The sequence below is a fragment of the Gallinula chloropus genome (genome assembly GCF_964237585.1).
Source record: "Gallinula chloropus genome assembly, chromosome: 1".
NCBI lineage: Eukaryota > Metazoa > Chordata > Aves > Gruiformes > Rallidae > Gallinula > Gallinula chloropus.
Window position 1 is genome coordinate 73,206,545 of NC_140085.1, and position 137,189 is coordinate 73,343,733.

The window sequence follows — 137,189 nt, forward strand, 5'->3', positions numbered from 1 at the left end:
CAAACTGACAAGGAATAGTCCATGTCCAGACTGTTAAATGCTTCTCACCCTTTGAAACAGGATGGCTGCACACAAACTGCTTATTGGGAATGGTTCCTGACCAAGCTAACTCCCAAAATGTGCCCAAGAAGCTGCTTGACCCAAGGTCAGGTCAAAACCCAATCAGAGATTATTCTAACAATTTAAGTGTATGGAGGATGAAGACACAGTGCCCGGAAATGGTACTCAGCACCTGCTTCATTTGCTTTTAAGAAGTTGGGATGGTCTACTCAGATCTACTTAATTTGTTTGATAACATGAAGATAAGATTGCTTAAGTTGTGAGAGATGTGTTGTTTTCCTTTTCTTTTCTTTCCTTTTTTTTTTTTTTTTAATATTTTTTTTCCTCCTTTCATTGTCTGTTTGGATGCCTACCTGTGGGGTATGTCCTAAGGAGCCTGCTTTGGCAGGGGGGTTGGACCTGCTGATCTCTTGAGGTCCCTTCCAACCCCTACAATTCTGTGATTCTGTCTCTAGTAGTCCAAAGCACTGAGCTAGGTAATGAAAACTTGAAGCATTTGAAGTGCAGTGATTTTGTTTGTTTACTCATTTTGGATGTTTGTGTTGATTTGGAGGGGGTGGGGTAGGGAGAAGGGTTTTCTTAGTTGTGTAAAATGCTGCATTTTTGCTAGAGGATTAGTAAGTCTTCCTCTTGTCCTTCTGTTTTTCCTTTGGCTATGCAACATCTGCTTGATTTTTACTTTCATCTCCCTTTAGAGAGAATTGACTGAGCCTCCTTATATGGCTTTTGTAATTTGTAGAGCATGCTGGGTTTTCAGAAGGCTGCAGAACTCACAGAATTCTCTGTGCTAACACTTGCTTTCTACACATGGTAATTGAGTGGCAGGAGCAAAGTGGAATAGATTGACGCGTATCAGAGAGAGGAGGAAATACATTATACTCTGACCGCCACTCAGTTTGGGGAGAAACCAAAATTCTTAAGTTGAATTATATTTGCAATAGAGGAAACGTGGCCTTTTAAAATAGTTCCTCTGAAGTATCTGATTGGATTAACTACCTAAATGCAGAGATTGGCAATGGGCAACACACACTTCAATATGAATTAAGGTGAAGCCATTTATTGAGCAAAATCACACAGATTATCTACATTTGTTACTGCAAACATGGCAAGCTAAAAAACTCTGCTAATGGGTTACACACACTGTTCACACCAAACTGATTGGTTAGTAATTAGAACAAGTTCTGATAAGCATATCTTATAGCTAAACAATGTTAGTTTACCTTTGATATCTAAAAGTATCTGCACGCCTGCTGTGTTGATCATTTATTATGGATGGTTCTTGACATGTTCACTTACCCCCAAATACCTTCCCAAAACTCATTCTTGGTTTAGGGAAGTCTGTACCCCTGTCTTCAAGGCTGTCGTGTTTTGAGAATGTGGTTACCAAAAACCTCTCAGCGTAACTTTCCTGTCTCATGGGAACACGAGGATATTGTCAGGGCCTGTGTCTTCTGTGAGGGGAGTCAGGCTGCTGGCAGGCCTGCTGCCTTCCCAGACACCTAAATGTCAATAAAATCATAGAGTTATAGAATCATAGGGATTGGAAGGGACCTCAAGAGATCATTGGGTCCAAGCCCCCTGCCAAAGCAGCTCCCTAGCTCATATTGCACAGATAGGTGTCCAGATGGGTCTTGAATATCTCCAGAGATGGAGACTCCACCACCTCCCTGGGCAGCCTGTCCCAGGGCTCTGTCACCCTCACTGGGTAAAAGTTCTTCCACATGTTGCTGTGGAACTTCCTGTGCTCCAACTTGCAGCCATTGCCCCTTGTCCTGTCCCCACAGACCACTGAAAAGGGGCTGGCCATTTCCCCCTGCATCCCATACTTAAGATATTTATAAACATTAATAAGGTCCCCCCTTAGTCTTCTTTTTCCTCGGCTGAACAGTCCCAGCTCACTCAGCCTTTCCTCGCAGGGGAGATGCTCCAGGCCCTTAATAGAATTACCCTGTGATCCAGACTGCCAATATTTGAAAGTATTTGTGCAACTAATGGCGACTGCACCATCACCTGAATCGCCCTGTTGTATTACCACTCAAAACGTTCTGCATGGCAAAGACAAATGCCTCATCATACCGCAATAAGCCCCAGAGTGCTATCTCCCGAGGCTTTGAGCAGTAGGCTCTCAGCATTCCTACTGGGAGCTCACATAATGCGTTGTGTTTGCGATGGCAGGCGCTGCTCAGGCTGCGTGGTTGCGCAGAGCAGATGCAGACCGTTTAACATCGCCGAGCGGGTCACCGGCGAGCCACGCGTAACGCAACTGTTGCATATGCCGTGCAATCCTATCTCCGTCTGATTGTTGTTTTCCCAGTTAGCTCCGCTGTTTATACTTACAGTGTAGTTTGCCTCAGATTTCCTGGTGCGGAAAATTAATAATAGCTCTTCATAAGACAGAGTAATTAGTGTAATGAGCTGGTGTCTGGTACATGCATTTTTCTCCTGCAAAAGCCTAAAAGTCTAAATAAACATCTAAGCAACTGCACTGCTTAATAAAATAGCAGGATTTCTTAACTAAGAGGTTGTGTTTTTAAAGATTTTTAGAGTATTTTAATGAGCATAGCCTTCAAGATAATGACCAAAAACATTTCCAGAGATAATTTTGTGTTATTTAGTAAAGGAGTCAGTCTACTACTCTAGTCTCCTGCTCTGAACTGCATATCTGAAAATGTGAGTCGTTACTAACATTATCCTCATCCTAAAGCCAAAATACAGCACTATACCAGCTACTAGAAAGAAAAATTAACTCCATTCCAGCTGAAACCAGGACAGTATCTACCCCTTATTCTGTACCATCTATGTCATGACCAGGCCCTATACTTCCCAATACATTCCAATTAATCACTATAATTTTTTCCTGTCTTTAGAATGTACTCACAGACATCGCTCCCTTAGTCTATGGACCATCCCTTTAAAATGTTCACTGAGTTCCTTTAGTCCATGACTTTGGGCTCCATCTGTCATAACAGTCTCTCAGGGCAGGGGGAATGTGATGTTGGACTGTTGAATGCTGTACCCAGAGTTCACAGCTGATGGATCTGGCATAGCCAATGCCACTATCTGCATGTTGAATATGTCAATCTTGAGGATCAAATCCCCTTGAGGTACACATTGAACTGTCCCATCTTTCTGCATACCTGCCAAGTACACTCAAGTTCTTGTGCAAGAGCAATCCCTCAGCTGGTTTTGCTTTTGCCTGAGGCAGAAATATCCCAAACTTTCTTCCCTAACATATTCATGTGCATTATGGGGACTTTATCCCCTTCTACCATATGTAAAAGGTTTGAATGGGCCAGCTGGATTGGTAGACCCCCTAGTGTTAACTAACCAGATGGCCTTTGCTAAATGTATATTCCAGTGTTTGGAGGTCCCACCACCCATTGCTGTCAGTGTAGTCTTTAAGCAGCCCATTGTATCAGTTGATTTTTCCAGAGGCTGGTGTATGACATGGGATGCAATATACCCACTCAATGCCCAGGTGGTTCTTTAGCCTGGGTGTCTATAAGGTTGTCTTAGAAATGAGTCCTATTGGCTGAATCAATTCTTTCTGAGGTGCCAGAAAGGCAGGACTTGCATTTCAAGGCCCAGGGTGGTGTTCTGGGTGGCGGTATGGGGCATGGGATATGTCTCCAGACACCCAGTCGACGGTTGCTTCCCCATTGTAAGCACATTGCACTTGCCTTGGTGCGTTGTGGGAACGTGACCTAATCAATCGGCCAGGCCTCCCCATAGTTATATTTCAGCCACCACCCTCCATACCAGAAGGGCTTTACTCGCTTGGCTTGCTTCATCACAGCTCATGTTTCACATTCATGGATGACCTTTGCAATAGCATCCATGGTTAATTACACCCCTAAAGACCATCTATATGTGGCATCTCTTCCTTGATGGCCTGAGGTGTCATGGGCCCATCTAGCTATAAATAATTCACCCTTATCTTGCCAGTCTAGATCGACCTGAGCCACTTCAATCTGAGCAGTCCTATCCACCTGCTCATTGTTCATGTTCCTCAGTGGCCCAGTTCTTGGGTATGTGTGCATCTACATGACATACTTTTACAACCAGCTTCTCCAGCTGGGCAGCAATATCTTGCCATAATTCAGCACCCCAGATGGTCTTACCTCCACGCTGCCAGTTGCTCTGGTCAGATCTGTCATTATCTCACCCCTTTGTGTCTTACATTAGGGGCAAAAAAGGACTGTTGTGGTTTAATCTCAGGTGGTAACTAAACACCATGCAGCATCTCACTCACCCTTTTGCCCCCATCCAAGGGGATGGGGAGGTGGATGGGAAAAACCTTGTGAGTTGAGATAAAGACAGTGTAATAGGATAATAAAGGAAGATAACAAAAATAATAAGTGATGCACAAATGCAATTGCTCACTGCATGCAGAAGGAAGCACCCCCTACCCTCTGTGATGCCCAGTGTGCTTCCAAGCAGCAGTCCTGGCTCACTTCCATAGTTGTACCTGGAGCATGATGCTCTGTGGTCAGGAACATCCCCTTGGCCAGCCTGGGTCAGTGTCGTGGTTCAGCGCCAGGCAGCAGCTGAGCACCCCACACTGCTCACTCACTCCTTCCCCAGAGGAGAGACAGACAGAGCCCGCGGGTTGGGTAAGGACAGTTACAGACACACTGACACAGTGCCACTAGAGGGGAACAACAACTGAGCCTGTGTCAGAATTCACATGAAGACATGATGATAACACTGAGCACTTTACCAACGCAACAAGGCGGTAACACAGAGCGGATGACCGACATGATGATTCACCCAAGGCTCAACCACACTGACTGTCCCAGAGCCATGCGGTCCTACCCCTGCCCAACCAGCCCTTTTAGCAGGGGTGTGATGTCATGTGGTGTGGAAAACAGCCCCGGCCAACTCAGCTCACCTGTCCTGGCTGCTTGGGGAAGTTTACTCCATCCTGGCCAGAACCAGGATAGTGAGCTGTCCTGGCTGTGCTCTCCCAGCTTCCTGTGCACCTGGTAGGGTGTGGGAAGCTGAAAAGACCTTGACAGCCATTGGGGTGTTATCAACATCATTCTCATATTAAATCAAAACACAGCACTACACCAGCTGCTAGAAAGAGAACTAACTCTATCTCAGACGAAACCAGGACACCAGGACGAACACAGAAATTGTGAACTCCTCTCATTTGGTCACTACTAATCAGAACGAACTTTCTCAGTCTATATTTCTATCAGAAAATTAGATATCATGTCAACAAATCAGTTTTTGTCTCTCATGTTGCTGTTGCTGGCCACACCGCTTCTTTTTGTGTTCTATATTCTGGTGTTTTCTCATCTGGTATTTTAAACCCAGAGGAGACCATGGCCAGAGTGACAATTGTGGAAGACCCCAGTACTTTGTACATCTCCTCTCAAGGCATCACATTCACCCCAGGACCTCATTCTGCACAAAACAGAGCATCATCATGTAGCAGCAGGTGACATTCAATTAGATCAGCTGAGTGTTCACTCTTGGGACTTTAAATCAAACCCTTTCTATTGCTCGGAGGACAAATGCTGTGTAACTTGCTGGTGGCATCACCCTCTCAGTCCTTCCTGTCCTATTGCTTGCTTGGGGTTCAGTGGTGCCTTTCAATGTAGCAAGTGGCTGAGGAGCCTGTGTGCTATGAAGGGTTTGGGGCACATTTTTCTCACTCCTGTGAGGAAAGTCATCTTTCACAGATACGTCGTGTTTGCTGGATCCTGTGGACATGAACAAAATCAATCTAGTGCCACTGAAGGACAGAGGGTGGAAGAGGGAGCTATAGCCCTTCTCACCTAACTCTTAATCCTCCTGCTCGTGTGTGAGGAAACAGGGTCTTTGTTTTCTTCCCTTCTCTGAAGTCCATTGGAACTTGAGAGCGATGCCTTCTTCAGACCACTGTCTTGCTTCTGTTCTGAAGTCACAACAAGATCACTGTTCCTAATTATAACGCATTACTAGATTTGATATACATCTTATCCTTTGGGAACTCATTTGAAATGACTGTACACTTACCACAGAAAGCTCATTTTCTGGAGCAGTAAGATTTATAGTTTGTTCCAATCAAGTATGAATTCGCTGTTAATCCCCGTGTGGACATTCCTCTTGCAAGTAATTTTTAATTATTACCATGCGTGGCTTCCTCCAGCATGGTTTATGTCACTTTTCCTCCTCTCCTTGCCGTGTAGTTTTAGATTTAGGATGGGATTTGTTGTCAGAGTAGGCTGTGACAGCTCTATTGATTTCACCGAAGCTGCATCCAGCTGTGAATTTGAATGCTATCTTTTGTGGGAATGGCTTGAAGTTGCAATGAAATGTGCAAGGCGTCCATGATTGTGTACTCTCTTTGTAAGGAAGGGATGAGCGTTAAGAAATTTTGGCTCTCACAGAACTGCAGCAAAGCTATAAAATAGCAAAAAGCTGTATTTTGCCATCAGGCTTTTTGTAACGAAGCTTCTTTTTGAAAGCGGTCATGTTTTGTTTAAGAGCAGATCCTAGATTAAAGTTTGGAGAAAACATAAATGCCTGTGAACTAGCCCTGGTGTTCCAGGTTCGTGTACAAAGCCTCCTTTGATTCAAATGGCAGGTAATTAAATGCTCGTAGCTGGGGCTGAATTTGGCTCATTATAAATCCGAAAGAAACATCAGGCCAAATCTTTTTGGTCCTTGTTTAGTTCTTATTCAGGTCTAACAAGAGCCAGAGGTGTCTTAAGTAATATAAGGCATCCCTGTATGCTGTACTGCACTGTCAGTACTGCCACTCTCTGTTGCTGGATGTGTTTTTAATGGGAAAGGGACTGGCATGTGCTAAAATACTTTGCAGCCACAGATTCCATACACAGGCAATGAATGTTGGTCCCAGTAGTACATGACATCTCTACCCAAAGCTCAGTAACTGCATGAAGTCTCTAAATTTTGAGGGGCAAAGAGATTCTCTCTGTAGTTTGAAGTGGGAAGGCTGCTGTCATGGAACACATCTGTGCTCTGTAGCTTTGTTTAGTGTTTTTTAACTTTTAAAACTTCAGTGTAAATTCCAACTTCCTGTTTTGGCTGTAGTAGCAGAGAGATAAACTCTGGACTCTTTCATTTAAATACTTAAAATTGTGTTTGGCTGTTTATTGCTTTCAAAGCAGTGGACAAAGAATATCCGATTTGCTTATATATTTCTGGAAATTAACTGTTTTGTATTGAATTCCCAGAAAAGTATATGACATTGCCAGGCTAAGTATCTGATGACTCCCTTATATATCTTACAGTGACTCCTGAGAGCTCTGTCCCAGATCCTACGTTATTCTTCTGGGATGTTGGGAAGATCTTACTTCTAAAGACAGCTGAAAGAAGATGAACTGAAAAAAGCATTTCAGATGCTTGATGTTGGTCAGACCCTGACAGACACAAAGGGTGAATTCAGGAGAGTGAAACCTTTCTCTTCCATCTAACAGAAGCTGAATTTGATGCTTTTCTGGCAGAGGTATGCTATGCCATTGGTGTTTATAATCATTTAGAGGCTGGTCCTATTTATGTCAAGAGCAAGATTTCAGTGGGAGTAGGTTCCGGACCAATATTATCAAAAAGATGCCAGATATGGTGTGGTGGTTTGACCCTGACTGGAGGCCAAATGCCCACCAAAGCCGCTCGCTCACTCCTGGAGGAGAAAGAGATGGAGCCTCTGTGGGGTGGGATGAGTACAGGTTACTGACAAAATCACCCTGAATGTAGAACAGTCACAGCCAATTATACTTACACCCCAGTGATAACACAGAGTACCTTACTGACCCAATGATCAGAGTGCTGCCCAATGCAAGGACAGACTGACTGACTGACTGACTGACTGACTGACTAGACACCCCAGCTGCACTCAAACTGTCCTGGAGGCACCATGCCTATACCCCTCCCCAACCAGCCCCTTTTACTGGGACATGATGTCAGGTGGGATGGAAACAGCCCAGGCTGATTCAGCTCACCTGTGCTGGCTGCTTGGGGAGGTTGACCCTGGCCTGGACAGAACCAGGACATTAGGTCAAAACCTTCCTTGAGTAGTTCAAGTGAAAGTCATAGAAAACTTGACAAAGTAATGTGAGCTAAATTTGACAATTGGTATGTTTATATAAGGACTTTGTCTCCATGGCATGTTGTGCTATTTGAGAGATTATGCGGGGTTTTTAATTTATTTTTTTTTAAAAAAGGAGCTCACAGCTTAAATTCATATACATGTGGTGTTATGAATATGGATAGCTTAGGTTGTGAACTCTGAGTCAGAGACCAGCTGCTTTTTGTCTGGATGGAAAGTTTCTCAGCTCACTTTTGGTGTTTGCTGCTTTATAACCATCATCAGATTGGACCTGAAGGAACACTGGATGGCTAAATGGCATTGTGACTGATGCTTATGAAAAATCAGGGAGAATTCTGATGCACAATCTGCACCAGCATTATCGTACACTTGCACTTCTGTCCTAAAAGTGTAGGTGGCTAAGGTTTATCTATTTTTTCCTAATGTACTTTTGTTTGTTTGTTTAATTTGGGTGAACTGACGTATTGCATTTGCATTTTAAACTAATCAGTCTGTAATTGATTAAGCCCGTTACAGCTAGGATTGGTGTTAAATCATTTGCTAATACTAAGTTGTCATTAGGGGGACACATATACACATGAAACACGTTAAATACTCTTTTGGAACTAGAGAAGGATGCATCAGTGAGGCTGATGAGAGTGAATATACTTTCATGCATACATGTGAATGAAACATCATAGGGCTAGAGAGTTGAGAAACCTTTACCTTACACAATAGAAAGATTTGGAGGTTGCAATTCTATTTTTGTTGGGGGATTTACCAGATATCAAATGAATGCTCTGCTTAATTCTAGACGAGCTGCTGCAAAGTGGTAATGCATAATGCACAAAACAAATGCAAGATAAATTCATTTTTGCCATTTAAGAAAATAATGAGCAATGCAAAGAAATAATTTTGAAGTGCCTGATATGACTATGGGACTTATTTGGGTACTTCTCCATGTGTATCGACACACAGATCCCCAACGTTGGCAAAGTTACCGTGCCATACTGTGACTTCCTCTCCAAGTTCACTGAAACCACCAGAAGTACCGGTGTGCTCAAAAGGTAAGTGTTCCATATGATGCAGTCACCTTGCTCCTAAACTGTAGTCACGAATCACTTGTGAGTTGTCTAGCTCTCACGGCGGAATCTAGCTGCTAATGTGAGCTTCTAGTGAGATAGACACATGACATCTTTTATTTTTTCCCCTAAAAACTGCTTTTTCTGTATGTGCAATGGGAGTAGTTGCTATAGGAATGATGCTTGATTGCCACAGGGAAGGGAATAGTCTGCTGAGCCACTGGTCTGCTACTGAAAAATATGAACCCTTAAGGCTACTCGGTCTGTTCAATAAATTAACAATGGAAGTTGCTGTGTATGAAAGAAATCATAGCTGATTCAGTTAATAGGGATTTGAAAACGTGCCTCTCGGCTTGACACATCTTTAGGTGAAACATAGAAGCTAAACCAAGGGACCCAGTACCAGGAAAGTTTTAATGTTTCAGGATTCAATTTTTTAGGAGTAAATAACTCGCCACCTTCAGTTCTGGTGCAAATGATTTCTCAGTAATAAAGCTGAGTTCACTCCAGGTATGTGTGAACTGGGATTAAGTTAGGATCTTACCTTCAATGAAGTAAAATGGAAAGTAAACCCATGTTCTACTTCAAAATAAAAATTAAAAAACTCCCAAACCTGTGCTCTCACAGTAGCTTTCTTAGTGGAGAGCTAAATATTTTGCAGCACACCTCCCTCCCGCCCCCACCTCCCCCCCTCTCCCCTCTCAGGAAATATAAAGGCTGAAATACTGCAGGGGGATCTGCAGGGAAAATCCTTTTCCCTTCAGTTTGTCCTGTGGGTTTGTATGATCTGGCCTTTAATAAAGGCTTGCCTCAAAAATATTCTGTAAATTCCAGTCCAACTTTGTTCCCAGCAATTGCAAAGCTAAGGAAACTCTCATACAAAGAGAGAGTGAAGGAGTGTAATACCAAGGATACAAAAATGGGATTAGGACTTTGAAAGGAGGCAGGAGGAAGAAGAGGAGCAGCAAAAGAAAAGGAGAAAAAGGGAGGGACCTAAGCCACTTTCTCCCAGAGAGACAGGGGAGCTTAAAAAATTCTAATTAATTAGTGAAAACTAATTAAATAACAAATGAGGGATATCTCCTGGAATAAAAGGTTAATCTTTTCTTTATTACATGCAATATAATAAAACGGGAAAGCTTTTTGTACACTTGGGATCGGATTTTCTTCCAGCATTCAAGGAGAAGTTATACATATATATATGGATATATATATATAAAAGATGTTGCCCGTGCTTTCCTTTCGAACTCACTAAACTGTGGAAAGCAAGGCTCAGGCTTAGGCGGTCCTGTCTTTCGGCTAGCTCGTTAAGAGAGCTTCTCCGAGGCTGCCCGCGACGTACCGAGGCACATCTCCCGGTGTTTGCGGGAGGCACCGGGCACGGCTCCAGGTAGCATCGCCGCTGGAGGGCAGCGCGGGTGCTCTTTTCCAGGAATTCTGCTGGAAGTCCTTTAGATCTATATTTATAGATATAAAGCGCCTGTCACCGTACTGATAAACATTCTTTGGACCTACCCCCTTAAAAACTCAGCCCACCCCCCCTGAATTTGGAGGCTGGAATGAGGGCAGAGCTTGGCTTCTAGGGCTTTGTCCCCCAAATACGGATATGAATAGAGCTGTGCAAGGCTCTGCAGAAGCTGAATCCAGAGAAGGATGTGCAGAGAGTGGAGTTTGGCATCTGCAGAGCCCACCGGTGAAAGTAAACTTGGCTGGTCGTTGACTCTCAAAATGGGTGCTTGGTGCAACAGGATGAGGAGGCAAAAGCAAAAGCAAGGCCATGTAATTTTAAAAGATTTTTTAAAAGTTACTGGTGACAAACGGATCTCAGGGGGAAAAGGGAGGAGGAGGAGGAGGACACAAGCTTCTGCTCTCTGAAGAACACTTGATGGGAGCAGAGGAGAAGGGAGAAGTGGCATTGTAACTTTCAGACCTTGGGACTCCCAGATGCTCTGTCATCCTAAGGGCCAGACCAAGCCGCTGATATCCCTTTGTGTCCCTTGTGGCAGCCAAAAAAAAAAAAAAAAAATCCTCCAAGAAAAAGTGTTTCACACTATCAATCATCACGCTTGTGATAGAGGAGCAGCTGTCACATCTCTGTTCTGCGCCGGGATCCAGATTTGTGGTGATTTTCTCCAAGAGCAGTGCAGAGCTGTGAAGAACAGCCGCAACAAAGGCAGGATCGAGCAGTTGTAGTTGTTCACATGCTAAGACAAAACTCTCCCGTTGATGCCCCTGCAACTGTCTTCAGTGGTACCGTGATGCACTCATGGTTTATGTTCACCTTTTCTATATATTTATTTTCAGGCTGCACAGCCACAGTCGTCAAATGATGACATTAAGTCAGCTGGAAATCCTGCTCAAGGAGAAAGTATGTTGATCAGGGTAATGGAAGTATGCTGACCAGAAACTGCATGCTGAGGTAGTAATTAATTCCAGATAAGGAGATGTTGCTTTTGATGTACTGGTATCAATTCAGTAGCATGTTTAAAAGGATGTTGCCCTGTTGTTGTATCCTGAAGATCTGGTCATGTTTGTATGCTTGGGGGTTTTGTTGTTGGTTTTGAATTTTTTTTTTCCTATGCTAAAGTACTAAGTAGCATTTTAAAAGCCTCTCCCACACTGTGAAACTCCCTTTAGCACCAAAAACCTAACCACTTTTCTCTTTCAAGCAGTTTTGCAACAAATCTCTAGTGTAGGACTGGCACAGTCCCACAGTGATTTTATGTCTTAGTTACTAGATGCTTGTGGCTTGAGTAACAATGCTTGAATTATTTAAGAAACGGGTTCCTCCATTGCAGTACAATTTCTGTAATTGCTTAGCCCTTTGCAAGACTGGTGTAAAACATTCTGTCACATCAGAAGAATGACATCTTAGGCATTTTGTATTCTTCTTACTCAGAAGTATCCAGCCACCTGAGAGCTCAGTCTACTTAAACCTGAACACAAATTTGAACAGCACAAAACTATTTTCTTTTTTTTAAATTTATTTTTAAATGGAGGAGGTGTTGGTGTGACTACAGGAAAGCTAGATTTTTGTTACTTCATTTTCACACAAACTGAACCATGAAAATCTGTTTATCAACATCATGATATTTTATTATACTTGGGCATTTGTGAGTTAACCTAATGTCACATAGCACGTGCAATAATACTTATTATTTACAAAGACACAAAAGAGTATTCCATGCCTTCTAGAGCACCGTGTGACAGTCTGTTGGCTCTACCCTAAGACTGTTCATAGAAGAAGAAATACATTAAACATAACCTGATGTAAATTCCAAGGAAAATCCAACCTCCTGCTGTGCTTGGCATGGGCTTGGCCTGTAATTTGGGAAGGGGAAATAAACTCTTTCTGATTTCACAGCTGTTATTGCACCTCAGGGCTGCAGTAGTATTAGCAACCCATTTGCTTCTCTTCCACTGAGTAGGACATCTGAATATATCCTCACTCTAGTCTGAATAAAATATTAACATATCGCAAGGCTGTTAGGACAGATTGTATCCAAGACAATCTTTTCTCGCTGTAGAAAAGCCTATCAATCATAACTTGGTACAGTTGTTATTAATGTCATAGCTTTTATTCATTTGGCTATATGCAGCTAACTGAAGAGTAACGTTTACGGTTTTGTGTTAAGCATTTCCTATCACAAAAGGAACTGCTGAAATATCTTCTTATTATAGAATTTATGAATTGAAAATAGCTTCCAAAGTCCTAATTAGAGGTCTGGTATATTGAATTTACAAGGCTCCATGTTATTTTTTTAAGAGCATTGTGAAATGGAGCCGCTATGTATATTTTAGTACATTAACAGAAAACATCACTAACTTAAGGCAAGGTTACTGGTAGATATATATATATCCCAGGAACAATTATGTTACATAAGTACTGCAAGATATATAAATACATGCTGTACACAGATAACTATTCAGATACAATTTAAGAGTTCATATATTCTTTTAAATATTTATCTGTAATCTATCACAGTGGTTATTCCCAAGCCAAACTTTATTCTGCTTCTGTTTGGATGCACATCATCACTCAAGGATACACTTATATTGGTAACTCTGATTGGGTTTTGAATTTGTATGTGCATGTTAAAAAACCAAAACCAAACCAATAAACAAAAGCACAAAAGGAAAAGTTCCTAATGTCTTCAGTAATAGTAGTTTTCTCCTTGCATAGGCAGAAAGACACATTTGGATCACCTATCACATGTACCTCTATTTAGACATCATAATAGCCAAGATCAAAAAAAGCAGAGGGTGGTTCAGAGAACCTTCTAGTCAGTGAAAAAACATAGGGTAACCAAAACCTGACATGAAGCCTTGGATTTCTCATCACTGTCCTGCGCTAAAAAACTCTAGGCATGCTGACATTCACTTAATGAAATGATCCAGGGCTCATTTCATTCTTAGATAATCCATGGCTCATTTCTTTCTTAGATAAGCTAGCAGAGTAGTTTATCTAAGCTCAAGATTTTGAGTGTTTCAAATGCCAAGGCAAAACTTTAAGTTTATTTTTTACTATAGGTGTCCTTCCGTCATTTCTAGTCAAATTTAATAACATGTTACTTCTGGAGGTCGAAGTCTTGAGAAAAGCAAGTTTAAAGAAAAAGGCAAAAAAACCCAAACTGATCAAGAAAGTAAAGTTACAACAAACTGTATGAAAGTGGCCACAATGTGTAGGATCCCTAGTGCTGCCTCCTAAGTGAAGAACTTGGTCCAGGAAGGAGGGCCAAGCGCTGAACAGATGTGTGTCTGGTGCATGAAAGAGCTTCTTTGCTCTCCTCTACTGACTCAGTGAGTGTTCAAGAAAGTAAGGCACCAATGTAGTTTGGACAGTTACACACTTCTTTCTGTGCCACATGTGAAAGAACCAAACTTTCCTACTGCACCAGAAGTCCAGACCTTTCTTTTCCATGCTCCTGGCTGGTTGATTCCCTGGCTGCATACTGGTCTCCTGGCACAGTAAAGACGTTCAATAAAGGGCAGCTTGTCTTCTAAGCACCCAAATCTGCCTTCTTTTTTCTTTATGGAGTGCAATTTCGCTGACTTGACTGCTTAGAGTCCAAAAATAGGGGCAGGATTTGTTCCCCAGTAATACCTGCAAAAGGAAATGGCACTGTAGCAAGGAGCCTCAGTGACACTGTGTTCCTGGATGTTAAAGAATAAAACTTAGTTTGAGAAGAGCTTGCAACCTGAAACGTTTTTTTTTAATGACAGCAAAAGAGGTCCCCTGAAGTGAGTCAGCTTTAAGAAAGGAATCCAGCAATTATGAAAAAGGAAGAACTAAATCTCAATTTGTCAGAGTGCAAAGAAGGCCCCGTAGCGCACGTGCACATCCATTTCATGAGGAGGCCTTTCACTCATAGTTGGCTGATGGGAGTGGGAATATTGTATTAGCTAAGTTCAGACCCCAACTGCTTCTCTTTAAAGATTACTGAAATACTGGGATTGATTCACATTTACAATAAGGCTCTTCATGTAAAGAGGACTGAAAATTGATTTATTTTGTGTAGTTATTGCACAAGTTTCAAGGCCTCTAAAAATTGCTAATAGGTTGTAAAGGGCTATCAATATGAACAAGCATCAGGCCCATATATTTTCCTCCTCACTCTCTCCCTCCCCCTTATCTCCCCTCCCCCATTAATTTTTGATTTTATGTTTATGAGGATCTGAAAATAGTCTAATTCTTTTCTATCTGGTTTGGGCCTATCTTTACCAGCTGGTAAATAGGAAATGTTCACTGTAGGAAGCCAATACTCTGCAGAGTGTAAACAGATGGAATCAATATAAAGTGACAAGTTAGACTATGCTACTGAGAATACAGAGCCAAAACTAAGAGCATAACAGTCACGATACTTATTTTGTTCCAATTCATTTGGTACTGAATAGCACTTCATATATGCACAGCTGTGTCCTTCCGTTTTTTACTTTCTTTCTTCTGGTTTGATGATGACAATTTCAAAGAAAAACTTTAATTAAAGATTTTACACAAAATGGCCCAAAGTAGAATATAGGGAAAATGAGCACTGATGTGTTTATAGCAAGAGAAGAATATTTTTCAGGCATTTATTTTCTTTCTTTATTTTTTAACAAAACAAACAAAATCTGATGTGTGTATGTCTCTGCGTGTAATATTCTAGATTGATAGATCTTTGCAGATTGAAATCTTCCATTTGGTGATAAGGTATAGAACTGTAACTAAAAGCTGCCCCATTATCCCCTTCCTTCCCTTCAGTGTCTGTTAAAACGGGGTTCCGTGGAGGGCAGCAAATGTAAGGGTGCATCTGTGCGTGGGTGTACTGGATGAAGGGAAGGGGACAGTCAAACAAGGAGACAGCTACAAACTGCTGTCAGACTGTCCTGAGGCAGACTGGAAGCACATCTATTAAGGGTCTTCCTTTTCCTGCCTTGGCCATCAGCTTGCCTCATGTGCACCTCCTTCACTCTCTAGAAGCATGTTTTGGAGACTATGGATCTGATGCACGGTCCCTTCAGGGGCAGTTAGCGAAGTGGTAAGCTTCCAAGCTGTCCTGTGTTGCAGGGTTTGCCTTGAAAGCACATCTGAGCTCTAGTCCTTTTGCCAGAGAGAGTGCCAGGTGTTGCAGTATGGGTTTTTCTTTATTAATTTATGCGTTTTTGACACATTTTCACAAAAATGGAAGAAGGCGGCATGTTTTACCACTCTGTCCCCAACTTATTCCTTACAGCATATTTCTTAATGCTGCCATTAAAATTTTGCTATTTTTGCATTCTTGGCAAATAATTACCCCAGATTTCCCATATGTTGTTTATTAGGGTGACTGTGCAGCTCTAATGAGGGGCAGCAACCACAAGTTTGAACACAGATTTTGCTTCTGATCCTCATGTCAAGGCCGAGCAGCTTTTGTTTCCTGCAGAAGAAACACTGGGTCTGTCCAAGTCCCCTCCATGCATGTTACCCTGGATAGACACGCCATCATAGCGCATCTGTGCAGAACTTCTCTGCTTCCCCATCCAGCCTGCTGCCTTCTCTGCAGAGCACAATCCCTCTCCTAGCTAGAATGCTAGGGGGCCATATGTCCCAGGGATTTCCTAAAACCTCTCTCACCCAACACCAGAAAGATGGTGTACATTATTGTGAGCAGAATTTAGGAGTTTGGGATAATGGGAATGAATGAATGAATGAAAGCCCCTTCACAGATCTCCTTCCCACCCTTGCCAAATAACTCTGAGCCACCAAGCAAGTTCCATAAATGCTGGGAGAGGGAAGCAATGTATGATGCAGGTGGCAACTTAGATCCATGGGAGAGACAGTTGCTGAGGAAAATACTTTGATATACAGTGATTGGCAATACTTGTGTAGGTAGCTAAATGAGTTTCAGTGATTTGTGGCAGGAAATTTTCTCACAGTGAGCTGCACCCTGCATAAGGCAGTGCCTGGAAGTTCTTCCTGTTGCAATGTCTGTGGTGGATGTGTTTTCAGTGGATATCCTTTGTGCTTCTGAAGTATAAGAAAATATTTAAAATATTCATTGTCCTACTTCTTCCCAAGGGATCCCCAAGTGCTTCACATGCATAAATGCTGCCGAAACGCAGTCGCTGCTGGGGCGGGGAGAAGCAGCCAGCTGGCATGTGTCAGTGACAACAGAGCGCCTCATGCCAAAGACACTATGGCAAGGCCTTGCGCTTGCTAGAAGTGCTGTGATATCACCAATACTCCGGAGAACAAACAGGAACGTTGCTTCCAGTGCCTCTGCTGAATGGTTCTGATAGCATAAACTGGTTGGTTTGTAGCTTATCTAGCCTATAAGGACAAATGGTCGTATCAAACTGGCGGAAAAATGTATCACCGGTGCCAGGCACTGTGATATCCAAACCTTCACCTCTCTCACTAAATAACGCTTTTCAGTTAAGTCTGATTACAGGGAGATAGGAACAAAGATTGCTGCATTTCTTTCTCCATGGCAAGCTTGGAGTTTGGTGGAAATATTTTGATGGCTGTGTCAAGAAAGAGAAATCATAGCCTATGCTGCTGAAGTCCAATCCTTTCTTTGAATTTTATTTTCCATTGTTGTTTATATATAACTCTATAGGAAAGGACTTCTTTAGTGAATAAGCCTCTTTATGTCTTTAGCTAGATAAAAAGCCTCCACCTTTTTTTGTCATGCAGAGTTGCCAAAGAGTAATGAAATGTGCCTGATTCGTAGCTACTTTCTTATGGCAACCTGTGCTTACATCAATGGATGGTTATAGTCACCAATAGGCCTATTTGCTCTGCATAGTTCTCTGTAGTGAGAGCGTGGGGCTTGGAGTCTTGACTCTTTTAGTTAAATCGAACACAATATGAAATCTTGGCTGCATTGGAGAACCAGCTTTACCGTGATCAGGATTTTCTCCAAGGACTTTCCTTCTTCTTACTCCTGGTAGCAGTGCAGAGCATGTGCAACTGAGCTGAATTTAGATCTGTCTCAAGCAGACGCATTCGAATCCGTGAGTAAGGAGCAGTGACAGAATCTTTATTATTGCTGCTATTATGTGAGCCAGAAAGAACACAGCCTGACTCTCAATTCCCTGGTTGCATTTGCAGACACAGCAGTTAAGAAGAGTGATATTTTAAAACAAGGTTTTATACTTGTAAGCTGAGCAAATTCAACACAGAACAGAGTCACCATAGAAGCCTTCTGTGCTACTTTTATTGTTAGTTTTCTGTTTGTAAGCTTACTTCAAGGTCCAGGTTACTGAGATTTTTAACAGACTTGGAGAAGAGAATTGCAATTGCTTAAATGCTAATATGGAAACATAGAATTATAGAATGGGTTCGGTTGGAAAAGACCTTAAAGATTATATTCATCAGTTTGTTCCATATATCCATGTATATATGTATACCTTTTCTTTCAACCTCTAAATCTTACTGATTTTAGTAATTTTTGAAGTTAAATGGAAAAAAAAAAAAAGAATGCTCTGGTATATGTAGAACAAATAATTAACCAGTATTCTGAAGTTCACAGATACTTATGAAATGTATACCTACCCTGATCTTTGATATTTGGTTTCCAGCAAATCTTTAGGTTTCAGTCATTGAAGGAAGTTAATCTTCTGCCTACTGTTTAAAATACATGAATTGTATCTGAAATATGTTGTTTTGCCTAAAAGAGCTTTGAAGTTTACTGGTGCTATTTGAAGAAGAAATTGTCTTGCACATATAGTAAATGCAAAATATTTATTTCTCAGGGAGCATTATTGTAACATTTCCTACTGTGCCAAAGGAAGGTTGTCCTGTATTATCAAAATAGGTATAAAATGGCATTTTGTATTATATGTTAGCAAAGTTTTTCAGTTCTTGCATTTGTGTCAGTTGTGTCAGCATTGGTTTCTTGTTCATTGACATCACCTGCAATTTCTAGGTTGCAAAGAACGTGAAAAACATTATCAGGTGCTGCAGATTTTTTGACTACAGCCATGCAGGATGGGTAGAGATGCATGCAGTGCGGCAAATTCTTGAGATGACTTGTTTTAGGATGAAGGACTCAGAGTTTGAAAAGTAAGTAAAGAAGCAGCCATGCTTTTTCTGTGAGAATAATAACAACAACAAGTGATGGGGCCTTTGTGATCTTCTGAATGACAGTGGCTGGGGGCTGCTCACAGCAAGCTAATTTGCCAGTTTATCTTCTGTGTGCAAGTTGCAGCCTTCAGCCTTTCCCTGACTAAATGGATGCAGTAGTATGCAAGTATAAATATGTTGGTAATTCATTCCACAGGGATGAATCATGCATCAGGATTAATCACAGTCAGCTTGATTTTCAGGATGAGGTTAAGATACTAGAGGGACAATGTGGGATGTCCACTGCCTGCTGTCTTAGAGAGTGACATTGGGGGTGGATGTTCTTGACTTCAGCTCCAGGACAGGGTTGAGGAGTCTGCATCAAGATGCTGGTGCCTACTCCACTCTGAAAGCTGAACAGAAGAGATAGTGAGAACCCCAGAGGCTCTTCCAGAGGAAGAAGTAGTGAAGAAAGGAAAGGAATTCCTTACTCTGCTTGTAAGAGATGTTAGGGACAGTCTGTTTCTTGAGCCATCCAGTTTCTTTGGCTGACACAGGATATATGTAAGATCCTTTTGAAATATTCAGCAGAATGAATGTATCAAAGAGGGCAAAGGGTGTGTAGGCCATACCTACAGGAGCCAGGACCCCTCATTTTCACAGCTGATTTGAAATTGTTTGCTTCTGAATGAAAAAAAGTGTTCCCACTCCTGCTGAGATCAGTGAATGGAGAAAGCCAAGACCCATTGTCTCTCACTGGAGAAAAGATCCTGATAACCAGGTGACTAGTGAAATCTGGCCTTTGAAAAGGCAACATCTCTGATTGGCTGTTTTGTGCTTTTACTGAATTCCTGCATGTAGTTTGAATATGGCTGGGGTGAAGAACACTGTTATTTGAAATTAAATGGTACCGCAGCACATTTTCACGTCCTGTGCAACTTGAGGCACGTGGAACTTGACCGTGGAAGTGTTGAGTCACGGGTACTATGATCTGCTTACTCTTCGCTTAGCGTGGTTTTCATGTTGAAGTGATACAGTGAAATGGAAACTCAGAGACTGCTTCCAAGTAGGGTGAAGCCAGAAAGCAAGGAGAGGCCTGATTCAGTGACCCAGTCATCTAGGTCTGGCAGTTGGTTCACAAGAGCCTCAGAAGAAACACACTTCTAGGGTTCTAGTCTGCACAGCTTCATAAGGGATTAATACTTGTTTACCTCAGAGGTATGATGTAAACCTCGAGTAATGTTTCTATAGCATTTGGAAACTAGATTCCTCTGCTCCTCAATGGCAGAACAATGGGTAAGTATTAATATTGGGAGCCCATATAGAATCGTAGAATTTTTTAGGTTGGAAAAGACCTTTAAGATCATCAAGTCCAAGCATTAACCTAGCACTAAGTCCACCACTAAACCATGTCTCTAAGCATCAAATCATAGAATAGTCTGGGTTGGAAGGGACTCCAAGGATCATAGAGCCACCAACTTCCAGGCATGATCTAGACAATGTTGCCCAGGGCCCCATCCAACCTTGCCTTGAACCCCTCCAGGAATGGGGCATCCACCACCTCTCTAGGCAGCCCATTCCAGGACCTTACCACTCTCTCTGTAAAGAACTTTCCCCTAATATCTAACCTAAACCCATCAACCCCTCAGGGATGATGATTCAACCACTTCCCTGGGCAGCCTATTCCAATGATTGACAACCCTTTTGGTGAAGAAATTTTTCATAATATCCAATCTAAGCCTCCACTGGTGCAGCTTGAGGCCATTTCCTCTTGTCCTATCACTTTTTTCTTGGGAGAAGAGACCATCACCTACCTGGCTACAACCTCATTTCAAGTAGTTGTAGAGAGTGGTAAGGTCTCCCCTCAGTCTCCTCCAGGCTAAACAGCCTCAGTTCCCTCAGCCGCTCTTCATAAGACTTGTGCTCTAGACCCTTCACCAGCTTCATTGATCTTCTTTGGACACATTTCAGCACCTCAATGTTTTTCTTGCAGTGAGAGGCCCAAAACTGAACACAGAATTTAAGGTGCAGCCTCACCAGTGCTGAGTACAGGGGGATGATCACTTCCCTAGTCGTGCTGGCCACACCGTTTCTTATACAGCTCAGGATGCTGTTGGCCTTCTTGGCCACCTGGGCACACTGCTGGGTCATATTCAGCTGGCTGTAGACCAACATCCCCAGATCCTTTTCCACCCAGCACCTTTCCAGACACTCCTCCCCCAGCCTGTAGCACTGCTTGGGGTTGTTGTGACTCAAGTGCAGGACCCAGAACTGAGCCTTGTTGAACCTCATACAATTGGCCTCAGCCCATTGACCTAGCCTGTCCAGATTCCTCAGCAGAGCCTTCCAACTCTCCAGCAGATCAACACTCCCCTCTGACTTGGTGTCATCTGTAAACTGATTGAGGTTGCACTGAATCTCCTCATCCAGTTTTTTGCTAAGGATATTAAGGAGAAATAGCCTCAGTACTGAGTATCACTTGTGACCAGCCACGGACGTCATGTACCTCCATTCATCACAACTCTTTGGGCCCAAAATCCAGCCAGGTTTTTACCCAGTGAAGCATACACCCACTCAAGCCATGAGCAGCCAGTTTCTCCAGAAGAATGCTGTTAGAAATTGTGTCAAAGGCTTTACTACAGTCCAGGTAGACATCCGCAGCCTTTCTGTCATCCACTAAGTGAGTCACCTTGTCATAGAAGGAGATTAGGTCAGTCAAACAGGACCTGCCTTTCATAAACCTATTCTGACTGGACATGATCACCTGGTTGTCTTGTACGTGCCATGTGATGGCAGTCAAGATGATCTGCCTCATAACCTTACCTGGCACCAAGGTCAGACTGACAGGCCTGTAGTTTCCCAGATCCTTGTTTCAGCCCTTCTCGTAGATGTGTGTCACATTTGCTAGCTTCCAATCGACTGGCACCTCCCTGGAAAGCCAGGACAGGGAATGGAAAGTGTCTTGGTGATCACCTCTGCCAGCTCCCTCTGTACCTTGGGGTGGATCCCAGCCCATTCCATGGACTTGTGTGTGTCTAAGTGGTGTAGCAGGTTGCTGACCATTTCCTCTTGGATTATAGAGGCTTTTTCTTTTCTTCGTCCCTGTCTTCCAGCTCAAAGGTTTGGGTACCTGGAGAACAACTGGTCTAACTGTTAAAGACTGAGACAAAGGAGGTATTACCTCAGCTGTTTCCTCATCCTTTGTCACTGTTTCAGCACGCATCAAATAAAAGATGGAGACTCTCCTCAGCCCTCCATTTGTTGCTAATGTATTTATGGAAACATTTTTAATTGTCTTTTGTGGCAGTAGCCAGGTTTAGTTCTAGTTTGGCTTTGGCTCTTCAAATTTTCTCCCTTCATGACATCAAAACATCCCTGTAGTCCTCCTGAGCTCTCTGCCCCTTCTTCCAAAGACCATAAACTCTCCTTTATCCTGAGTTCCAGCCAAAATTGTTTGTTCAGCCATGTTGATCTTCTTCCCTGCCAGTCTGTCTTTCAGCACATGGGGACAGCCTGCTTCTGTGCCTTTATGATTTCCTTCTTACAGAAAATTCAGCTTTCCTGGATATGATGGATCCAGTGCCCCTACTAGTTTCTACTGAAAAAAGTTATAGTAGGTGTGTGGGGATGGGAGGTAGCTGGAGTTTTGACTGCAGTAGGGGTTGGAGGAAGAGGGATGGCCCAAGCGTGATGGGATGGGAGAGTAGTATCCGAAGACCATGTGGAATATTTCCTTAGTATCTTTGCTGATGGGTTCCTGTGAAATTGTGCTTATAAACACTATGATGGAAATGTTGAAAGAGATCAAGTGATGAAAATGAGTGTGAATTGATGCCAATGACATGCAGGGAGATCAGCTACAAACTGCCTTAAATCAGCATGAATCTCACGTTACATACTCTGTTTCCAAAGAATATTTAGTGTCTTATGATTTTGAATGACTTTCTGTGGATTTTGGAGTCTATGAAATCCATCAGGAAGTATGGCTGGACATACTATGGGCTGGATAGGGACCTAAAAGAAAATGAGGCAAATTAGGATGGTACTTTTTGCTTTAGGATTTTTGTTGTGGGGTTTGGGTTTTTTTATTTGGTTAATTTTTTTTCATTTTGAGCAACTTCCAAAATAATTCTTGTCGGTTCATATTGCCTGGCTACACCATTTCACTTTGTGCATTTTTTCTGGTCGGGATACTTTCCAGAATTAGATATCAACAAAACCAATTATATAATTTGGTACAGACAGTTATAGAACAGAAGCAATACTCTTCTAAAGCAGGCAATAAAAAAACCAAAATGATGCTTTATTTGACAATAAACCTTGTGTTTGGCATTGTAATCTGAAAGGTAATAAATCTATAAAAATGTTACTGCATCTCATAAGTACTAAATAATAAAAAAGAACACAAATTTTTATTTTGGGCCATTAAAGCTCTAAAACAATGAAGTTTTACCAGGAAAAACTCCTGAAGCTTAGCAAATAAAACTAATGGTAGCTAGTCACCTCTGTGTGAAAGAATATCAGAAATAATACATATATAAAACATAACATTTATTTTCTTTGCTCACTGATGGAATATCACACAAACAGCTGAGAGATTCTTTTGAAGAAGCCAAGTAAAATTGAGAATGTTTAAATATACCCAAACTATATCTGAATTTCTTATTATGGATGAACCTTAAAGCAACTGAAAGTGTATTCACCTCTCAAAGTACATGTGCAAGACAATGTTCACAGTACATTTAAGTAAGGCTATTAATTTCTTAGTCAAAGGAATAAAATGCTTTTCTCTTGAAAGTGTGGTTAAAATCATGGGTCAAATTCACTGGTAGTTTTGCACTGATCCTGTTAAACTTGCAGGGTAATGTAAAACAAGTGAGTTTCCTCTGCTCCTCTGTCTCCACATTTATTGATGTGCAAAAACTTTACCTCCTGAGATCGTCATGCCCTAAAAGGAAGTTGTCTAAGTGAGCAACCTAGGTCATATCGACTGGGTTTATTTTTTCTGTATCATAGTTGGTTTGGGCAACATGGGCAACCCAAGAAATTTGTATCTAAATGTCCTTCACTATTTTTCAAGTATATCCATGTCTCCCTCTGAATTCTTCATAAACTGGGAAAGCACAAGACTTTCTTTTTTTGCATATTGGAGGCCTTATTGATTCACTTGAGCACTCCAAAATTCTGCATCATTGACTGTAGTGGCAATGCCTGAGAAACAGGAAAAATGCAAAGCTAACAGAAAAAAATCTAAACATAACATGGAAAATTTCTGGGCCTCGCATGGAATATTCAGAATCTCAAAATCGCCATCCAAGAAATTCCTTGACAAAAATCTCAGTCTAACACTGAGTCTAATGCACAGGCTAAAAAAGATCGTTGGACTTTGTAGGTTTTTTTTAACACATTGGAGGCAGATAAGCAGGCAGGAGATGTAAACACTAACCGTTTTTTTAGACAGTTTAGGCCAGGGTAGATGGGGTTTTGAGCAACCTGGTCTAGTGAAGGGTCTCCCTGCCCATGGAAGAGGGCTTGGAACTAGATGATCTTTAAGGTCCCTTCCAACCCAAACATCTGTGATTCTATGAATTATACCTCTTTCTTCCCACCCAGCTCGCCTCCTCAGGCAAAAGCTTGTAGTGTTATATTCCAAACCCAGGAACCTAAAAAGTCATGTTCATCAGAAAGTAATTTTCTTCTATTTTTGAGGTTCCTGGTGAGGCCATGCAAAACTATGACATATCTAAAGACCCACTGCTTCAAGCCAGGGCTCCAGGGATATTCTAGGGTATTAGATGATCAACTAGCTGCTATGCCATGCTTCTTTCATATATTTGTCTACCACATTTCTCTGGACAATACAGCTTTCATAGCATGGACTCATGGCTATGGCTTGTAGAGAAAATGTGCCTCGTCATAGGGCCTGAGCCCCTGGTATACTTTAGGTTTGTGGTTTTGAATTACAGTATAATATAGTCCACTTAAAATGGTTCTTTGTACATTGATCCTGTGGAAAAAAAATAAAGCATTGCTCTTTGGACAAAGTTCTGCCACCACTTTTCTTCCTGCTGTCCCTTCACAGTATGGTCTCCTGAATTGATTTCTGCTTTTGGACTCTGCAGCTGTTTCTGATTCAAGCCAAAGCCTGCTAAATATTTGCCTTGGATTGATTAACAAATATTTTATCCCATAATCCTGTTATGCTTGTTCTGGGACACAATGTCGAGTCTCTCAATTAACTGTAATGGACCTTGGACCAGTCCCGTAATTATTAGGAGGGCTTTTCCTGTTAAGATCCTGACATAAGGCACTGCTCATACATATCTTTTGGGCTGGGGACACTTTCTCTATAGTCAGGGGACAATATTAATTTTCAGAGATGTGTTTTGGATCCACAAACTCTGCTGGAGAGCCCTGTGTGCACTCATAGCGTTTCTTTCAGCTAGGCCAGCCCAACTCCAAAGAGACAGAGCAATTGCATTACCTCACCAAAAGGATATTAAACATTTTCTGAAAAAAATGCCAGTAGCCTAACAGTTCTGCAACCCAGTCACTGCTAGGATGAAGTAAACCCTTTTTTGGATGGACCTGCCTAAATCTAAAGATTTACTTGATCATGTGAAAAATATAACTCTCCATAAGACCAGATCCCAGATCTTCAACTTCTAGTCTTGATTGTTTAGTCCTAATGGTCAGGAAAGTTACTCAAGTTTCATACCAGGTCTGCATTCTCCAGTTTTATGGGGAAACACACCCATGAAATATGTATATATATACATATACATACCTATTTCCTTAATATCCCAATGATGTCCAGAATTCATTGCAGCCAGGCAATACAAACCTTCATCGTTAGGTAAATGATTGAAAACATAGCAACAAAAACCTTCTGACTTCTTCCTATATGCGATAAGTGGGTTTAATTTAAAAAATCAGAGAAAGAAAAGGGATATGGCAGCAATTTTTAAATATTGAACTTAAAAGCTTTTTCTTAAAAGTCACATGCTCAAGATGGAGCTGTCCCTAGGCACCTTTAATGTACTCATGTGGCAGTTATGCCGCAAATAACTCAAGGTTATTTTCTTTGGCAGCAATTTCAGAGCAAATCCTTGTGTAAAGAATGATTTCTTTTCCTTGAACAATGGGCTGGATTCATAAAAAGTATAATGGGTACATTTGTTTGTTTTTCAGTTCTAACAATTAGGAGGTATTTGTATGTCTATAAAAAGAGAAAGTAGGGAAATAATGAATAGTTGTACTTATAATTAGCATATTTTGATGCTTAGGAAACCAGAAGCCATCTCTACATTTATTAAATGTGCATTGTCAGCTTTAATTTTTTTGCAAATTACTAACTAAAAAATAATTTCAGAAGAAGTGTTGCTTAAGGAATATATACTGAAATTAAAAGCAGACCCAGACTTCAGAATGCATAGTACAATTCTTAGCTTTCTTGTGCTTATTTGCGTAATAGACATCAGCCCTGAAATACGTGCTAATCTTCTAGCTTTTAGTAAAACTTGTGTAAAGACCTCCCATTGTGGATCTAGGTAGTCCAGCTGTATTCATGGCACTGATTCAAGAATATTATGGCTACACAGGACTGGATGCTTCAGCCTATCAGAGCCAAAATTAGCAGTAAAATTAATGTAGTTGGGAGTTATGTGCTCTGAAAGTCCGTGTGTTTGCAGTAACAGGGCTTCAGAGAGCATCTGATCCAGTTCCCCTTGAATGTAATGAATATATTTTCATTGTTTTTAACCTCTTCCAACCTGATTCTTCCATCTCTTCCATGTTTAGAGGAAATAGTGATCAAATTTAAGCAGGCATTGAACATAAGAAGGTACTGGAATATTTTTTCAGATTATGATCTATGAATTGGTTTAGGCTATATAAATAGGGAGATAAATGGGGAAGTCATGGAAATAAATAAGGAATTCATTTAATGACAGGAAGGGCAAGGCAATGCAAAGCTAACTTAAAATACCCAAGGTTTGTTGCCCTTTCTAGTGGCATATCCAGAGACCAAGCAGATGAAGACCCTAATTTAGGATTTCTGAATCACCCAGTCATTGTGCTGGTTTTCCTCCTTCCCTCTGTAGAGAAGGATGGAAGAGACCTGCTGTCAGTGTTTAGAGCTAGTCTTTGGGAATAGATTCCTTGGTCAATAAATTTATGAAAGCAAACTAATCACTGTGATGATTAGGACTGATAATTTGTTTTTTAAGGCATATTAATATAGATCAATCAAGAATGATGCTACATAATTTGTGTTCTCTTCATATGCCCAGATGAGGGCAATAGCAAGTCTCCTATTGATTTTTATGATGAAAACAGTGGGCAAAAGTGTAATTTTGAAACAGTAGTCAGATCTGTATTTCTATTTGTTTATTAAATGGGATTGACTTTCCAGCCTTGATATATGCAGATCCATAATAAGCCATTTTGTTAAAAACAGACAAAATTGCCTGAGAGTAATAGCAGAAAGTTCCTAGGGGAAGGAATGCAACTGTTTTCATGTGCCAGAAAACAGAGTACCCCATGGGTTGCTGAAAACTGTCACTAATGTAGGATAATGACTGAAGAGTGTTCCTGTTCTGTAGTAAGGCCATGGTAATTTGTGTGTGTATTTTTTTTCTTATTGTTGTAGGTTGGGGTTTTCTGGTAGATAAAAACCTGACCTGTAAACAAGGGAGGATTTCAGACACTCCTACAAATGTATAAAAGTATCGTTCCTGACTCTGAGATTTCCTAGTAACTTAATCTTTCTCTTGGCACGTTCATAAAATAGAACCATCAATCTTCGAATAATCCAATCACAAAGATGTTTTTGAAGTATTCCTTTTATTCTGAATGTATGCATGGAAAGTTTGTTCAAAGTAGAACTGAATCTATCCATTTTATTATGTTTCTATCGCACTTCACACATGTCAGAGTACTGTCTGTATATTCATTCACTATTTCCATATGTACAACTCACAGCTACAATAATCTTAATCCCTTTAAACTTTCCTTGAAAATAAATTCACAGATAATCCTCACCCTCTAGTAAGACACAAAGAGAAGGCTCAAGGGGAAATAAGATGTTGGGAAATTGCTGGGGGAAAAAAGTCCTCCATGAATTATGCATATGCCCATGGTTTACATGCATCAACAACAGGTGTGTAGTTTATTGTGATAACCAGAACAGCCTCACAGGTCAGGCAGGATTATAATTCAAATTTTACAAATAAGGAAACTGAGGCAAGAGACAAGTCAATGACTTGCCAAGTTCATGAAGTAAAGTTAACATTGTGATCGGGAACTCCTGTCTCTCAGTACCCGGCAAAAGTGATGGGATTATGATGATCCTAGCAGCTAATCCTTCCTTCACACTTTGTCACACAGCCCGAAGAATAGAGAGGAAAATAGGGTATGTCCCAAGTGGAATTAGCCAGTTGGTTAACTAGGTTCTTTTTATAACCTAAATGGTTCCTTAAATTGCAAATGGAATTGACCCCACCTCACTCCTCACGTTGATATAAGTAGTGGCATTTGTCTTTCTTTTCATAAGATCTTACCTTCTACTAGGAGGCTCCATGAAAGGGTTAATGACCCAAAGATGTCTGGAAAAAGTACTGAGCAGAAAAAGTAGTTTTCATATTTTGTCAAAGTGAAAACCAGAAACAGCTTCACATCAAGTGCTCTCACTCCCAGGACACTGGAAAACTGCCCCCCCCCCCCCCCCCAAAAAAAAAAAGTAGAAGGAAAAAAAAGCACCACAATCTAGATTCAAGGGATGGTGTGGATGCTTTAGAGCTTAATGTTAGCAGACAATCTGTTTAGCCTTTGAAATAAGACATGACTATATCAAATGGTGTACTATATTCACTAGATACTAAATGAAAAAAATAAGCCAATCAATTTTTCTGTTATTAGTGCTTGGAATATGTTAATCAGGACTAACTTGATGTGTTTTTGTCAGATATGCTTTAGTCAAATATAAGTTTCATTGTATCTAGATGCTAATTATGGGTAGAAACACAAAGGAAGTTGAGAGAAACTTAGTTCCTTGTGATGCACAAGATGTTCTAGTGGTAAAATTTTGCTTTAGACTTTATGGATTCTCTTTATCCAACAGAATTTTAGTTTTTATTTCAAAAGCTACGTCTTTCTAGATTTCATGATTAGGAAGACAAAATATAAGCACGAGTCACAGCAGCAATTTCTGAAGGGGAACAGAAATAAATCCTACAGTAACTTGTGGTAAACTGGTCCTGGTTTCTCTAAACAAACTGATGCTCTGAAAGGTCAAAACTGATCATTTTTTCCAAGCACTTAGGTATGATCTAAGGATAGCAAGTCTAAACAGTTTTAACAACTTCACTGCCAATCAGGGGAAATATCTAGAAAATAACTGATTACAATCAAAGATTAATTTCCAAATCATGGCTATTAGTATCATGTGGAAATGAGTACTGATTCCAAAGTGTGGTTCCCATTTAATCCAAATGAAGCTGCTGCATATTTTCCAGCCTGCTATGATATTCGAACAACTTGCTACAGAGTTTAGGTATGATTTATCATAAGTTATGCTGGAATTTGTTTAAGAATATCATAATATTCTTACATTATTAGAAGAGGAATGTCCTTGTGCAGTTATATTAAAATTCATGTCCAACCAAATGGCGCTTATGTAGGATTTGAATGATATTATGCAGACTCGCATACTATAGACAATATTGGGCAGAGGAAAGAGACCAGATAAAAACATAGTGGGAAGGTAGAAAAAAAAATTAACATCTTATTTGTTTTTCACATACTCTGTTTCTAAACATTTAATAAATTTATTATTTCTTCAGTTCACTACAAGTATGATCTCTAGAATAGTTGTGTTCTCTTTTTTCTCTAGGCTGTGGAACTGTTACTGTGTTAAACACTCTACTGTGACTGATTATAAAGAATTTCTGAAGAATTTTGTCATGAGCACAGACACAGTTAAAGAAAAAATAACAGAAAATGAGGTTCCATGTATGTGGAAACTTGGGAGCTTTTCTTTTTTCCAATTATATCAATAGATGTTAATATTTTGGCCTTGATGGATCTGGATTGCAACCTGGTTTGTAGGACATTGATAGACTCTGATTCTCAGCAGATACAAGTAGGGCAGGGAGGGAAAGAAAAGAAAGCAAATTATTACTTGTTATTTTGGCCTGGGAAATTTTACCACCTGAGTGTGAAAACTGCATTTTAAATCAAAAGGTGACATGTTACATGGGCCAAAACCAAAATGACCATTACATGTTCACAAACCCCAGACAAAGAATTTGATACTGCAACTTGGAATCCTGTAGCACCCAAGTACCTCAGTTTTCACGCAGTATTCAATCCTACCAAACTTCTCAGGTAATCTCTGTAACAAAGGATTTACATTCTAAGACAGTGACTAGGTGGTGAACTTGGAAAGGGTGGCGAAAGTCAAGATGAGAGTAAGATCTTTTTGTTACTGTGATGGGTAGTTTTAAGCACAGCAGAAACCTGATTTACGTGAGTACTAGGAATGTCTTTGTAGTCATCAACTCAAAGAAGGATGGTTTGGAAGTATTGATGGTCAGCGGTTAAGTCAGTTTGTAAATGCGTATGGGCAGGTCCTCTCAAATATAAGGGTCAGCATAAGGGTAGATACAAAATGTGTTTGGAATTGCAAGAGCCAGCTGGTCCAAGGTGGCACCAGGAGTCATTCCTCAGTGAAAGATGATTGGCATGGAGGACATAGGTTGTGAAGAGCCTTAAAATGAAGGTATTCTCTTGTGATTCTTTTCTAAGGAAGGAAGAATCATTGATAAGAGCAGGATACGGTTGTTTTACTCAAAACCTGAAAAAGTGTGTTTCAGTAATTCAATTGTTGCATGAATGGAGGCAGTGAAGAGATTTAGCCTTGTATGTGGATGAAAAAGGTTGTATTTGAGAGATTATACAGTAAAAGTCTGACAGATTTACCCATAATGTTAATGAGAGGATCTATGGAGATGAGCTCATGAAGGTGCTCAATTTAAGATAGTGAGAAAGGCTCTTACAATAAATTTAAAAATCATGTAAATCTGTGTGAATATCTTGAAATTTTATTTAATATACTTAACAAAGTATTTTCTCCGTCTAGAAAATGCATTTTTTCAGTAGAATTTTTTCATTATTATGAGGCTAACTATAATTTTTTGTTTTCATTTATTTTGCTTAAAAAGAAGAATTTAAACTTATCTTTGCTGAAGAAAACCAGGAAAGACTTACCTGTACTATTCAGGCTAAAGAGCATTAGTTTCAAACACTCTTCATTTCTACTACTCGTTTAGCACTTCACAAAGAAAATTATAGGATAATAATTCAAAAAAAAATCCATCCTTGTCTAGAAAAGAGAAGCCAGTGGTCCAGAATGTCTGAATGATTATCCTCATCCTGAGAAAAGTCTCCCTTTGGGTGGTAGGAATTATTTCTGAACCAATTTTGAATAGATGGTTCAAAATGTTCAAAGGCACAGTAAGCTCACAAGAAGCCAGACTCTTTTTGAAATCATGGTCAGAATTACTAGTATTTCAATAATGTCTTTTCTTCTCACCATTTTACTTGACCATGGTGTGACTATTTAGAGGTTTGTAAATTGTGTAATACTATCAAGGATTGTTTTGAAACCATTGGTAAAAGTAAATATAACTGCAAAAAGAGAAGGGTGTTTTTCCCAGTGCAGTACTGAAATTGTGGAATTATGGCTCCTCCGCCTTCCTAGTACACCCTGTACCTAGCATTGTGCATGATTAACCCTTGTAATTAACCCATCTAGTTAATGGGCCTGGGATTCCTCCTCCCCACTCATTCCCCATAGGACAACTCAGACATTCAGAGACCTTGCTTGTGGGGTGTTCCTGCTGTAATGTACAGTGTCTTGAATTCAGCTCTTCCAGGTTCAGCTTTCCAACACATACTTTGAGAACCAAACCCTTGTCCATGTGAAGCAGTTATAAAAAAATTGCTGGTCAACATTGGTCTAAAAAGCTATAGAATTTTAAATCATCCAGATAAATTAGTAGTAACCTCTCTGGTGTATTTTTGAGGTGCAATCCTGAGTGGTATTTGTTTAATTAATATTAGTATCCTGCCAAAGCTAAATTTAAATAGGGCAGTTCTAAATGTCATTGAGCATGCACACTAATAATTTTCAAGTTTACGTGATAATAAGTATAGCTTTATTTAAACAGGAAGGCAAATCTGTGTTCAGCAGGACACTAAGCAGGCAGAGAGAACAGTTGAGAGCATGCCCTAAGCAGAGAGTAGTCACACTTCGGTATACTTTTCTATACAGAATTTGTTTCCTACGTAGCCCCACTGGAATGACATTTGAAAGCTTGGATGTGTGTTGTCTGTCACCGTGGTTGCTACTATGCTCTGAGTATAATACAACATCTTTAGAAGAATCGTATCCCAACGAGTGTGCATGCTAACAGCTCATTGAGTGCAGCAGTATACAACAGTCAGCCCAGCTGACATACATAATCCACAAAATTGGTTTGGTTCTGGTAGTTTTTTTGATGGGGAATCATTGAAGAGGAGTGTCTGACTTTTAGAGTAACTGGAAGCTCTCCCACGGACTGTGGCAGCTGACATGGGACAGTGAGATGGGAGTATGTGAGGGAAATTGAGAAGAAAAGAGCCTTTTCAGGGTCAGCAGACATGTTTATTATCAAGGGCCTATAAGGACACTGTCTTCCATTTCCTGAAAAGATTTTGTTGATTTTTTGGTATTGAATCATTCTGGAAACATATTGACAAAAAGAGGAAGCTATTTTTGAGTTAGTAACTTTTGACATTAAATGTAATGAAGTTACCTGTTAAGGTTGTAAGTTGTGTGAATTACATTTTAATAGAAATATAAATTAAAAACTACAACAAATGCACAGGTTAGCAGAATTCAAAACTACTGATCGAGTTTGAAATGCAAGAAAATACAAAAAAAGTTGTATTTCAGGTTTGGTTCTGTCTTTGTACCTAAAGATTTATCTAAACAGCCTTTAAGAATTTTAGATGGCTTTATTTCTTTGGAGCTGACAAAGCTGCTGTCTTTGCTAAATCAGTTTTCTTAACAGCACTAATCTGCCAGAAAATAAAAGAGAAGGAACAGAAGCCGGAAAAACATTTTCTACAATCTTCACCAGCAAAACTTTTCCTACAGCCTCTGACAGCTGAGCACGCTGTGAGAGAATGCAGCCTGGGTACCACCGAGAGGGCATTTACAGAAAAGGTAAGGGAGGGACATTAATACTTCAGAATACTTTGACAGGTGGAGGAGCAGAGCCAGGCGTCACATGAAAAGAAAATTCCCAAGCTTTGAGGCCCGTTAATTACACCAACTTCTTTTATTAACAAATTCCATGCACTGGGTTTCTTATTTGCTTTTAAAGCCAGATAGCAGAAGCAGCAGTTCTGTTTTATTTTGTGTGTCTCCGTCTTGCTTATTAGACTCACAGCATTAAAACCCCTATGTATTAGAACTACAAATTCCTTGGGCTGAAACAACATGAGAGTGCATCAAAGCTTGATGGCGAAGGTGTTTCCTGATGTGCGTTGCCAGATCGCTCTGTCTGATCAAAGTAAGTAATGGCTTACACAGAGTAATGACTGGTTATCATTGTCTGACAATTATTTTCCGACTTGCATGAAATAAATTGTTAGTGGATGGGTGCTACTGCGGAAAAGCTTCTTTTTAATACGTGGTGGCAAGCTCAGAATAGAGTGTGAGGCTGGAACTGACACAGCAAATGGCCTCTCCTCGTGCCCTTCGATGTGATCTTAACTGAAGAGGGTTGGGGAGTGTTCCACCTACTGTATGGGAAGGTGAAAAGGAACAGGATTTACCAAAACTGACTCCTGTGCCCTCATGTCATGAAAATCCTGACTCTAAGGAAAGAGACGCTGAAACTGTGCATCAAGACTGCATATTCTACCACAAACTCAATTACACAGACCTGCAACTGCACTTCCTCAGCCTTGGAAAGACAGGGAAGGAGGGACAAACAAGGCTACAGGGACATTCAACATCCTGACCTTTTTCATCTTGTGTATCTTTGATATGGAGGTCAAGACCTGGATTGGAAGCACAGTGTATCTCACCTTACGAGCCTTCCCAGCCCCTCGTGTTTATTTTGGGCTTTCTAAAGTCTCTTTATACATTATCTTTACACTGCAATTTCGGCAGTTTTGAATGAACAATAATCAGCTTAGAAGCAGATGGGGCACTTGTCAAAAAATGGCGGGGGGAGAAAAGCCTCAGGGATGCTCACAGTATTCAACAACCCAGTGTGAGCTAACATTTCAGAAACACAAACCAGTCTTCCTATTGTTTCACGAACCTTATCAAAATCTGCAGTAAGTCAACTTTCAGGCATTTTACAAGTCCCATAAGCAAAAACATCCACATAGCTCCTTTGCAACAGCCCATGAATTAAAAAAAAACCCCAAAAACAAAGAAATGTGTGATGTGTTTATACAACAGCTACGTTAACTATTCCATGTCTTCTAACATTTTCCAGTATCTAATATGCTAACGACCCATTTTAATACAGGGAACCTGGATGCTAGGTTATGCAATGGGTGGTTTTAAAGGCACGTTAAGGCAGGTGTTATCAAGCCAGCAGATCCACTGTGTATTTTTAGCTCTGAATTTTGAGGCAGAGTTATTATTTGAGAAACTTGGCTGACTTCTCATTTGAGAGTGTGTGATTGGGAATACTGTTTTGTAGTGAGCTTATTAATTAAACATCTGACGGTCAGAGCATGCCAGGGTAACCTATTTGATCAGTTCACAGAGAGGAACATTTGAAAAGGTCTTGTAAAATATGCATTATTGTTTTAAAAGCTTCATGAACTTGATTTTTCTGAACAAAACACTATAAATTGTATTCATTACAGCTGTGTTCAGCCTATCAGGACATTGAAAAAGCCTTCAGAGCAATTGATGTCAGTCGGAGTGGATTTGTGTCTTTGGATTACTTGAAGTCAGTCATAAATGGGTTTATATTTCCTTTGCCAAATGAAACTTTTCAAGAGCTAATGAATAGGTAAGAATCATACTATTTTCTTAGGGGACATTCCTTAGCGCTGCTGCCTTATAACTTTATTATTGCTTTTTGTGACTACCATCATTAATTCATCTTACTTGTGCCTGTGTTGCAGTATGTATGGCACAGTAGCTGGGTATAAAACCAAGGTTTTTGCAGCAAGGTACATAAGTTTAATGGAGTAGAAGTTTTAAGTTACTGCTTTCTTACTTCTGTTTGCTCACAAATTTGTATTTAATTTCCTAAAGGGAGCACTCCTGTCTTGCATTCATATGACTAGTGATGTGGGATGATGTGAATTTGCTGGAAGAGCAGGTTCCCGACTGTTAGCACCATATTCGCGTGGTGATAGTGTGACTGTACAAGCGTCTCCTCTTTAAATGCGCTGGTGTGGCAAGGAAAACAAAGGAAGAAGAAAAACTAAAGTCAGGGAATGAACTAATGCTGAAAGCTTTCACTCCATGCTGCTCGTTGTCAGCTGCTGCAGAAGAGAACTGAAGGGACACTTCTCTGCTGCATAGTAAAGCAATTTCATACCTGGAAATTTGAATTTAAACTAAAACAAGGCAAACATATTTTGAACCTAGGTATACTGTGAATATTTTTATGAAAACTGCTGTGAAGGTTGAGAAATCATGCCAACTACTGGATTCAAGTCAATGCACTATGTAGCCAGGCATCCCTGTAGTATTACGACCAAAACTCAAGTCATCTTGTGGGCAGTACAGTGCAGAGAAGATAAATGGATAGAAAATATTTTCCAGCCCAGCTTCAATGATCTCAGCAGAGTTTAAGCCACAGGACATTTTCCAAAATAAGATTTCCTGGACATGATCACGTCAACTTGTGCTAACTACCTTCCTAAACTCATATTTCCTTTTTAAAGCCAAAATATCATAGGAGTGGATGTTTCTGTGGCTTTTGGTTAAATCTAGACCAGAATAACTCCCGATTAATCTTTTGTACTCAGAAACCAAAAACTGTGAGAAGAAAACTGCCAGAATATACTTTATACTTGTTGGCAGCAGTGCCAAGGGCATATGGCCAGTCAAAGAGAAAGGAAGAACAACTTAACTCTTACACAGCATCCTTACTCCAAAATATTACTTGAGCTTACAACAGGACAAGGCACCCAAATCATACCATGTGAGGAGGCTGGTAACCAGATCACGCATTACTGCTTAATGATTCCACAATTTATAGGTTATCTGTTTAAATTGATGGAAGAATAGAATCATCTATGTAAATAATCAGTTGAGCTATTTTTTTCTTTACATGCACTAGTTAGCTGTAAAGAGCTCAGTGCAGATATACATTTTACAGCAGCAGGTGCTGTATGAGAGTGTCATCTGCAGTAACCATATTGCTTTGTGCATTCAGCAGATAAATCTGATTTGCTTCTAGTCATGCACAGTGTGATATAACAATGAACGACCATTACTTTGTCAAAAATTTGCTATTATATTTTTTTTCAATTCGTGTCACTCCCTAGTTTAAATCTTAAAGTAAATCTTACTCTTAGGAACAGTTGCATAATAGAAAGATTTCTACATGTATTCTTCCGCTGGAGCTTTCCCTAGCATTTGAAAAATATAGTGGCATTTTAATGATGCTGTAAACAGGAATGTTCAGGCCTATATGTGCCGTATCTCTTAGGTTATATTTCTCAGACAATGTAATTCAAAAGATCCACCAGGTGAATGGAACAGCAAAAGTTCCTCATAATCATCTAAAACTAATAATGAAGTTACTGCAACAAGATCAAATACATCAGAGGCAGAGCCTTGAGGTGTACCTCATTCAAAGGATGTCATTCATCTGACTCCCAAACTCCCTCAATTCCATCATTTCTACTCTTGAAAATCCTTTTGCTCAGAAGTAAAACTTTGTGAACCTGAGATTATATTAAGAGTTGGATAAACTGAAGGAATCAATTTCACAATGTTTCAGCATTCGTACCTGAGAAATATTTTGATTGTGGTGTGGAGTTGTGCTGTGGAATGTGTCCCTCCACAGGTAGAGCCATGTGAGTGAAGGGTATTCTTCCTGATAGCTGGGAGCAAATCATACATGACAAGTATGAAGGCTTTGCCAGTGGAGGGCCTGACTTCTAAGACTCTTTTCTAGTGGTGACTGCTGAGATTTCTAATTGATGACTTTTATTTGTGGTATGGGGTAAACCATTGTTCTCAGTTGGTCAGGACTTTGTTGAACCTAGTATCAGGTAAAAACACAAGGACAGTTTTCAGAAGCAGAAGTAGTTTTCAGCTTTTTGTGTTGTGCTCATGCTTCACTTCTTTATGGTTTGTATAAAAGTATCATATGCAAAGACCCTGATGGTTAAAAATGTCTCAGTTTTATAAAGGATCACTACAGGATGTTGCATCACATGGTTTAGCTGGGTATCCATGTTGTTAAAGCTCTAATTGGTCAATTCTTTTGGAAGTACACTCTTTTGCACTTCGATATAATCATAAGCATATGTCCAAAAAGCCATGCAGGATTTATTTTCATTACTTTAATAAGTTAGTTGGCCTACCATAGTAGATAAAGTGTTGGATTACCACTCACAAAATGTATGCATTTTTTCTGGCCCTTACAGTGGAAGATTTCTTCCTATGTCTCAGTGATTCCACCTGTGGCATTTAAACATTGTACAGCTTGAAATCTGAAGGCCAGCATTACAACCATAAAGAGGGACTGCTTTAAAATAAAATTAAAAGAAAAAAAAAAGCCAAAATGCTTCTTCAGTTTTTATTCCCACTGACTTAGCTTTGTCTAAATAGGGTTTTCTTCAATTTGATGCATGAAACTTAAGGCTGGTGTTTTCCCCTGCCATGCCTCCTCCCCCCCCACTCACTGCAAGGGCCTGATTCACCCTTTTCCATGATAAAAGCTGCAAGAGGAAAGTGCTGTGCTGGCCAGCCACGGACAGAACTGGAAGAACTCCACAATCCATTACCCTTCTGCAGAACAGGGGAAAACCGCTACACCTTGTGGACTGCTCAGTGGCACCACAAATCATAGCTAGCAATGCCAGACCATCACACATCCACATTAGTATTTCTTCCTATGTTCCCTTCAGCTCCCAGGATTTTGGCAATTGTCACTGCCAAAGTCTGAGAGGCGACTGCAGGGCTTCTGAGCGAGGAGGTGGAAGTGGAGAGGTCTGTTGCGCTGATTGACGCAGCTTTGGCTGGTTGCTCATATTCAGTGCAGAATTGCTCTCTACAGTGTGATTTCAGTGATTTAGTAGACCATAGACATTTGAGTGTGAAGGGATCTCAGTTGGGGGCTCAAAATAACAGTTGTTACCTCGGCCTTAATTTTAAAGATCATCTGTTATTTCATACTGTTTGTTTCAGATTCATTTATCTAAGACAATAATCAGATATGAAATATCTCTCCTTCCCACAGTGGTTTTTTTTTAATAACCTACCCCTCAATGGTATTGTTGGTGAAGCCCCTCCTGCAGGGAACGAAATGTCTCCCCTAGGGAAGCCCGAATGCCAACTCTGCCTCTCTCTTCACTCGCTGTGAGTCCTGGGCCCTTCCCAGCCCCTTCCCAGGGCTCTGGTGCAAATTGTGCTGCTTGTGCCATGGGAGATGCTCAGCCTGTGAGCCTCTGAGCCATGGTGTGTGCATGCTACTTGCCCACAGGACCACTGTACAAAGTCAGGTTCCCTTCCCCTATATAGCCCATGCTGTCAGGTTGCACTCACCAAAAGCCTGAATGCTGTGATTCTTGTAGCTTTGGGTTTTAGCACCGTTGGCTGAGCTCAAGAAACTGCTGGGTAGTCCAAAAACTGGAGCTTTTTTGTAAAAGATCCAGGAAGTCTTGCATACCTCTGACTGCATTTGGAAATTTTTTAGCTTTGTCCTATGCATCCTGGATTAGAAAATGCTCTAAACACCATCTGCCACCATTTTAAGGAGCATTAGGAGTTTTAAAAGCTTTTCTGAGATGACTGAAGTAGCGAGTCAGCACGTTTCTGCTAATATGTGAGGGGTGTAATTGCCTACAAAGCACCATCTGAAGCAGGACTGCATTTAGCCATGCTTGTTGGAGCTTTCTGCAGTAGCATTGAAACTAAGAGGTGCACCAGTGGTTTGGGCAGGTCATAGGAACAGGCCTTTCTTGATTTTAAAGTCATTATTCATGGAATATGATACTAGTTAACTTCCCTGGGTTTTTAACAGGTTTTAACTCTTCTAGTACTGTTGAGGTTTTCAAATTTGGAAAAAGTGAACACCATAACAGTGAAAGAAACCCCAACATGCTATTCCCCTTAGTTCCTGTACTGTTATGTGTAAATAATGAGAAGGGACGCATTAAATACTACCTCATTCTAGACATCTGTAATGTGAATGTCTACGCCTGAACTGCTCCTCCTAGACTCCATTTTATAGTCACTGGAGAGAAACAACGGGCTGGATTCATCTAACCAGTTTTAGATGTCTACTTTAGGCTGAGATGAATCCTGTCCTGAAAGTGCCTGTTTCTCGCCAATGACTATAAAGGGAACGTAGAGTGACTCGCTCAGGTGCAGGCGTGTGCATTCGGTTAGATGAATCCTCGCTCGGGGTCTAGTTCTTCCACAGCTAGACATTTGGATCTGAGAAAATAAGTTGGCTCAGTTTACATATTTAGTAACAAAGAAAAGCTATGCAAGCTTACTCTAATTATGAATGTTTCACACATTGATATTACAACGATGATGCGATGTTCTAATTAAAAATTCTTCTTGGAATGTAGAGTGTTTTTATAAGAAAATCTCCTAAAACTGTTTTCTGCTTTAAAAATCAGATTTGGACTGAAAACCACAGGTAAAATTGCTTGGAAACAATTTTTAGGAAAATTCCAGGATCCAGGGAGCACCTTTGAAAGCAGGCAGAAAATTCCTATGAGAAAATATATTAAGTAAGTAGGAAGTTCCTCTCTTTATGTGAGTAACCTCTAGTATACACATTTATTGAAAATAAGACGTGTATCCACTCGATGGTCATCCTTGATTAAATTCAGTTTAAAAAATCTTTTGACATTGCTTTCTCTATGAGCATTGTTATTTTGAATTCTGTCAAACTCTGAGTCTCAATTAGGTGATTTATTTTTCCTGCTCGGAGAAGAGCATAATGAGCAAAAGAGAGGGAGACATGAAAGCATTGCAAAGACTGTCTTTTTTCCCCTTGCAGAGTAAATCCAGCTCGAGGAGACGAAGCTTTCTCCAATGACACTGTTCTTCAGAAGCTGCGCAGATATATCCAAGATGTTTATCCATCTCTAAAGGAGACATTCCTTACACTTGATGAACTAAGAGCAATTATCTTTAGGTGTTGCTTCAGTTAACTACTCTTACAGCTAAATATTTGTGTCTCATATCTGCTTCAAAGTCATCTCATACTCGCCAGTCTTTGTTTTCCATTACTGCAGCATGCAGAGACTGCTTTTCAAGTTTCTTTAACATAGATATGTGCAACTGGGGACTAAATAATCTGTAACAACCTCTCTGATAAAAAAAATTATTGACCTCCTACAATTTCACTGGAAGACATGTTGGCCAGTTCTTTAATCATCCCTGTGGCTGCCTTTGAACCCCTGCTAGTCTTTCTGTGTATTTCATGAAATGTTATGACAGAAATGAGAATTGGTGCTCTCACAGAAGTTGCACTGGTACCAGAAAAATAAATAATATAACTTCTTGGATAGTGTTAAGTGTTCCCCTGTTTCTACATCCAAGGATTGCCTGTGTCCCTCTTGCCTAAACATCATACAGGCAATTTATTTAAACTTTGATTATATAGTATGGCCTGCAAATCTTTAAGATTAACTGTTCCTTATAATTAAGATGACTCTTCTATTCTGACATATTTTCTCCATTTCTCATTGTAGGACTTTATTAGAAAGCTTATCCTTTGCTTGTGCTTATTCTCAGTTATGCTGTATCAGTGATAAAATATCTAAAATATCTTGATCATTTTGTCATTCTATTATTCTTTCAGTCATCTGATGTTTTAATGTTTTTGGGGGCTTTTTTCAGGTTATTTGCACCTGCATGTATGTATATCTGTATATAAATATATCTACAAAGAGAGCTCTGTCTACTCTCTTTATACACACTCACACACAAAGACACATGTGTGTACATAAAAAGGATGTGTAGCACAGGGCTACTAACAGACTTAGTTGAGAATGAGTTATAATCTAGAATTTCTTTTGTAGATTCCCGTTATCTATCACACCTTTTTTGGTATCTGCCGTTTGCATCCTGTGGTGGTTTGACCCTGGCTGGAGGCCAGACACCCACCAAATCTGCTCTATCACTCCCTTTTTCAGCTGGACAGGGGAGAAAATATACATTGAGAGCCTCAGGAGTCGAGATAAAGACAGGGAAAAGTTTCTGGCTGCTTCTTGCAGAAGCCACCTCTACAACCCCCCTTCTCTACCAGAACATTGCCACATAAAACCACAAGACATCCATAGTGCTTCATTTCTTAGTCAGAATGGTGTGCAACTGGGCCTAAGTAAGGTATACCATCGCCTTGGGCAGCAAACTGCCCTAGGACTGCAGCACAGGCTGCCTGTTTTGCTTCTGTCAGAGCCCTGGACAGCCCTATCAGCAGCTACTTCCAAAAGAGGGATACAGATGTGTTAATTTCCAGCTGCTGACATCCCTGTGTTGACTGCTGCCATGCTTATATTATTGTTGGGCATTATATCTTGATTGTGCAGGGTTCATCTCTGGCTCCACGTTCCTTCTCCCCACTCTTTCTCACATCCCCTCATTGCCTACCGCAGTCTATCGTCAAGTGTGGTAGCTCTTGGTAAAGCTCATTTCCTTACTGGTAAAATGAAATGCAAGATCTATTGGCTTTGACACTTAATGAAGGAGGAATGGTATGAAAATTGTTCAGTCTCATGTGATCAACACAATAAAAGTCTTCTGGGATGTCATTATTCCTTTTCTCACTATGACCTGCATAGTAACATTCAGCAAATACTATTCTCCAACTCAGCTGCTGTATGCAATAGCTCAACAGAGCACTGATCTCATCAGTGAACTCATTATTAATGTCTAAACATGTGTGAATTTGTACCATTCCTAAATATTTATGTAACTGTGTGAGTGGGTTTTCAGCTGTTATGAAAAACCCACAGAAACTAAGTACAGGCATTTCCTCATGTTAATAAAAGTGAGTTTCTTGCTCTTCTTTTTTTTTAAGGAGATAGAAATAGTTTGGAACTTCAATATCTTCTGTTACAGGACTTAAATACCTTAATGTTCTTATCTAAAAGTTTTTATTAGGTTTATGCATCAGACTTCTGATTTTTCATCACATCACCGCTGAGCACACAAGCAACTGCTTGGTCCTTTTTTCTTCCAATTGATTATTTTCTGAATTGTTCTCAGTGGGTTGGAGTCTAAAATGCTACTGGACCCTTCCTGTTAATTCATATTCTGAAAACAAAAGCTTAAACTAGTAGCAGTGCTTTCTAATGTGCAAGCTAGAAATAGAATGTTCCCTGTAACTGTACAACAAATTTGACTTTAACGGGTTGAATCAGATTGATGTTTTATAAAAGGATGAGTGAAACACCCTTTGTTGTTCTTTTGTGACCCTTGCAGTATTTTGTGATTTACTTTAAAACTCAGATCCTAGGAAAAATAGTTATACAAGTGTTTCAACAGCAACGAATTAATAATAAAACAATTTCTCTAGTCTTCTAGAATGTCTTCAGCAAGTTCCTCCATATATTCTGAAACACAGAAACAAAAAGGCATTAAAAATATTTTGAGAGGGCAATTTTCAGTATAAATTAGTCGAGCATTTGTGGTATTTAAATTCAATTTCTATTATTACTATATATTCTTATTTGTATACATTTCACCATGTGGAATGCGTTGCTTGATAGTTCTTGTTCTTGATTACATGTGGTGTCCCAGTCACTTGAAGCACTGCCAGTTGTGTCATTTGAAGATGTGACATCATAGTTTATTCAAAGTCATATTGTATCTCCTGCAAATTTAGAAATGTAGAATTTCAGTATCAAGTCATAATTTTCCCCCTGCATTATTAAATTGTTTTTATTCCAGTCTATTTTTTAAAAAAGGATTGTTCATCTCATGGCAAAGGAGTAGTGTTGGAAAGCCTCCTAACTTAAATTCTTATTTAAATGCATCAGATTCATAAGAGAAACCAAAATGTTTTCTGTCCTGTGCTGAAACTTGGCATTGGGTACATTTCAAGAGTGTTCCCAGCACTGTACAAGGTTTAAAGGAACACAGTTAATGCAGTTAATGGTTTTAATATTATATCTTAATACTACAGAACATTAATGCCTATTTATCATGATACGCTGAAGGAGCCCAATTGGTTGGGATTGACATTTCAATTAGAGATAAGTATTGAAATGTGCAGGATAAGGCTGCACCTTAATCTGAGATGCAGCATCTTGGAAAAGAAGGGAGATGTTTTGTCTACGTCCAAATATACTGGGTAGCCATGAATATACATCCCCACGGTCTCGGTGCACACAGGAGAAATTACAGACAAGGCAGATCTCTTTTGATGAAGGGATAAAACACATAAGATAGGTTAGGTTAATGAGAATCAGAACCATGCAGTACTTATTATAAGATCACATTATATAATATAAACAGGGAATGCTATCGTGTAATGGCAAAAAGGCTTGTGTTTGCAGTTTGTCATTTGATGGATGGATTGTAACTTAGGCGTGACACAGACAATGTTGAGCCTACTGTTGCGCAGCTCTCTCCAGTGCCAAAAGTAACTTTGTCTGACTTCTCCTAGACTTCAGTCCTTAGTTCTGGAATATGAGCCTTGGACAAAGAACTGTGTCTAACCTCACCACCAGCTCTGCAGCCCTCACAATGTACAGAACTCTGCTGAAATGCTTTTCTGTCAGTTTTGATGGAATGTCATGATATGTATGTCCCGTGCACCAGATTGCATGATCAACCCTTTAGTGGGCAAGCTGGATTTTTTTATTGCTTTGATTTGCTACATATTGCACTTCTTAAATTGTAGACTGTATTTCTGAATTGGATGAGCAAATAATGGACTGAAAAAATTAAAGCTCTCAGTCTGGTTGACACAACCAAAAGGAGCACTGGGCATATCTTCAGAAGTAGTATTGGCATTTTTTATTAGATGGTTTTATATAGATGATATATCACAATTTCTTTCTAATATAATTACATAAAAACTGTTCTTTTTAGCTCTGCAGTATTTCATCTATATACATATATAGATGACCACAAAAAAAAAGAAGGAATTCACCCAGCAATTTATAGGAAAAAAAATCAGTTTCAGACGTTGCATCGTTGTAGATAATAATAACGCCTACAGCATTCAGGCCATGATTCAGTAAGGCACTTTACTACATGATTTTGATTCATTTACTGAACTGGAGCATTACTGAATGAAATTGTTAACAAAGGCAGAGGTATTTGAGATGGTAGAAAGACAGGCTGAAGAAAGAACTATTTAATCCCCAGCATCTAGAGGCTCCCACAGTGAAAGAAATACATGCAAGAATGGTTTATATTTATACATAACATTATGGGGTTTTGTTAGAATAGACCAGTACATCCCCAGTTGCATCACTGATGCTGGACTGACTTAGATAATGATCTAGGCAATAAAATTAAATCCTTGGGAATAAATAAAATTAAACTTGCAAGGTGGCCAAATAAGCAATTTTAATCTGCGTAATAAATCCTGATGCAGTATATCTTAACTTTCCCATATTATCTAAGGTTTGAACAAAATACAATTTAGTTTTATCATAGCAGATATTTCATCTTCATGGGTAAGACCTAGTCATTCTGCACAATTGTTTCTTGTGAAGTACCAGCTATCTTTGTGGCTTCAGTACCAGATTCCCTAACTTATTTACTGAGGGAGGTAGGTATATTATCAGGTTTTGCTTCCATATGATTTAATGCAGTGACAACAGTCTCTAAAGAAAATTCAAATACAGGATAGTAGTTTCACAAGACCATTATCTTTTGATTGCAAAACTTTAAAGTATTTCCCAGACCAACTGATGAAGTAAATAATTGCTCATCCTCTATATTATTACTGCCACCCTGGATCTCTGTGGGGGACTAAAGGGAAACAGAATTTTCTTAGGGTGAATTTTATGAACAGAAAGATATTTGTCTAGTGCTTAGCCAGGAAAACTGAATCACTGAAGGAACTATTTACTCCTAATTTTTTCTGTTATTGTTCCAAAGCCTCTATTCCACTCTTTCTTCTTTCCCCCCATTATCTCTCCTCAGGTTTCTTTAGAGAAAATAAAGAAACAATTAAAAAAAAAGTAAAACTTCAGGAACAAATTTAAAATTATAAAATGCAATAGACAAACGTGGAAAAGAGTGGTATAAACCCATATTTAAAATTCTTCTACATGAATTATGAATATTACTTTCTATGGGAACTGAGAGAAAAACTATGCCTTCAGTGTAACAAAATAAAAATACCCAGCTTCTGTTGCATTAACACATCCATCTCCTGTTACCTTACACTCTAAATGAGTACCCACTGGCACGACAATCTGGCAGGACATCAGACCCTGGATAAAGATTCTTCTTGAGAGCTGATTTGCCCACATTGGCCAAGTCAAGAATGCCAACAGACCCAGCCTAGCAGCATAGCCAATTTAAAGGATGCATACTAAGATGTGTGGGAAGAATGAGAAAAGAAAGTCTAAAATGTCTTGGAGTGTCTAAAATGTCTGAAATGTCTTGTCTCAAATGCTTTGGATTAACACACCACTGTGAAAAGTCAGAATTTCTCAAATCTTACCATGTACTTATAATTGCATCTTTAACTGAAATCTCTGATTCAAGTATGAGCACAGCATTTAGTCTGGCTTTACAAACTGTGATGGCCATGGATCACATCTGAAAACTGCAGCCCCAGGAAAAGCTGTGCTCAGACATAAAATGTTTATTCGAGGTTTTGCTTATTGTTCTCAAGCTAATCATGAAGAAAATCCTGGCACAGATGAGTGAGCACTGATAAATGTAGGCTCATGTGCTATCTATGAATATGCTAAGAGCTATCTTAGGATCTAATTCACAGATGTCACTTGATGGACTTTGGCACAGACTTAAGGCAATGGTTGGGATACGTGATAACGGCAACTTAAAATCAATCACAGAATCATAGAATATCCTGAGTTGGAAGGGACCTATAAGGATCCTCAAGTCCAACTCCAACTTAGTCCAACTTAGACTTGACTCAATTGAGTCATGTCCACTCAGAATAGCAGCTCTTCAGTCAGACACAGTTTTGTGTGAACATTGATTCCAAACCAGGTACGGAACAAAATGCAGGTGATAAACTGACCTCAATGTGAGCTGGTCTGAGCAACACAAGGTTACGTATCCATTCACTTGTGGCACAGTTTGCCATGAAGCTAAACCATCCATCCCAAGGTGATGGAAGGGTTATTGTGGTTCTGTTCCCATAGTTTTAGTCTTCCACCCAGGAAATGTTGCAGTTGTATGTTCATTGGGAAATGGAGTTCAAGTACTGGATTCAGTACACGCAGACTATTGTAACAGCAACAGTGAGCTTAGCTATTATGGGTCAAGATGATCTTAGCAGTGTAGAATGCATGTTAGAATCAGCGTTGCTTTAGCAATCGTTTGCTCTTTGCTATGCATGCTTTCTTTTCCTTATCTTAGAAACGAGATGGAAAGATCACAAGAAATGACCTCCATCATCTTTTACGCAACTTGGTGTTTCAAATGACAGATAAAGACTTCCAGGAGTTAATTGAGAAAATTGATCCAGAACAGACTGGCTACCTTGACTATCATGAATTTTTAGACTTGTTTGAAGAAAAAGAATCAGTAGTAAGTGTTTACTTATAATTCTCTAATAATCTCTTTTATAATGGCTGTAGCAAAATGCTGGGTTCTATTTTGGTAAAATATTATGCTCTGCATACAGTTTTTAATCTAAGTTATTAAGTTCACATTGTTTCCAGCAATAGAATAATCAGAATCAGCACTTTTAGACTCTTCTTTCTAAAGCATCAATTGGAAAGCAATCTCACGGTTACTAGAGGTTTTTGAAAACTCCAGCAGAATCTCTAGCTCATGCACGTGTGTACTGCAGAGGAGGAAGAGCAGTAGCACTTCTTAGCTTTCGGTTGTCACACCTGTTTGGCTGATATTTTGCTGTTTCTTGGTTTATCTGTTATTCTTTATAATATACATTGTTTCATAATGTATGCTATATACTGCACAGATGTTGCATGTTTTCCTGAGTACAGCTTTGACATCATTTGAATTTGTAGTAGTTTTATAGTGTTTTCCTTCAGAACCATTCACTAAAGGTGCAGAGAGGTTATATCCCGCAAACCATAGTCAATATTTCTGTTCAGTATGTCTGTTTCCTTTGACAGGAATAAGTCAATACTTTTCTGCTTGCCAAATTATTCACAGAAATAACCTAAGCTGCAGCTTGCAAATCTACTTCCTAATATTAAGCAGCTGTTCATAATTTTTCATAATTGTCAATATCAAACTTCTTTTAGGTTTGCGTTAGTATGTCAATTGACTAACTTCATATTTATCTTAGTCTCAGGTAGTCTGGGTGGTGTTTCTGAGATATATCAAAGGAAGCCGTGGTGTCAAGAGATACTCTAGACTCACAGAAAGCAGGTCCCATTGAACAGCCCTGAATGGTGTGCATTTCTTTGAAACACTTTGATGTTAGGAGCTGAAACAGGCTGCTTTCCACTCTGATGGCTCCAACAATAGCAACATTTGATGCAGCAGCTCAAGTCCCTTCCAGCTGGTTTTGAGTGGAATAATGGTCCGGGTGAAATTCTGGGGCAAACTTTAGTAGTTGTAAAATTAACATGCAGGGCAAAATGCAAATGCTGGCAGCGATTGTGCACACTGGAATTTATAGTTTAAGATGGTTAGGCTCATATTCAAGATGTACTCAGATCACTACCCATTTTTATCATTTGAAGTAAGATTCTCAAATGAAGTAAAGGCTAGTAGGAGAGAAGGCAGGTATAGAAAATGTTAAACATCACATACTATTGTCACCCTGGGATGAAACACCACCAACGAGGACACAGAAGCCACACATGACCCCGGTGGCTGTGGTTTATTACTTTGAGAATGATTGTACCCTGAGGAGTAGGTCTGTTCTGGACTCTGTGGTTGGGTTTGTACCCAGCTCTTGATGAAAAGCGGCTGCAGTGAAGCCTGAGTATCTGGGAATCTTTTTGGTTTGTGTCCTGGCTGGTGATGCCAGCTCCATCAATGTGGCTCATCCTGTAAAAAAGGCAGATTACAGGTTGTACAAAAGAAAGAGGACAACTTTTTTCAAGAATTCTCTTCATTTTTATAATTTCTCAGGAATGATTTGGTCAGAGGAATCTGAAAAGCAGCACTGGTCAGGATATGGAACTAATCTAGGCTCCCAGACAGCTAGGACAAAACAAGGGGCATCTCCACCTCCTTCCTCTCACCTGAAATTTTGCACATTACAGGGCTTGGTCAAATCTGCAGTTCTGCTGAGGGGTTTTTTGGTCAAAATGTGATGCTGTATTTGTTACTTATCAGAACCTTCTGGTTTTAATGCACTCAGTTTACAAATGAAAAATACTTCTAGCTGACAATGCTGCATACAGATCCTAAAACAAGTTCACTAAACCAGATTTTGTCATTATTTTCCCCTCTGCAACCCATTGTCTTCAAATTATGCCCTGAGTAAGCTGAGTGCCACTTGCAATTCATTCAGTCCTAGTGGATTTTGTTTTACGGGACTGAGGGGAGAAACAACAGTAAAGGCTCAGTGTAGTTATCGGGCAGTAGACATGCCTCCTCAGTCTCATAAAGCAGCAGATCCATGAAGTGAGGTATACCCTCTCTTCCCGTCAGTTTTCAAAACAAACATTTTCAAGGGTGAATTTTGGGCCTGATGTTGCATCGTGTTTTGAAATTATTGCACTAAAAATTGTTTTAGTTGACCTTAACTTTGTTTTAAAACAGATGGCTCACAAAGAGCTTAATGGAACAAAACAAATAAAGAACCATGCACTTGTTGTTCTAGCTTGTGTGTCTGTCTAAGTGATAATTAATGTTCAGTAAGTGTTGGTCTTCCAACTTTAGATTTGTCATTTCAGTACATTTTTTCATGTGATAAGGCTATCACAGTTTAACCTCGGGGATGCTTTTTTTTTTGCCTTCCCTGCATGACTAATTCATTCGACTGTTAGGTGGAGGAGATTCTTTCACATAAAATTACAGAAAATTGGGAAGATTTTCATAAGGCTTTGCTGTCCTATGATCCTAAGTGTACTGGCACTGTTAACAGAAGTCATCTAAAGAAAGTCCTACAGATGTGTTGTCCCTCTTTGTCCGATGAGCAATTTATGAAATAAGTTGATGATTGTAACAGATTTAATGTAATTTCTTTTCTTACCGTATCTTTCTTCCTATCTTTTAATATGACAGCTATACCAGGAGGCATTAAGTATTTTGGTTTGCCTTAAGCGTATAGAAAAGAAAAGGTCAGTGGAAGAGATGCCCTATTCCTCATGTGATCAGCTTGTAAATCTCTTATTTATTTTCATAGCAATTTGATGTTGGAAACTCTTGTGAATTTGACATTATTTCAGCATTTCAAAGGTGAGACAATCCTTTTCTACAAAGAAACAATGATGTGTTGGAGATCCAAGACGTTACCTAACATTATTTAGTATTTCCAGCACAATGTAATACAAAATTAATTGTTATGTCTTTCTTCAGTAGAAACTGTAAATGTTGTAAGTAAGAAGGAATTGAAATCTAATGTTGTCAACATGAAATCTCATTTTCAATGCGAGCAGGCAGCCCAAAGTGGGGAGTCAAAAGAGCTACAAGCATGGGGAGCATGGGGTCAAATCATCTATGTCCAAAGAAGAAGGAATTGTATTAGGTATTTTATTGCTATAACATTTCAGTCAGGTTATAATCGGGTCTAATCTACTCTCTCAGGAGCTCTAGTTTTCTCTGCTTACAGCCACTGACTTTCAGAAAGATGTGGAATTCTTTCCTACCTTTGAAAACATAATAGGAAAATCAAAGAAATCAGTTCCAGTCTGACCCTTACAACCCAGTGTCCTGCTGATCATTGTGTGTGAAGAGCAAACACAACAGCATCAATAGGAAATGGCTTTTGGAAAATAATCTTTGATACTGAAATATGAATGAGCATGAGCGTGATCAGTAAAACCAATTCTACTGTATGCATTTTCCTTTCTATAAATGTCTTAGAGAAAACTTTGGATGCTATGCATTGGGTTCATAAAAGTCATGTTCCCAGCACAGTGTGTTATAACTATGTGCTTTCATCATCTGTCAGTTTTATAGCCCTGTGTTTTGTAGTATATAATCAGTGGTCATTGATCATGAACAAGTAATTATCCTTTGAATTACCTGGGACTCAGCAGTTATACAATTTTCTAAATAATGTTTCTACCATTATTTGTGTCAATGAGAGATCTGTGCCATAAGAAAAGTCAGGAATTGCAGCCACTTTGAATTGGAAAGTGGTCTTTACTTGAAATTCTAAACATTCCCTATAAGATAATAATGCAGAGTAAAGCACTGAGAGACAAGTTGTTAAGGCTGAATTAATTCTTCATTGTGGTCAATGGCTGTTCTGTTTTTGTTTTAAAAGGAGGCAAGGTAAGCTGTATGAGATCAGTCTAGCAAAGTGCTGAACACTGAGGCTGTGATCTAGGAAAGCCCAGGAAGAACTGAGTGTAATACTTGTAGGATTTCTGCTACGGTGAACGCTGAGCACATTTGAGCATTTGCATTATTGAAATGTGGCACTGCTGAGAAGTGTGGGTATCTGTGCTCAGCAAAGCGAGACGTGCAACGCTATAGATGGGATGAGTTTGCAGTCTCCTGATAGGAATAGCATCTAAAATACACATCTAAAAGATAAGGTTTGAATGCCATTGTCAAAGACATTCAGAGACATACTGTTTTGCATTTGGCACGTTCAGTCCATGAAGACAGGGTCTCGTTCACACCATGTTATTAATTCTTCTGTAGTAAACAGAAGGCACCTGTTCTTAGCAGTATCATCCATCAGGGTCATGTTCCAGAGAGGTGGTGACCACACTGAAGAAGAAACGTAATTCTTGTAAGATGGAGAAAGAATTTATACTCAGATGCAATAGGTGGCCTACTCAATTGGAGAAGAGTTTGGTTTTAGGATAAATTAATAACAATATACCTAATGAAGTTAGAATGGCTCATATATTTTGAAAAATGCCCTTTGTCGTGATCTACTTTTAGAGTTCTCATTCTATGATTTAGCCTGATTCCTTACCTGTTTTCACTCACTATTTTTCACTAAATCTCTCTTTCTTTGTTTCAAATGTGCAATAATTTTAATGTTAATCTTATTTAAGACTATCCTAGGAAAATGTTGTGGATTATGCAGAGAAACAGTGGATGGCACTGTTCATTCGCTGCTCTGAAGTGGTAAGAAATGCCAGGTTTAAAAAGGCTGTATTTTAAAATAATAAGCAAAAAAAAAAAAAAAAAAGTAATTGACTCCTCTAAATGCATACACACTGGGCTTAAGACTATCACATCTGTGCTGGGAATGTCATAACCAGATTGGGGATTTAGCACGGGTGCTTTAAGGGATGCAGGGTTTTTGAGTAAAAGGTGATGAAGTGACTGAATTACATTCTGAATTCCAGTGGTTCGGCTACATCAGTCTTATTTATTTGAAATGATACTTCTGCTTTGGGGGGCTTCTACTATAATTGGACTTTTGCATTGATGTGACTCATCCTGAGGCACTTGAGGACAATACTGCTATCGCTGCAGCAGAATAGCTGGCATGCTTGTCCCAGATGGCTTCCTGTGAGATGACATTCAGACTGGGGAAAAGAGGGAACAATTTTTAAGGGCATTTGGAAGCCTTTTATGGATTACACTCACAAAGCAGATGTTGCTCTGCAATGTTCACAGCCATTTTCTGTGGAAGGCTACAGTTGTGTTAGCTGAGCAGGGCTTCACAAATACTAGAAAATGGAGACTCTTTCCCCTCCCTCTCACCCCTCTGACGCTTTCTTCCCTGCAATGTATATGACATGGATTATTATTCTAAAAAGAAATAAAAACTTTGATTTTTTAAAATTTTTCTTTCCAGAAGGGAGTCGAGGCACTTGACATATTATTTACCACAGGTGGTTTTTTTTTTTTACTGTCATTCTAAATAGAATGGGCACTTGGGATAAGCAGAGTGCAGAGGATGCCATGCATCCCCAGCATGAGGGCAGGGTCTTCTGCTTTCACCCAAGAATGCCCCAAAGCTTTACAGACATGAATGAAACCCTGGAAGGCTGAACAGCTCAGCGAAGCAGCAACACAGTGATGACAAGGGCTCTGATTCATGAGCTCTGCTAATTTATACAGCAGTGATTTAAGAGGGCAATTTAACAAGCCCAGGGAACTACTAACGTGACCTCTTCACTGGAAGTTACCCCCAGAATAACAGAAGGTGCTGAGCAAACAGTGTGTCTGCTCCTGGGCTGCTAAGGTTCACGTCCAGGATTATTAATTTAGACTGCCAGAGTTTTAATTTTATTCATATGCCAGGCAGCAAGTTAAGGTAAACAAGGGTTTTCATTCATGATTTCTGACAGATTTAGTTGTGCAATGGCTGTGATCTTAGCTCCTTCTTCCACCAGTGCAGCTGAATTTGACAGGTTGGTGTTGGGTGAGCCAAGTTTCTTCCAAGTTTCTTCTGTGTAATTCAAGTGTTAGTCACTCAGGGTATTCACAATGGATAACCATAGGTAGGGGATGCTTGTGTCCTTAGGCTCCTTCTAAAGAGTCAATGGAAGTCTTCCAGGTAATGATGCAGTGTTTAAGTTAGGTCCCTGCTTTCTCTGTAGGCTACAGAAGGAGCCAGGAAAGGCTCCTTTCCAGTGCCTAAGGATAGCCTTCTGAAGAATGCCCTTAACTGTATATGGAAAGGAAATGTCTTACTTTGATCATCTTTGCCTTAAGACATTCATATTGTGAGTTGTTCTTAACCTCACAAATTACTTTAAATTCTTATTTTATCCAGGTTATGCTATAAATACAGGGACAACTCTTCTGATGGAATCTTTTACAAGATGCTTTTGGATAACTTAAAAGTTGCTATTCTTTCTGGTGACTTAAATGGTATCGGCTCGAATATATCAAAGGAAAAACAACAAAGAAAAGAAAAAAGGCAAACAGAGCTTTCAGAAAGGTACTGTTATTACAGACAATTTTGTATTTAATGTAAAGAAACAATATGTATAGAAAGGAGACTTTCAAATAGACTGAGGATACACGCTGTTTTTCTAATGGTAAGTACTGTCCTGGGCTGATCTCTCCTTTCTCAGAGATATATTCAAAATTGTACAACACTCAAAGCTTTGCATCAGGAGAGAAATCACATGTGGACCATTCATCAAAGACTCTAGGATTCAGGTAAAAATGTTTGAGCTCACTTTACAGGGTCCACAAGGATTATATCTCACTGCATTATTGAAAAATTGGGGTTTTGCCCTCTAGATAATGTCTCAAGAGTACGCTTGTGATCCTCTGTAGAATCAGTCCAGCTCATTATTCAGGAACTGGATTTGAACATTGTCAGAGGATCAGAAACTCTGGTACATCTGATGACTGTGACTACTGCAGGCCATAGCCACAGCCTCCAATTGAACCAGCATCATTGATATTGGCATCCAGGTTCCAAAGATGTATGACCTATTGATCCTCCTCACTTTACTTCTGTATATGTAAATGCCTGCCTAATTGAGGGGGGTGGAGTGTTGGGGAACAGCCAGCTTTCACTTGTAATAGGATGAGCTTCTCTTCAAAATATGTATTACACATGTATTTCCTTTCACTGGAACCCAGATAATGCTTTACTCTGATATATCCATGGAGGCATGCTCATTGCTTATCTTCCCTCATTTTTAGGCTGCTATTCCATAAAACAGAATGCTCTATGCAAAGCTCATATTTCTGTCAATGGTTCTCAGGACAGGAGTACACCCCTTGTGTTGCATCAGATTCTCCGCAGACTTCTTTGTTTCCTCTTCAATGATCTGACCTTTTTGTGTTCCTTAAGTCCCCATCTGAGTTCCCTTCAGAGCAGCACTGTTGCCTTGCCTGTGCATTCGCATGTCAGAAGCAACAGCTTATTCCTATGGCTCAAAAAGCCCATTTCTGTTGTCTCTGTTCCATTGTCTCAGAGCCTTACCACAGGATCTTCACTCGCTTTTCAAGAGAGGCCAAATGTTGCAGGGACACCAAACACAGATATAAACAACAGCCTCTGAGTTCTGACCCTGAATACCAATTCCAGTGCCACTCTTAATGCAACCTGCAGCAAAGCTCTTGCAAAACAGTCTGTAAGCCCACCAGGTCCTTCATGTTTCTGCCATGAACATAGAGAAACTGGTGGCGGGTATTTGACATTTGAACAGGCAACATAAGGATTCAAATGGGATAGCTCGCACTCAGTAGAATTCACTCTTTGCAAAGCTATGCAAAGGCGAAGCAGAGGAGGAACACACTATCCATCATCTGAAGGCTTCTCAGAGATCTCCTTCTGTCTCTCCTAGGAAGGTCTTGGGATGCTACAAACCTTAAGGGATATTTTTAAAAAGATCGAATCTCCTTTGCCTCCTTTCCAAGGTGACTGTTGGCTACGAGCCCTTAAAACTGCTTTATACAGTGCAGTCAGTCACTAGCTGTTGGAAGGATGTCAACTATTTTGAAGTGTTACCTGTCTACCTGCCAGCAGTTCATGTGAGACAAGTTCTCAGGCACATAGCTTGAATCATTTGACTGCCAGGCCTGCACGGGAGTGAGTGAATCCCTTGTGCAGAAAGCTGGGACTCTGCTGCAAACATACCAAGTCTGACCTTTTATTTATGATGTTAACAAGAACTGCTGGTTTAGGTATTCTGACAAACTTAAAGCAGGACCTTTGGATGTTTGGTTCCTGAACTGGTCAGTGTCTTGGAGCTATGAGTGGCAGATGAGCCACTCCTTCAGCAAGTATAAGCAGTGGCTTACCACTTCCCTTCAGTTCCTCTTGTGCCAGTGATGTTCTGTGGTGGCCAAGTCAGTTCTGGTGCCAACACGTTATAAACCTTTTAGTCTGGAGCTGAAGGCTTCTTTCCTTCCTCCTGAAACTGCTAAAATAAAATCTCAGTATCCTTATGAATCTTAATGTTACCTCTTTCCTTATTATAGAATGGGTGCTGTGTGACTCTCACTGGCCAAATTATGTCTGCGTCTTTCTTCAGTGAGAATTGATGATCAGTAATGGAAAAGAAATATTACATGAAGTCTCTAGGAAGGCCAGCATGGCCTCTTTCTTACTGGAGGTAGTGGTTTTGAACCAACAGCCTGCAATGAGTGGAATATTGATACTTCCACATCTTTCCACCTGTAAATTCTTCAACAGGTTGGTGTGGTTAAGGTGTCCCTACCTGTGAAAGATGCCTTCACTTCAGCAGACCTGTGAAAGATGGCCTTCGTTTCAGCAGACTGCCTCTGTCTCTGAGATTTGCTTTTGTGAGATGCTAAGAAATACCTAAGACCTTATGGTTTGCTCCTTCTATGTAATATTTTTTTGGGAACAGGGTTCCTGCAGATGCCTCCCAAGACTGGAGTAAGAACTATACTTCAAACAAGAAAGCAACCTGTTTGTTTTCTGCAAGCTGAATTTGTCCCTCCTTTTCTTGAGGTCAAAAGACCTTTGAGAAATTCTCCAAGGTTATTTTTACTGAGGTCCAATGCCTTTTCTACGGAAAGACTGTCAAAGCAGAGAGCTGGCAAGATAAAAAAAAATAAGGCAGATGACTCACCAACATGGTATACAGTACTGTCAGGACACAGTAAGCTAAATTCAAGATAAATCAGTGGCCTCACTAATAAATATCTCCGTCCCTAACTTCTGCTGAGCCACCATCTGGAGCTTTATCCCTACCTTCAGCAAGCATTCTGGCACCCAGAACTGACATGTTAGAGTAGACAGCTACATTAGCTTTGTCAGGCCTGAATGGAGAACTTTGAGACTCAGGCCCAGTGAGATGGCAATGTGCAGGAAGTAGAGTTTGGCGTCTCCCACAGTTAGTAAACGTAAATGTACTTGTGAATTATTACTTGAAGGTAGAAAAAGAACATACTTTTCACTGAGTACTTCAAGCTGGCAGCTGGGCAAAAGATAGTACGTGGCTAGCCCAGAGCAGCACATATGCTGATTACTTGGCTAGCTGCTAACAAATGGAAAATATAATGTCCCTGCCTTTCCAACTAGCAGAATCACAGAAGGGTTGGGGTTGGAAGGGACCTCTGGAGATCATCTAGTCCAATCCTCCTGTTAAAGTGGGATCACCTAGTGCAGACTGCCTGTAGTCCCTTGTTCTATTGCTGGACATCACTGAGAAGTCGCTGGCCCCTTCCTCTTGTCACCCACCCTTTAGATATTTATAACCACTGATGAGATCCCATCTCAGTGCTCTTTTCTCCAGGCTAAAACGACTCAGCTCTCTCAGCCTTTCCTTATAAGGGAGATGGTCCAGTTCCCCCATCATCCTTGTACCCCTCCGCTGGACTCTCTCCAGTAGTTCCTTGTCTTTGTTGAACTGGGGAGTCCAGAACTGGACACAGAATGAAGTTCTTCTCACTTTTTCAGGGGAGAATTAAATTGACAGATTATCAATTTCACAAAATTTGGTAGATGGACTCTGAATGTAGGGGAAAGGCTGACAGATGTGAATGAAAAGACTGATTGTGTTATTCTCATTTCCCTAAGAAACCAAGGTAAAAGTGGTGCTGGTTGGAGGGGAGTTTAATTTAAAATATAAGCTTGCTTGAAATCAGGGTAGATCTCAAGGATCCCTAGTGACTCTTGTGTCTCTTAACAGGCTTTGAACTCTTTGTGACTCTGTAATTACTGCCTGAAAGCAGGAATAGGTTTCTTAGAAATGTGTCAGTAACTCTCCAGTTCTTCTCCTTCCCTCTTTTTAAAGCTAAGTAGTGTGTTTGCTTTTCTGCATAAATTTGGGAGACAATTTTAGCCAGTTCTTTAAGAAACACTATGAATACCTGGCAATATTCTGAATTTTCTTCTTTCTTTATTTGTTATTAGTATTCATTGTTCAAGGAGCCTGCTCATATTTGACTCTTTATTGAAGACTGACTCAAAAAGAGGCTTTAAATGCTTCATACACTTAATGCAATCTGTTGGTAGTTTTCTGTCTCTGCTAAATAGAAAACCAATTTTTTTTTTCTTGATCCCTCTTATATTACTGAATCATTTATAGAGTAAGTTCTCATTACTCTTGATATTTTTTTATATTGAATCTCATATTGTGTTGTGGCCTTTCAGAATTTGGTTATATATACTTCTGCTTCTCTCTTATACTGTGATGGCATATTTCACTGATGCACTGCCAGCTCTCCTTACGTTATTTTCCCTTTAGACCTACTTCCCATGAGAATTTAGTTCCTTGAGAAAGAAGAAATCTCCTTTTTCTCATTGTTCTCCTGCCTCCTCTTTACAAGTGTCATAAACTTAGTCATTCCATCATCATTCCTGTGTAAGCTGTATTTCACCTTTTCAAGCAGTTTCTCTGTATTAATTAGGAAAAAAATTAGACTTTCCCTTCACTAGATTTTGCAGCATCAACAGGATATCACTGATGCATTCTGATAATCTGATAGACAACCTGTGTTCTGCTCTAATCATTACCCAACTAATTACAACCATCTCTTTTACCCCTTCATTTATTTTTTCCCCCTCAGGAAAAAATCTCCAAGTCCCCAAGAATTTCAAATTCAATTCCTGTTTTTCCTGTTGGTGATGAATAGTAGGCATCCTGCCATTGTAGCACTCATATTCTCATAGATCTTTATCAGTAGAACTCTAAATAAGGTTTAATTTACTGAACTGTAAAATTCCAGATTCTTCCAAAAACCATAAGGATTTCTAGGTCCCCTTCTTTATACCATGTTTCTTATATTCATGTACTGACAACCAGCATGCTTGATCCATTCTGTCTGGTTTGGTCTCTTCTATGACCCTGTAATGTATAACCCTATCCCAAGTAGTTTTAGGTTATAAAGCTAGTAGATAAAGAGAACTTTTTGTGAATAAGCCCATAACGGGGGCTTAGATCATCTTCTAAAAGATGATCTTTTAGATGACATCCTGCAAGTAACCATTCATTTATTTCCAAGGGCACATCCAGTCTTTGCCTCAGCCTTGAACATCAGGAAGGAGGAAGGTTATAAAGAACATTTGAGTTTACCTTCACTGCCTGTCCTGTAATTAGTTTTTCATTTTCTCAGGGTCACTCATGGCAAGACATATGTTGATAGGCAGGAGAATATAATAATCAGTGGGATGGAGCAGGTAAAACTGGTAAGGTTTTGGCAACCTCTTTCATTCCAGCAAGATAGATATCTCAGAAGACCAGGTGCCTTCAGCAGATGAGTCCATCTGAGATTCTAAGGCAGAAGTTACAAGTCACTGTCATCTTTTTATCCTTTTGGGAGGCTTAGAGTTAATCTTCTGTGTGCTTCTCAGATCAAAGTAAAACTCTTTTCATTAGCATATTTTTAGAATAAGAGTTAAAATGTTAATATTATCTTCACATTTAGGGAATACTATAAAACACATTTAATAAATCTATAAAATAAGACTGCTGAATATTTCTGCATTTTGCTTGTATGGAAATACATGCTCTAAGATTTAACAAAAATAATTTTTCTAACTTTTCTTTTCATGGGTTCTAATAAATCCGTAACAGATGTAAAATAGGTACAAGTGGGACACATTGCATACACTTTCATTTAATTTCTTTTATGTCTTTAAAGTTATAAAATATGTAATTGTTATTTATTTTAATGGCTTATTGATGAAGGTCATTGTATTTCAGCAAGAAGATTATATAGTCCATATCTATGGACTTTCTGATAGGGCCCAAGAAACTTTTTTCCCCTTTTAAAATGAATTGAAAGACTTTCATTAAATTCTTCCATGTTACCTTAGCATTTCATCTTAACTGAGGAGGTATTAAAGGATAAAAGTGGCTCCTTAGCTGGTGTAGAAGCTGGAGCTCATTAGAAACTAAGCCTGTGATTTGGAGTTCTGGGATCTCCATTTGAAAAAGAAATATTCCAGAGCAATTTTTTATTTTGCTTTGGTGCTTCCCTTTCCCTTCCTCCCTATTCCCTTCCCTCTCCCTCTTATCCCCTTCCCTCCTTATCCCATTCCTGCCTTCCCCTTTCCCTTTCAGCTATACATAAGAAACATTTGCAGAATATGGGCCTTGGAATCAATGTGTGCTCTAACTTTATCAACTTATCATTTTGTTCTGCATCAAAGATGCATCTTCCATGTCTATGCCTTGTATGATCTTGCTCATTATTGCTGAATCAAATGTTTGAATCTACAAGGAATAAGCAACTTGTCTTCATGCACAGTCTTTCAATTTTAGAATCAAGCAGATTGAAGATCAAGCTAACAAATACACCCAGAATAGAACTGTTGATGAAGTAATAAAAAGGCTGAAGAACGGAGTGATACAACAGGCAGCAACTATTAAAGACAGCTTTTTTGCCTACAACAAGCAATCACATGGGAAAATTAATAGCACTGGCTTGTGGAAGGTAGGAAAGATGTTAGCTATTTTTCCTTCTCCTCTATTTTCCCATGAACATACTTATTGTCTTAGCAATGTGCCTGCTCACACAGCTAGAGTTAAATCCTCCAGGACCATTTCAGTTACCAATGAGCTAAACAGGTCTCATGCAGATTATTGTATGAGGAAAAAATAACCTCAACTTGTCTTTAAAGACATAAAATTGTCATTCTGTAGCAGCACTACACCTTCAGCTGTTCCCAGCTGTCAAAAAAAAAATGTATAAATTGGGATTGGCAACACACAGTTGGGACTTGGAGGTCTAATGTCAACCAACTTTACAGCTTTTACATGTGGAGTGTGCATACCTTAAACCATTACCTGAGCTATAACTCAGCCCTTAAGCCCTCTTTGCAATGCCACAGTGGTAGCTGGGAGGAAACAGATAGAGGTAGGTGAAGAACAAGATCCTTAACAGATAGAGCATGACACTTTGGGGAGAATCACCAAAGCTGATTTTAAACCATCTGTTAGATTTCTGAGCCTCAGCTTCTTCTGAACCACTCTCAGACTGCATTGTGGCTCGTAGTCATGCTGGGACTAGGGGGATTCCTCTGGGATCCTCAGCTCCCTTCCTTGCTCACTCCTGCTCTACTTTCAAAGGAGCCTGCAGTGACTATGTCAGGAAAATCTGCAGGTGTCTAATAGCATTTCAGGGTATAGACCAGTCCCAAACAGGAGAAGAGAACTTTTCTGTAACTGTTATATGAATTCATTGAATTTGATTGTCTTGTATATTTCCTATGTCATTATTTGATTTTGGGTGGATTTTGATAGTGGTTTAGGTGATTTGGGTACAGCACCTCAGAGCCAAGAGGATCCACAATAATACAAATGTATTGAAATTGGATAGGTTTTAGCTGCCAAGACTTCCAGTTGAATTTTGTAGGTGTCTTTTTCTGAGGCATGTTTTTCTGTGGTGTTCCCAGGGCCTATCATAGCTATGATGGTTTATCTGACTGCATGTTGTGCTTTGGACAGACTTGTGAGTTCATGGATTTGGGATTGTAGCTGTGATGCTGATGGCATCCAGCTGTACGTTTCTTTCTTTTCACATTTCAAAGCAAAATGCTTTGCTGAAAGTTGAGATTGGGCAGGAAAAGAGACATGATGGCAGGAATATTTCCCTAGTCTTCCTAGGTTTAAGCAAGAGCTGCTGCTGAATAGTGTTGTGACAGTAGTGCATGATCTGCCCCTTGTCTGGGTGTTGAAGTAGGAGAAAAAACAGCAAGGGTCAAACCAGAACTGAACCTTTGAAACTGGCCTGCACCATGTCTTGGGAAAGCTTATCCCAATCTGTTTTCACTCTGGTTCAGCCAAAGTCATCTTCCCACCCACATACCAGGGGCCATACATGTTTTTGTAGCTGCTGTTGCCTGGCCAACTGTACTGATGGTGTGCAGGTGAGAGGCTGTTGCCTTCCTTTCTCCCCTTCTCAACACAGATCCATGAAGTATGAACTCCATGTTCAGCCACACATCACCTTCCCCTCAGGTGGATATCTTTCTGCAGTTGTGTGCAGGAAGTGAAATTGCTTGAAATGAAGTAGAGGGGAAGAGGGAGGACAAAACACATATTTTTTCCCCATTTTTCTTAATATTTTCTGGTTAATAATACACTTATTAAGAATGTGTTTAGCTGCAACCCTTCCTTCCATACAGATTTGACGTCTGTGGCACATACCTTTGGGACTTTGGCTTTGGTTGCTGTGATTTAAACTACAATGTGATACCTAAGAGGCTTATATATTTCCTGCAGCTAATGCAGTAATGTGTATTTTGTCACTGTTAGGCAGGACAAACTCATTCTACCTTCTGCTTTTTCTTCTGCGTTGGCTGTCTCTGTACAACTTGTATTTAAGATACTTGTGTAGCACCAGAAGCTACTGAAGAGTTAGTCTTTGTGATTTCATTGTTCTTTTATTACTCTATGGACAATGCACTTCTCAAGTTTTGACAATGCACAAAGGATAAAAAAATCATTGTGTACCTGCAGCCAGGTATATGCATCACTGCACCGTGATGTTCTTGGACACTGCAAGCTCAGCAGAATCCAGCTGGGTGGAATACTGCCCAAGAACTCTGCCCTGCTGCTTATGATCATTCAAGAGAGGCATGCTTCCCTGCAATACTCCTCATCTGCCCTGCCTTGTGCTGAGTGAAATAAGCCTACCCTGGATGAATGAAGATGAGAGCTCTGTGTGAATAAGGGTGATTAAAAGGGATTCCTTGTCAGAACTGAAGTGACAGACTACCTTATGTCTCTGGGAACTGCCTGGGCATGTGTGTTTTCAAGTGAAATGTAGAGCGAAACTGATTTTTCATCACTTGTGGTCTTTAAAAATCTCTACACTTTTTGCAAAAGAAAGGGCTTTTCCACCTCATTGTCTAGGTAGAATTCCAACTGGGAGTTTTCACATTCTTCGTACTTTAATTTCTCTGACACGTCTACCAAGACGTTCATCAATCCCTGGCCTGGAAGCAGAGCTGCTTTTCATCCCAGAGCCTGTGGAGTTCCAGTGGTAGATAAAGAACATCTAGACATGGATGTCCAGCACCGTTGTCGGCACTGTGGGGAAGCCCCCTTGTGTCCCAGCTGCTGCTTCAAAAGGATGGAGGACTCCCTGTATCACATCTGCTAAGTGCATATAGATATTCTGGATACATTAGGTCACAAATGGTGTAGTCAATATGACATGTCCCAAGTGCATTCAGGTGGGTAGGTTGTGAGACATTTTGGGGTCCCCCTGAGGCTCAAGCAATCTACAGTGGTATGATGTTTTTGACGGGATCCTGACTGTGTAGGTGGGCAGGTGTGTCAATGCCATTGCCCACCTTATTGGCACATTTGAAACCGCTACTCTGATCTACAGCTTCATTTAGAGCAGCCAGGCAGATGGTGTACAGCTGGGAAGAGTTGCTTCTCCTCAAAGGCACCATAGGCTACTCCAAGAGTAGTAGCATCATGCAGTAGAGGTAAATGTAGAAGCATACTTGGTTTGGGGATTCATTAGTCCAGGCCAAGCCATGGAAGTGGATAAAAGCTGTCTGCCCAACTTGGAAGTGGAAAAGCTCTGTCTATTTGTACAACATATATTACAGTGGCATCAGGGGTGTGGGCAGAATGCATCCTTACACTCCTCTGAAGGGTAATTGATCTTGATATGCCTGAATAACCCAAAAATTCAGACATAAAGTCATCAGTTAACCTCTGTGGGGTTATACCAACACTGCCAGTTCCCTGCACTTTTCTTCACAGCCTATAGCACAAGGACACCTCTTAACTGCTTGCCTGTGTGTGAAGGATACCAAAAGTGTGAGGTGGGTTAGTGAAGGGGGATGCTGAACTCCACCTCCTTTACCAAACAGTAATTTACTACCTCTAGCTCTGCCACGAGTCCTGGGGTAACATCCACAAATTGTGTGTGTGTGCCTTCATTTTGTGAAGAAATACGATATCCCCTCACTGTAAGGTTGTTATCATTCTTCTTCCTTTAAATAAGACTTAGAAACTATGCCTTTTGTGAGCCATTCAGCACAGGGCAATGCCCTAGTCATACAATTTAATATGACTTAATCTTGAATGCAGTTTTGGAGTTTTGTTACTTTTTTTCTCTCTAGATGAAAGTGCTAATAGTTGAGACTGTAGTCACCAACATTATTATTATTATTGTGACTGATTCTCTCCAGCTTTGATTGGATTTGTGCAGCCAGATTTCCTTATCGCTGCTATTAAGCATTTGATCTGATGGTAAATACTTGTTCAACTGAACATAAAATGTGCTTGCTTATCCAGAAGCTTTACATTCATAGAAAAGAATGATAATTTGCTAATTATTCTCACTTTTTTAATATTCCTTATGCTGTTCAGCTATTTAATGATTTTTTTTCTTTTAATCTGCACAATTAACTAAAATATAATGGCAAGAGTAATCACTGTAGGAACACTTGGAAAGTCAGGATAGTTATAAAGAAATGCACCCAAATCAGGAGTTACAAAGCAGCTGAAGGAAATGAAAGGTTTTGGAGAAAGCCCTCAGCAAGAGCAGGAGTTTTGATTACAACCTTCCAGGGAAACAGGAGGTGGGAAAAGTAGAAGAAAACCAGGGACCCTTCCACAGTGGACTTCCAGGTAAAGTTAAGAGGGGCTCAATGAGTGACCACCGCCATTCCAGACTGCTGCACCTCTGAGATGCAGAGAGGTAGAGGGTCTGGAAAAGGAAAAAAAGACATAATGAAAAAGAATAGAAGAGGACATAGGAGGAATGTAGGATGATCAGAAAGTTCCTACCTAAAATAGATGCTCAAATCTGCTTTGAAGAGCAGCAAGGCAGAAGGAATTGTGCCTTCCACCTTGCTGAAGCTGTATGTGGTTCAGGGGCCTAATCCATTCTGCAGCATTTCTTGTCCAGGAGGTAGTTGTGCCAGGCTTGTGGGAAAAAGTGGTAGCAGCAAACTCCCTCCAGTCCACTAAATGAACTAATATCATTTCTTCTGGCACTTCTTACGTTCCAGGTGAAGTTTAGTCTTAGCCTGTCACTCGGTGCTTTTGCTTAACATGCCAGTCTGAAAAACATGGTCAAATTTTGCTGTCTCTTTCTGTATAGAATTGGAGTTGTACAGAATAGATTCACATTTAAATGGCTTGCTGTAAATAAAAGATAGATTTTCTGAGTAATTTCAAGTTGAGCCATAAGATAAAACACACAGATATTTAGCATTCAAAATGGCATATTAAGCAAGAAAATACTCCATTACATAACTTATTTTATTTCTCTTCTAACAGGTGTTGGAAGATCATGGCATGCCAATGGATGACAGTCAATTTAATCTTCTAGCAGAAAAGCTATGGCTAGCAGATGGAGGTTTGAATTATCTGGATTTTGTGGCAGTACTGGAAGGTAAAGGAATTTTAACAGCAATAAAGCATGAAACAAACCCTTACTGGAAGATCCAGAACTTTTCTCTTTCGAGGAAAAGCTATTGGTGAAATTAGAAGAGATCAGTGATAGGACTTTTAGCACACAGGTGACCTTCCTGTCTACTTCGACTCCTGATCCAGCTAAGATGCTGAGTATCTAACCCAGGACAAGAGGGAAACTGAAATGTGGGATGTGACTTAACTAAGGATCCACGGCTAGGTGCCATAGCATTGTAATAATAGACTGCAAAAAATAACTAATTGCTCTGCCTTGAGCAGATCCTTGTCCTCAGCATTACTAACTCTTATTCATAGTCTTGGAATTATGTTGGATCCTAAATTAGAGTGGATGCTTTTCTAGTAGGGATGTCCAACATTTTTTTCTATGTTATTCTATGTAAAAAGCCGGAAGACAGTAACTAGTCCTTTCAAGAAAGACAGATCTCTTAGTAAGCCATTAGTGATGAGTTTTATCAGCAGTGTATACAACTGTGATCTGTTTACTTGCTGGTTCATGGTTTTAATTTCAAGTTCAGCTTTCAAATGTTAAAGCTGTTAAGGGACATTGCTACTAGAGGATGCTGAAATGTGATTATCTCTAACATAACTGATAGCTTTATTAGAGCATCAAGAATCCCAGTGAGAGAGAAAGGTTTACTGTTTGTGTAGATGTACTGCCCACCCAATATAATGAGGATGTGGTCTTCATTGATTTTCTGCTACTGAGGAATGAATACCAGGGGAATATATTTGCAATTTGGGAGCACATTTTTTCACCTCAGCTACTCGCCTTACCCCATCAGTAATTTCACTGATTTCAAGGCACTGTAAGTAAGGGTTAGATTTTCAGCTCTTAAAAATTAAGCTAATGGATTCGGAACTGATTTCTTAGGGTGGAACCCTGACTGCAAGCTAAAGCTAGTAATTATTCACTTCCCATTTCTTTTATACTTATGCTCTAATTCTAGATTTTGTGGGTGAAATTCTGAAGCCTCTGAAGTTAATGCCATTTTTGCTGTTGGCTTCAAGGCCTGTTTTAACTTCCATTTTATGGCTCTTATTTTCCCCAGAAGCATACAGTTACCTTTTTCACCTTGTTAGTATTGTTTTCTGTTGTCGTTATATCTCTCTTAGAACTAAGACAAGAGGGAGAGCTGACTTGTAGCTGGCTGGCATAATATTCAGGTTTTTCTTCTTTCAAGGCCTAGAAGTTTCAAAGCTTGTGAATCTAGCCAGCTAATCATCTGTCCACCAAAATATGTGCGCCTTCACCCAGTAGCCTAATGAAAGATGTTTGAAACAGGCTAACCCCAGGAAAAATGGGTGTGCCAACTCTTTGATTTAAAAAAAGAATCAACAGTGGTTTGTCTGTGTTTAAAGTTTTTGCTTTTTCCAGTTATGAGAATCACAGCTTTTCTTTCTGTACATTACTGTATCTCATAGTTGTAAAAGGATGTGGCCCACATTTAACATAAAGTAAGTCTCAGAAACCAGAAGACCAAGAAAAAACCCTCTTAACTTTTTGTTTTCAATGATTTCTGATTCACTGGGGTGGAGGGTGGTATGTACTTATGGAAAAAGAGACCTGATTTGCTTCTCACAAGCTTTAGTGGGAAGGTAACACAAGTACAAACTTTCTTGACTAGACTTCGTAGAAACTAGAATTGAAAAATAAGGGAAGTTTAGTGCATGTCTGTAGCGGGAAGTAGGATTTAAAGGGTAACATCAGGAGAAGTTAAAATGATGATGTGAATTGAATACTGTTTAGTACTTCTTTGGGGTAGTTGTACTGACTCTTGTGTGTCAGCGTATATAAATCTTTTAAAAAAGAAAAGAAAGGTTTCTTTAGAACAGACCATTAACTTAGCATTTTTCTTATCAATCAAGAGTAGGGTGTAGTGAAATGTCAGTGTGTATATTTTTCTCTGCAAGTTTTCCCTGTTTTAAAGTCTGATTGGAATTACATTTCTATGTGGCTCATGCATTCCAGAAAAATTCTAAAATGCTCAAGAGGCTTCAAAAGGTGCTTAGTGTCTTTTTCCCCAGAAGCAAGGCAAAATAGGTTTCTAGAGTATAATTGCACAATGAACAGAAGGAATCAGATCTTGAGCAGTGACTGAAATAGCTTTTCTGTGGCCTAAATGTACCTTAGCCCTTCAGGACTGAAGTACATGGGTGTCCTGCTGGGAAGCTGGCTGTCGCCCTTTCCTGATCCTGCTGATCCTTCCTGATCATTATCTCCTGCTATGGGATAATGAACTTGTGACAACATGATGCCATTGTTTGTGCAGGAGTGAGACTTGGCAGAACAGAACATAAAGCAAAATAGATTCAGGGGTGATGTGCTGGTAAGTCAGGACTGTTTAGATGGCAGATCTCCTGAAATAGCTCACATCCATTCAAACCTGAATAGGGCTTTGCCAGGATAGAATTGCTCCAGGGGACATGGTCTAGCATGCAGTAGTTGTGCTACAGTCAAAGAGATAACAAATTACTTTCTCCAACACTGCCTGCAGCTCCTGTGTTCTCTTGCTGAGACAGATGGGCAGAATGACAGCAAGCCACAGCTTTCACGGTGTTCCTTTTCTCCTCCTGCAGTCTGATACCTCCTTTCCTCAAAGCCACTAGGCACCAGAGAAGGCTACAGCAAAAGTGAAAGACCTTGTCTCAGCTGTGCTTTCTTCAGTTAAGGTTATCTTCTTCATCTTGTGCTGGGAAAGCTATAGCACCTGAGGCATGTACTGTAAATTGGGTGGACACTGCTAATACTCTATCCAGCCACTGGGCTTTGCCATGTTTGGGCTGTTAAGAATACCACTGGGGGGTTTCTTGTTTTGTTCATGTTATATTATTGCGCTATTTATCAAATATGTTTAAAATCATCTTTTCAATGTTTATTATACTTGGGTTTCATTCTTGCAGATGCCACGTTGAATGGGCCAGGAGCTACATCATGTAACAGCCCAAACCGCAGAGTAAATGATATTAAATACTCCTATGTGACTGCTGAAGAATGTCTCAATCAACTTAATGATAAACTGATGGAAGTCTACGGGGTAAATATGTCAAGTCGTGGTTTGTTTTTGGCAGTGAAGTTGGCTGTTATTTTGATACAAACATTTGCTTTAAAAGTTGGTTTGGAGAAGCTGTCAGGAAAGTGATTCTGAAAATTATGTTGGTTTTCTTGTCTTCTGTGTTCTCAAAAACTTTCAGTTCAAATGCACTCAGTTTTCAAGGCAAAACCTTCTTTTTTTCCCCCTAATTGTCTTTGCAGCCTCTGCCAGGAAAATAAGATCTGAGTTATTTTTTCCCATCCTTTTGTGAGCATAGCTATTAAAGATTCTGCAATTAGAAAAGAATAACTCTGTACTACTCATTCATGGAACAGTCCATCTATTGAGAATGATCATTCAAGAAGACATTCTTAGTCCCTAAAGTTTGCAACACAGTGATCTGAATCAAGACTCATCTTCCAGCTTTTCTACGTTTGCTTATTATTTTCTGTAATTACCATTAGAATGAACTCCTTGAATTCCCACCATGAGAATCTCTTACGCCACAGAGTAAAAGCGATCATATTTTATGAAGGAGAGAAGCTGCAGTCATTATCCTTATGCTCAGTTCATCCCACCCCATCCCATCCCTATTCCCTGGGAGGCATGGAAAGATCAGTATTCAGGAAAAGGATTCTCTGTTCAAACTGACTTGGTCATCCCTAGTAAAGTTGATCATATTGGCTCAGCATAACTTCAGATATCTGAAGAACTGCACCATTTTAAAGGTGTTTGAATATTTTGTGTCTATTTTAACAGGAAAATCTATTTAGCTGGTAGATCACTTGCAGTAAAGTCTTACAGGTTTTCTAAAGGTGTACAAGGGTAGAAATGAGGCACCTCTTAGTACAGTATTGATGGAAAGTGAAAGCTTATTTGTAAATTGGCATGAGGGTGGCTGTTTGATGCTTCCTACTTTTCCTCAGTTCCCTACATGGAAGACTGCAGTTTAATGTGGACTAACCCAAGTGCTTAGTAAGGCAGTACCACAAATGCTTTGTATTCTCAAACTGCGCTAAAATATTTGCCTGTTGTGAAAACAAGTCTAGAGCAAACATTTGTTATTTATGTTTAAAAACATGTAGTTGACGTGTTAAATATATTTAGTTAAATATTCCTTGTTAGGACACCTATTCTGCCTTCCGTGAAACAGACAGTAACCATGACGGTACCATCAACACGCTTAACTTTCGGCAGTTCCTGGACAGCCTTCTGCTTTGTCTTAGAGATGAGGAATTCCTGCGCCTACTCGGTTTGCTGGGAAGGAACCTGACCTCCACGTTGAATTACCAAGAATTCTGTCACCTGTTCCACACCCAAGAAACTAAGGAGGTACCTCCTTGGCTCGTGCCACCTCACAAGTGAGAAAGAAAATTGTATAGTGCCTAGGGTAACCTGATGTGCTTACAGAAATGAATGTGTGAAAATTTGTATTGGGTATAGCTGAAAAATAAAGATATGATTAAAATACATCTTTATCAAGCTGAAGTTGGGTAGCTTTACCAAGGTCTCAGTGATTTATGACTCCATTAAATCAGATATTGAATCCACCACTAGGTTAAAATGCCAGAACGACCCCTGGGGACTGCTTAAATCTGTAAGGTCAAACATATGTACTGGTTCCCACGTTGAAGCTTATTGCTGAGCTAGCCTCAAACTGGACAACTTTGCTGCATTTTCCAAGCATGCAGAACTGGGGCCATGGTCTGGAAATCAAATTTCATTTTGGATTGAGGAGCAGCCAGAGTGTTACCTGTCTGGCACAATGCCTGTCAGTTCTGAGACTAATATTTATTGCCAGTGCTCATTACAGTAGCCCAAGCCTCATTCTCCAGACCTTTAAGCCACTTTTCAGGGCACTGAAAGTAGACAAGGACAGGTGAGGTGCACAGAAGCACTGAGGCAGCGTGGAGTGTGTGGAGGATAGAGAGAATAGTGCTGCGACCTCCCTTCCTGAGAGAAATCATGCTGCTTAAAACATCTGGAATTTTAAAGTTTGAGCTTAACTTTAATGATAAATAGCATTTAGGCATTAAAAAATTAATTCTGAAAACTCAGTGTGAAACTCTGTTTAACTACACAAACAGAGATAAATTCATAAAAATAATGGCAAGATACAGCAGGACTGAAAAAGCTCCTGATCAGAAGCTCATCTCTGCTGTGGCAGTGAAGATGTGATATATACACATAGGCTTATTTCCCAGTTTTTATTTGTCTCTTGCAGCATTACTGTTGGCTCTGATGTTAGTAATATTTATCTGCTTGGTTTGTTTTTCTTTTTTACTGAATTGGACAACTGAGTGAATCAAGGACATCAGTCTAAAACAAGAAAGGAAACTGATGATGATTGAGCCTTGCTAACAGTTGGAGTCTGAGACCAACTACTGTCTTGCTCTCATTTCTGTTTCAGTATGGACTTAGCTAGAAATTGAAGCATTTTGAATTTACCTTCAGAATTTCCTCATTTCGAGTACTATTACTGTTTCAGCAAGGAAAATATAGTGATTGAAAGACTTAAGAGCACTTGTATTTTCACAGCTAAGTTTTCAGACTTTCTGTTGGTCGATTGTTTAGGTTTATGGACTCTTTGCTCAAGCAGTGTGAGTTGGAAAATCTCAGAAGGTACCCAGGCACCTAAAGTAGATCAACGTGACATTCATGTGTCTAAATCCAAATGTAGCCCTCAGCAAAGGCTGTCAAAGTCTAGAACCCCAGGAGCTCAAAAGTGGCTGAGTAGGCAGTGTTGCAGCTCTCTAGGATCTAAGTTCTGGTCTGTGCGTGCCATGGGTAGTACAGTAACAAGCAGGTCAGATGTAGTTACCACATCTCACCTGGTCTATGCTGGATCCTAATCTGAGGCCCCCATAATCTTCTGTTTGCTTGGATTCAACCAGAAGCACAAGGCCCCCAAAAGCTAGACACTTGTAATGGGACCGGAATTTGCAAATATGGGTCTTACTCCCCAGACTTACTAGTCGTGCCTTGGTGACTCACAAGGATAGTTTTGATCTACATTACTGATGTAAATCAAGGATAATCTTCCTGGAGTCACTCCAGGATATAATTGTTTCTGCGATAATTAACATTTCCTTCTATGTGTATAAATGATCCATGCTGGCTCTTGAGTTTGAGGGAGAATTGAACAACATTGGTTTGAAAATAAATAGGGAATTACAAAATTTAAAATATCTCTGCTAACCTGCAGCTAGGGAAATAAGGCAGTATTTAAAGAATTAAGTTTATGCAGATGTGAAGTAACAGTCTTTAATGGGTATCTTAGAAACTAGGAAACACACCACCACCACCATGAAGAACAACAAAAGGGAAGGAAACTCGTGGAGATTAAAGATCTCACTAATGTAAAACATAGTTAGTTGTTGTTTTACTTTTTTTCTTTTCTGAGAAAAAAACAGATGATAACGGATGCAGAGCTAGCTTGTGATCACGCTCATTACTACCTTGTTATCAAAGCAAGAACCAGATGGCATGACCTAGCAAGGGTAAGAAGAATGTTTTCTTTAAATGAATAAGCAGCACTAATAGACTTCAGAACATTATGCAATGTTGATCTTCAGATTCTATAAATATTCAGAGACCCTTGCAAAATAGCTCATTAATGATAAAAACTTATTATGTGGTTAAAAAAATCAACAGTTTGAATAATATTCAATTTTTAAATGTTGATTATGAAGTAGATGCTTTTAGTTATTTCTAAACTTTCTTTATATTTTACTATTCTTGGTTTTATTTGATGTTTCTGTTATAAGGGTAGTAATGGACATCATGTGAGGCCCGTTTGACTACGTGCTGTACACAAACATAGGCCTATTTCTGTGCTGACACCCAGTGTTGCCCAGCACAGCGAGGCATTGACTGCGATGCGTACACCAACCAGAGACCCTCACAAAACTGTCTGTGGTGGGTTCACCCTGGCTGGAGGCCAGATGCCCCCCAAAGCCATTATATCCCTCCCCTCCTCAGCTGGACAGGGGAGAGAAAATACAACAAAAGGTTCTTGGGTGGAGATACAGACAGGGAGAGATCACTCACCAGTGATTGTCACGGGTAAACCAAACTCGACTTGGGGAAAATTAGTTTAATTTCTTACCAACCAAAGCAGAGTACGATAATGAGACATAAACCCAAATCTTAAAACACCTCTCCCATCTCTCCTATCTTACTGGACCCAAATTCACTCCCAGTTGCTCTACCTCCTCCCCTGAGTGGCACAGGAGGACAGGAACTGGGGGTCGCGGTCTGTTCATCACACGTTGTCCCTGCAGCTCCTTCCTCCTCAGGGGAAGGACTCCCTATGCTCTTCCCCTGCTCCAGCATGGGCTACCTCCGACAGGAGACAGTCCTCCACCAACTTCTTCAATGTGAGCCCTTCCCACAGACTGCAATTCTTCACCAATTGCTCCAGCATTGGTCCCTTCCACAGGGGGACCAATCCCTTCCACATACCTTTGGAACCCGACTGCTCTAGTGTGGGTCCTCCATGGGGTCACAAGTCACAGAATCACAGAATTACAGGGGTTGAAAGAGGCCTCAAGAGATCATTGGGTCCAACCCCCTGACAAAGCAGGTTCCCTAGGACAGGGAGGCATCCAGACAGGTCTTGAACATCTCCAGAGAAGGAAGATGCCACAACTCCCCTGGGCAGCCTGTCCCAGTGCTCTGTGACCCTCGCTGTGAAAAAGTTCTTCCATATACTGGTGCAGAACTTCCTGTGCTCCAACTTGCAGCCATTGCCCCTTGTCCTGTCTCCACAGACCATTGAAAAGAGGCTGGCCATTTCCCCCTGTCTCCCACACTTGAGATATTTATAAACATTGATACATCAATCAGATCCCCTCCCAGTCTTCTTTTCTCAAGGCTTTCCTTGAAGGGGAGATGCTCCAGGCCCTTAGACATCTTTGTAGCCCTCCGCTGGACTCTTTCCAGGAGAAAAGTCCTGTCAGCAAACCTGCTCCAGCCTGGGATGCTCTCTCCATGGGGCCACAGCTCCTGCCAGGAGCCTGCTCCAGCACAGTCCTCCCATGGGGTCACAGCCTCCTTCAGGTGTCCCCACCTGCTCCAGCGTGGGGTCCTCCATGAGCTGCAGGTGTTTTCTGCTCAATCATGGACCTTCATGGGTTGCAGGGGGACAGCCTGCTTCACCACAGTCTTCTCCAGGCTCTGCAGGGGAACCTCTGCTCTGGTGCCTGGAGCACCTCCTCCCCCTTCTTCTTCACTGACCTTTGTTTCTGTAGAGACGTTCTTCACGCATATTCTCACTCCACTCTCCAGCTGCAATTGCTGATGGTGTTATGCAGTTTTTCCACCACCCCCCCCTTCTTAAATACATTATCCCAGAGGCGCTACCACCATCTTGGAGGTGCAGGGTGTTTGCTCTGCTGAACATGGGGAAAGCTTATAGCAGCTCCTCATGGAAGCCACCCTGTAGACCCCCACTACCAAATTCTTGCCATGCAAACCCCACTGTCCTATAAAAAGGATTTCTATCCTCTTACATTTTTAATCCTGTTGAATAGTTGTAATATTTGGGGAACAGAGGAGCATGAGGAAAAATTAATACTTTTCATTAAACGATTGTGTCAATCAGGCAATAGTCCTGGTAGTCTCTGTTTGCAAGATCAATGGTAAAAACCCCAACTAACCCACCCAGAAAACCTACCAAAACCCAAAGCACAACCTAATTCCTATTAGGTATAGAACAAGTTGGGGAGAAAATCTGCAGGTATGCGATTTTCAAGTGCCTTCATCTTCCACTGGCGCGCTTCAGCACCAGGCATACCCACAGCTGCACACGTGCTTCTCGTGCTCGTATCCCCCTGTGTTTGCTGTCAGTCAGGAACTTTCCACACAGAGCACATCAGCTGAACACCTGCAATGACAGTCCTCAAGCTCTGAGCCGTGTGCCCGCAGCCTAAAGCAGGGAACACTAAAAACCAAATGAAATAACATTAAAAGATGAAATTCAGGTGTGCACCATTTCTGGTTTCTTTCTCAATTCCCATTATTCATTAAGCTTAGAGAGAGATCAAACGTTTTGTCAGACTTGTTGGTTCTTGTTAGTGATGATTTCTTTTACGTTTCAGAATTTTCAGGAATTTGACAGTGAAGGAAACGGCATCATACAGCCAAGGGACTTGAAGAAAGTCTTGTTCAGATTTGGCATTCCGATCACCCCAGAAGAATTTAAGCAGCTTTGGGCAAGGTATGACAACTCTAAATGATTAGCTCTTGCAATAATGTATCTTTTATAGGATTACAGAACCTTTGGTAGTGCAGTGAATGACAATAGATTACACTGCACAAAGAATCTTTTGTTATGATTGTGACCTCAGATCATGACACTGTTACAGGAGGCTATGTCTTATCATACTAAGCTCAAGAAGATAATTAGATCCATCAGTTTCCCATACCACTTTCTCTTGGCTTCAGCTTTACTGATCCCTTTAGTTTAACATGCATTTTCTTCTTGGATGGCACCTTAGGTCACTGGTTAAATTAACTTGGTTTTCATCAATTTTGTTTATACACACAAATGGCTACCTTGGTTTGTGATGGGTGAAAGTCACTTCCAAGTGTCTCGGGTCAGCTGGAAACTGCAGACAAAACTTCTGTCCAGTAGCTCTGTGGAGGGTCTGTACTGCACCCCTGTCTGAAGACAGTGCTACCAGCCTCTCCTTTCCACAGTGCTAAAGTTACTTACAATATTTTCAACCTAAATAAAAGTGATTCAGTCAAAAGAAAAATGCTACATACCAAATACATAACAAAAGAAAGTACAGTAATTTCATGCTGTGTAAAGATGGCAAGCAATATCATGGAATGTTTTCATAGACAAGTAATTTGTTGTGAAGAGAGGGAAAATACTTGTCTGCCTTCAACAAAGAAGAGCTGTGCTATAAACTGTGTTTGAAATGGCTTAGATGTCAGCTGTATGTGACATTATATAAAATGCCACCTTCATTACAGGTCTCTCTAAAAAAAATAATCACTCTTTAACATATAGAACCTGAGTGTATTGCATTTTGGTTTCAAACTGCATTAACTATATAGTTTTTCCTTAGCACTGATTCATCTCTGAATTATTTTCTACCCCATTAGACTTTACTTTCCATTCTTATTCCTTATGGATGCCATGGCACATTGAAGAGTTTCCTTTTCATGCAGTTATCTTCTGCAAAACTTCACTCCCATCAACCACTCCTTTTATAGAATAGCTAAAATCTGCTACGTGCCTGATATGTCTGTAACCTGAATAAAGGAATTAGAGTGAAGCTCAGGCTAAATTAGGCATTACCATGCATCAGAGCACTAGCAGGGAGAGAAACTGCAGGGGGAAAAGCCTATGGAATAGTTTATACCTAAGAAAATATGAAAAGTGTTTATGAAGATAAACCTATGTTTCTGAAGGATGATTACAATTCTGAGCATCTCAGACTTGTGTGACCAGTTTGAGGCACTTGAGACTGAATTTTTAGGAGCCCAGTTCTCTGCATCTTGAACCAGGCACTGGAAGGCTGCAGTACTGAGATCTGGAGAATACTCCTTACAGTTTGGTCCTCGAGATAGTATTCTCAGAACCAACTCTTATTACAGTGCATAAGCCCTATCTTTTGAGTCATTCCTATCTATAAAGTCATTCGTTCTCACTGTGGTATGGCACCTCTAGATGGAAGAGAAGTCAGTGAGATTTAAGCTGTTAAGTCACTTAAGGACATCCATAATGCCTTTCTATGAAGAACACATGAATATTTAAAAAGAGCATTTCTTTTTCAAGGTATGATCCAGATGCAAAAGGATATCTTACTCACCAAGAATTTTTACAGAGACTGGGGATAGAGTTTGCACCCACTGCCACGGGGCTCAGCAGACACATCACGGAAGACAGCTATGCACATTTGCAAGCACATTATAATAATCAACAAAAGAAGCATTCAGAGCTGGAAGAGCAGCAGAAACCACAAACTGAAGCTCTGCATGTAAGAGAAATTAAAAAAACAAATCAAGTAAGTTATTTATGAGCCTAGCATACAACTTTCTATGTTTGTGTTCAGTTTGTTAACGATGACATTGTGTACAACGCAAATAGAACTTTACTATAAAATCCAAAAAGCCAACCACAAAGCAACTGAAAAGGAATCTCACAAAGTGCTGAACGAAGCTTCTCCACAGTGTTATTCCTGTGTTTTGCTGGAGATCACTGTGCACAGTTGAGACACTTTTTATGCATATTCTCCATGGCTTATATCACTTATTTTACAGACTTTATGGCAGCATCTATACTGAGAAATCAGAGCATCCAGAGACGTTCTCAGACTCGGTCATCTATGTTGCTAGCCTGCCAAAACAGTCCTCATCATGCTTTGCCCTGTGTCAGCTAATGTTTTCCCTGATCACTCCCAGCACTGTTTGGGAGAAAGAATGCTTCAAGGACCGTTCCTAATAGGCAGTTTGCGGGCAGCTGCTGCCTTTTGGAGGCTAAGAAGGTTCACAAGCAGAGATGTGCCAGCTGGCCTCTGTGCCCGGAGCGCTCCCTGGCCTGTTTATTGGTACCGTCTCAACTTGTGGTTCCAGTCATAATGCTGCTGTCAGCTCAGATCGAGAGAGAAGAGCAAGTGCAGTGTTTGTCACCCTGCAGGTCTCTTCTTCTCACATTGCTTTGGGCAACATGAACTTAAATCTACTTGATTAGACTCAACAGGGGCTTTTCCTACAGTTGAAATGGCTGGGTGTGTAGGAGACTGTGGTCCCATACCCTACCTTGTCCCTTGGATGAGGGCCAAGGAACAATCACAGTTGGTTTCACATCCCTCTGGTTAAATTGTGAGTAAATGGCTTTGTAGACGCAGCAAAAAACAGCCCTGACAAGGATGGACCCAGGCTCCATATGACAGAATTAAGCATCGTGTCTCCAAGCAAGAGGAGTCCCTGCCTCAAACAAAAATCAACACTCACAGAGTTAATAGGTCATTGCTCCTGAGAAGAGCATTTGACAAACAAATGACAAAATGATATCCTACTCAGAATGCAGTCTAATGATCCATGCTTGCCCTAGTGAGTCAGCAGTGATTAGCCTGCTGCTGCTACAGGATTCCTGCACCTGCCAGCAAATTGAGGCAGCGGGAGAATCCTCTACCCTGGTACAGTGCTGTTAAAACTTGGTATTTCCAGGTTGTGGATTAGGCACCACCTGGTTGCTTACCATGTTTCCTGCTTGTGCTTTCACTCTTGTCCTGAATTGATTTTGTATTTTTTTTTATTATTATTATTTTTAGTTTGGACTCTAAACCCTCAGGAGCAAATGACATGTAAGAATATACCCCCAAGAGCACAGATTTGCTTTCTTTTGTGCTCAGAAAATGTCTAGAAGTTGGAGGAACTAATAAATTCTTATTGATAAGAATGGTAATTCCCCATGACATTATTGGTAAAGGTGATGCACTTACGAACAAAGAAAAGCAGATAAAAAGGCAGCTTGGGAAATCATTAGACCAAAAAAACCACAAAACACAGAGGGAATCCTGTAAGCTAAGGCTTTTGTCTTTTTACCCTGCTTTTTTAAATTCTGTTTTTCAGAATTTAAATTCATTTCAGAATTTAAATTTAATTTCTCAGCCTATTTCCCAAATAGGCTGAGGCTATCAAGGGCAAAACTGTCCTTTCCCTTCAGCATCACAAGTCTCCCACCTGCATTGCAGCTCTGTGGCATAAGCTGCACTTATGACACCCACAGGTATCAATGAGCGTTACACCTGTTAAAAATTGCATAATATACAGCAGGGATGGTTAGGCAGCTGTTGTGTTTTAGGCATTGCTTATTACTGTATTTGTAACTGTCTGATGTGAAACTTAGGCCCCTGACTAAGTTTCATTTAAGCCCATACTGGACTCCTCCGTTCCGTTTGTTGTACCAAACAGTTGTATCTACTCTTACAGACAGCTGAAGACCTCTTTTGGTCAAGAACTTTCTATTTCTTTCTGGTAAGTGCAATGCCAAGTGCAAAGCAGTCCTGCCTTCAATGCTATAAATAAGAAGCAGCTCTGCAAGTAGGGAAGATGCTGTGCTGCAAGCAGAAATTATGCAGTGTGGCTCAAAGATGCAAATACTCATCCTGAAGCAGCTGGAGAGTAATTAAATCAATGGGAAAGACATGCTGGGTAAAAATAAAATAGTCATGATGTGACACACTGGCAGGTCCACATCATTTAGAATTATTTACTTTAGAGAACCTACCGTAACAACAGCTACATATAGAGCCATGTATCTGGCAACCAGACACACAAATACATACATATGAGAGCAGAGTGATTACTCAACTGTAACTTGGAGGAAAACAGAAATTGGCAGACTGGGTCAAGTACAACTAGATTCAGTTACCTGCAAGCAACCAGAGCCAGATGTTTCTGGTTGAGGTGGAGCAGCCTCCTAATAACTTGACATGCAATGTTCTGCCCCCCTGCACTAAGGCTGTCTCACCCCAGGCAATGACTAAGTTTGGTTTTAGTCTGCAGATGGGAGTTTTACATCACTTTGAAAAGTTCTGTTCTAATTCTTCATAAGATTCCATCTTTTCTTGATTTATATATGTAAGACACCCAGTTCTGTTCTTAATCTTTTGAAATATCTAGCAGCTGCAGCTTCCCTTGGGAATGAGTTCGTAGCTTAATTGCTCGGGGTCTGCAAAAGTATGTCTTACAATTGATTATTGCCACCTCTCAGTTCCTCTGAATGTTCTCTTCTCATCTCCCACACTTCCTCACTTGCCTCCTGGCCAGTGGGAGCGGTTCTGTGATAGCAGTTCCTGTCTGGTTTTCTCTCTTGGAAAGCTGGAAGAGCATGAGGGGTTGAATCCAAGCCTCTGAACTCCTCAGATTTCACCCAAGGCCTTGGAAAGCCATAAATGACTCTTAAGCTGGAGTCATTGTCTGATGAATGAAATCCATCCACATGGTGGCTGTGAAGGCAGTGGCCCAGCCAAGTGTCAGCCTTCCCTTCTGGGGCCACATAAGGGAGCTGAGATATGCAAAGCACAGGTGGGCACCAGACCCTTCTACCTGTCAGTCAGTGTCAGGAGATTTGCTTTCCGTCAGAAAAATGGGTGCAGTGGCTGCAAGACCTTGTGAGCCACGCTGGTCTCAGCCCCCACTTCATTCTCAATGAGTTGGAAAACTGATTCCTTTCACCTGTCAAATTCACACCAAAAGGAGGTATTTGCTTGAGGTGTGAATTCACTGGTTGTAGGACCCACTTCAGCAGCACCGAGAGCAACAGCCACTCCCCCTTCTGTGCTCTTGCTTAAACCCTCTCATTCCTATTTGCACAGTAGCTGCATCCAGCCTGTGCCCTTTCTTCTGGCTTTCTTCAAGGGCTGTGAACCTCACCCTAGCAGCTTTGGAGCAGTTTCAGTGCCCTGTGATTACACACTGCGAGGCAGACAAAAGCTCTGGACATCTTACAATTCAAAACATACTGCTGTGAGCTTTTTTTTTTTTCCCTTTTGCTTTTGTTGTAACTCACAGGAACAAATCGCCCAAATTAGAAACAGAGACTGAACAGTGGCTCTCCAGCTCTTCAAGAAAAATACAAAACATTTGCAAGAAAATATTATTTTTTGGCAATGTAGCTTGATCTATGGTTTTAATCCTCATTTTCTCCACGCACATTTTCTCACTGCTGTGAGTGGAATAATTACTGCTTGGAAGTCTTTTATCAGTCCAAAAATGTTGAATGCCTCAATTTTCCAAAAATATGACTCTCAATAACTGTTTTGATTTTACTTCAGCCTTTACTTTCATTGGGAAGATTTAAGTGGAAGATGATAGTGGTGATGAAGAGTGGTGATGAAGAGTGGCACTGAAAGTAACGTACAGTTGAAAAGGGTTCTAGAAATCTCTGTCAACAAGGGTACAACATGGACCGTATGTCACCTTCAAAGCATAACCTTACGAGATGGAAGGAACAGTGATAAATAGTCTTCTGGGGCTGGAGGAGATCAATCTCTCACTAAAATAATAAACTGCCCTTAGGGTGGTCAGCTGGTTTTGGCTTTTAGGTTGCTGTATCCTGGTTCCTAGGTGTGAACCTCTTGGTCTCTTGCTGGGCCACAGCACCTGGGCTCCATCACCTTTGTCCTTTTGCAGACTCTGTAAAGCCATGGGCTTTAAGCTGTGGCATATTACAGCAACTGAAAGAAAGCAAACTATCTGTCGGGAGATTTTAGATTGGTGTCTCTGCTGGAAAGTCTGTAGGCTTCTGAACGTAATAAAAGTTAAAACTCAGAGATGTAATTAGCAGATGTTGGATCTCTAGGGTCCCATATCTAAGAGGAGGTTGAAGGAGTCTGAGCTGGTTAGTCAGTAATTAGATACGTGGAGATTCAAGACAGGAAATCCAGTTTGAGTGCAATGCAAGTGCACTCTGACTGACGTGCAGCCTCTGCAGTGTACTTCTGTGCTCTTTCCAACACAAGTCTTGCTTTGAGGGTAAACCAAGTAGCACATGGCAAGAGGAGCAGTATGTGAGAAAGAGGAAGGAATTAACTAGAAAAAAAAGATTTGAAAGTGAGCGAAAAGTTGATAGCTCTTTAGGGGCTTTTACAGACCCTAAAACATGCTGGCAATATTGCAGTTTGCTTGAAAAGATTCACATCATGCTTTGAAACCTATATACGGTGGCTAGATTAATCGTAAGGAAGCTCACAACTATTTTCTGGAATATTACAGCAGTAGGAGCTATCAGAGCTTTTAATGGCGTGAAACCAAGGCAGGGTGAGAGGGCAACCCATGCAGCTACAGTGAGTAAGTTGAAGGAATATTGCACTCCCAAGGAAACTTGAACTTTTGAAAGACACAGGCTTTATATGAGAATGCAGGAGGAGGACTCCTTTGAAGAATTTTTACCTGATTTTAAAATAATAGATCAGTCAAGTAGCTATGATGTTTTCAGAGATTCCATTGTAAGGGATCAGATCAAGGCATCAAGGATCCAAAGATACAGAAAAGATCCCAGGAAAGTAGGATCTGGGGGAAGATTTAAAAAAAAAAAAAAAAGATAAAAAAAATCCGTTTATTCAAGCTAGGAATCATAATGGACAGTATGGAAATACCAGAAGGGGAGCAGGACATGCTGTCTGTCAGAATAGGAAACTAGGGAGTTCTGAAGACACTCTTCAGAGCCATCTGCAAGAAACAGCCAAAGTGAAATACATGAGAATTTACACATTCACATTATCTCTAGTTTAGAAATTCTGCAGCAGCTATAAGAAATACACTTACTTTGTGAGACCTTGCAACTGCAAAAGCAGAAGCAAAAGAGAATACCCTCCATATCCCCAGATCTATGTAATGGTGCCCAAACCAACAATACAACAAAATGCCATATAGATATTCTGTGCAAAAGCTGCACAAGGGGGCTGCCGACTAAGAATAAACATCTCTAAATTCAAAACTGATGCTCAGTCAATGTTACCTCCAAACACACTATAAAAAAATCTGGCTCAGGAATCTCTAAATATTAAGAAAAACTATTGAAACTGAGGGTGTCTACCAAGAATCGAATTCCTGCTGAAGGACTGTATGAAAAATGAAGATAAACACAGTAGTTTAAGTTTACACGCAGAAAGAGCTAATATTTGGTCTAAAATACTCCAAACCCTGGGCTTGGTTAAAGTGGTGAATCTGATGAAGGAACCATAAACACAGGATATGAGTACCCAGAAATCTTTTGCGTCAGAGGGAAAGTAGAAACAGAATGTAGAGCTGTGTTTTCATGGCAATGTGTGCTGCTGGGAACATTCCTCTGGTTGTGAGAGAAAAGCTCGTAAAGAAGCAAGACTATGTAGGAGTAATGGTGGGAAGTTTAAAGATGGAAGAGCAATTAGCAAGAGGAAGAGATTGTCCTTACATCCAATGGAGCTAAGTACATGTTTCAGGACAGACGCAGTCCCATAGAGGTTATTTTGAGGTAAAAGGACTGCTTATGTTTCTACAAATATTAATCAATTTCTACAAAAAATTACAAATTCAGATTCTTTTGCTGGATTTAATCATGACAGTAGTTTGCATTTTTAGGCCACTGTACAGTAGATTCTGTTTTCAAAGTCTTCCTTTAGGCTTAAAGTCCATTCTTGATTTTTCAAAGGAATGTGTGGGAAAAGCCATTCACTTGAAAAAACTGTGGCTGCTAAAACAGATGCTGAAGATGTTAAATAGAGAGGAAACCATTAGGGAATCTGAAAAAAAGTATCCAGGAGGGCCTGAGAAGTAGGACTAGACAGAAATGCAAATATAAGGGCAGAGAAATAATATAAAAGATTAAATATCCACAAGATAAAATAGAGTCGTTACAAATATGTCTTCCACAAAGATAACAAGGGTGTCCAGAGGCCTGTTAGCAACTGAATGTTGCATGAGAGTTCCTATCACATGGGCAATGTGTGCAAGTAGCTTTTGAGTTACTACACAAAATAGATGTTCTGGGCTGTAAATCCAGGAAAAGAATTCTCATTTATAAGGCATTGATAAAGACAACTCTTGGCCTTATGCACAGTTGATCTAGAAGACAGATAAAGTCTTCAAAAGATGTTTTACAGGCAGTATTATTGAAAAATATCATCAATGGAAATGCATGGCCTGTGATTCTAGGGCACTTGTCAACACCACGATTTGAGACATGACTCTGATTGAAAGAAATGTCACGTATTTGTTTATCGATCTGTGATGGTCAGAGGTGAGACAAACCTCTTTGTAGGCAAAAGAAATACCAGCTTCCAGAATATAAAACCACCGTGACTTCCTGGTGTGATTCTGATTTTAGGTAAAACCATTCAATTTGTCAATAAAGTTTATCTTGGAGAAATAATTACCAACCAAAGATGAGCTTTCTAGAGCATTCAAGGAGTCTGCTCTTGAGAAATTATATGACACAGAGAATGACATCTGCATAACACCTGGAACTACAATTTAAGAAGAAAGAAAATGTATTATTCTATTTCTGAGGAAAATGGGATAGGTTGGGTGAGGCTGTACAGAAGATGACACAATGCAGAAAGCCACAAAGGTTACCACCTGTTGGGTAGCAAGGCCATTGCATACCAAGGCCATATGACCAGATCAGAGTTTTCTGTGCTTAGCAGCATACACGTGATGTTAACAGCATAGTGATGTCAGCGTGCTATTATTTGACCTTTCTCACAGAGTGCAGGACACTCACAAGAGTGTTGAAAAATGTGAAAGACAAGACCATATGTTGATTCATCTGAACCTGTTCTAAGTGTCTGACTTGGGCATTAACCTGAAATCACATTTGGATTGAATTTAACATCAGAACATGTTATAGCATATACTAATGCCCAGAAATTTTGTCTAGCAATGGTGCCCTGTTCAGCAGCTCAAACCTGAAATGAATTGTAAAGAATGAAGGACATCCAGATATCCTGAACACAACGGTGAGCTGAGTTAAAACTGTTGAAAGACTGTTCAAGCAAGCTGTGAAACTGAGAAATGGTTCATACTTTCACTGAACTTAAGAAGAATATAATTGAAAAATGTTTTCTCGCCAGACGGTGTTTAAGGAAAGGTTGGATGAGGTACTTATGGACATGGTTTAGTAAGTAATACAGGTGGTAGGGGGCCAGTTGGACTAGATGATCTTGGCAGTCCTTTCCAAGCTTAATATTTCTATGATTCTCTGAAACTTGTCTAAGCAGAGAGTCCCAGTAGTCCATATAACAGTGGAAGGTACAATGGGTCTGAAGCATATAACAAATTGCTAACTACCCACCTAAGTCATATTGTAATTTGGGTTTTTTTATGTAGGTGATGCTGTTTGCACACAGTGGTATTTCCTGGACCCTGAGGCATCTGCAAAGTCCAAAAGGACAGATTCATAGGAGAAACAATTGTCAAGGAAAATGTATTGTTCTTCTAAAGGCTGTACTGAATTTACAGATTCTTAAAAACAAACAGAAAACCAAAGATTCTGCAATGCTCTGAGAGGAAAGGCAGCACTCAAGAAGTGGGCCTATGTGTTGGAGCACAGGAAGTTCTGCACCAAAAGAACTTTTTCACAGTGAGGGTGACAGAGCCCTGGGACAGGCTGCCCAGGGAGGGGGTGGAGTCTCCATCTCTGGAGATATTCAAGACCCATCTGGACACCAATCTGTGCAATATGAGCTGGGGAGCTGCTTTGGCAGGGGGGGTGGACCTGATGATCTCTCGAGGTCCCTTCCAACCCCTATGATTCTATGATTCTATGAACTTCATGAGTTTCAAGAAGGCCAAGTGCAGGGTCCTGCACCTGTGTCAGTGCAACCCCTGGTATCAGTACAGGCTGGCCAATGAAGGGATTTTCTGCAGCCCTGAAGAAGAGGAGTTTGGGTACTGGTAGATGAAAAGCTGGATATGACACAACAATGTGCACTTGTGGCCCAGAAAGCCAACTGTATCCTGGGCTGCATCAAAAGAAGCATGAACAGTAGGTTGAGGGAGGTGATCCTCTGTTCAACTCTGGTGACACCCTGGGAATACTGTGTCCAGCTCTGGAGACCTCAGCACAGGAAAGACATGGACCTGTTGGAGCGAGTCCAGAGGAAGATCACAAAGATGACAGAGGGCTGGAGTACTTCTCCTATGAAAATAGGCTGAGAGAGTTGGGCTTGTTCAGCCTGGAGAAGAGAATCAAGGAGACCTGATTGTGGCCTTTCAGTAATTAAAGGGGACTTGTAAGAAAGGTGGCAACAAACTTTCCAGTGGGGCCTGGTGCAATAGGACAAGGGGAAATGGCTTTAAACTAAAAGAGGGTAGATTAAGAGTAGATAGAAGTAGAAGGTGGTGAAAACACTGGAACACATTTCCAGGGGAGGTGGTAGATTCCCTGTCCCTGAAAACAGTCAAGGTCAGATTGGAAGGGGCTCTGGGCAACCTGATGTAGTTGAAGATGTCCCTGCTCATTGCAGTGGGGGTTGGACTAGATGACCTTTAAAGGTCCCCTCCAAACCAAACCATTTCATGATTCTATGACTACATTCTTATGAAAGAAAAAATGTGAGGCTCAGGAGCTGGCTGATTGACAGTGGCTTAATAAGGAGCAGAGCGAACTGGTCTGTGCTGAGAGATGCACAGACAGACTCAGCGAGAGGCTGAGGCAATGAATCACGCTTGATTATGTCAGCTACACTGTTGAACTGTGTTATCACTGTAATAAGCCTTTTATACTACAAATCCCGACTCTCTTAACGAACCCAGCCTCCATGCTCTGCACCCTAGGGCTGTCAGAAAAAGCAATACCAGAGCAAATGGAGAGCAAGTGCAGGTATTAACCCAGATCCAACCTTTTGCTTTTGCCACAAGGGTATCATCTTATAATAATGCATAATTATATATATTATATTATTATATATTATATATAACATATAATTTGTGTGTTCTTGGTATCAAGACGTAATTCACAACTGTTTTAATTTATACTAATCTTAAGTGACGTTGCTAGTTGCAGACATGCGGTAAGGAGAGTCGTTTGTGCCTGCCTTGTCCTCCTGAGCCAAAATACAGAGAGGCCTTTGTTGAATCAAGAGGCAGAGAGGGATATCAGTTGGGTCTCCAAAGTTTGATCAAAAAGGCCCTGATGCCTTTGAAGTGTAAGTAACAAAATAAAGTGGGAGGAAGACTGTTTTGGGTTTGTGTGGCAAGGTTTTGGTAGCGGGAGGTCCTGCAGAGGCGGCTTCTGCAAGAAGCTGCTAGAAGCTTCCCCCAGGTCTGGCAAAGCAAATACCAGTGGGTATTGACCCTCCACTGACCAAGGCTGCGCCCATCAGCAATGGTGGTAGCACCTCTGTGATAACATAGTGAAGAAGAAAAAAACCCAAAACCAAAAGTGGATGCTTTTTGCCACCAGAGAAGGGAGTGAGAAGATGTAAGAGAATGTGCAGGCACCAAGGTCAGTGAAGAAAGATGGGGAAGAGGCACTCCAAGTGCTGGAGAAAAGATTCCCCTGCAGCCCAGAAGACCATGCTGAAGCAGGCTGGAAGATGATGGGGAGTAGAGATTCTACCTGCAGTCCATGGAGGACACCATGGTGGAGCAGGTGGATATATATGAAAGATATATATCTTCCCCTGGTGGGAAGCCCAGGCTGGAGCAAGCTCCTGGCAGGACCTGCGGCCCATGGAGTGAGGCAACCATGCTGGAGCAGGTTTGCTGGGGGAACTTGTGTTCCTGTGAGAGAACGTGCTGGTGCAGTCTGTTCCTGAAGGTCTGCACCCCATGGAAGCTTGTGCTGGCACAGTTCATGAAGAACTGAAGCCCTGTGGGAAGGGCTCATGTTGGAAAAGTTCATGGAGGACTGTCTCCCATAAGAGGGACCCCATGCTGGAGAAGAGTGAGAGTAGACCTTCGTCTAAGGAGGAAGGAGTCCACAACCCCCAATTCCCGGAGAGAAATTGATAATAAAGTTGAGCCTGGGAAGAAGGGAGGGGTGGGGGAAGGCATTTTAGGACATGGGTTTATTTCTCATTATCCTGCTCTGGTTTGATTGGGTAATAAATTAGATGCATTTTGTTCTAGGTTGAGCCTGCTTTGTCCATCATGGTAATTGCTGAATGATCTTTCCCTGTCCTTATCTGGACCCATAAGCCTCTCAATACATATTCTTTCCTCAGTCTAACTGAGAATGGGAGTGATAGAGTGGTTTTGATGGGCATCTGGCCTCCAGCCAGGATCCACCCACCACGAAGAGTCAAGATTTTGAGGCCTGAATTATATCATGTGTAAGAAATGATAAATAGAGAGGTTTTAATGTGCTGATCCGAAGTTGATGTGAGTCAGTAGAAGCTCTGCACTTCTTCCCTTGGGCGTGGATGAGACCCTGCTCCAGATACTGCTCAGGTGTTTTTGTTGAAATAGTTCTTACTATGTCAAAGTTTTGGGAGCCTCAAATTGCAAAAAGTGTGCTGCACTTCACATCTTAACAGCTGTGCTAAATATTGTGTAACTCTGGCCTGTGCAGGCTTCAAGAGAGAGCACTGTTTTGTTGCTGCAGCTCTGAACAGGGAGAGTAAGGGGTTAATAACCCAAGGAGCATTTGTTTACAGTGGGAGGCTCCAGCCATGCAATTCCATGTGCAAATTAATTGGGGGGGGATGTTGGTTTGAGGTGCATTTGTGAACGATTTGGCAGTCTTTGAATAAATTATATGAACTTAACACACACAAATAAGCTCCAAAATCTTTCTCTGCCCCTCCACCCCTATTTTGTATATTTATTTGTTTCCTTTTTATCTGATTTAACAAAGGAGCTAAAATAAACATCTGCTGTCTTTCAGGAATAAATTTAGGGATTACTTCCAAGATTTCAATAAGGCTTTTCATAAAGCAGATAAAAATAGAGATGGCTACGTAAGAGTATGTGACCTGCACAGGATCCTACAAGCATTCAACGTTTACCTTGATCACAACCAGTTCAGAAGTCTTCTAAACAGGTTGGTATGATTATCTGCTAAGCACTTCACTGGTCACACCCAGCAAAGCCTGTAAGCTTCTACTTAGTGTTAAGCATATAAGAACCTTTGTTAAAACTAATGGAGATACCCACATGCTTAAAACTGCAGATAAGTGAAAAAATCTTTTAAAGTAATGTATTGATTCTGCAGGTAAAGAGAGGGAAATGGCTTCTGACATAAAAATGTATGCTTTGAGTATGTGTTTGTTTGCTAGTTTGTTTTATTTAATTTCCATTCAATAGAGCAAGCGTGTGAAAGAGATATCCTGTTTAAAATAGCAACAGAATTAAATCAGGTTATAAAATAGCAGTAAGCCTCAAATGATCCAGTGCGGCTGCTATGCAAAACTTTGCCTTTAATTCTCTGTGTTAATACACAGTAATACAAGTAAGAAGAAAAAGTCTCTTTTGTAGAGGCTGAAGAACACAAAGGACCTCCTCTGACATTAGGTAGCTGGGGTTCTCTGCACCAAACGGCCCCAAAATTCATATGCCTGCAGAACTGGGTTTTGTTCTCCAGATCATGCCAGACCAGGCTCCTTTTAATTTTCTTTCCTTTCTTTTCTTTTTTTTTTTAATAAAATTAACGAAGTCCTTTCACAGTTCACCTTTAATTGGGTGATCAACTTTTTTGTGAATTGAAACCTTAATAGGAATCTGCTGCTTGTTTCTTTCTCAAAGACCTCTTGATGATAAACACCTCCATTCATTGTAATTTTGTGCAGATTATTCCTTTCTTGATCCAAAATAGTCTTTTCTAAATAATACAGAGTAGATTAGCATATGCATTTAGTTTTATTACTAAAATTTTAATGCCCACTTGGCAATTTATTTCTCCGCTGAAATGGTGTTGATTATTTCCTTTTCCACACACTGTCTCCAATATTGGAGCCAGCTTGACACGGGTAGTATGTGGGAGTGCTGTGCAGCTGCAAGATGCAAAATCAGGGCTCTTGAATATTTTTTTTCTTACTAGCAGATATGGGGTCTATAGTTAATTTCTTTTCCAGCCTGTTTTATAAAGCTTCCTCTTTGTTTTACTGGCTCTCCCCATTAATTAGACATTCTTGAAACTGGATATTCTGGTGACTGGTAGCTGAGGCATTGGTCCCCAGTGATTTACTGTGGAAACAGATTATAAAAGTATGTTACAGTAATTCTGTTTTAAATAAGAAAATCAGGGTTGTGTGGTGGTGGGGCAATATCCTCTGTCAAGTCTTGGCTCTCTAGGACTTGCCTTGACCCTAATTCTAACAAAAAAGCTGGAGGCAAGACTGAAAAAAGTCCAACCTTTCTCCTGCAGCATTGGAGTTGTCTACTCAACACATCTGTGTGAAGCATCTATAGTTCTGATAATCGGCTATAAAATTATTAAAGTCTATTAAAAACCTCTCCATAGATGGTAACTGTAAATGTCAATCTGTAATAATTCCATGGGAGCCAATGGAACTGTATCAAAAACATCCAACCTGTACTGTAGTGTGGAGGTTCTCTGATTGTCTTTCAGTGGTGGGAAATTCCATAAACTGACTGCACTGGCTTTATACCAGGTGAGAGAGAGTAGAACAAGTCCCTGCTATGGTATCTCTTGTGGTGGTGAACTCTACAGGCTCATTAGATGGGGTTGAAGTCTTTTCCTTAAGTGGTCACAAATCACAGGACATTAGAGGAAAGCAGCTTTTCATGTAACAGTGCTATTTATCTCGTCTTACTTAGTCTTTCGTGCTAAATAAAACTTATTTCACATATTTTCTGCATATGTGAAGCTTGCTTTAATTTCAACCTTTTTACAGCAAAACATCTTTGAATAAAAATTAATTTATCTTGGTGACAAAGTCCTCTGCAAAAAAAAAAAAAAAGCTTAAAACATCCCCAAATTATATGCAAGATCTTGTATTTCCCTGTGCTGATATTTGATGTAAAAATATATTCACTGTTGTTACCTGGAGCTATCCATAGTCAGCTCTGTAACCCACTGAATTTCCGATGCGACAGAAGATGATATCCCCTGGTGTCTGTTACCCAGCAGGTGTTTTATCTGACAGACAGAAGTTCGGCAAGTCAGGAGTGCAGCCTGCAGAGCCCGTGGGCTGGGCTCCCAGGTGCAGCCTGACCACGAGTGATCAGAAGAGAAATCCTCCCTGGACACAGCGTGCCGTCAGTCAACGGCAGCAGCAGCTGCTGGCCCAAACGTGCTGGTCCAAACGTGCCAGCCCAATCGTGCAGCTCAGTAGAAACACCAAACGAGGGAGGGCCAGTGCCTGAGACACAGTGAGGCTGAGTGCTACCAGTAAAACACTTCCCTAGTGGCCTGCAGAGTGGAGCACAGGTTCAGAGGGAAGGCAATCCCTTCTATCCCGAGCATGAGCAGAAGCATGATATGGAACCTGGTTTGATTTCCTCCCATGCCACGGAGTTGTGGGTGGGTATAGACCTGTGCTGGTACATCCATGCAATGAATCACAGGATGGGACCGAATGTCCCAGTTCATCCCTGGTAACACCAGGTTGTGTGTAGTTCTGCTGTGTTCTCTCAGAATTGTTAACGATCACAATATACTGGGAGGCATAAGCAGCCCATCAGTATCAAAGGTGGTTTTGTGCAGCAGAAAGTCAGAGTAATGTACCAGTACTTAGGATAAGGACCATCTCCCCCTCAACAGTCTGTTGGACTGTGTTTACACTGTGACATGAAAAGGACATTCAAAGACAAGGTTGGCAACTTACAGATCCTCTGGTCAAACTGGGGATGGTAAGCTCTGCAGTAGGTTGAAATCAAAATAGTATGTGCTTATAAAGCACAAAATTAATGCTGATGGACTGGAAGGTTGTGCACTTGGGCCCTGGCTAAAACAAGTCTCCTCTTGAGCATCTCAAGATTGACCTGGATTGGCATCTGAGAGTGTGGCTGCATCTAATTGATCAGATTCATAGAATCATAGGATACCAGGCTTAGACAAAAGCATTATCTAGACAGGATAGCCCAGCACCCCATCCAGGCAAATGCTGAACATGTCCAATATTGGGGAATCCACCACATCCCTGGGGAGACTATTCCAATGACTGATTGTTCTTATTGTGAAAAATTTTCCTCTACAGTCCAATAGGCATGTCCCCAGGAGTACTCATTACTCCTCAGCTTTTCCATGTGACTCCTCAAAGGAAAGGAGTCTCCATCTTCTTTGTAACCACCCTTTAAGTACTGGAACATGGTGATGAGGTCTCTCCTAAGCTTTCTTTTCTCAAGGCAGAACAAACCCAATTCTTTCAGCTTTTCCTCATATGGCAGGCTTAACAGCCCTTCGATCATCATGATGGTCCTTCTCTGGACCCTCTGCAGCCTGTCCACATCTTTTATGTATAGTGGGGACCAAAACTGAACACAGTATTCCAAGTGTTGCCTGACAAGCACTGAGTAGAGCGGGATAATGACTTCTTTCTCTCTGTTGGTGATATCCTTGTTGATACCCTTGTCAGCACTGTGATCACTCATAATGAGGTGGTTGTTCACCAAGACCCACAGGTCTCTTTCCATGGAGCTGTTCTCTATCCAGGGAGATCCCAGTCTGTGCTGCACTCCTGGATTATGTTTTTCCAAGTGCAAGACCTTACACTTGTTCTTGTTGAACTTCATAAGGTTCTTGTTAGCCCACTCTTGAAAGCCTATCCAGGTCTTCCTACAGAGTGGTGCTCTCTTCAGAAATATCTACTTCCCTGCTCAGTTTGGCATCATCTGCAAACTTCATCAAGATGCACCTGATGCTATCATCCAGATCACTTACAAAGATTTTAGTGTTGGATCCAGTGTCAATCCCTAGAGGATCCCACATTTGACAAGTTGCCAGTTCAAAGAGGAGCCACTGAGGACTGGTGGCTTAGACCCGAGAAGGAGTTTGGGCTGAAACTAACAGGATACACTGACATTACAAGCATACCCTGAAGTGCTGCTGCAGTACAAATAATACATCATAACAATTAATCAGTACAGACAACAGTGAGATATTTAAAATCATTGATATCTCATTCTCTGTTTTTCCCTTAGTTTAGGAATCAGCATTCATGACAGCAAGCTCTCTTATTTTGATTTCCTGAGAGCAATTGATGATGGCAGAGCATCTAAATACCAACAGAGACAAAAGCAGGCTGCACCACCTGCAAGCTTTGCAGCGCTCAGCTCACAACAGACCCTAATTAACAGAAAAGAAACAGTTCCATTATCTTATGATTTGTTGTATAAGGTAAGTTTCATGTGGTCATTGCATTTTAATCCCTTCTTCCCCCCCCACCCCCGCCTGGCTGGGGACTAACCCAAAGGCTACATCACTTTTCTGCTATTAATTGAATGCTGCCAACAGCCTTGGCCTGTGTAGAAATAGCATCTTCTGACAACTGCAGACTTTTAATTGATTGTAATCTGGAAACTCCACAAAACAAGCATATCAAATCAAGACTAGAGGTTTTGGGAAGAAAAGGATTGGAAAGGACAAAGCAAATAGCAAATTATCAGGACCTTTCTCTCTTCCCCAAGCCCCTTTTCCTCCTACAGTAGTCTGAATTTTGTCCGGAGCATGTAAATTCCTCATGTCTTTCCAAGAACTCTGTTGAGTTTCCTAAGTTGAGACTTATTATGTGTGGATATAACGTGCTAATGCAGGCAGGCATTATGGTTTCATCAGCGTGAGATGAAAGGATCATGTGGCAACTGGGGGCACAGACATTTGATCAGATGTGGGCATATTATCGTGGCTGCAGAAGTTGGCCCTGGTCAGCTGGGGCTCTGCACCTCTCTCCATTGATGCTCTTGGCCACTTCTGGCCCTGACACAGACAGATAAGGTGCACTAACTGTTGAGCGGCAAGTTTTCTGGTTTTCCCACCTGTAAGAAGAGAACAATAAAAGTAACCACTTCTCCCTAGAATGCTGAAAGCCCCTCCCAAAAAATCCCACTGTACACTAAGCAGTCTTAGACTATTGTGTTGGAGCCTACTGAAATGCAGTAGCCTCTAGACTACGTAATTTCTGATGTGACAGTGAGATTGTTTTCAAGCATGGGAAGGAAAAATCAAAAAGACCTTGAAGGAATGTTCCTATCACAAAGAACTCTACTGCACCTGTACCTTCAGGCCCAGTTTAAGCTCATGGCTTTAGGGGCAGCCTTATGCCTACAAAGATGGTCTGGCTATCCCCATATCCTCCTGTCTGCCTTTTGTCAAAGCTAGTAATTGACTACCTGTCCAATGACCCAGGACAGGGGACTTCAAAATGACAAAAGCCTGATGAGGTGTGTGTGTGTGTCATGGGATAGCTGCTGCACGCACAAAGGAGGGGAAAGGAGCAGTGACTGGCAAGACCAGGCGGGGAGAAATTCCCTGTAATTGATGGCTGCTTTCCTGAAATCTCAATCTGTGGACTCTGTCCTGCAGTTCATAATAGCACAGGCTTCCAAAGAAGATGTCACTAGTGATGTCACTGGTACAAGCACCTAAAAAATAGTACCTTGAGAGTTTCTGAGTCTTTACAGAAATCTTTTTTCACACTATTTGAAGACTTCTGTGACATTTGTAAACTTACTGGAGTCATGATGCTGTTTTTGGCCAGATAGACTAGCTATTGAACAGGATGCTGAAATATTTATATAAACACTTTGCATTTTTCATAGTAAGGGAAAAAAAAAATCCTTCCTGTGCTCTGCATTATTGAAATAAGAAATAGATAAATTCAGTAACACAGGTTAGTGTTTGTTAAATTTTAATAGTAGACAATATCTATCCTCTCATTGCTGTGTGTCTTGGGAATGGAGAAGGTCACAGTTTGGTATGCTGAGGGTATGATTTGAAAATGACTTTTGGTGTGAACAAATCGTCCATTTAGTCTTTTAGGATACCATTTGGATGTTAATGTAACTTCAGGGACCAAGGGATTTTTTTTCCATGGAGAGCCAGATTTTGTCCACCATGCTATAAAAAAAAGAACTTGTTCTCATTCCCCTTACATGAAAAAATAAGGAACTCCTTAGTTTTCTTCAGAGCCATTTTTTGAGTAATAATTGCTGCCGTCTATGTGACTCTAGAGACATCAGCTCATAACAAAATTCTTCTTTAAAAAGTGTGGTGGTTTGGCCCTGGGTGGAGGTCAGAGCCCACCGAAGTCACTCTACAACTCCCCTTTTCAGCGTGACAGGGGAGGAAATATATACTGAGAGGCTTAGGAGTTGAGACAAGGACCGGGAGAGATCATTCTGCAATCAGTGTCACAGGCAAAACGGACTCAACATGGACTAAAAAGGAAAAAAATAAAAAAGCACCTAATGTATTACACTACACACACCTCCAGTGAAACCAGAGTCAGGTGATAAGAAGAGCGACCAGATTTTAAAGTACCTCCCCCCACCCCTTCCTTCTTAGCAGACTTCACTTTAGTCATGATTTTGCTTCCTTCTCCCCACATAGTGGGGGGGCTGGGAGGGGGAGGTGTGGAAGGGGGATGGGGGTTTTGGTCAGTTCCTTATAAATTGTTTTCCTTCTTAGTGGGGCATTCCTCACACCCTTCCCCTGCTCCAGCATGGGGTTCCACCCACGGGAGACAGTCCTCCATGAACTTCTCCAACATGAGTCCTTTCCCACAGAGCTTCAGCTCTTCACCAGCTGCATCAGCATGGGTTGCTGCATCAGCATGGGTCACTGCTATGGGGTACAGTCATAGAATCATAAAATGTCTCTCAGGCCCAGAATGCTCCAGCCTGGTACCCCATGGAGTCACAACTTCCCCCTCAGCAAACCTACTCTGGTGCGGGCCTCTCTCTACACCAGCTGCAGGTCCTGCCAGGAGCTTGTTCCAATGTGGTTAATTGTCTTTCATATGTCTGCACCCACTCCAGTGTGGGGGTGTCTGCTCCCCATCATCTTCCATGGGCTGCAGGGGGACACCTGCTCCACCATAGGTTTCGCCATCTCTGTCAGTATAATAATTTCCCATTCATTTTCACCATACTCAGTACAATGCCTACTACATTCTCAATGCTTTGTTTTCCCTCTAAGACTTTAAGTGTGTAAGCAAAGATGCTTATTAAGAAGTTACAGAATCCTCTTCAGTGATCAGAGGATTCCTTTCCAATTTCCTTTGGATATGTTAGCATTTGTTTTGCCAGTAGACATTGTTTTATGTACATTAAAATACGCATTTTTAAACCCATTATTTAGAACAGTTCTAACACTAAACCAAAAACTTCTGTATTACACCAATATGTTATAGAGTTAGATGATTAATAGGACTTTAACCTGATGTTTTGAAAGGTGTAGTATTAATATACATTTATGGAATCAGTGATTTATATGCTCAGCATCATAAATAAAGTGGCAGAATAAACCAAGGGGAAATGGTAAGTTCGTATTGGCCAGGCAGAATAAGAGTGGATGTGACCGACAGCTTTTCTTGGTATTTCTGCCATTCATCTAGACTACTGTCTTGCATGCCTTCTGCTGCAACTGTGCTAGTCCTGGTCTGTTTCTCCAAAGGGAAACTTTTGGAAAACTCCCATAAATAACAGGTTGGGCATTTTGTGCAAGGGAGGATCAGAAGACAGCGAGTAACCCTTCAGGATGAGCCAGACCTAGTGAGGATGAGCTTAAGGCAGCCCTTAAGTATTTTTGTTTGTTTCCTCTCTTGTTTTAACAACTACCTTTTCTGGAATGTTTGGATATTTGATATAATGCCTTTTTGCTTTCACTGTAGGTTGTTGTTTATTTCCATATCTATATTTATATGCAGTACAGAAAGACGGGCTATTTTGGGCTCATTTCAACAATTGCATCTCATTTTTAAAAGAAAGGAAAGCTTCAGATTAAGTAAGGTTCTGAGAAATGTGTTTTGTTTCTTCTTGCATAAGATACCTGCAAGTAAAAGGCATATGGGTCTCAGGCATTTCCACCTGAACTGCTAAATGGTTGCTAAAATGTCTCCTCTTTTGGAATGCCTAAGTTGGCTTAAATAATTTGAACTCTTGCTACTCAGGCATTTTCTCTATTTGATAAAGAAGACACTGGAGTAATTAAAGCACTGGAATTTCGACAAGTACTTGACCACTTCTGCTTTAAATTATCAGACAAGCAGTTCAGGCACCTTCTCAAGTGCCTTAATCTTTGTGAGGACTTCACAGCAGACTGGAGAGTTTTCCTTGAAAAGCATAGACCATCTCGTAGAGGTAAGAAGAGCTACCAGGCTATAATGTACTTCTTGGAAAGGTATGATCTGATATGGTAGAAGTGAGCATGCAGGTTCACATGTCTTTCTTGGCTGAACTACTCTGAAGCCCTTGTCTCCTGACAAAGTGCTCTCAGAAGTTAAGTCTTGCGCTTGTGTTTAATTTGGTCTGCCCATGTGGCAAGCTGAAAGCATGACTATGGATACAGACAGATTGCCTCAAAGAAGTGACATAGGATGTGGGATATTCAAACATGCCCAGTGGTCCCTGACATGCTTAGTTGGACTGGCAAGGGCTGGCCAGAAAGTGAGCAGAGTGGGAAGCCCACCGCTTCTTCGTGACAAACAGCAATAGCAGCGTAGATGTAGCAAGGTTAAATACAGAGATTAGTTAGGAACAGAGAAAATAGTGACTGAAGCCATGGACAGAGTCTTCTCATGCTCTGAATACACGAGTCGCAACAACTCCAATAAAACTAGGGTTGCTGTTTCTCTGTGGCAGAGGTCTGTGGCCATAGTGCCTCACTCGGACTCATTCCCTTGCTGCAGACTGCAGGGAAAAGATCACTTCCTTTTGTCAGTGCAGCAATCCTTACTGTTTAAGTAACAGGAACATTATCAAAAGGTGTAAGTAAAAGGTGTCTCTGGACTATTTTAATGTCAATCCTTCCCTTTCCTCTGGCTTCTCCCCTCAGTCTGCCTCACGCAGCAGGGAGCGGGTATGAGCAGATCTGAGGGTGTAGGAGTTCAAATGACATAACCTTACAGCTCATTTCTGCGCTTGGCTAAGGATGTGAAAGCTGGTTACTAGCTGGATAAAAAGCATTTCTAAAAAAAAATAAAGAATTAAAAAAAAAGAGTATTAACTTGCATCTTATGTTCTAAGTAGTAACTATGTTTCATTTTCAAAAGTATATGCTCAAAGCACAAATAAAATGAGAAAAATAATAATCATCACCCAATGGAAAAACATATAAAAAGCCTACCACTTTATTGCCATGGCGATAATAGAATGTTGTGCTAAACAAATCCGTATAGAGCTATATGGTGATTAAATCTTGTGTCATAAAGTAGAAGCTGGAAAAGCAGTGAGATCTGCCTCAGCCTCTTCATGTCCCGACTCAAAGTCTGTCAGGCTTCAAATAATCGCAGGGCTTGAGTGATGCAGGAGAGGAGGAGGAGGAGGGAACCACAGGTTTGGAATGAAGGAGGACCCATAAACAGCTCCGAAGGCTTGTAATGGCTGTTGTGACAGGTTGGAGACTTCATCTATGCATGTCACTTACCAATAGGCATAGCTTTACCAAACAGCTTATTATAAGTGTAGCTTTATTCAAAATTTTATAAGGTTGCTTAAACGTATTTTATTCTCTGTAAATTTAGCATTAATATTTATAGTAGTGCAACTGTTACTTTGTCCTTAGTGGCAGGACTACATTTAATTATAGTTATTTAAAAAATAGTTGGAGATTTTTAAATATTTATATTTTCAGCTTATTAAAATTAAAATGCAATCTTAACAGATATAATAGATTACATTGTTCTCAAGTGTGAAACAGTGGAATAATTTGTATAGGGTGGAAAATGTCGCATTTCCCCCATTCCTGCTTTTATGCTGATATAAATCCAAGACGTTTCGACTGAATCATACCAGCACGAAGGCTGATTGCAGGAAATATAACATATCTGTATCATTATTTTAAGAATGCATTTGTGTGCTGTAATACTGACCCATCAGCAAGCTTTTTGTGCTAGCTTTAGATTAGGTACCTGCTTTTGTTAGGGGAGGTTTTGCTGTAAGGTCTTCTCATCCTCAAAAGGGGTGCTAAGCCTCCTTAACAACTTGACAAGCTGCACAGTTCCTGTGATCAAACTCCTCAAGAGCGTCCTTTTTAACATGAAGTCTCTAACAGTTGGCCCACCAAGACCAAGAATGCTTTCCACCTCAACTTATCAAAAAAGTAAGCTTCCTCCAAGTCTTTCAGGGAGTACTCAGTCTGTGACAGGACTGGAGGCTGTACTGCTTTTTTCAATATTGAATGTTCACCTTGAATAGTTTTCTGTGCTGTGGAAGGGATAAATCCATCATTAAAATCTCAAATTAATCCACAAGGGAACATTCTGAAAAGACAAAACAAATACAAACCAGGTTCACAGTGCTAGTTCAGCTTCCAGATGCTCTCAAATCTTACGTTTTCATTTTGGGTTCAACCCAAAATTTCCCACGCCTTTGCAATTTCATCCCACCCTGGGTTCACACATATTCCCGGGCTCCTGTGCAGGTTCTGAGAGAAGCCTGGTTGTTAAATTATTCACTTCATCCAAACACGCTACAATTTTGGCCTGTAAAAGTATGTATCTAAATTAATGAGGTACGCAACTCAGGCACCTTAGGAAAACTGATCATTATGCTATACAATTTGATCACTGAAGTATATTAAAAAGTAACAAGTAAAGCATGCTGCTTGATCATTAAAGTATGGAAAATTTACTGAACTAGTAAAGTATGAGCCTGGGATGACTTTTGTCTCAAATGGCACCTCATAAATAAAACCCACAGCCACAAAGGCAAACATTCACAAACCCCAAAGCCATACAGGTTTAAGTTGTATTTTTTCCTTAGAAAGCAGTTGAATAAGGGGAGATGAAAACAAAATCTTACAGAATTATTTCTAAATGTCACGTGGATCTTTTGATGGCTTTGACATATGTTGATGAGCTTTAGATTCTGATAGACTCTATAGAATACATGCTACCCATGTATATGAGCAGGATGCTCTGTAGAGCCATGGGGCTATTCTCTACAAAAATAGAATTAAAGAAATGTCAAGTATTTTAGGCAATATTGAGAAGAACCAACGTTGTGGCACTTAGCTTGACTGTTGTTAACCGACTGCAGAAGAGCTGAGGAAGGAGACAGAGAAGACATCGTCTTCGGTAGGATGCTATTAACCACCAGTAGATGCTCTGAGAATAGTTGTAAAAGACCAGAACCTGGAGCTGGGCATATGCATCACTGACCTGCCAGTCTGGTGATTGATAAGGCCGGAGTGGAGCTCTTCTGCATTAAAATGAGTGGCTAATGCAGTTCAGCCTAATGAAAGCTGCGCTTGGAAATCATACTGCCTCCCCCGCCAAAAAAAGAAACAAAAGAAAATGCACTCACATGTCCTTCCCCATTGTGAGCTATTTCAGACATGGAAGGGGGAAAATGTGTTAAAAGCAGTAGTTTGTGGCATCCCTATCCAGTCTGGAACAGCACCAGGTCCATACAGGAGCAGCATGATAGTGGGGTGTAGTGGGGCGCATGTGGGGAAAGCAGGGATTAGGATCAGGGCCAAACAGTTTGCTGCTTAGCCCTTCTGGAGCCCAGAGTGCTGAGTGATTTGCTGCAAGTGTAGTAAAACTTCACCTGTCAAGCCCAGCAGTGAGTAGAAAGACAGCAGGTCAGGCTGAGGAGATGACAGAGAGAAGGGACAGATCATCACTTGTGCCCATTCAAAGGCAAGAACTGAGCTAACGATGGGTTGGCTGACGTGTGTCTTTCAGCGGACAAAGGGGATTACTGGAGTGAATAGAAACATCTTCAGCAAACTTTGGTGATATTTTAACATGTGATTTTATCTAAAATGATGACATTTTGAAATCAGAATGACTTCCAGGACTTCTTTGCAGAAAAATTTGCAGAACATTCAAATATGAAATCTGGCATTTGATTTAGCTTCATCCTGAACTTTCTGTTTCCACGCTAAATTCTCCATTTTTGTCTGTGATTAGCTTCCTGTTCTGAGTTTCTCAGCAGTCTGTCTCATGCTGCAGAGTACTGCCTTCACCAGCTGAGTGCACTCTGTTTTCAGCCAGTTCTGTCTAATCAACCTGCCTGCAAAACTGCAGGCTTGTTCGTCCACCCTTGATACTCTTCCTTGACAGAGAGAGCATTCTGCTTCTCCTTGGACCAGCACCCATGAAATGATTCCTCCCAGTATAGCAAGTTCACACCACTGTTTGAAGCCTGGTGCTGTGAGAACCATACCTCCAGCCCCAGACTGAGGTCCAGGACTAGTTTCTGCTATTTGCTTCCCATTGGCAAGCTTCCCAAAGCTGTATCACCCTTTCCTTCTGTGTTCTGAGTAATATAAAAAAGGGTCTAAACAAGTTTTAAAATGGCAGATTTTTTCCTTGGGGTGGAAGTCTTTCACTCTGTATTTACTGAAAGTAGAGGAAAAGGGGAAAGTAGGGATAGTGGAAAGTAAGGGACACAGTATTAGACCATGAAGGTGTATGGCCGATGGGTCAGGCACTGCTGGAGAGACAGAAGAGCAGGGAAGCTTCACTGGGGCTCCTGCTTCTTTTACCCACTTCTACCTATGCTTAATATTTCATAGTTATCTAATACAATAGAGATTTTAATTACATTTAGAGGAATGTGGCTTTTTTCTAGACAAGGAGAGATTGGCGTGTGGGCCACTTTTGGCTCATTGTGTCATATCATTTTGTCAAACTATTGTATACCACTCCATATTCTAAACACTGCTAAGAGTATCTTATCCTGCAGATGTGACCTGAAAATTTGAATCTGTCTGTTGCAAACACTTGGTCAAAAGGAAAATGGTACATTACAGAATGACCCTCAGTGGAATTTTCATCTTTTATTTATAATTGGCTTTATTATTGCAAGCTCCTTTTGCACGCCAGCTATCGTATCCTCAGCAGGCGTAAATCAGCACTCAGGTTAATGGAGCTAGACTGATCGCTGCCAGATGAGGATACAGCTCCACTTGTAACCCAGGGATAAAATAGAAGCTTCTTTATAGTGCTGTGACTGAGAGTGAGAAGAGGCTGGCTGATGAATTACTGGTTATGTGAACATGAGAAGAAGAGGTATTTCCACCCCAGTCCATGCTCAGACAACTAACTCTCCTGCTTTCACACATCTTCAGGGAAGAGCATTTATGGAAAACAACTTGAAGATATGTGTTGTTGGGTAAAGGAGGGCCACTGGGCCAAGCACAGAAGCCTCTAAAGCTGTGTAAATGGTTGGAAGGTTGTTTACTTCTGGCAAAGGTCATTCTCACGTACAAAGAGGATAATGCCTCCTTTTTCAGGGGAAGATGTAAGGGCCTTCTTGTGCAAGCCATTTCCCAAGATCTTTGCTTTCTGAGCCTCCCCAGAAAGGGAGGTCGGTCATACTTGTGACAGGGTGGGGAACAGGACCAGAGAACTTGTAATTTGTCTTGCTGTACCAATTTTCTTTCTAATTAAGAATTCCTCTTAATTGAAAAAATCTTCCAGAAACAGGAAGGAGCTGCAGGAATGGAGCTTCGCTGAGCAGGTGTGGGTGGCAGAGCCTTCTTTTATTACTAATCAGCATAGTTATGCCATTTATAGAAAAGGACATCAGGCTGTGCAAGGAACTTTCTAAAGAAGAAAATTACTTGCTTGCTTGCTTTGAACAGCAAGTGAGCTGCATAGGGTGGCCCTTCAGAAAAACCTTCTAATAATGCCTCTCCTGTCTTGGTGGGAGCAGGAGGTGAAAGTGGATTTACGTGGTCCTCCCAAGGTGCTATCAAATTCTTTTAGGAAGGGTGAAAAAGCCTGTGAAGAGATGAGCAGGACAGCTCAGTCCAGGCAACCTGGACTTCACAGCCTATGGTGGCAGCTGGCATTTGGCCGTGGTGTGAGGCAGGTTTTGCTCAGGGGCTATGCGGTGCTCTGAGAAGCTACGAAACAGGAGCAGAGCCCTGGCCCCTGAGCTCTGGGGTGATACACGTAGAGACCATGATGGGATCGGTGGAGCACAGGGCAGCGAATATCAGGAAATCACTAAAGGAGAAGTAAGCCGTCTTCTGCCCAGCTGGAAACTCTCCTATTAATGGTCTCTAAGCTCTGCTGGGGCATATGCTGCACAGTTAGCTCTGAGGGACCTTCGTGCCTGTTGCTCCGTTCCACTCATGAGACTGAAGTCAGATACAGCAAAGCTAAGAAACGCACCCGCACTGTGCATAAGGTTAGTTTCAAATGCAGAAATAGCATCTAAATGCCCAGATGCCCAGTCCAGCATCTGAGATTTTAGGGTCCAGCTCCATTATTTCAGCTAAAGGTCATTATTTTAGCTGTGGGTGACAGTCATAGGCACACACTGAATGTACTGACTGCATGTGGTAGACAAATGTAATGCAATGACTGAGTATAAAAGGTTTTCTCGTTTTCAGACTGTGGTTTGCAAGAAGAACAAGTGATTTATTTTTTTTATTGGCTGCCTAACCATTTTAAGATCAAAGTGCATTAGGTCTTATGCAATAAACAAAAAGCTCTTGAAATTAAATAAATTAGGGAAGCTTGCACTTGCAAAATATGTTTCTTTAAAAGGTCGCAGGGCAGTAACGCTTTCCCTAAGTCTTTAGCTTCATTAAAATAATTAAAAGCAGCAATACAGTGCGTTTTAGTTGTGGTAATGTCAGCCAGGCAGAAGGTGTGCCCCACGCTCGGCTGTGCCCAGCAGTCTCAATTTCCTGACGACGGGTGCAGCCCGACTTTGCGCCTGCACGCACGATCCCACGTCTCCTGTTTCTTCTCTCAGTAACGATGGAGCAGTAATGCCCGTCCTGTGTCTGAGTTTTTATGTAAAGCATGGTTAATACTGAAAAGGGTTATTTGCCTCTGAAGATAGCGGAGCCTTTTCTGATTAGGAGGCAGGTTTCTTGCAGTTCTGTAAGAAACATATTTTCTTTTCCATCCAGTTATAATGATCATGTGAGACGTGACAAGGAAACAGGAGCGCAGGACCAAAAGCCATCTGTTTCTTTTTTGGTATTTCATATTGCATGGAGCAAGAAGGTGGCAAAGCTTATATACTTAAACATGGGGGTATAAAATATGATAGTAACATTTAACATGCTGTAAAGAAATGTCTTTGAACCCAAATCAGATTATTATGATGATTTTTTTATTGTTCTTAACAGGACCTCTTACCACAACCATAGTAAAACTGGCTCCCACTTGCGTTTGTGAAAACTTTGCTTTCAAGATATTTTACATATTTAGTTTAGGCAGTACAGTGGGTGGAAAGCTGGCTTCCATTCCTGAAAATAAGTAGTTTCTTCTTCAGAATTCTGATGCTGTTTTTAAAAATTATTATTATTCCACACTGTGCAATCCCTGAGACTAATTTTATAAGTAAAACTTGGTTTCATTTTAAAAACCCAAAGTTTACTGCTAATTCTGAAGGCAGAATGTAAATGCTGAATAGGTTTCACTGATATTTAACTTTATGAAATGTAGTCTTTTGCACGCACGTTTAGACTTTTGGCATTCTCAAGGATGTCCCTACCAAAGCCTAGCAGGGCTTCACTCTGCAGTTTATTCTGACCAACTGTATGTTGTCCTTTTTATTTCTGCTTCCCATATGACCTTCAACTGTGTTTACCCAAAGCCTGGATTTCCACTCTGCAGCATGCCTAATGGGAGTTTAGTCAGTAACAAGCTCCGGCGGTGGGTTTTAAAAGTGTTAGATTTGAAAGCAACCCACTGAAATCACAAAAAAAAAGGATTGTGCACATCTCGTGCTAGCGTTAACAGACTTGTACCCAAGCCCTTCTCTGCTCTCCCCTTCCACATTCTGTATGTTTGCAGCCTTCAACGGCATCATTTAGCCGTGGTATCCCTGCTGCGGGTGACCAGATTAAAAAGCACCGCCGTAAATATACCTGGAACTTAGAAGGGAAAGGGAAATAATTGCCCTCTCTTTCATCTGGGGACTGAAGTGCCTTTTCAATCAAAGAGATTTCCACTGCTTGCTAAAGACTATTCAGATGCGAAGAATACGTTTGGGATATTTGGGCTAGTTAGCTCTCACTTCCCTTTTCTCTGCATTAACAGAATAGCCCTCTTTGTAAGATCACCCAATTTTTTTAGACCTTTGTAGAAGTTTAGGTCAGTCTTGGAATCCTGTGCTTTTGTTGGCCTGTCACCAGTTGGATCACATTTATAGAGAGTCTATTTTTTTCCCCCTTAACTACTTGCATAGTCCCTTTTCTCTTTTGTGGTGCAAGCCAGAATTCCTGGAAGCAGGTTTTACTGCCTGCGGGATCTCCAAGGCTGCCTTCTCCACGGACGTTTCCCTCTTCGACTGGCTGAATGCCACACCGCGATTTATAATTTATTCAGGGGATCCATTACTGATTCTCTGTGTATGTTTTTTGTCTAGACTGAGGAAGGGCAAAAAGTCATTCTGCCTAAATCTTCGCGGGAGCTGTCAGAGAGAGGCATCCTCTCACAGATACCAGAAGTAGTGACTGCTGGCTTCGACACAACTGCACGAGAGTTTAAAGATACTGACTCTTCAAAAGATAATACGGTATCAAAAGAGGAGTTCTGGGATATGTGTAAGCGACACTTTCAGCAGCTGACTGAAGAACAAGTAAGAAAATGATATTATTTTGCTTGTTAGTGTAAGTGTGCGATTGGGTAAACTGGCTATGGCTAGAGACACATGTTTGCTTACTGTTGTGTACAGGCAAGTAGTTTAAAAACTTGGTCAACACGAAAATATTTGAAGACTGCCTTTCCATGAACATTTGTTGCTACATTTGTGGGAGATGATTATTTTTTTTTCCTTATCTCTGAGTATGGGTATGAACTATAATAATCGCAGGCTTTCTAAAGCAAAGTCACGGAGATGCTATTACTAATAGTGAAGGTGTGAATTTAAAGCACAGTAGTTCTCTTTCACTAGCTCCTTATCTGTATATTTGCTATTTTAAAAGTTTCTTTTTTCAGTTTTAAGTTAATCCACTTCCAGTTGACGGGGAAAAAAGCCTTCTCAGCGTGGAATAAAAAGTACTTCCATGGGGAGCTAATGCAAATTCCTTCTTCTTGGTAGCTATTTTGTCCTGCCCTCCTTGGACAAAGAAAGGGGCAGGCATTTGACATTTCCCGGCCACCTCTCAGCTACTTTTCTGAGTTAAAGATTCCCCCCAGATTAGCATCAGCCGAGTTTATGTAACCTTGAATTTAGCTTGAGTGACTGAAGTCATGACATGGAACGGGCAGTACAAACCACCCCATTAGCCCAGTGCTAATCTCAGGGGAATGTGGGAGGCCAGTCTTTCATGACATTATGCTTCTGCTGAACTTACAATGAAAAGAGCCTTTTATTTTTTTTTACCTTTGCCAATGCTGGTTCAATGTGATTTTTCGTAGCCCAGAGACTAAGTGAATAATAAACCAGAGGGAACCTTGACTACAAGACTTCAGATTTTACTTAAACACACTCTAACCTTCATGCTCAAGATTACATCAATGCCGTGTGGCATCAAGCTGAAGGAAGAGACAACAGAGCACTTTGCTCATTCAGACATATCCTCAGATTTCTTGGCCCTGTACTTCCCACCAGGATTTTTTTGCTATAATCCTAAATTGCAGACAGGAGTGGGGCTTGCTTGTAACCATAGCAAAGATGTGGCTTGGTGTGCCACATTATCAAGCACCAGTACATTACATGCATCTGTAACGTTGCAGAGGAAAGCACTGGAAAAAGAAATAATATAGATGTGTTCCACCTTTCCCATTGAAAATAGCAGATAAAAAAAGCCCAAATGGCCCATGTGCTCTATTCCTAGTAGCCAGACTTCTGATGAGGTATCGTGTACAAGTGGCAGATTTGAACCTGGAGCTTCAACACCCGGTGAAATCAGAAATAAAAGTGTGGTGATTACTCTTTCCTCATCCCTGTGAACCGCTGAGCAGAACTGCCAGGGTGAGCCGGTGGCTGAGCCCTGGCTGAGGCAGGAGAACACACACCTTCCCGAGCTGTGAAAAGTCTCTTGGTTTTTTTCTCTTTTTTTTTTTTGGAAGCAGTCAGTCAAGCATCTCCAGCTGAAGAGTCCTCCAGACTAGATCCTGTCTGCTTTACACTCAAGCAGCAGCGAAGGGACACAGGAGCTGTTTTATACTTAAAAAGAGTCTCAGACAAGTGAAGAAAAAAAAATCTTGATAGAAACTGTCATCCATAATAGGAACGAGAAGCAGGCCTGAGGAGCCTCATTTATATAAGCAGCAGCTTCTGTGTGAGTGAGACTCAAGCCCTGTATCTCCAGAGATATTTTGATTTTGACAGGCCTCTCAAAGATATGCCTACGTATATCTATATGAAGATGCCCCAGGAGAGCCTTCCAATCTGGGTACAGGGTTTGCCACTGCTAATCCAAACCCCTGTCGTTCAGGCTGTTGTCACTGCTCAGAGTTGTTACAGAAGTGTTACTAATAGTCATAGTCTGGATGACTTCACAGAAAATGCCTTCTTTTATCCTTTTCTGGATGATGGCCACGTACTGTTTGCTATTAGCAAGGCTCAGCTGGAATCTGTATCAAGTAGCGGATGAGGAATTTCTACCCGAAGTTTGGCTGCCTGGTCTTCTGAATTTCTGGTGCTGTGACCTTTTTCATAGAAGGCTAAGGACAGTAAATACACTGCAAGCAAGGTGTTGATTAATATCTTGCCGGCTGACAGCCCCCTTCTGATCACAGGCACATTTTTCCTCTCTGCTTGAACTCCCCTGACTTGCTTGAACTATCTGCAGTCCCCCAAGTGGCTACACTTTGTTGGGTGTTGAAGTAGCTTCTAACTATAGCTAGCCCAGCTCATCAGGGCATTGTTCTATTTAATTGAAGTTTGTAATACACTTTGAGATGTTCATATGAAGTGTGGAGTATAATCATGAGCACAAAATAGAATTGTTTATAATTCATAATGTGGTAGCAGCCAGGCCAATGGGGGAAAGTTGAAAGGAAAATCGGAATGTATCCTTTGCCCTTTGAAGTTTGACTGCAACTTGGCACACGCATCAAAGAGGTGACTAGTTTCCTTTAGGGTTTAAGTCTCTGCCGAAAAAGATCAAATCAAAAGCAATCTGAGGTTCCCAATTAGATTTATATTAAAAATCAATAATGAAGACCCTAAAAAGGCATACTGATGACTCTTGAAACACTCGCAAAATGAGTGCAGCTCGTTTAAGGGCAGGCTGTGATAATCCTTGCTTTGATGAGTAGCTTGTATCACGAGTAGTCCCATTTAATTCAGTGCAGCCACTCACTGCACTGAAGTGCTGTTCCACAGAAAATCAGCCCAACCTCGTCATTACAATTCCATACATAGCCTGGAGGGTGGGCTACCTGCCCTGCATCAGGCTGAGCTTCCACATGGACCTCCATGGGCAGCCAAAGCAAGGGTATCAGCAGCTGCACCCAGGTCTTCCATAGGTTGTAGGAGTATGGCTCTTGGCCATAGATTGTAACTATACGTGAATCTAAAGGCTGCAAAGACTTCCTGCTGTGTTCTTTTGTGCTGATTCATTTTTGCCCTTCAGGTGAAATAATTTGTTGATGCAAATACAATAACTGAGGAACCTTAATGGCCTCCTGAGATGGTACAATAACTTAGGTGCACCTGATAGCATGAGAAATTTGCCTCAGTGGTACTTAGCCATGATACAGGTGCACCATGTATTTGATTTACATCTCATGTTGAAGCGTTATTCTTCTATACAGCAGCTCAATCACTGTGTCTAATCACAGGGTTTCATAGTTTAAACAGCACACTAAGGGCCCAATTCAATTAAAAAATGTCCTGCAGAAATCCTTCTTTCATTGTTTTCCCAGCCTTGTGCACACTTCTGCAGAGAAGCTGTGATTTTATTTCTTTATTTTTTTTTTAATAAGTTGGGCCCTAGGAATACTTCTATTCCAAGTCATCCTCTCCCTTTATTTTTGATGTGTTTTGTCATATCCTTAGAGCATAAGGGGCTTCTGTTTTGTTTTGATTGGTTGTGGGTTTTTTTTAAACTAGCATTTACAAAAGTAATCTTTTTCTTCTTTATTAGTTTGAAAATCTTTGGAACATGATGGGTGTCAGCACTAGTGGACAGCTGAAGTATCAGGATATTTTGAAGAGGTTCAGCTCCAAACTTTTAACGATGCCATCAAGCACTTCCAGTGCAGCTAGTTCTGCAACTTCTACCAAGCTAGCTACCCATGCTGTGCAGAAGCCACATGTGTCTTCTCAGCCTTGACGTCCCAAGACATCACCTTCTCTACCAGGGCAAAAGAGTGTAAGTGTGGTTGTTCTAAGAATGTTCTGGACTTTATCTTTTGTGCATTGGCTGAAAACAAGACCTTTGGAGCTCAGTGAAGGTATTCCTATTGATTGCTCATGAAAATCAGGCACAACCACCATTCAAGTGAGGTCATTTGTAAAATTGTGTTACAATAACAAGAACTGGCCCAGGTAGTAACTCCACTGAAGTCAAAGGTTATATGCTGATTTATACCACGAGGGTTCCCAGATTTTACTTTACATCCATCCATCAAAGCTGCATGGCAAATAAAACTTCCATGTTTAAGCACAATCAGATTTCTAACAACAAAGTAAACAGTCCAAATTAGAAAAGCTCCGTAGCTGCTATAGCTTCTGTCTGGTCATCTGCCGCAGCTAGGCAGGATTGGTAGTTGCACTTTTCCAAGAGGAGTTTACTGGCCTGTCCAAAAATATTCCAGTGCTCTTGTCTGCCTTCTGGTGGAGGCCAAATTACAGCTGTTAATGACTGGTAGTCCAAAATGTAAGAGAAGTAGATTAGGAATGCAGTAGCTTTGCTTCACTTTTGCCTCCGTATCTATACCTCATGTTAATAATACACTTTGGTCCTCTCCACTGCCATGCCGGCCCCTCACACTGTCAGCAGAATTCATAGAAAGGTGGAGAAATTACTACAGGCAGAAAATCTGCGACCTTTGTGGAGCTGCACCTACCTATGCCACGTCTTTGGCTACAACCAAACCTACAACACAAAAATAAAATATTTAGAATTATTCAGTGCCTGGAACATGCTTGGATTTTCTGACTACTTCTACATGAAGATGTTTAGCTACTGAAAAAGAAATAACAGATTGAGCAAATTAAAGATGCAAACAACTTGTCAGGGCTGGTAAATCTAAATATTGGCCCATTGCTAGCTCGATTATTGTATGAACTATAGGTTCTTTCCTGAAAAGCCCAGACAATCAGCTACAGGCATCCTTTCTGCTTTGATCCAGTTTGTACAGAAAGCAATGGAAAATACTGCGAATGCTAGATTGGGCAGTATAAGACATTAGGAAGGGGACTTAAATCTCTCCAAATTTATGGCTGTTGGAAAGATCTCAGCCAGCCTGAACGCCAACCAGGATGAATGTTTCCACAGCATTCATTGCACAGAAATATGTGTGAGGCCTCAGCAAGTCTGCACCTTCAAGATCCTCAAAAAAAGCACCGGAGGAAACTCACTAAATATGAGATTATACATTGGACCTAGAAGCATAAATACCACTTGTGCATGTTTGGTACAGCAGTAGGCTGAGGCTTTTGCTTCCAGCTCACCCACAGTACTGCTGAGGCAGCAATTAGAAAGACACTGAGTGCTGGGATCCTCTCACATACTTGCTTTTGTGGCTCTGCATAGGACCACTGTGGAACTGAGTCACAGAATCACAGAATCATAGGAATTAGAAGAGACCTCAAGAGATCATCGGGTCCACCTCCCTGCCAAAGCAGGTTCCCTTGGACCAGTGCAGGTCACACAGGTTGGTGTCCAGATGGGTCTTGAATATCTCCAGAGAAGGAGATTCCACAACCCCCCTGGGCAGCCTGTCCCAGGGCTCTGTCACCCTCACTGGGAAAAAGTTCTTCCACATGTTGGTGCAGAACTTCCTGTGCTCCAGCTCGAAGCTGTTGCTCCTTGCCCTATCCCCACAGACCACTGAAAAGGGGCTGGCCATTGCCCCCTGTGTCCCACACTTCAGGTATTTATAAACATTAATAAGATCCACTCTTAACCTTCTTTTGTCAAGGCTGAACAGCCCCAGTTCTTTCAGCCTATCCCCACAGGGCAGATGCTCCACTCCTTTAATCATCTTCGTAGCCCTTCGCTGGACTCTCTCCAGGAGATCCCTGTCTTTTTTATACCAGGGAACCCAGAACTGGATACAATATTCCAGGTGGGGCCTGACCAGGGCATAGCAGAGGGGGAGGATCACCTCCTTTGGCCTGCTGGCCACGCTCCTTTTGATGCACCCCAGGATCCCATTGGCTCTCTCAGCCACCAGGGCACACTGCTGGCTCATGGCCAACCTGTCATCAACCAGGACCCCCAGGTCCTTCTCCACAGAGCTCCTCTCCAGCAGGTCATCCCCCAGTCTGTACTGATACAAGCAGTTATTCCTTCCCAGGTGCAAGACTCTACACTTGCTTTTGTTGAACCTCATCTGGTTTCTCCCTGCCCAGCTCTCCAGCCTGTCCAGGTCTCTCTGGATGGCAGCGCAGTGTTCCTGCGTGTCAGCCACTCCTCCCAGCTTTGTATCATTGGCACTTGCTGAGGGTGGATGCTATTCCCTCATCAAGGTCATCAATGAAGATATTAAACAGGACTGGACCCAACACCAAGCCCTGGGGAACACCGCTAGTCACAGGTCTCCAGTCAGACTCTGCTCCACTGATCATCACCCTCCAAGCTCAGTCCAACAGCCAATTCTCAACCCACCTCACTGTCCACTCATCTATCCTGTGCTCTTTCAGCTTTGCTATCAGGATGTCATGGGAGACAGTATTGAAAGCCTTGCTGAAGTCAAGGTAGATGACATCCACTGCTCTCCCTCCATCTACCCAGCTGGTGATGACATCATAGAAGGCTATGAGATTACTTGAGCATGATCTCCCCTTGGTGACTACTCCTCATAACCTTCTCTTCTTCCAACTGCATGGAGATGGCATCCAGAACAAGCTGTTCCATCACTTTTCCAGGTACAGAGGTAAGACTGACTGGCCTATAGTTACTTGGATCCTCCTTCTTGCCCTTTTTGAAGACTGGAGTGCCATTGGCCATCCTCCAGTCTTCAGGTACCTCTCCTGATCGCCAAGACCTGTTGAAGATGATAGAGAGTGGCTCAGCAATCACCTTTGCCAGCTCCCTTAACACATGTGGATACATCCCATCAGGGTTCATGGATTAGTGTGCATTGATCCCTCTGAGGCGCTCCTGGACCACCCCCACCTCAACCAGAGGAAAGTTGTTCATTTCCCAAACTCTTTCTCTTTCTTCTGGGGACTGGGGGTCCCAAGGGGTCTTTGAAGTGAAGACTGAAGCAAAGAAGACGTTTGATATCTCCATCTTCTCAGAATCCCCCATTACTAGCACACCCGCCTCGTTCAGCAAGGGACCCACATTATCCCTAGTCGTCCTATACTATTCATATATCTAATAAAACCCTTTTTATTATCCCTAATGTCTATTGCCAGTTTTATTTCCAGGCGGGCTTTAGCCTTCCTAGTCACATCCCTGCAGACCCTGACAACATTCCTATATTCTTCCCAAGTGCTCCAACCCTTTTTCCACAATTCACAGACCTTCTGCTTCCCTTTGAGTTTACCCATGAACTCCCTACTCTTCCACACAGGTCTTCTGCCATCCTTTCCCGATTTCTTACTCAAAGGGGTGCACAGTTTCTGGGCTTGGAATCCTAGCCTATCCCTTCTAAAAAGGTGATACCCTTCTACAGGGATATTCCAGCTGTGGGAATCATCCCACCATGTTTCCATGATTGCAACTAGATGATAATTTTCCAGTGACATCACAAGAGTCCTCCCGGCAACAAACCAAAGCAATGTGATTTTGTAGAGCAGTGACTTTGCACTGGTTTGTGTTTGGTCTAAGACTGTAACATGTAGCTTTTTTTGAAACTCAGTACCTGTTGTTTAATAAGAAACAGTTTGGAGAAACTATGATTTGGCTTAATCTGTAAAGCATTTAAGAAAAAACGGTCAAGGCTCATTAAATAAATACTGGCATTTTGACACTCTCACATTTTTACCTACGGTTCTGCAGACACAATTCAAATCGGATTTAGCAGTGGCTCAAATGGTACATTAGCCTGAAGCCTGGAAGACCAGGAACTGCATTTGTCATTGGTGGTTTGTCTACACAAGCAGTAAAACTCAATAGAAAAATAATTACTACTATCTTTTTCTTTTAGATACCAGCATCCAGCCACCCTCAGACAGCAGCAACTTGTTCTGTACCTGTCCTTAACTGTGAAACCATAGAAAATAAAGTAAGAAAGAACATCCAACATACGTGGAGAGGCATACTGAAAGCATGTGAAGAGAAGGATGTCAGCAAGCTAGGAGAAATCCCGGTGTCAGACTTCCTCGGTATGTAACCATCTGAAAAGTGCTTTATTCATTCTCAGACGTGTTCTGTTTTCTTTCTGGTGTCCCAGCAATAGTAACACCTGGCTGCTAGTAAGTGACATGTGCTGCATGACTGCTCCAGGTAGCACCCTGCCGTTGCAGAGCAGAATAGCTTACAGTAGCCTTGGCTGAAATGCATTCACGCCCCTGTTCAGAATTAGCTGGTCCTTGAAAAAGGAGCACGTGGCTTTGCTTGTGGGTACTCATGGGACAGGTACAAGCTTCTCACCAAGTTCCCAATACACTGCCTCTTCAATGCCTGGGGATATTTCCCTAAACACATTTCCCAGTCTTTACCTAGTGCATTGCTTCTAGTTGTGCTGGTCCTGATGGATGAATGGCTGCTTATTTGAAAGGCTCCTGGATTGTACTCTTAGAAGAGCTGAGCTATGCTGCTCTTCTGTTGTGTTCTCTTCTAGACAGAGGATTTCACGTGCCTTTGTTAGGACACTTGCCTGAGTGATAAGACAGTGTGCACCTGTACATTTAAAAGTAAAGCCCTGGCTATAAGAACATGAGATCTTCATCTTCCTCTAAGAACATCAGATCAGACCTTTTATCTCAGTAAATGTCAAAGAGTACTTCTTGTGCATTGAAAATCAAAATGACATGCTATAAGTCCCCCCCAAATCCTGTAAAACGTGAACTGCCACCCCATAAGTACAGGCACATGCCTACACCTGCGAGCAGCTCGGTCTGAGTGACACACGTAAGCAGCAGTCACTGCTAGAACTTGTGAACAGTGTCTGTGCTTAAGACTGACAGGATGAATACTCCTTCTCTGCATTTCAGATATAGCGGAGAAGTTCAGCCTGCAATTCAGCAAAGAGGAAATTAACCAAATAACAGCAAAATACGATTTAAAGAAAAACAGAGGATTTGCATACTATGACTTCCTTCAAAACTGTGTCTTGTTGTTGAAGCCACAGGAACGCTCGCTGCTCCAGAGGGTAATTATACCAAAGCCACAAAAGCCGGTAGGTATAAAGCTCATAAAAATCAAATTGACAATTTTTTTTTTCAGTTTCTGTTTTACTGACATACCTGATATTTCATGGGATGTTTCTGTAGTCACTTTATGCAGGAATTTTCCAGAATTCTCTTATTTATTCCCATTATATTAATCACCTGTATTCATCTAGTATCTTCTACTGTTGCAGAATTTAATTCCTTGAGACCACACTCTATGTATCCAGCTTATATAGTAAACGGGCTAAATTTGTTAAAAATCTGGATAATAACTCCAAATAGAAAACATGGAAGCTGATAGTTTAAGAGCTTTTGTTGAATTAAATTAAACTCAAGCTAGAAATAAACAGTGCATGGGATGTATCTTAAGATAGCCCTGACTAGAGGTCTTGTCAACAAGCCGTGCCTCTGCCCCACACCCCACACTGTACAAGAAGCCCAGCAGAAGATCTCAGTAGCACTGCTGTTAGCAGTCACTAAAAACATCCAGTAGCCAGGACCTGACAGCACACACTGTGCCCTCACAGCTCTCCCTGCCATGATATCTTCCTCCCAAGCTGTGATGAAGAGGCAAAGCAGCTACAGGCAGGCTGTTCCCCTCTGCCCACAGTACCGCTCTAGGGCGGAAGAGATAGGAAGACACAGAAATCTGGCTCTCCTGGCCCAGAAAGGAAGGCACTGGTAATAGCATCCCAATCAAGTTATGTAGTAGGAACAGTGCCAAATTCCAAATCTGCTCATTCAGCGAGCCTGTTACATTTTTAGGCTGTTTCTGACTGTGCCTAATTAGTTTAGATATGGTTAGTAGCAGCATTTTATAGAGAAATTACATTACTGAACTGTTTTCAGACGTGGAACGAACAGATTGCTACCAAAGGTACGAAGAGAGTATCATTAGGAATTATCAAGTATTCACTACCAGTAGGGAGAGTAAGGTAAAACTATTAAGTTTTGCATCAAAGAACTTAATTATCTTACATAAGGTTTCTTATACAAGAATTTGATGCTGTAAAATTCCATCCCAGTATTCTGAAGTGGCAGTAATTTTTAAATGCCTGTGTAGTGGTCTCAAATATTTTTTTATTTATTCTATTCAGAAATAGAATTGGTTTCAGCCCATGTTCTGAGAACCTTCATATAACATCAAATACTGAAAATCAAATTTTCTCATGGATCGCTCAGCCCATCCCACCTAGTAAGGTACAGATACACACCAGAAGGAATAACAATAAAATAAAATTAAAAAACAAACAAACAAAACCCACACCTTTTTTTGTGTGTCAGGCACAACTCCTTCTCTATCCCAAAAGCCGGAGATAATCAATGGCCTAGGGCTTCATGGAAGTTTCCAGGCTCTGAGACAAGTTGAAGTCATTGTTAAGCACCCTCTCCCTCCCTTCAGCCCAGAAGGATACTCTGGGCTTTGGGTTCTGCATGTACTCGCTTGCTCTTCCTCTGTAGTCTGAAGTAGTAAATACCCCAAGAGCACAGAAAGAAGGTGCAGCTGCCCTCTGGCCTCTTACAACTCATCAGGGCCTCTGTGTCCACATAGCAGATGTATAAAGCCAAAAGCACGTTTCCTTTACAAGCACAAGCTTGTAGAGACTCCAGTAGCACGTGCAACTGGCACAAACAGGGCACTGTGGATTTACCCAATTAGGATAATAAATACCAGTAGAGTGTCGGGCGAAGCTGAGATGGGGCTGTATTTTAAGAAAATAGTAGAGCAGATCCAGACCCTGAAGGTGAATGAGGGCTTGCTGACTTTTCCCAAAGTCCTTTACTCATCGTTCCTGTGTCAAAGCTAAAGTGGAATTAATTTTGCCTTAATGAATAGCTCTGCGGTTCGCAGGCATTCAGGGTAGGCCAGTGTAACAAGTTTGGCCAGGCTAGAAGAGGCCACAACCTGTCCCAAGGAGAATTAACCCTATGGTCCATCCAGCTGTGGAACTGCAGAAAGGTTCAAAAGCTGGGTTTGTTGTATTTTCTGTACCTTGGAAAGTGTACAGTCGGGTTTTGGGTTTTTTTCTTAAATACTGTCCTGCTGCCACAGTTGGCTTGTGCACTCAGTCACTCTTCAGCAAAAATTTCTGTCTGAGAAATGAACACTGCAGAGAATTAAAAATGACTGAAAGAGGGAGTTGAAACAAGGACAAGCATAATATGTGAAAACACTGAGATCTGAGCAGAAGTAACACTGACTTCGGAATTAGTTTCAAATAACAAAAAGTTAGGGCTTTGACAGTGATTAAGTAAATATACCATCTGCACTTCCCAAGAATATCAAAATGTTATAGGTTAAAATAGTCTTGTGTAAACAGTATCTTGCAACAATTTGTAAACAAGTATTCAGCAGCCAGTCGCGGATTAAGGCAGCGTTGCAGTCCAACACCTTTCCATTCTGCATTGTGTTCTCCCAGTTGTGTAGATCATGATGTTAGTAAAAAGCGAGTCTTTCTCATCCAACTTTGTTAGATGAGTCCTGGACCACAAACCCCATCGTTCTTCAGAGCAATGCTGAGGATTCAGCCCCGGGTCTTGCGCTACTGGAGACCAATGAAACAAACTTTTAAGTCCTATGATGCAAGTCACACCGGACTGTTAGATATTGCTGACTTCAGACAAGTAAGTTGCATTTAGCAATTAACGGTTAGAAAATTCCAGTAGTCTAATCTGAGTTTCCTGACTGAATATTTTCTGAAAAAAGGGAGTGAACCAGAATGCCAAAGGTTCATCCTGGCCCCTCTTCGTGAGTTTAGCACTGACCTTACTCACTGTAATCTTTCTACATGTGTGATTACACTTCCTTGAGGACTGAAGTCTTAGTGGGGTCTTGAATAAATAAACCAGAAACACCTCAGTCCCTAACCAAAGTTTAAATGTGCATCTTTCTCAAACTCATGGGGAAGGAATAGGACCATTCCTTCTGGTAGTCACTGCCACAGCTGCAGGATCCTGTGACCCTCCAGCCAGTGTGGTTCCTTCCAAGTGTGGAAGGGGCTCAAACGATCCCTGCTTGAGAGTCTCCCTTTCTGGTTTCTCTCTCTGCTCTTCTGTGTGCAGCATAGTTCTGTCCTGGACAAGGAATCTGTGCCCTCTGTAAATATTTCAGTACCTTGTATCTCCTCAGGTACACAATGGTGTATTCTGAGGAACAGTGACTCTTCATCTAGACCATGGGGACTTGGATTTTTGCTTAGCTGCGCTAGTTTCAAAATCTTTGATACTGTTTTAACTAGGAAAAATAATGTCTATCTTTTCTGGAGTAAATTGGCATGTTTGCTATTCAACTGCAAGGGAAAAAAATGGCATGGGGGAGTGCTAAACCAACCTAATGCTGTGTGACACCCCTTGGTATCACTGCTACTTCAAAGAACCAATCAGTTCGCAGGTGAGATGCTCAGTCACAGCAAGTAAATGCTTGGCTGCAATAGGCAAGGGTAAGGTGTGCTTCTGACGCTCCCTTTCCCTGGGAGCTGCAGGAAGCCAGCCTACCACCTGGCAGACTACAAACCTGGTTGATGATACCAGCCACAAAAGTGCTCTCTTAAATCTGTGCTTATTTAGGGCTGGTGGGCACACGCTATGTTCTGGCATTGCCACAAAGCTGCAGCTGAAGTCCCTGCCTGCTCCTTCAGGACGGCTGAGGAGCAAGATGCATCAACGTGGCCGTATCAGCTTCATGCCAGAGGCTCCCCATCTATCACTGCAGTCTATCTACAGCAGATCTCCGACCGCTCGGGCACTGCCTCAGCAGACCAGGCCCAGGGGAGGAGGAGTGAAGATCGTGCTCCTATGCATCTGATTTTAATTTGCCATATTCCTCTAGGACATGCAGTGATTACCATTTGCAGTTAAAGCAATGTCAACAATTTTCAAATCAGGCTTCCCAATATGATATTAACAAAACCCCAAACAAAACCCCACCAATAACAAACCTGCAGCTAACTCCTCGTGGATCTAGATCAAGAAGCAATCCCCAGCTCCAAAATCCTACTACAAAGGTGTTAATCTGCTGTGTGACAAGACACCAAGTGATTTGTGGAGGTACAGATCCCTTTATCTCCTAGGTAACTTAATTTACTGAAACGGGGGAAATTAGCTCTCTACTAACTTCAGTAACGCTGCTATTTATGGCTGCACTGTCTGCAAGGGGTCATTAGCGATTTCTGATGCTGAGCCTTTAGGAGGGAAAGGGGCAGACTAATCTGAGTTTGCCAGAACACTAATGACAACTGGCATAGCACACAAGGACATACTGTGTTGCTGGTCACCTTCAGGGTTTAAATTCCCACGTGCATCCAAAATCAGAAGTAATCCTCAGAAATTAATGCATTCTTTTCTTTCATCTTAGGGCACTGAGAACATTTAAAACTGTTTAAGTACTAAAATATGCAGATGGTGAAATATTAGAAAGATGCAGGTATCTAACCTGGCTTCTAGCACCAGGTGAACTCAAGTTGGGTTCTCACCGAGGCGTTAGGAAGGGAAGCTCACAGGCTGAGCATTTCTTCCATGGAAATTGAAAGCACCGAGCGCATCATGGGCATTATTACATATGTAGGGGTTTGCATAGCTCATATGGCTGGATTATTCCTTCTGTTTCTCCTGATGCAAAGGCTGCAGATCATCCGAGAAGAATACAAGATATTCCACCTCTTCATCTCATCTCCAGATAGTAGGGAAAGCCTTTTAAACATGTGGTTTTTATTAAATAACTTCAATTGTTCCCAATGCTCCCTCAGGCAAGGGCTAGTTGGACAAGTGCACAAAACCCCTGTGCATGAAGGTTTTCACATGTGCATCCCAGGGAGCTAGTATCGGCATGGAGAGAGTAAGGGATAGTAAAGGAAGGTTTGATTTTTGTAATATTCTTAGAATCCAGGACAGAGTGGAAATTAATCATCAGGGTACTTCTTTAAGATTTTTTTTTATCGAGGTAAACTAATGTTTTTACTTCTTGCTCGCCCAAAGCACTGGAATAAGTTTTAAAGTTGCCTCTGTCTTTTGTAGGCTCTTCATGAGTATGGCATCGACCTAACTGAAGAGGAGTTATTCCACATTTTGGAATATTACGATAAAACTTTGTCTTCAAAAATATCCTACAATGAATTTCTTCGGGTATTCATACAGTAGGATTTGGTCAAATGCAGGAAACCGTAGATAAAGGCAGTGACTGATTTATAATTTCAAATTTCAAACTAATAAATTAATTAAGTATGGCTTTTTTGTATCTATTCATTAGAAAACTCAAAATACTTTAAAATTCTGACAGTGGTCCTGTGTTGAGGATTAAATCTACATAGTGAGGGAATTAATTTTACATAATCCATTTATCAAAAAAGAAAAAGATAACAATTAACATTGTCAAAATAATGCTTCCTAAGACATCTCCAAAAGCAATTCAGTTAAGAAAATTCTTTATTTTAATTTTACGCATTTTATTAATGACACATTCTTAACAGCAGTAAAAAGGTTTACAGATGAACTGAATTTCCTCAATTGTCATTTTCCAAATGTATTACTTTTAATGCGTTAAGCTTCCATTATTATTAATAATAATAATTTAAAAATCATCCCATTTCTTGGTGTGCCTTTTTCCAACACTCACAATGCCCTGTGTATATGGTCAAAGGCAGGTGAATATGGACCAGACATTGACATCTGAGCAGATGCCAAATGTGTGTGGACATCACACCTTTCTCTGTTAAAACACCCTTCAGCACAGTTTGGAAGAGAAGCTACTTTACCAATAAGCATTGGCTTCTTAACTGCAGAGAAATACTCCCAGTGTTAGCCATGAGGAGGTTTATTCTTTTAAGAAGACTATATATATGTATATTTATACAATAAACAGTAAATGGCAAGTAAAGCCTTTGGTTAGAGCTCCCATTTCTAGAAAAATTCTATTAGAACACCTTGTGAGGTACTTGGATCTTGGTGAGGAAATTAAAAGATAATTGTTTGACTGTTGAACTCTTGTGATAATTAAAGGATAATATGATCAGAGACTACTTCCTGGGATTATATCAACAATTATACACTTACCTGCTCTGAAATATTGTTAGATAAATATTTCACCGTCTGGTGTACTGATGAAAAATAATTGAGGAACCAAAGAGCCCTGTGCACATCACCTGAGCCCACTTGGTATCTTTCGTTCTCCCAAGTAACATACAAAGGTAAAGCAACAAAAAGACCAAGTTATGAGTACACAAACACACATGCACACACACACACACACACACATACATATATGTATCTCGAAGGAAGTCTTCAGAATGGGAAAGGGTAAAAGAATGTAATCTTGGTTTTCTTATTATTTCTAGTGAATGTATGAACCATTGTGATGCATCTGATACTTCAATGCATGCTTTTTCTGTTTCTTTGCATTTGGAGCTTTTTGGGAGATGTTTTGAAGATTTTGAGTGAAAAGCACTGGGAGGATTTCAGGTTGTATGTTATGTGTTGTTTCTCTTTCACCTTTGAAGAATTGTGTAAGTTGCACTCTACTATAGAAAAACCCCAAACATTTGGAATTGGAAATATTTAAAATAGGGACATGAAAATGTTGTCTGGGCTCCTTTACCAAAGTGACAACTGTCTGTAAGTCCCTGAAATTGCTGCTTAGATATTCGATTAACAGCGACGACATTTGAGGATGTTCTCCCATGCTAAATCAATACAAAAATACCTGATCCCATTAATAGAAAACAGTGGGGTTCAGGAGTATATCTGCCTATGTCAGCAAGTGACTAAAAAGTGCTGGTACCAGTTCAGTTCCCACCTGGCTGCCCCAGCAGGTCCTGAGATACCTTTACCCAGCCCCACAGGGATGACTCCAGCGTTGGAGGGAGTCTCAAACCGCAGTAGGTATCTGTGCTTCGACAACTGAGCTGAACTCTGCAGGGTGTCAGTTTAGCCCCACTTAAGGTCCCATTAGCCTGTTCTTTCATTGTAAACTTGGAACTGTTGTGAAGCCTCAAACTGCTTTCTTTATGGCAACTTCTTTGTTGCTCCCTGGTCAGGTGCAATATACCTGATTTAATTTCTGTTATTATTTCATACAGTTTATGTACTGAATTAATCATTCATATTCCTTAAATAATTAATTCCCATTTGGAATATCTAAGATTATAACACAAATATTACATTAATTATTTTTTAAATAGTAGATTTCACTGATCTAACAGCAGAAAAAAACCCCAAACACCAAACTGCTTGACTTTTGGGTAGTTTTGTTTGAGGTTGGGGGTGGGGTCGCAGTTTTTTTCACCCCTAGAATTTTCTATACCTCCTGTTTGGGAATTGGTTCCAATTTTATATCAAATACAATAAGACTTCCATCCCCATGTTGCTTTCTAGCATGGAATGCAGCTACTATGTTCCACAAAGGGATCCAGGAGTTGTATTCCTTCCTCCACTGCTTTCAAGATACCCACCATCTTCATCAGAGGCAACGCAGCGAGAGGATGGATGTCTCTGGGTTTCCTGACACATCCTGCCAGAGGATTTTTCATTACTTCGACTGGCAGGAGTATCAAATCCAACAACTCCAAAGGGATTAAAGAGCAATCTTTTCGCTGTACAAACAAATCAAATCACGCTGGTTTTTTTAGCGAGTTCTTCAAGGCAGGGATGGCACTTACCAACTGTTTATCCAGCTTCAAAAAGGAAAAAAACCCCACCAAACTGAATTTTAACTGCCGGCATTTTAAAATATCTGAGGTAATTTTTCATATTAAAATTGCAAACTGCTGGATGGATAAACTTTTTGATAGAAGAGGGCTTTATAGTTTTTCTTTGCAGCCTTTCCCCCTAACCTCAGGTCAGCCACTCAGCCAGGAGGGGCTGGCAGAGATTCCCCGTGTTTCCACGCAGAGGCAGATAATGCCAGTGGGATCGAGCATTATCCCAGGGTAATGGTCTCCCGCTGCTGTATGTAAACACTGCAGCAAAGCTAAGGTAGTTATGAAAATAGAAACATCAATGCAAAGCTCAGAAATTTCATTCCCAAGTGAAGGATGGCGATCCACGCCTGCTCTGGCAGGATTGCCATTCGCTCCGTTGTCACCCGTGGAGCAGCAGTGAAGGGACACCAGCCTGGCTGCCTGCACCATGCTGCCCTCAACCCACTGGGCCTCTGCTTTGGGCAGGAGGCAAGGAGTGCAATGCCTCAAAGAGATTTTGGCAGCGCAGGGCCCTACCAGCACTCCCTGCAAGGTAGCATCTGATGCCACCAAAACATGGCAGCAGGAGACAGCCTCCTCCCTGCTCCTTGCTGGCCATCGAGCCATGGGGAGCCATCGCTGGCTGTTCCCTCCAGACATGCCTCTTCTGGGCTCAGTAGAGAAAAGCCCTATAACAAGGTCTCTCACCTCCCTCTCCAAGGGTCAGACTGTAGCTGTTGGGAAGGGAGGCGTTGGCACCAGGGCACAGCCTCCTGGCTGCAGCCCAGCCCTCGCCCTCGGCTTTGCAGCAGGTGGCTGTCAAGCGTGTGGCTGGGCTAATCACAATTAACACTGTCAGGCCGAGCACGCCCCATAATCAGGGCAGACTTCTGCCTTCAGCAGTCTCTCCAGCAAAGCCGGGAGAACAGCAGGCAGCGATCCCCAGGGGTTAAGCCTGTGGTGGGCAGCAACCTGCTCCCTGCGAGAGCACTGCCAGGCCCCAACACCCAGCCTCAGCTTTTCCCTGCTGCTCCATCCCCAAAAGCAACAATGCCTGTGACTGCTTGTGTGCCTCTTCACGGGTGGAGACAAAAGGTTTGCTAAGGCAAAGGATAACTGCTCCTTCAGCAGTGTTTTAACATCTTAAGTTTTGTTTCCTTCACTCCAGAGCAGATTAAGGTAATTGAAGGGAACTGAAATCACTAAAAGACCTTCTTCTGTGCAGGAGGATGACATCACTGCCAGGTCACCCACCCCCACAAGCAGACCCCGCTTATCTCCCCACCTGCACGTCCAGGTTTCACTTGTTACTACCTCTCTCAGCACAGCAGCCGCTCGCACATGGCAGCTCTAACAGGGGGCTGGTGAGCAGGTGCCTCCAGCTCACCACTGCCAAGTTACATACCCTGACTGTCCAGAAAGCCAGTTACAAAAAGGCTGGCCACCACTATGGGGAGAAGCCCCCCAGAGCAGCAGCCTGCCTAGAGGAACCAGGTCACCACCAGCAAAAGCCTGCAAAGCAAGAAAGCTCACACCAACCGAGCACCAAAGGGTTTCCAGGGAATTAAAATACAATATAAACATCCCTCACCACACAGAAAGTGAATTCCGTGTATCAGCAGACTAATAGAAAAGACAGTGGTGTCTTTCACTGGATTTTCTTCCTCCCCATCTTTATTCTGAGGGTTTCTTTCCCCCACTTCAAGCCCCCACAACCGCAGGCGTTCACCAGTGACATGTGCTGCTCATTAGCACGTCGGCGAGCCCACCTGAGCTACTTGGCCTCCCCACATCCCCTGCCCTGAGGCCAGCTTGCTGCTATTGCCAAGGAGCAGGGGCTGGTTTTGGGGGGAGCAGCTCCAAGAGAGCCCTTTTAGAGCAGGGCGGGGAAGGCTAGGGCACAAAAGCTGCTTGTTAGAAGCAGGAGGAAGCAGGACAAGGGAAAGGGAAGATGGGAATCCATCAGAGGAGGGAAGGAAGAAGGGGTTTGTAGATTCTGTACCAGCTATTTCTATCCTAGGGCTTGGCGTGGAGCCTGCAAGAGCAGAAATAGTCTCTCTGTGCTCAAAGGATGAAGTAGGGAAGGGCAGGGATAGGACTGAGGCTAGGCAAAGGGAGGAAGAAAAAGGAAAGCAGGACTAAATTTGTACAAGACACCTTCTACATCAGCAGCTGGCACAAAGCCCGCAAGGCTAGAAATGTGGTGCTCTTGAGAAGAGGAAAAAAATAATCAAACTTCTTCAGAATGCAGTCGTTTCATTTGTTTGATTAAGGCATTACTGCATGAAGTGCCTGTATCTCTGTACAATTACTGTTTTTATCTAGATGATATGCAGCAGGTCGTGAGCAGTAAGGGATGCTCCAAACATGGGAAAAGGAAAATCAGATTTTTTAAAAAATCCATTTTCTAAAAAAAAAAAATCATTTTCTTCTGGTTTGTTTTTTTTATTTTATTATTATTTTTCTGTGCTAAAGGCTGTCATGCAATGGAAAAAGCATTATTATGCTGTGAAGAGTCATAAAAAGAATTTTGTATTATATCAATACTTAAAATATGCAAATATGATATCTTCACAACGCCCCAAAATTATGCTTGGCATGAATTCTTAGCAACAATACAAATATCATCATCTTCAAATAAGCAGGTATAACACGCTGCTCAAATAGCTGTAAAAACAACCTCATCACAGCTCTGGGAGCATCCAGATTTTATCTTTGATGTAGGCAGATTTTAAGTAGGAAAGGGAAGAAAGTTGTCTTAAACATCAGGGTGTATTGGGATGAGCCTTAGTGGAGCAACTGCATATTTAACATGGAAAGGAGACCTGCCAGTGTGCATTTACAGAGCTGTTGTCATTGTAAAACCTCAGTTTTGGTACTGTACAGGCAGAGCTATGGGGGCTGAGTGCTGCAGCACAGCCTTCTCCTTCCCTCCCAAATCCCCACTGGATCAAGGTTACCCCCAGGCTGTTGTCCAGTGGGTTTGAGCTTTACGTTAGCTGGTGTCTGTCTTTATCACTACACAGCAAATTGGCTGTGATTTAAAAAAAATTAAAAGGGGGAGGGGGGTAGCAAAAATACATTTCGTTGTGGGACGAAGAGCCTGTCACACCTTCTTCCAGGTTAAACATAAGCAGGGCTCGATCCTGATCTTGTTAAATCCTCGACTCCCCTGGCTTCAGTGACTTTATCCCACCTTGCATTTGAGCTCAGGATCAGACCTCAGCACTTAATTTTCTTTTTCTTTCCTTCCTTCCCCCCTTCCCTCCCCCCGCCCCCCACCACACCCAACCCCTGCCCCCCTGCCATCAGGTTTTTGAAAAAGTAGCAACTCTTTCTGCTCGCTCCAGAGCAAGAGTGGCGGGAGGGTTTTGCCCGAGGAACAGCGCATCTTTCTCCACACACTGTACAGAATTCCCATCTTGTGCATTAGAATAGATGTTGAAACAGTTCTAATTAACATTTTTAATTTGCATTTTAATTGCCTGCCAGGGTGTGAAATGACATGTCTGGGTAGAGGACTGTTTTCCTTAGTTCCGGTGGTTTGCGCAGTCCCAGCAAGACAACAGGGGTGGGAGCACCCTGGCCAGTGGTCACTTTGCTGAATTCCCCATAATTAAGGCAGGGCCTGATCCAGAGCCCAGTAAAGAAAGCTGAAAGGCTTCACATGGATGTGCGTTCGTTTGTTTGTTTTTTAATAGAAGGGAATCCTGTAATTAATTTTTGTCTGAAGATACACATCAGATCTTGATTTTAAAATTTCCAATTGCAAAGAATCAGCACAACCATTTGAAGGTTGTTTTAAGGGCTAATTGCTTTCTTTGCAAAGAAACCACCATATACATACTTATTAATACTTACATGTGTATTTTTAAGATTATTTGCCTTTTTGCAGCTTCCAGTTTGTGCACCCTGCAGTTACATAAAGGTCACAGTGACCTCCTTTTTTTCAGCAAGACAGAGTGAACTCTCCAGATTTTCACCCCTTTGAGCAAATTTTTCAGTCTTGTTCCCATTTGCACAGGTCCTTCTTGTGTTGATTCCAACCTCTCAAAATCCTGTGAGAGTTAGAGATATCCAAACTGGGACATTTTCAACTCTCAAGCTGTAGGGATGCCAAGTGCTGGGGACATGTAACCTCCTTCTGCTGGCTTTGCAGAAGTTGCATTGGCTCTTCTGGCTGTGGCACAGACTGGGCACTCCAGGTGCTTTCCACAAGTCAGACCCACATCCAAGTCTCATTTTTTTTAGAGCTCTTCTCCCCAAGGCAAAGTCAGTCTGCCCCATGTCTTTGTGTTTAGGGATACGACCTCGTATGTGGCCATAACAAAATGTAAACCAACTTGCTGTACCTCATTTCCTATTTTTTTAAAATAGATCAGACTGTACTTTTGTGCCATCCCATTCAGTGTTCCGTGCAGTCCAACATTTGTTTCATCCATTAAAAGTTTCAGTAACATCTTTTTTGGGGGGGAGGGCAGGCAGGTTTCCAGGTCAAATCTAGCAGTTAAATCATGTCAGGACAGGAAACACTACCTGGAGGACCCTACAGAACATATAGCCTCTTAAAGATGATTCCTCATTTAATTACATTTGTTAGGTGGGTTTAAATTCATTTAACACGTACCATGTCAAGATTATATTGTTCCCGTTTCCTCCTCAGAATACTGGGTGACGGTGCCAAGTCATGTGCCTTACAGAAGTCTATTACCTTAACACTATTTCATTTATCATCCAAATCTGTAATCTCATAAAAAGATATCAAATTAGTGGGAGAAGATCTATTTTACTTAAACCTACCTTGATTAGCATTTAATTTTATTAGCCCCTTTTAATTCTTTATTACTCAAGCCTTGCACCATCAAAGCCATCATTGCTTTTTTTACTGGGGATCAAAGTCAGGCTAACGCTCCCTCTCTTTGGACATCCTCTTTCCCTTTTTAAAATATTGGCACTGTTTCAGCTTTCTCTGGACTGCTGAGGTGTCTCTCATGTCCTAACTTGTCTGAAAATTCATTATTAGCGATCTAAAACTCTCCTCAGCTGACTTCTCAGGTGCAAAGTTCCTGATTCAAAGCATTTGGCAATTGCTGTTTAACAAGGACTGCTGGGCCGAAAAGTACTTGGTCACCAGCGTCATCCTGCTACCACCTGGTCTTTTTGCCTGCACACAGCAAAGATATTTACTTTAAAATTCCACCTTTTTAATGTGTTGATGATGGTCCCATTCCGGTTTGCTTCTGTAGGCTTATCATTACTGTTTCAAGCCACTGATACTCCCTGGGCATGTTTGCTTGTCTCATGGTTTTTTAACAAAAATTTCTTCATCAATTTTGTCTACCTATCTGTCTGTTTCTCTATCTATCTAGTTAGGTAGGGTTTTTTTCACACTCTGCTTTTATTTACCCTGGAAAAACAGGGTGGTTGTTTTCATTTTTTTTAAGCCAATTTGGGGCTTCCTGGATTCTGGACTTGTTCTTGGGCAAACTTTCTTAAATAGTTTGCAAATACCATCAATGATTTCCTGTTTAAATGCTTTTTTCTCCCAACCAATTTGTTGCTTTCTGGCTTCGTGAAATTCCCCTTTTTGAAAGACAGAGACTTGTTCCATCTCTGTATTTTACATTCACACAGTGGATGGGAACAAAGTCAAGGCTGATGGCACCTCAGGCTGCTTCAACATCCTCGTTCTATGAACCAGTTCTCCTCATCCATCCTGGTGAGATGCGATGTGGATGTTACTCCTGCTGGAGAGAGCCTTTTTGTCAGAAAATTGTCACTTTAGAAATTCTGGAAGACTGAAATCTCAAATTTAGACCATTCACAACAAACTGCCTCGCGATGATGTGTGGGGTAAGTTGCAAACACTATTGATATGTGTTTAAGTAGCAGTGATCTTCTGTGGGGGTGAGTCATAAAGCTCAATTGAATTCAGTAGAGTCAAGTGATTATCACCTGGAGGGACCCTCCAAGCTTTACTTCTTGAGTCCAGTGGCTGAATACTTACTCCAGTTGACTCTGACTTCACTGTTCCCAGCATCACTGTTTCATACTGTGAGCCAGCTTTATTTCCCTTTTTCTGAGTTGATCTTTTGTAAAGAGATTATAAACAACTTAATCAACATTCCTGTCATGTGTCATCCTATTACGGTTCATTAATATCAGCTAGTTCAAATGCGTGTTTCTAAACAAGCAATTTCTATTCCTTGCATTTATTACCTGGGCTTCTAATCTTGATACATAATCAATTTATGAATTTCTGCACAGCACAGTCTTTGTCTCTGCTATACGTTGCCAGCACAAAGATTTTGTGCAGTCTGAGAGCTTGGTAGTCCTTTCTTCTTTTCAGACACTTCTGTTGATTGAAACCTCTCCTTGCAGCTCCAGACAGCCCAGTCTTCTGCAGAAGATGAGCTCTTCCAAAATGTGCAGTTTTCCTTGTGTCCTAAAAGCCCAAATTCTTTAACTTATGCCTCCTAGTTAAGCCGCATTTTCACTGTCATAGAATCATAGAATCACAGAATGTCTGGGTTGGAAGGGACCCCAAGGATCATAGAGTTCCAATCCCCTGCCACAGGCAGAGCCACCAATCTCCAGGCCTGGATCTACACAAGGTTGCCCAGGGCCCTATTCAACCTGGCCTTGAACACCTCCAGGGACAGGGCATCCTCTGATTCATCTTCTTCCAGGAGGATGCCTCGGACATCCCTCTCCCTCAGCTCCTTTTGGAGTGTAATTTTTACTGAGCCGGACCGTGAATCAGTGCAGCAAAGTCTTCAGATTTCATGAAGTGGTGTCCTCTGTGCTGTGACTCTTCGGGTCAGTTCATCACTCTGGTGCCAGCCTGTCTTTGAGGAATGTTTCTTCCTCCTCTTCTCCGTGAGCAGAATCAATCTTCCTCCCTGATTTTGTCCCTATCTGCTTCTTCACAGTTCCCGGTGCGAGGATGCTCTCTGCATTTCACTGTCCCAGGACACAATTGTTTTTAGACTTGTCTTGTTGGAAATAGTAAAGGTTCTGCACCATATTTACTTATCAAAGGCAGTCATCAATTGAATCAACTTCTAAAGCAAAATCCTTCCCCAAAGGACAAACCTTTTTGCCTGCTATAGCTCAAGAGCCTGTATTTGAAGTTTTATATCCCAGCTAAACCCAAACAAAACCACCATGGTTTGGAAATAACTCCATAGCCCAGAACGCCAAGCATCTGACTCTTACAGGGATAAAATTGCAGTGATGTGGGGGCACATACCAATGCCCTGTTGATGAGTTGTTCTGCTTTGAAGATGTATAGCCTTGAAAAGCTGAAATGTCCCATGGAAAACAGTCTTATGAAGAAAGCGCAATTGGTTTGTCAATTGGGGCATGTTGAGCACAATGATCGGTGTTTCCCCTGGAAGGGAGGCTGGTCACCTGTGGGCAGGTGAAGTGGAGGTCCAGCACGGAGGGTGTCTCTCTCGACCACTCCAGCTCAGCTAGAAAAGGTTGCATGAGATAGAATAATAGAACCATAGAATATACCGGGTTGGAAGAGACCCGTAAGGATCATCGAGCCCAACTCCCGGTTCCACACAGGGCCAGCCAAGTCAGAGCATGGGACTGAGGGCATCGTCCAGATGCTTCTTGACCTCAGCCAAGCTTGGTGCTGTGACCCCTTCCCTGGGGAGCCTGTGCCAGTGCCCAACCACACTCTCAGTAAAGAACCTCTTCCTAACATCCAACCTAAACCTCCCCTGTTGCAGTTGCATGTCGTTCCCTTGGGTTCTATCACTGGCCACACTAGAGAGGAGATAGGCACCTGTGCCTTTGCTCCCCCTCATCAGGAAGCCATAGACTGTGATGAGGTCTCCCTTTAGTCTCCTCTTCTCCAAGCTGAACAAACCAAAGGACTTCAGCCTCTCCTCATAAGACTTCCACTCCAAGACCCTTCACCATCCTTGTTGCCCTCCTCTGGACACTCTCCATAAATATGGTTATTCTTGAAAACATCCCCTAAAAAAATTGCATAAGCCTTAGGGTGCGGTCATAAGAGGATGCTCTTGGCTCAAATCATTCAGATGCTCGTTTTGCTGAGGTCAGTGCTCATGCTTATGCTGACTTCAATAGGAGCAAGACATTTTCCAGCACACATTTCTTCAGCTTAGGTTTTCTTTCTGCTTTCCCAAAGCAACTGAAGCAAATCAAGTTGTTGCACTGAAGACATTGGAGCAGAAGAAAGAAAAAACAGCAGGATCCAGGGCTTTGCTATGGCTCCCCATGTACAGTATGTTTAGGAGTGGCTGGGGCATCCAGATGGAAGTGCTGTCTGTCTGGAGGCCCTGTGCCAGCTCTGAGCCAGCCACCATGCAAGAAGACATCACCACGTAGGACATCACTGTGTAGCCAGACAGGCTGGAGGGAACTGGGAACAGGTAGCTTACTTTGGGAATGCAGGACACGAGCTGTCCCTTCTACAAGGAGGTGCTTTTCACACCATGAGGATGGTCAAACACTGGCACAGATGCCCAGAGGGGTGATGAGTTCCTTGTCCTTGGAAGAGTTCATCACCCTCATCCTTAAAACTCAGCTGGAGGAGCCCTGAGCAGCCCTCCTGGCTGGCTGGGCTTCAAGCAGGAAATGGGGTCGGGTGCTGCCACAGGTGCTCCACCCAGAGCGACTCAGAAACCAGACTTGGGTCAATTTGCCTCTCACAGAGCAAGCTGGTTTCCAGACTCAGTGCACTTTGGTCTTCTGACACAGCCTTGCATGGATTCAGCTCAACATTGCACTCCCACTGGGATCAGCACCCACTTCTCCCTGGAGCAGCTTTGCAGTCCTCTGCAGCTGCTGTGAAGTCATGGAGCAGTGGAGAGGAGTAACTGCCTTTTGCACTTGTAAGGGACTTTTAAAGAATAAAACCAGGGGTTATTTCTTTATTTTTAAAATAAAAATAAAAGCCACATGCCACCTTCCTATTTCCACTCCACACGTGGGCCCTGATTTCCCAACGATTTTCGGACAAACAGCACAATTCCAGGGCACAACCGCCACAATAATTCCAGCGCGGAGGCTACCGAGAGGGGACTGTTCTTTAAAGGACACTCTTCTTTTTCCCTCAGCAACAGAAATGAAGCCAACAGGGAGCACAAAACGTCACTGTCACTTCTGAGGGCCCCATTCAAGCCATTTGCTTTCATACATTTTGTTGCTTTCCGTCTCCTGGCTTTGAGTTCCTTTTGTTGTTTCTAATAGATAACGCCAACTTCAAAGTTTGGAGGAATTGTTCCTCTTCTGCCACTGTTGTCCTTTTTTCTTTTATTCCTTTAGCAATTGTTGGGGTTTTTTTTGCAAGTTAAAAGGAGCTGGTTTAACAAAGCACGCCCAGGACCCAGGAGAGCCGGGTGCCTGGTGCTGCAGCATCCTGAGCTCATGGAGGGGTGGAAGGATCCTTTCCTGACCAGCAAAGGCAGCAGCACCCTTTGCCCCTCTGGTCTACCCAACCTTGAGTGCTCAGTGGAGAAGGTCCTACACCTCACATTGTGCCCTAAAAGTTTGTATACATTTATTTTACAGGGGTGCATAGGCTCATTAAAAGCAATGAAGAAATCCTCTACCTTTAAATTAGAAGAGAGCACAGTATTTATGTCAGTGAGAGCTCACTGGCTACGGCTGTCATGCAGCCAGCTCAGCCGATGTCGACTCCAGAGCAGCACAGCGGCGCAGAGCTCGAGGCAGTTGATGAAGTGTCTTCATCATAGTTTGTTGAGTGCCTTGTCTATATTTTCATGATTTATTATTTCCCCGACTTTCTTAGGTGTTGGGAGGAACAATGAATCAATCCAAGCATTTCCAGAGCAGGGACTGCTAATTGCAGGAGCTCTGTTTACAGCTCGAGAGCTCTGGTTTTGACAAGTCTCTTGACCGCATGTTAATCCGTATGATTAATTATTGTTACGGGCGCCCGCAGAAGCGAACCCGGTAGGTACCACTTCAGAGCTATTGTTTCTTTCTGAACAAGCAATAAACATAATTCTGTACACAGTGTCACAAGCGTAGCAGTTGGGGAAAGAGGGTGCTTTTGAAGGCGTGCGGGTAATCCGTCGCTGCCCAGCTTAGCCAGCACAAAACCCAGAGGGCACCCTCTGGAACAACGGGGGTGGCACATTCGAAGCAGTTACTTCTCTTGACTCCTTGGCAGCTTCACAGCGGCTTTTCCTGTCCCCTGCATGTGGATACAGCAGACTGCAAACAAGATGCTGCGTCACCTGGCAGGTGAATGAGGGGTGGAAGCCCTGGTTAAGCGACTGCAATCAGGCCGTGGGACTATTGGGATGCCAAACCTTTGCACTGTTTCACAAACAGATGGGACCCCAACACTGGGAGGCTGGGGCACCCTGCTGGGCACACATCTCCAGAGGCTTGTCCTGCTCTGTCGTGCTTTGCCTTGGCTGCCTTGGTGAGGAGCTGCCTTTGCTCTGGCTGGCATTGGCATTTTTTCCCCAATGGACCAGCGTTCTTCCTTCCCTGTGAAGCAAACCCACCCTGTACAGGGTACTCACTCCCCTGGAGAGACTCAGGGTAATGCTGGGAGATGTCCCTGGGCTCACTCCAAGCAGAAGGATCTGTCCTCCTTGTCCTGCAACTGCTCTTGGCTTGTTGCAGATCCTTGGAGCTGGCGCTGATGGGGAAGGTGGTGGGGTTTGTCTGTGAGCTCAGAAGCAAGACTGGGATGGGGTAAGGCTCATACATCATCCCTGGGGAGACCACAGAGGTATTCAGGGTGGGGGGTGCCTGTGGTGAGAGGCTGCTCAAGGCGCTCCACCATGAGTAGCATGAATTGACAAAGATGGACCAAGTGTGGGAAGCAGAGGAGTCAGCAGCGAAAGAAAGGCAATTGGCAGCCAACACATGTCTCTCTTCATTTGAAAGTATCAGAATGGCTGTGCTGTGTCACAGCCTTATAGAACAGGAGAAGAAACATAAATATGGGTTTAATTGCCCACTCCACTCAAATTGCTTTATACTGTGTAACTTCATTATTTGGGGTTGGACCCAATGATCTCTTGAGGTCCCTTCCAACCCCTACAATTCTGTGATTACTTCTAGAGAATTTGGCCCAGGTCACCATGGTGGGAGGTGAATTTCGTACTGTGGCAGCGGTGGCAGCCCGTGGGGTGGGGTGCTGCACTGCACAGATGTCAGCACTTCTGTCTGCACAGAGGCCTCCATCAGCACGTCAGAGGCCAGGCACAGTGCCGTCCTGCTAGAACCCAACTGTTGCTTCCTTCTTCTCGTTCCTTGTGTCTCTCAGTGGGGTGGCAGCACTACCAGTCTCAAATGGAAACCTGGAATGATGGGGACAAGCCTTTCTCTGAAACTTGCAGCAGATGCCGCCAGGCTCTGTGTCATGCAGAGGTGCAGATGGAGTCCTCGACCGCACACTGTCAGCTTCGTCCCCACGCACCCACAGACAGGGCTGCTGCTGGGGTGTACACTGTGGCATCCCCAGCCATTCCTCCATGAGCAGGGACACTTGCTGGGAGAAAGTGCACCAGGGCTCTCTGTGACCCCATCCTATCACTGCAGTGGGGTCAGCCCCAGCATCCAGTCCCAGCATCCAGCCTGGACCTGCAGTGAGACTATGGCCAGCTCAAACTGTGGAAGGGAGTGGGAAAGCAGGGCTGGCCTGGTAGGAAGGCACTCTGGTGTCACCTTTGTTTCTCACAAGGCCCTGCTGGGTATCGCATGGCTCAGCTGGTGGGGTGCAGCCCTTTCCTTACCCTGACTTCGCCATTTAATGCTCCCACGAGCTATCACTCCATGTTTATAGCATCCAGCCCTTCCCCGTCTGGCCCTGCCCAAGCTGCTCATCCCACCCAGAAAGCAGAAAACTTTAAAAGAAAAAAAAATTAATGAGAGTTAAGTGGAAGGGCAAACCTGTCTGCGGCGTCATTTCCGGTGTCTGTCCCCCCTGTCCTCTGGAGCTCCCTGCAAGCCAGCAGCACAACCTCATAGCGCAGCACTGCTCCTCGGGCAGGACCAGGGAATGAGCAGCTGCACTACCAGGTTTGCTCCAGGCAAATGCATGGCCCTTCTCCAGCAGCGGGAAGCGATTTGCCTGCTAACCGGGCCTGGATTGCACTGAATCAGAGCAAACAGCATGAGCACAAGGGCATGTTGGGCACTGGGCTGGGGGCAGGTAGTGAGGTTAATTACTCTGCCTGGTTTTAGGCCATTGTGCTCTGGAAGGGGAGTACACTTCGCTGGGCGGGACAGAAAACAAAGCAGAGCGGTTTGTGGAAGAGAAAAGCCTGTTCCTTTAATCTATATGAAAGCTTTCGGTACATCAAAGTACAGGCGAGAAGAGATGTCTCTGGTATAATTGACATGGACACTTGCAAAGGTTTTGATGAAGACCTTTGTGAAAGAGCTATTCTGGAGCGGCGAAGGGTCGTGGGTTAGGCACTAGCCAAGAAACAAAAAATCCGAAAGCAGGATGGTGACTGATGCCGTACCCCACGCAGCAGCATCCCCACGCAGCAGCCTGCGGCTGCTCACCCCACATGGCAAGCTAGATGTCCCCTGACAGCAAAGCCCGACTGGGGGTGACAAGGCTTACCAAGGAACAGGACAGAGCAGGGGAAAAGGTTTCCCCCGTAGGCGCAGCTTGGGCAGGGCTCCCCGGGAAGAAGGGGGTGATGCTTGTGAAAACCAGGGCTGTCCATGCCAGCTGTCACCTCTCCAAGAGAACACCCCGCTAGAGCCATGGGCACCTCATCACAGCCTCCCCCCCCAGGGTTGCATACATGTGTGATTACCAAAATCCTGACCAAATGAAGAACAGAACTGAAGAACAGTCAGGAGAGAAGGAACAGTCACAGGGAAATGTGCCCAAATGCTCAGATAGAAAGGAAGAGGAGGTCTTCTTCTGGCATCACTGGCTCTCGCCAGCTCCCAAAGGACATATTAAAAAGAGAGGAGGGGAGTGTTTCCAAGATGGGAAAGTAAGAGGGTTACTAATAGAGTCTAGCTAGAATTGAAATTATTTTAATTTCTAGATGAAGTGAGTAAAAAGCAACATAATGGCCATACACAGAACAACGATTGGCACAAAGAAGGTACGTATGGGTACTCCTACTTACACTTTGCACATAAAAAGAGAACAAAGGGACAGTCAATAAACCCGAATGGCAGCACACGTACAAGGATAAGCGACATCCTGTTGTTTTAATGCCCTGTGCGTACCCGCCCAGGGAGCCCGCGGGTCCAAAATGCTGCTAAATCGCAGATGCAGAGAGACATGCAGGAAAGGGACAGGAACGTACCTGAAGGAACAGAACATTTGCAGTTACATTTGCTGTGTGTGAGTTACATTAGCAGTGAGCAATAAGACGGGTTTTTAAAGAGAGACGTTCTCATACAAACAAGAATAAGTGGGAGTGGGGCAAAGATTCCCATAGGCTGATCGTTACCAAAACTGCCTTCTGGGGAATGTCATGTTCTTTCTTCCTCTGAAGCATTTGTATTGGCTATTGGCAGCAACCAGCAACTGGAGATGATGAACTACTTACCCCTCTTACTCCCTCCTGCAGTGAGACCTTCCCACCCACTCTCTTCCCGTGCGTCACCCACAGACGGGTGTTTCACCGCCCCTCCCTGCAGCTGCCTTGCTGGTGGAGCACTGGGCCAGGCCAGCCCAGCGTGCTGCCTCCACCAGCCCCACTCCATGCAGCCACCTCCTTGAAGACCATTGTGGTTTTGGAGTCTCTGGCTTCAGGTGCTACCAAGAGCATCATCTGGAAGCCTAAAGCCAGTTCCCCTGCCTGGGTGCAGCTGTCCAGCTGCCTGGGAAAAGGTAGGTGCTGGGCCCCAGCTTGCTCATTCCTTGTAGCCAAGGAACATGTCCCATCCTCAGCCATATGTGACCGGGAGAGGTAAAAAAATAACATTTTTGTTTCACTGCCACGCAGTGGTATCACCCCTGTTCGTCGTCAAAATGAACTGAAATTATTCTTGGTAACAGTTCTGGCTGGTGATGGGAATGCACATGTGGTACGCATCAGCACACATTCAGGGGCTTTGAAGGTCAGCAGTGGGAAGGTGGGGTGGGAAAAGCCTCCCTGAATTTAAATAGAGCCAACAATTGTGAAACTGCCTATATGGAAACCTTCCTTCTCATGGCTTCCCTCATCTGAGGTAGGTCAGATTTGAGAAAAGCCCAGCCTTGACTGTGCCCACACAATTAAAAATAATCATCACCTCGCCTTAATCTCCGAGAGGTTTGTGTCCATACACTCAACTCAGAGCACAACCCACCCGCTCCCCCAACTGCTGCCCATTCCCAAAGGATGGCATCCCAGTTCCTGACTGCCCCACAGCTCCCTTGTAGCACTCAGCCCCCAGTTTAACTTTCAGAGGAGCAGCTCGAGGAGGCCGTTGCTGTTTTGCCCTCAGCAACCCCAAGCCCCAACTCGCTACCTCCTGTGAGAGATGTGGTGGCCTGACCCTGGCAGATGGAGCAGGGCACCTTCAGCCCATCAGCCCCAGCCCCCTAAGCTGATCCACAGCCCGTTGTGATACCAACTCCAATGTCCCACAGGTTGGCTCCTGTGCCTGGAGAAGACAGGTACCTTTCCCACATGTAGCTGGATGCATGAGGTGAATATAAAGAGGCCTTATTTTTGAGGGGGTTTTACGTTGTGGTTTTTTTTTTTAAGACTTTATTTGTCTAACATGCTTGACCAAAAATTACAACAACAATCAAGTTATGCCAAAATGATTAAATAACCTTTAAGCTTTCATACCTCAAGTACTTTAAAGGATATTTTTGAAGTAACAGCTGCTTTCGTATCCTTTCCACATAAAAATACACAGTATTTTGAAGATACCTTAGGAAAAATTATTTTTAAGAGAATAGTTTATGGTCGACATATAGAAATTTTGTTGAGGCTAATAAAAGGACCTCTCCCCCTCCTCCTCCCCACTTTAACGTTTTAGTCTCTTAAGTGCTGTGAGCGAATGTAAACATTTCAGACTCCTTTAACATACAGCCAATTTCCTGCCACGTTTGTTTCAAACCGCTTGAATTGTGATGAGCCAGGGCACTTTCGTTCTAAGTACACCCTATTGCTCATCTTCCCCACGACGGCGGGAGCTCATATTCACCTATGAATTTCAGTCCTCGCTGATTTAGGAGCTGATCCTGCAATTCCTACACCAACAGAACACCCTGGCAGAAGCGGCCCCATCTGAATTCGTGGCAGGCTGCTCGCGCGCTCGTGAACGATTCACCAAAACAAAGAGCTGCAGGAGCCACCCATTACTTCAGGTTTCGTTTTGGGGAACAGAAAAAAAAAGCAGCAAATTAGTACAGACCCAGAGTCACCTAACAGCTGACAAGGAACGACAGAGCCGTGACTTGTCGTGTTTTCTGGTGGTCTGGACGTCTCTGGTTGGTCCACAGTGGGAGTCACGTTACTGGGCTCAGAGGTCGCTGCAGTCGGAAGAGCTGCAGCCTATGGGAAGCCAATGGCATATGAGGTTTCTGTCTACCTCTCCTGGGGCTGAGGCTGACGTGGCCTGGGTTTGCAGCATGGGTATTTTAAACTCTGTACGCACGTCATGTGCATGCCGTGGTACCTCACATTTATGCCCGTGGATCAGGCAGAAAGTAACCAAATTGTCCAGAGTGTGCATGGAGAAGCAGGCTATGCACAGACCTGCCAACAGCCAAATGACCCTGCATTGGTTGTGCAATGATCTCCCAAAATTTGTCAACAAAGTTAAGCTAGATGCTCTCAGCCCCAAATTTAGGACGTTCACATTCAGAATACAGCAGTTAAAGCATCTCCATCAAGGCAAAAAGGCTCCTCTTTGACTGCGGAGAAGTTTGTTAGGTGAAGGCAGACACCCACTTCTTGGAGGGCAAGTTTGGGTTTCCCCCCCCCCATTTTTTTAGTGACGAATTCTCAAACTTGTGCATAGGATGGGACTGAAATCCCAACAGCTTCAACGCACCTATTAACCTGCAGGAGAGCTGCATGGGCACTACTAGTGTTGGCCATCCCAACCAGCTCCTGCCACGTCCCCTGCTTTGCCTGGCGCGACATGCAGCGCGACAGATGGATTGCAGCTCAGACGAAAGCTCACAATGTCCACGAGCGGGCAAGCAGCAATGACAGGTTTTGTGAGGCGACGCTGCTCTGTACCCACTGGCATGTAGTCGTCACTCATTGCACTTAATGCTACTACACAGCTACCCAAAAGTGAAGGCCCAAACCCCACCACGAGGTGACCCCTTCCCCTCGACATCCATGGCGTTCCCCAAGGACAAAAGGATCACAATGACATTTAGTCACCTCTGACTGGAGCCCAATTGGAACCAGTGATCTCATCATTGGCTGTATGTCCCATTAACAGGTTTTAAACAAACAGTCCCAGTGGGTTTTATTTAAAATACCACTACCAAACATTGGGAGGGGGGCATTGGGGGGAGTTGTAGGGGGGTGGTGGTTGCTTTTTACATACAATCACATATCGCCTTACCATATGAAAACACACTTATATTTTTCTTCCTTCCTTTTTTTTTTTTTTAAGGGAAATGTCATCCTTCTTTTTTTTTTTTTTCTTTTCAGAGGCAAGTCCAGGTTACAAATTCCTGAGTTTATACTGCACTTAACACAGTCTCCCTTCTTGAATGTTGAGCTGTTTACAGCATGCCGGCAATATGCACCATTTCCCTTACCATCTGTAATGCCAGATGTAGTAAAACTTCATTTCAGTACAGTGAATTAGGGCCTCTATTGCATTGGCTTTGAATAGACGCAAAGACTTAGACCTGGAGGACTTGGAAGTAATAGCTTGCCTCCCGCGGCTGGTCATTCGCGCGCCGTCTTTTGTATCTGCCATGTTAATTAAGGGGAAAAAACATCTTCACCATCATTTTTCTTTTACCAAGAGCTCGCTGGGAAACATCTGAAATGAGGCGATCCTAGTCTAAACACTGAAGTTTAAACTGCAAACTTTCTTAAAGAAACACTCCTTTAAAAG

At 41.8% G+C, this 137,189-nt stretch overlaps 1 protein-coding gene across 1 annotated transcript; it reads left to right on the plus strand.

The window, feature by feature from the left end:
• Positions 1-3,669: 3,669 nt before the first annotated feature.
• EFCAB6 (EF-hand calcium binding domain 6) lies at positions 3,670-117,627 on the plus strand (the record flags this gene model as incomplete). The annotated part of the gene is given in 31 exon segments (XM_084268656.1): positions 3,670-3,721; positions 7,308-7,383; positions 7,385-7,464; positions 7,467-7,522; positions 9,080-9,168; positions 11,488-11,551; positions 34,646-34,794; positions 39,602-39,715; positions 39,988-40,111; positions 46,512-46,682; positions 48,843-48,914; positions 49,070-49,159; positions 49,429-49,481; positions 52,936-53,103; positions 59,363-59,534; positions 64,352-64,466; positions 67,409-67,542; positions 68,665-68,900; positions 70,943-71,039; positions 73,641-73,759; positions 75,332-75,545; positions 75,547-75,560; positions 86,873-87,028; positions 91,090-91,285; positions 95,058-95,247; positions 102,209-102,303; positions 103,453-103,665; positions 111,306-111,483; positions 112,315-112,499; positions 114,967-115,116; positions 117,505-117,627. Coding segments are annotated over 31 exon segments (3,945 nt in total).
• Between the last annotated feature and the right edge of the window lie 19,562 nt (positions 117,628-137,189).